Source organism: Elephas maximus, chromosome 25 (assembly GCF_024166365.1).
Source record: "Elephas maximus indicus isolate mEleMax1 chromosome 25, mEleMax1 primary haplotype, whole genome shotgun sequence".
Lineage (NCBI taxonomy): Eukaryota > Metazoa > Chordata > Mammalia > Proboscidea > Elephantidae > Elephas > Elephas maximus.
Genome location: NC_064843.1, coordinates 20,121,291 through 20,255,726, shown reverse-complemented (window position 1 = coordinate 20,255,726; position 134,436 = coordinate 20,121,291). Strand labels below are relative to the sequence as shown.

General features: G+C 48.0%; 1 protein-coding gene across 2 annotated transcripts; it reads right to left on the bottom strand.

The window, feature by feature from the left end:
* Window positions 1-20,611: 20,611 nt before the first annotated feature.
* KCNB1 (potassium voltage-gated channel subfamily B member 1) lies at window positions 20,612-128,310 on the bottom strand. 2 transcript variants are annotated; one of them, XM_049868913.1, is made up of 3 exons: window positions 127,488-128,310; window positions 125,540-126,273; window positions 20,612-33,047 (listed from the first exon to the last, which is right to left on the bottom strand). In XM_049868913.1, the coding sequence occupies exons 2-3, from the start codon at window positions 126,104-126,106 to the stop codon at window positions 31,038-31,040; spliced, it is 2,577 nt and encodes an 858-aa protein (XP_049724870.1). In that variant the 5' UTR covers window positions 126,107-126,273; window positions 127,488-128,310; the 3' UTR covers window positions 20,612-31,037. The 2 variants fall into 2 exon arrangements, with proteins under 2 accessions (XP_049724870.1, XP_049724871.1); XM_049868914.1 differs by lacking the exon at window positions 127,488-128,310 and having other exon boundaries at window positions 125,540-126,393.
* Between the last annotated feature and the right edge of the window lie 6,126 nt (window positions 128,311-134,436).

Sequence of the window (134,436 nt, the reverse complement as noted above, 5' to 3'; positions counted from 1 at the left end):
TCCCCTCAAACGCAGGGACTCTGAGAATGAGGTGCAGGAGGGGCTTATCTTTCAGTTGTCCTTGGGAGTGGGCAGGCACTGGCCCAAATGTTGCTGCTACTCGATCCTCCTTCCTAAATCAGGCCTCTGGGTGCTCCTGGGAATCAGTGTCTGTTCCCGCTCTCTGGGAGTGAGAATGACTCAGAGGGTCATTTGGGCAGCACCTGCTGTGTGCTGGGTTGGGTGAGTTGCTGGAAGGAGGGGAGAGAGGCATACATGGCTACCCGGAGGCCCGCAAGGGGGAGCAGCATTCCTGCGCTGCCCTCAAAATTGTGTGGGTCCCAGGAGGCCGTCGTACTCGGAAATCATTTTATGAGTGTAGGCGCTGTCTTCCCAAGTGGATTGTAAGTACCTGAATTGCTGGGCTCTGTGCTATGTACAGAAACCCTGGTGGCATACTGCTAAGAGCTAAGGCTGCTAACCAAAAAGTTGGCAGCTCAAATCCACTCCTTGGAAACCCTATAGGGCAGTTTTACTCTGTCTTATAGGGTTGTTATGAGTTGGATTTGACTCGATGGCAACAGGTTTGAGTTTTTGGTTTTTGGTCCTATATACTCTTAGAGTCCCTCTTAGCTTCCTTTTTTTTCAGCCCCTGTTCAATAGCGGTGCCTGTTTTAATTCCTTCAGTGATCCTGTTGGGTAGGAGATCTTTTCCCCATTTACAAAAGAGGAAAGTGAGGCTCAGGAAAGTCTTGTCAGTGACTTGTCCAAGGTCACTTGGTGAGGACACGGTGGAGCTGGAATTTGAACTGAAACGGAGTCTCTGGGTGGTGTAAACGGTTAACGTGCTCAGCTGCTAAATGACAGGTTGGAGATTCAAGTCCACCCAGAGGTGCCTTGGAAGAAAAGCCTGGGATCGATCTACTGCCCAAAAAATCAGTTGAAAACCCCATGGAACACAGTTCTACCCTGATATGCATAGAGGTTGTCATGAGTCAGAGCTGACTCCACGACGACTGCTTGTGGTTCTTGAAACAGGAAGGCAGAGGCTGTGATGGGAACAGTTTGGTACCCAGAAAACAGTGCCATCTCTTGGGTACCACTAGATGGGACACATTCCTTGGGGACTACCGCTGGGGGAGAGGTGGCTGGAGCTTGTGCAAGGAGTCAGGGAATATGCCAGTGAAGGGAAGAAGGGGTGTTTCCATCCAGCCGATACTTAAAAAAAGGTCAGAAATGTGTTGGGGATGGGGCGGGGAGCACACAGAGTGATGGACCTGGAGCCTCACCCCACATCTAAGGACCCCAAATCTTTATATTAGTCGGGGCCCTTTGGAGGATGAATGACAGAACCCAACTCAACCAACTTGAGCAACAAAGGAAATTTCTTGGCTCGTGTAACTGAAATGTCCAAGAGAAACTGCCTTCAGGTATGGTTAAAAGGCTGAAGCTGTTGGGTCCCTTTCTATTGGCCCTGTTTTCCTCTTTGTTGGCTTCATTCTCAGGCAGGCACCTTGTGTAGCATAGATGGCTGTCAGCAGCACTGGCCTTTCTTCCTCCCTGTTGATCATCTCCAGGGGAAGGAGAACTTCTCCTTTCCAGTGGTCTCAGCTAAACCTGGGGCTGCTGCTTATCAGCCTGGGTCATCTCACACGCTCACCGCTAAACTGATCACTGTGATAGGGGTGAGGGGTGGACTGCTCTGATTGCCAGGGCTGGGTCAGGTACTCATCCCTGGAAGTAAGGGAAGGGTCAGTCCTACTTGAACCGCATGGACCAAGAGTCAGGAAGGGGCACTCAAGGAAAACTCAGGGTACTGGTATCAGAAGAGCAGAAACGAGGATTGGGCAGGTCCCAGACACAGCATCCTCCTCATGGGAGGTGAAGGAGCTACCATCCAGCTGCCTGGCTTTACTGCCAAATCACTGTGTGACCTTAAACGAGCCCCCTTTCTCCTCTGAACCTCAGTTTCCCTATCTGTACAATGGTGATCTCTAAGGGCTCATTCAGCTCTGAACTTCTGAGGCTAACTGACTTCATTCAGGCAGCGGCCCAAAATCCTGGCTTGACAGTTGCAAGCTGTGGCTTAGGAATGTGGAGCCTTCACAAACCCCAGGGATAAACTTGGGGCCGGACTCCTAGCCTCCTGTCCCACCCCATCCCCTCAGGGTACAGCCTGTGATGGTGGGAGGGACGGGCCCTGAGGCAGTTTCTTTGCACGTCCTAAGCATTCTCCATCTATAATTGGCTCCAAATGCCATGATCTCATCCTTGAACACTAAGGAAGAAGGGTGGGGGCTGAAGCAGCTCGCTGGCAGCATCTGACACAGTTTGTGACTAACCCGCTTCCCTCCAGGAGGGAGAGAGACGTCTCCTCTCTCGAAGATGACGTAAAAGTCTGATTTAAAAAAGTCTTGGTAAAAAGATTGAGGAGGTACCAGCTTCTTGGGCTGTTGGGAGGCCCGAGGCACTTCTCCCTCTGTCCAAACCAAGCATCTCCTGGCTGTTGCTCGCAAATCAGCCTGACCTATGCAGTTCGCATTCCAGAACTTTCACGTCCAACCCTGGCTGGGAAGAAAGGGAGCATGGCCAATCCGCCAAGCCATTTGCTCTGGTTGGATTCTTGATCCGGCCTTGTGGCCGGCCGCAGCTCAGTTAAATGCCCATACATTAATTTGGAAAGATGAACTCCTAATCAACTTCTAAAAAGCTTGTCACAGCACCATCTGCCTGGCGTTTGTCACCATGCCGTTACATAAGAGGAAAGACATTTTTAAAGAATGCGGCTGTATTTAGTAATTGGATCGCCGGAGAGGAGCCAAGCCGGGGCGGATGGCACCGTGATTCCAAAATGCCATGGGCCCTTCTCTGGGAGGCAGAGGCCTCCCCAAATTCCACACGGTCTTGGCAGAGACCTGAGCGCAACCCAGGTTGGGAGACAGGCCTAGGGTGACTTTTCTTCCTCCGGCTTTGCTCCCTTTCTTATTTTTCCTCCCTTCCGTTTGTTCTCCCTCCTCTGTACGATACCGATCTTGATGTGTTCCATTTCATTTTTCACGACTTCCAATTTTCCTAGATTCATACTTCATACATTCCACGTTCCGATTATTAATGGATGTTTGCAGCTGTTACTTCTCATTTTGAGTCATGCTACACCAGCAAATGAAGGTCCCAAAAGCCTGACTCCGTCCACGTCATTAAAGTTGCCTCTACTCTGAGGAGGCAGCCCTTCCCCAGTCGTATTTTGAGTGCCTTCCAACTCGAGGGGCTCATCTTTCTGCACTATATCAGACAGTGTTCCGCTGTTACTCCTAAGGTTTTTCACTGGCCAATTTTTCCAGAAGTAGACCGCCAGCTCCTTTTTCCTAGTCTGTCGTCTTAGGCTGGAAGCTCCACTGAAGCCTGTCTACCATGGGTGACCCTGCTGGTATTTGAAATACCGGTGGCAAAGCTTCCAGCATCACAGCAACATGCAAGCCACCACAGTTTGACAAACTGATAGCCGCTTGGTAGGGACTAATAACAGTATGACCTTAGAGTGCTGGCATGCAGTTTAATGCATTAATACATAGAGGGCCTGACATGCAGGGCGTGCCTCATAAGTGTTGACTCTCATGTAAAGCTATGTTGGGTATCCAGTAGGTGCCCGATACATGTTTGTTTTCCTTCTTTCCTTCCTTTTGACTCAACAAGTATTTAAGTGCCTACCCTAGAGGCATGGGGACAATGGTAGTTTGGTGGTAGAATTCTTGCCTTCCACGCAGGAGACCTGGGTTTGATTCCTGCTCGATGCACCTCATTCCCAGCCACCACCTGTCTGCTGGTGGACGTTTGTGCGTTGCTATGATGCTGAGCAGGTTTCAGCAGAGCCTCCAGACTAAGACAGAGTAGGAAGAAAGGCCTAGTGATCAACTTCCAATAATCAGCTAATGAAAGCCCTGTGGATCTGTGCTTTGATCCACAACTGATCACAGGGATGGTGCAGGATTGGGCGGTGTTTCGTTCCATTGTGCATGGAGTCGCCATGAGCCGGGAGCTGACCCGACAGCAGCTAAGAACAACATAGTGCTGGTGTGAGGCTTAAATGCATTAATGCATAGAGCATCTGGCAGTTGGGGAGTGCTTTCTAAGTGTTAGCTGTTATGTAAAGCCTTGTCTGATACACAGTAGGTGCCTAATACAGGCTCCTTTTCCATTTCTTTTCATTCTTTCTATTTGATTCAAGAAGCATTTAAGAAGTGCCTGTCGTAGAGGTAGGGCCTGCTGGCTTCACGCGCACGTGACCCACACAGTCACACATAACCCCGGGCTCAGCAGGGCCCCAGGCTTAGTTTAATGCTCTGCTGTCTCCATCCTGAAATTCTTAATAATTTTGAGCTAAGAATCCTGCGTTTTCATTTTGCGCTGGGCATTGCAAATTCTATAGCCAGTACTGCCTGGAGGCCTACAATAATGCCACGGTTTATCTGACTGCTCAGTGTTTGAAATAAATAATTGAGCCAATGTTTTAAAATCTGGAGTGTTCACATAAAAGTCTGGCTTATTTTGGAAAATTAGAACATCTTGCCATAGTGGACCCACATTCCCAAGTGCCGCCGGCCAAGGGCTCAGGCTGGGTTACAGTACCTTCTCTACAGGGCACAGGCTTCAGTCCATCACAGCACCACCACTCCTAGTGGCTTTAAACTGAGCCCCTTTGCCCATTTACAGAGTGTCTGGTGTGGTGATTGGGATCATGGGCTTTGCAGCCAGGTTGCCTGGGTTCAAGTCCCCGCTCTACCAGTCAACAGGCATTTGACCTTGGACAAGTGACTCTTTGCCTCGGTTTTCCATCTGTAAAATGAAAATGATGATGATAATAGTAACCTCTCTCTTAGGGTTGTGAGGATTAAACTAGTTCATATACATAAGGCATTTAGAAATGTTGTGTTATTATTTTTATTCTTCTACTCTCTCCCGGTACCGAGGCTGAGACCCCAGGCCTGAGGGCTGCCCTTCCCGGAGCTGGAGCTAGACCTGCAGTAGCTGGCTGTGAGGTTCCCTCCTGCCATCTTGGGCAATGTCCCTTGTCAATGTTCACTTTCTCTCCCTCTACCTGCAAGGTCAGAGTTCACAGCAGGAAAGTGACCTAGACACAGATTTAAGGGGGTTTCAAGAAATAAATCACAATGTGAGGTACGTTTTAAGTGCTGTAAGTGTATTATCTCATTTAATCCTCACGACAGCCCTATGAGGATACTATTGTTTATCCCCATTTTACAGAGGAGGAAACTGAGGCGCTGAGCGATCGGTTCACTTGCCCAAGATGTCACAGTGCAGAAGCGGCAAAGCTGAAATTCGAGCCCAGGCAGCCTGGCCCCACATAGCCCAGGCCATCCTCTTCTCAACCCCCCCATGTCCACCACATGCACACACACACGTACACATATACACACATACGCACATGCATAAAACTCACGTAGCATCACCAGGCTCTTCTAGTCTTTAGGCAACTTTCAGAAACGAGAACCCCCTTCCTTAGACTCGGGGGGTCCCTACTCCTGGGCCAGTGCACCCCCTTCCCCATTGTCCTCACAGCAGCTCAGTCAGCCAAGCACAAACCTGTGTCCCTGGTGCCGCAGGAAGCTGTAGACTGTCGATTGTCATGGCGACGGCCACCAGCTTCTGTAAACAGTCCTGTCTCCCAGCCGCCTGGCTGGCTCATTCTTACCACCTTCAGAAGCAGTTCCCTGGGCCTCACTCCATGCTCGACCCCCTCTGAGTGGCAGAGTTCGCCCAAGGGACCAAATATCTATCCTGTTTTCCACCTGGGGGCCACATGAGGCTCAGAAGCAAGGAACCTGGATCTTCCACTCCCTCCTGCCTCTTCTTGGTTGTGTGAATTTGAGCAGGTCACATTCCCTCTCTGTGATTCAGGTTGCTTGGCCATGCTTTCAGGTGGTTAGGAGGAGCTAATGAGTTCATTGATTGATTTAACAAATAATCATTGAGCACCTACTATGTGCCAGGCAACGGTCTAGGTGCTAGGGATACAGCAGAGGCCAAGACAAACAAGGCCTTCTGGGAGACAGACAACAAACAAGTTTTGGGAAGAAAATAATATATGTGAATGTTATGTGACTAGGGGAACAGGACAAGGGGTTACTTAGGGTGGCTGGGGAAGGCCTCTCTGAGGTGGTGACATCTGAGCTAGATCACCATGAGAAGATAGCCGTGCAAAGATACAGGGTATGAGTATTCCAGGAAGAGAGAGTAGTACACGCAAAGGCCCTGAGGCAGGGATGATCTGACCAATAAGGAACAGACGCCCCTTCTGTATGGTTCTGTTACTGATCCTGTCTTTATTAAAAACGTTGATCCTTTGTTCATCATGGATTTTTTTGCAGTACTGTTGATTTTTTGAAAAAATATTGCATCAAAATAATTATTTATCATGATTACTGAGTTTTTGGCACTCCCTTAACTTATGTGCTGAGGTCAGTGCTCACCCTAGTCCCAGCCTCCCCAGGGACAGAGAATAAATGTGGCTAAGAGAAGCCTTTCTTTCTGCTTCTTACAGCATCTGTGCTTGTCTGGACGTGACCAGAATGCAAACCCAATTCTAGCACCTTTCATTCCTTTAAGACAAGATTATTGAGTGCTGACTACATGCCACGTACTCTGCATACATTGCTCATTTTATGCTTATAGCCATCTCTGCGGTAGACATTTGTTCATTCGATTGAACATGTGTTTATGTGGGGCCTTCTATGTACCAGAAGCGCCATTCTGGCACTTGTGCTGGTCCAGCATCCATTTCCTATTTTTCTGGTAATAGTACCCCAGTTTTCATCTGGGAAGCTGAGCCTCTCCACTCACAGTCCACATGGTTTGGCCTGGGCTTTTTGACCCCCTCCCACAGGCTCTAAAGAGTGGCATGTGACCCATGAAGCCCAATTAGCATAGTCCATTCTTCTGGCTCCAGAGATTGGTTAAGGGATGAGCACATCACCCAAGTTGGTGCAATAAGAATGAACCCTGGGGCTTTCGCTGCTCTATTGGGAAAAATAAGTTCTCTTTCGAACAAGATTTTTAGCCACCAAAATGTAATCCTGGAGCTCCTGGTGAAGGTCCACTATGTGGAGAGAGGAAAAAACAAAAACCTGAGCCCTTATGACATCATTAGAGCCCCCTGGATCCAGCCATACCTGAAGTCAGTTAGTCCAAGACTTTTTAGCTCCATGAGTTTACAATTATTTAAAAATTAAAACGAATTTGAGAGGGCTACTGAAATTCTGTGCCTGGCATCTTTATACATTATCTCCTTTAATCACAGATGAGCCCTGTAGAGAAGGGGCTGTGATTATAAAGGACTGAGCCTCAGAGAGCTAAGTGGCTTGCCTGAAGTCACACAGCAGTCAGTTGTTGGAGCTGGCATTTGAACTCAGGTCTCCTGGACTCATGAGACTTTCTATCATACCCCACTATCTGAGCTCTGAACAAGAGGGTCTGTGGGGGGAGTAAGCAAAAGATCTGAGTCCCATTTTGGCTACTGTTTTGCTATGTGACCTGGATCAAGTCATTTCGCCAACACATGCCTCAGTTTCCCTATCTGTAAAACGGGGAAAATAATACTGCCTACCCATGGCTGTCGTGAGGGTTACACGAGATAATCCATGTATGTAAAGTACTTGGAATAGTGCCAGGCATTTGCCATGAGTAAGGGCGATTATTATGATGGATCTTTTTGAGGGGAGGATGGGCATCTCTCCCCCCACCTGCCTCCCTGGTGGTCACAAGCTCCCAGCAGCCCTTTTGTGGCACCTCCATCCATCTCCATCCATCTTCTGTCAGGTGCGCAGACTTACCCGCGTAAGCAGGGACTTAAGGAGCCGCTTTCCCAGTTTCTCTTTCAATTTTCATTACATAAATTTCGCATTTCCTGGAATGGAAACCTTGAACGGTTGGACTCATTTGGAAACCGAGTCAGCAAAGGGCCTCATTTATATTAATGGAGCCTCAAGTCTGGCTTGTGAGGGGGCCGAGACAAGGATGGATGTCCGTGACTCCGGATTGAGCTGCCTCAGGCCGAGCTCCTACGCTGCCTCAGATGAGCAGATGCCCCTGATTTAGGCTGGGGTCGTTCTTATTATGCGGAAGGCCCCTGGATGCCAGGGCAGTGTTGCTCCCCAGCTTCAACCTCCCAACGGCTGCCCACTGCTCTTAGATAAACCCCAGGCTGCTCACTCTGCTGTATAAGCTTCTCTGTGCTGGATGACTGCTGACCTCTCCCACCTCCTCCCCACCTCTCTCCCCGTAGATCATCCCTCTCAAATTTGGCCTCAGAGCATTTCTGCCTCAGGACCTTTGCACTTGCTGTGCCTCTGCCTGAAAGGCTAGTCTCCCAGCTCTTCCCCTGGCTGGATCTTTCCTGCCCATCAGGTCTTGTCTCATGGTCACCACCTCAGGGAGTCCTTCCCTGACTGCCCAACTAAAGTAACACTCTTCAGCCACTCTGTATCACACCCATTTTATTTTCTCCGTAATGCTTAGCAGTAGCCTATGCTTGTTCACTTATTCACCTGTTTGTTTATTGGTTGTCTCTTCCACGAGAATATAAATCTCATGAGAGCACAGGCCATGTCTGTCTGGTTCGCCTTTGTCTCCTTAGTACCTAGCACAGTGCCTGGCCCAGAGAAGGTGCTCAATAACTATTTGTGGAATGAATGCATGGATTTATCCAGAAAAATGTTTCCAAGTGCCTTCTCTATGCCAGGCTCTGTACTGGTGGCTTGGAACACAGATAAGGAGACGACAGGATTGCTGCCTTCCTAAAGCTCACAGTTCATGAAGCTCACAGTCTGGAGCAGAGAAGGACAAACCACAGTCACTAACATTTATTGGAACAAGCACTTTACAAAAGACAATGCATTTAGTCCTCACAATGGACCTCTGGGCTAGCTGTCATTAGCATCATTTCAGGAAGCACAGAGAGATGAAAGAACTCACCCACGGTCATACAGCTGGAAAGTAGAGGAGTCGGAATTTGAACCCAGGCCATCAGGCTCCCATGTCTGCTGGGTTAATCTGCTCACTGCAGCTACAGGAAGTTAGCGTCTGGTGTGGGAGGGCTGTGATGGGGGAGGCTCAGGAGGCTGAGACCCCAGAGGAAGTACCAATCCAGCCTTTGGCGGGGAAGGAATCAGCAAATCTTCCTGGAGCATGTGGCACCTTAGCTGAGTCTAGAATTTGTTTAGTTTTTTAAAATTTACATTATAGCTTGAGAGTTTTAATATCTCCACACGTCAAAAGTTAACATTTTCAGTAGCGCATATTATTGCAGTGAGAGGCAGTGCTATCTACCAGTGTTGGGCAGTTGCTTACTTGGAATTTTGATGTCCCCCTAATGCCGCAAGGACCAGTCCCCTGAACATAGCTGAGTAATGTAATGAGGAAGAGCTTGGGCTGAAGACCTGAGTTCAAATTTCACCTCTTCCCTTCCTAGCAACGTGACCCTCGGCAAGAGACTTAACCTCTCTGTGCATTAGTTTCCTCACCAATAAGATGGACATAATAGTAGTTCCTACTTCACTTGGTTGTTAAGAGATTAAACCAGTTAATACGTATATGCAAAAAGCCTAGCATTGTTGCGGGTATCTAGTAAATGCTCAGTAAATATCAGCTTTTATTTTTACCTGTTTCTCTGATGCCGCTCTCCTCTTCCTCCATTTTTCTCTCTCTCTCTCACACCTAGAGGGATCCTGTTAAAACTTGACTCAGGTGACGATCTTATAACAGACTTCAAGGCCCCTGCCTTCTCTTCAACTCTATTAGATTCCAATAGCTGCTATAACAAATTACCACACACTTAGTGGTCTAAGACAACACAAAATTACTATCTTACAATTCTGGAGGTCAAGTCCAAAACGGGTCTTGCTGGACTAAAATTAAGCTGTGAGTAGGGCTGTGTACCTTGTGGAAGTACTAGGGGAGGCTCTGTTTCCTCACTTTTCCAGCTTCTAGAGGGTACCTTCTTTCCTTGGCTCTGATCCCTTCCATCTTCAAAGCCATTAGTGGCATCACTTTGTTTCCATCATCACATCTCCTTCTCTGACTCTCCTGCCTCCCTCCTTCTCTCACAAGGGCCCTTGTGATTATTTTGGGCCCATCTGGATAATCCAGGCTTATCTCGCCATCTCAAGATCCTCAGTTTAATCACACCCGCAAAGACCCTTTTACCATACGGGTAATATATTCACAGGTTCTAGGGATTAGGACGTGGATATCTTTGGCGGGGGCGTTATTCTGCCTACCACACTGACTTAATTGCTTTCCATTCACCCCCTGGCTCATCCCTCCTCAACCCTCGCTTGTCCTTGACCAGGTCAAGACCATTCCTGCCTCAGGGTCATTGCACTTGCTGTTCCCGCTGCTTGGAACACACTTTTGCTGCCACATGGACACAGCTTGATTATCTCTTCATTCAGGTCTCTGCTCAAATGTCACCCCTCACAGCACTCGGTGTAAGGCTGCCCTTTTTTCCAGTACTTTTTGTCTCATTGTATCAGGATATGGTTAAATCTGCTATAACAGTGACAGCCAAAACTTCAGTGACTTAAGCAACATCTTTCTTCACTTCAGTAACCAAGAAGTACTAATTATTGCTCCGCCTGATAACTAAGGAAACTGAAGCCCAGAGAAAGGGCCTTACCGGAAGTTGTGTGGTGAATTAGTGCCAGAATTGTGACTCCAGCCCAGGCCCCCTGACTTCTGCTAGGGTGTTCCCACCACAGATGGTACTTCCTAAACAGTGGAAACAGTGTCGGGGTGTGGATTGAGAAGTGGTGGTATTGTAGAATGGTTATACACAGCATTGGTGTCATACTCTCTGGGTTCAAATCCTGGGTCTGCTACTTGCTTGCTCTGTGACCTTAGATAAATTCTAAACCTTTCTGGGTCTTGGTGCCTGTGGTGGCCAGTCTCCAAGATGGCCCCCAATCATCCTTACTTCCTGGTATATACTCCCCTGTGTATTCCTTTCCACAGTGAATAGGACTGACCTGTGTGACCAGTAGGTTATTGTGGAAGCGACAGTGTGTGACTTTCCCCTTAGACACTTGGCTTTTGCCTTTCTCTTGGACCACTTTCTCTGGGGGAAGCCAGCACCCATATTGTAAGAACACTCAAGAAACCCTAAGGAGAGATTCACGTGGTGAAGAGCTAAGGCGTCCTGCCAACAAGCCACCATCAACTTGCCAACAATGGGAGTGTGCTATCTTGGAAGAAGTGGATCCTCCAGCCCCAATCAAGTCTTCAGATGACTGCAGCCCTGGCTGACATATTGACTGCAACCTCATGAGAGATTCTGTACCAGAACCACCCAGCTAAGCCACTGGCAAATTCCTGAGCCACAGAAACTGTGTGAGATAATAAATGTTATTGTTGTTTTAAACTGCTAAGTAATTTGTTACACAGCAATGGCTAACTAATACGGTTTCTTGTCTGTACAATGAGGATGATGATAATTATGGGATTTCTTAGGTTTGTTGCTAAGAATTAATTAACAAATGCACGTGAAGTGCTTGACACTCTGCAGATGGGGGCGAAGGAACACAGTCAGTGCTCAATAAGTCTTAAGTAGCATGGCACACAGTAAGTACTCAATAAGTAAATAACTACCATGATTTTCATGTTCTCAGTGATTTCTGTCATTATGAGTAGCTCAGTCTGGAAAATAGTTCCCTATAAAAGAACAGACCTAGGCCCCAGGCTCCAGTGGAATAATAATGATGATGACAATCAGAGCTATCATTATTGAGCACTTACTGTATGCCAACCCTTGGGCTAAACACTTTACACCCTTTCACTGAAGCTGCCTAGCAACTCTTTGGGAAACCCTGGTGGTGCAGTGCTTAAGCGCTATGGGTGCTAACCAAAAGGTCAGCAGTTCAAATCTACCTTGGAAACTCTATGCTGCAGTTCTACTCCATCCTATGCGGTTGCTATGCAACTCGATGGCAACAGGTTTTTTTTTTTTTTTTTAGCAGTCCCTTGAAGTAGGTTGTTTTATTATCCCCATTTACAGATGAGAAAGCCAAGATCCACAGAGGGACAATAACTTGCCCAGGGTCACACAGCCAGAAAGTGGTATAGCCAGAATATGAACCCAGATGCTTCAGACCCCAAAGCTTCTGTTCTGAGTCACTAGGCTCAGCTGCAGCTTGAAATCCACCCAAGAGCCCATCTTTCTCCTTTAGCAACTTCCTGTTTGTTAGCACAGGGTTAATCGTCAACACATCTGACAACCAAATAATTTGTTCCTTCACCTCCGTCTGCACGGTGTCAAAATCCCACTTGGGAAACCAGAGAGCTGGCTACCCCAGAAGTTTTTTTTTTTTTTATTCCAATCATTTTTGCCTTACTCTCTCCTTCAATAGCCAGAATTGGGAGTAAGAAAAACACACACACACGTGCAGAAAAGCACAAAAATATCTACCTGGCCTTCAAAGCCTACAGTGTCTCATCACATAGTGTTTCATTAGCCCCAGACCTTTGCAGCCGGGCACCCCCAGATGTCCGCCAGCTGGCTCTTCACGAACAGCTGTCCTAGTATTTGCTGTGGGGGACATGTGACCATCAGGAGGGGCATGTTCTGAGACAGGCCATGAGCTCAGGACCTGGGCATGGCCACACCTGTTCCTCTACCCAGGGAGGGGGGAAACAGCTGTGGAGCCACTACCAACATGACCTTTTTGGGAGCTTGTGTATGTAATCGAGTGGAAAGGAGGGCAAACAGGGGCCAAACCAAGGCTGACAGAAGTTCAGAGGAGGGACAAGAATGTGGGCACCTGCAATGTGACAGGGGCCGTGTTGGATGTGCTCACCCCCGCACCGTTGCTTTGCAGATATTTTTGACCAGGAGCTACAGGAAGAAGTATATTCTGCTGCATGATTCATAACACACACAGTTGTCATGAAAGTTTCATTTATCTGTATTTGCCTAATTATGAGCAATGCATGCTATTTTCTATTCTGTTCTCTTCTATTCCATTCCATTCCGTTCCGTTCCATTTTATTCTTTTTTTTTTCCAATTGTGTTTTAGGTGAAAGCTTACACAGCAAATTAGGTTCCCATTTCACAATATTTGTACAAATTGTTCTGTGATACTGGTTACAGTTTTTACAGTGTGTCAACACTCTCATAATCTCCATTATGTTTGTTCTGTTTCCACTTATCTAGCTTCCCCACCTCTCCTTGCTTTCTCAATTTTGCTTTTGGGTAAATAAATGTTGACCCTTTGGTCTCGTGTAGTTGATTGCTGAAGGGAACACATTCCTCATGGGTGATATTATTTATTTTACTAGCCAATCTATTATTTGGCTGGAGGGAGCCCTCGGGAAGTGGCTTCAGTTCTAAGTTAAAAGGGTATCTTAGTGCGATAGTCTCAGGGGTTCCTCTATCTGTCCAGTAAGTCTGGTCTATCCTATCCGGGACGTTTTATTGGGTCCCTGGGAAGAATGGTTGGTAGTGGTAGCCGGGCACAATCTAGTTCTTCTGGTCTCAGGGTGGAAGAGGCCATGGTTCGTGTGGGCTTGCATTTTATTCTTTCGTTGAAAAACGTGCTAGTCATGGCTCCTGAAGTTGATTTTGAAACCACTAATGCATAATCTGGGCCTGTGAGCTGGGGTGAGAAAAAAAAAATCTATTTTCACTAAATTCTAGCTGAAATATAGCACTTCCTTCAGTTATGAATATAGTAACAAATCATAATAGTAAGAACAATGTCAGCGATATTGTTACCAACAAAAACCATTGATAATTTGATATCCTACTGTAGCTGTTGCAGATGTGTGGAAATAATATTTATTTTATTCACTACCTCAAAATTACCATCATTATTAGACTGCTAGGTTTCGTTATTTAACTTGTTGATAAAGAAGTATATGTACTACTTTATCTCACATTTAAAGAAATACTTTGATAATTGCATTTCAGTATAATAAGTTTCCTTTGTAACTTCATCTATTTTATTTTATGCACTTAAAACTATTATTCTGACTTCAAATTTTTACTAGAAACCAGACTTACTGGAGACCTCGAGACTGGAAAAACCATAACCAAACCTTCTATGAGATCCAGTAGCTTTCTTGTGGAATCACTGGAGTTTTCTGTGTATAGGATCATGTCATCTGTGAATAGTGATAGTTTTACTTCTTCCTTACCAATTTGGATGCTCTTTATTTCCCTTTCTTGCTTTATTGCTCTGGCTAGGACTTTCAGTACAATACTGAATAAGAGTGGTGGTAAAGGGCAGCCTTGTCACCTCCTCATTCTTAAGGGGAATGATTTCAATCTCTTTCCCCTGAGAAAGATGTTGGCTGTTGGTTTTGCATATATGCCCTGAATTATGTCGAGGAATTTCCTTGTATTCCTATTTTTCTGAGAGATTTTATCAGGAATGGGTGCTGGGTTTTGCCAAATGCCTTTTCGTCACTGACTGAGATGATCATGTGATTCTTTTCCTTTGTTTTATTTATGTGGTGAATTACACTGATGGATTTTCTAATGTTGAACAACACTTGTAGCCCTGGTATGAATCCCATCTGATTGCAATGAGTTATTTTTTTGATATGCTATTATATTCTATTTGCTAGAATTTTTGTTGAGAATATAATTTTGCAGTTATATTCACGAGGGATATTAGTTTGTAATTTTCTTTTTTGTGGTATCTTTGCCTAGCTTTGGTATCAGGGCTATGCTGGCTTCATAGAATGAATTGGGGAGTATTCTTTCCTTTCCTATGGTCTGGAATGGTTTGAGTAGAATTGGTGTCAACTCTACTCTGAATGTTTGGTAGAACTCTTCAGTGAAGCCACCTGGGCTGGGGCTTTTTTGATGTTTTTTAATGACATTTTCAATTTCTTCTTTTGTAATGGGTCTATTTAGGTTTTCTACTTCTGTTTGTGCTAGTTTAAGTAGATAGCATGTTTCTAGAAATTTCTCCATTTCTTCTAGGTTTTCAAGTTTGTTAGAGTATAATTTTTCATAATATTCTGTAATGATTCTCTTTATCTCAGCTGATTCTGTTGTAATGTCACCCGTTTCACTTCTTATTTTGGTTATTTGCATCTTCTCATTTTTTTCTTCTGTCAATTTGGCCAGTGGTTGTCAATTTTATTGATCCTTTCAAAGAACTAACTTCTAGTTTTATAGATTCTTTCTATTGTTTTTCTGTTTCATTTATTCTGCTCTGATCTTTATTATTTCCTTTCTTCTGGTGACTGTGGACTTCTTTTGTTGTTTCTTTTTTTGTTCACTTTGTCGGGTTAAGTTATGGATTTTGGATTTTTCTTCTTTTTTGATGTGTGCATTTATTGTCATAAATTTTCCTCTGAGCACTGCTTTTGCTATGTCCCAGAGGTTTTGGTATGTTTAATTTGATTCTAAGAATTTTTAATTTCATTTTTAATTTTTTCTATGGCTCAGTAGTTTTTAAGGTGTTATTCAATTGACGTGTATTTAATTTTTTTTTCTTGCTCTTTCTGTTACTGATTTCTAGTTTTATAATGTTAGGTCAGAGAAGATGTTTTTGAATTTATTGAGGCTTGCTTTGTGGCCTAGAATATGGTCTATTCTGGAGAATGATCCATGTGCATTGGAAAAGAATGTGCACTGTGCTGCTGTTGGGTGGTGTGTTCTGTACATGTCTTTGATGTCAAGTTGATTGATTGTGTTATTTAGATATTCAGTATCTTTATTGAGTTTTTTTCTAGTTGTTCTGTTCATCATCAAAGTGGCATATTAAAGTCTCTTATCATTATTATAGAACTGCCTATTTCTCTTTTCAATTCTGTAGAATTTGTTTTATGAATTTTGGAGCTCTGGCATTGGGTGCATAAATATTTATTATTGTTATGTCTTTTTGGTGGATTGAGCCTTTAATCATTACATAATGCCCTTCTTTGTCTCTTATAATGGATTTTTACTTAAAGTCTATTTTATTCAAAACTATTATTGCTATTCCTGCTGTCTACTGGATACTGTTTGCTTGATATATATTTTTTCCATCCTTGGATTTTTAACTTGTTTATCATTGTGTCTAAGGTGTGTTTCTTGTAGGCAACATATTGATGGGTCATGCTTTTTTATCCATTCTGTCACTCTCTCTTGACTGGTGCATTTAATCCATTTATATTCAGTGTGATTAACGATAGGTATGGATTCATTGCTTTATTTTAATATACTTTTGTTTGTGTGTTAACGGCTTCTTTGTTCCTCCTAATTTTCTCTGCTGAGTTCTTTTTGTATATAGGTTTTCTTTTCCTATCAACCCTTGGTGTTGTTCTTTTTGTGAGGAACTCCTGGATCTATTGCCTGGAAATAACTTTGAAACCTTGAACCAAAACTATTCCATGAAGTCATCTTTAAACTAAACAACAGTTTAGCTCATTTAATGAAGAGTGTTTGCCATAAGCATCATGCTCTTTTAAAGAATTATCTATATGAGATCAAATGGACAACAGTGGCTCTAAAACACAGTTGAGACCTTTAAGAGGCAGAGAGTGAAAGTTAGCAGTGGTGAGACAATAGGGACAGAGAGAGGGAGAATGGTGACACAATGTGAAGTATGAAACCATAGTCAGTAAACTGTATATGTGAAAATTGTTGAATGTGTGTGTTATGCAGAAACCCTGGTGGAGTGGTGGTTAAGAACTATGGCTGCTAACCAAAAGATCAGTAGTTCAAATCCACCAACGCTCCTTGGACTCTATGGGGCAGTTCTACTCTGTCCTATAGAATCGCTATGAGTCAGAATCGACTTGATGGCAGCAGTTTTATTGTTTTGGTGGTGTGTTATGGGTTGAACTGTGTCGCCCCCAAAATGTGTTGTAAATTCTAACCCTATACCTGTGGTTATAATTGCATTTGGGAATGGGTTTTCTTTGCTATGTTAATGAGACAGTATTGGTGTAGGGTGTGTCTTCAGTCAACCTCTTTTGAGATATAAAAGAGATTAAACAAGCAAAGGAGGAAGCAGAGATGGGAAAGAGAGACACCAAGCTACATGAAGATTGTCCAGGAGCAGAAGCTCAAAAGAGACAAGGACCTTTCTCCAGAGCTGACAGGGAGAGAAAGACTTCCTCTATAACTGGCACCCTGCATTCTGACTTCTAACTTCCTAACTGTAAGAGAATAAATTTTTGTTTGTTAAAGTCACCCACTTGTGATATTTCTATCACAGCAGCAGTAGATAACTAAGACAAGGTGTATGCTTCGTTGTGTGTATTTTCACCAAAAACAAAACAAAACAAAACGATTATTCTGAGAAGGGGTCCATGGGCTTCACCGCACTGCTGGGGGGTTCACAGCATATAGGTAGCAGGAACAGCCAGAGCCAAGGTTCTGGGGTAGCAGTGTGCTGGGTGCATTAGAAAAATGACAGGAGGCCAGTGTCTGGAGGGGAGTGGGAGGGCAGAAGAGTAATGGGACAGAAGGTCAGAGGAGGTCTGGAGGGGTGGCCGGAAGGGGGATGACGTCATTATGTGGGTCCTTGGCTGTCATGCTTGGGGGACATTGAGAAGGCCAGTGATGCTGGAGCAGAGCACGCTCTGGGGGAGAGTGAAGGGAGGTGAAATCAGAGGGACAGGCAGTGGCCAGTGCCTGCAGGGCCTTGCAGACGATGCCAAGGTCTCTGAATTTTATTTAAAATGTGCCAGGCGCCTTTGGAAGGATTCAAAGACGAAGTGACATGATCAGACTGACGGTTTGACAGGGTCTTTCTGGCCACTGTGTAGAGAAGAGCCTCAGAGGGACCAGACTGGAACAGGAAGCCCAGTCTGGGGGCTGTTGCGACAATTAGGCAATAGGTGGCAGTGGCGTGACCCAGAGCTGCGGCAGTGGAGGGGCAAGACGTGCAGATCCCAAATCTGTTTTGAAGGCAAAGCCCACAGGAACTGCTGGCAGGCCATTCATGGCAGCACTGTTCATTAGAGCAAAGGTTTGGAAGCAACCTGAATGTTCAGTAGTAGGAGACAAGTAATTAGTGTGTACAATCGAACGTGACGCACCCTGTGCATCAATCCGGAATGATCCCCAAGATGTACTAAATGAAAAAAGCAAGATGCAGAGTGGTGTCTAGAGTATGTTTCTATTTGTGTGGAGTAAAACAAAACAAAGTATGCACACACCCCTATCTGTGTGCGTATGTGTTTGCAAAGATGATTTCTGGAAGGGTGCATGAGAAGCTGGTATTAGTAACTGCCTCTGGGTTTGGGGGAGCTGGAATCACTGTGCCTTTTGGATTTTGGATTTTGAACCTCTTCCAGTGGTTCTCAGAGGGAAGTGATTTTGCTCCCCCGGGGACATTTGGCAATAACTGGAGACATTTGTAGTTGTCAAAAATGGTAGGGGGTTGCTACTGACATCTACTGGGTAGGGCCCAGGGATGCTGCTAAACATCCTACAATGCACATTATCCTACAAAGAATTATCCATCCTCAAATGTCGATAGTGTCAAGGTTGAGAAACCCTGATCTATTAAAAAAGGGAAATAGCGTTTTTTTTGTTAAGCATGGTCTTTTATTCTGAGGTTATATATATATATTTTTTTGGGGGGAGGGTGTTTGAAATACTCTTTGTTTTTCTAGATGATGGTGGTAGTGCCTGGTAGTTACTTTTTTTTTTTTTTAACATTTTTAGATGGCAAAATAAGATGCCGCAAGGCTTATATTGATTTTCCCCCAAACAATCAGAGATTTTACTAGCCTGTGAACCTTCAAAGTCTGGGAAACACTCTTTCCCGTAAATGAGCTTTGGAATGTGGTGGTTTAAAAATACGTACCCAAGCTCTTTGATACTCTTCCCTTCAAGAGGTGAAAATGAATTACCCTCCCTGTAAGTATGAGCTAGACTTAGTGACTTGCTGCTAACAAATAGAATATGGCAGAAGTAATGATGTCTGACTCCTGAGACTACATCATAAAAGACACTTTCTCTTGTTCTCTCTCTTGGATCACTCACTCTGGGGGAAGTCAGCTGCTAGGCTGTAAGGACCTTCAAGCAGCTCTATGGACAAGTCCATGTGGTGAGAAACTGAGGCTTCCCATCAACAAGCAAGCAGGGAACCAAGGCCTCCTGAGCCATCTTGGAAATGGATCTTCCAGCCCCGGTCAAATTTTCAGATGACTGCCACTGATGCCTTGACTTCAGCTCCATGAGAGATCTCAAGCTAGAACCATCCAGCTAAGATGCTACTGATTTCCTGGCCCATGAAAACTATGAGATAATAAATTTAGTGCAGAGGAAGGAGAGTCAGGAATAGGAGCAGGAATTGGAATGCATGGCTAATTGCCTCCATGAGATCAGAAGAACTGGATGGTACCCAGCAACCATTACTTAATATTTGATCAAAGATTCTATAGAAGAATCCTGATCGAAAGAGAGAAAGCAGAACCGAATTTCAAGTTCTCATGGAATCCAGACTTTCTGGAGCCATTGAGGCTAGATGACTCCCTAAAAACTATTGCCCTGAGATAATCTTTAAACCTCAAAACAAAAATATCGCCTGAAGTCTTCTTCAAACTAAAGCAATAAAAAAAAAAAAAAAAAAAAGGCAATAGTTTAGCTTAATTAGTAAAATCTCTGCCTTGAGCATTGTATTCTTTTAAAGAACTATGTAAGATCAAACTGACAACAGCAACTTTAAGGTTAGATAGGAATCTTAGGGGGCGGTGAGATTATGTCAATGGGGGAGGAACAATTCAGAAAAGGAGGATGAAAATGGTTGCACATCTTGAAGAATGTGATCAGTGTAGAAATAGTTGAATTGGTGTATGTTCTGCTATTTTCAATAATGACAATGAAAAAAACAAAATAAATTATTTAAAAAATAAACATTTCAAGCTGCTAAATTTTGGAGTAATTTGGTATGCAGTGATAGATAACTAATAGAAAAATCATCAAGGAAGCAATCACAAAAGTGCAGCCTATGGACTGTAGCCTGCCCACAAATGTGTTTCATTTGGCCAGTACAGGTTTTTTTTTTTTTTTTAAGGGAATTAGTTGCTAACATTTAAAAATCCAGATTTCTGACTTCTCTTAAAAAGCCTGAAGGTCTGGTGCTGCTGGGCCTGTATTCCTAAGTGGTTACAACCAGTTGGTGATGGATAAAAATATTCACCCCTTTAGACAGGGTGCATGTTCTCCTGTTTGCCACACTCGCCACCACTCCCTTATGTCTCTTAGCCAGGTTGCTTTACTCATTTATATTATCTGCCTGGCTCCCGTAGGCACTTGAGATTATAATTTCAGTTGTTAGCCATTTTTATGGGCAAGGGGTATTTAGGTCAGGAATTTTTTTTTTTTTTTAAATACCCAGGAATAATTGCATCAGAGCCAAATAACCAGAATTGGGGCTTTGATCCATAAACACAGCCTGGGATGGGTTATCACTGGCTTGCATATTGGGAGTGCAAGGCCAATGACATTTTCATGTCCTTCCTCCTCTGGGTAAAGAGAAACAGCCAGTGCTGCCCCTCCAGTCCCCTAGGCTCCTAGATTCTGCCTCCCTTTCAAATCTTCAAGCCCTCACCTCCCGGTGCCCTCCAGAACATAAAACAAACTCCAACAAACTTGTTTTCTCCATACCTTTTTATTGAACTCTGCAGACTTCATTAAGGGACCATTTGCTTGGAAATTCTTAAACATTTGGACATATTTTACAAGACAGCACAGCAGCTGGAGGTCAAACAAGGATCACAATTTTATCTCACCACATGCAGATAAAGACACCGGTTTTTTTGTTGTTTGATTTCCGTGTGTGTGTGTGTGTGTGTGTATGTATAATGCTCATTTTTGCCTTTACAGGAAGGACTAGAGACAACAACTGACAAGAGATGAATAAGACCCACGGAACACGACCCCAAGAACAGAGTGGTGAAGGACATTGGTCATTTATGGCTAATGTGATTGGCTTGGCCCCTATTATGGGTGGGGTGATCAGAATGGCCTTGCTGGCAGAAGAGCCCCAACCTCACTCCACAGGCTGCTGGGAGAGATAGAGGGTCTTGGCTGATGGGATCGGGGTGCATGCTGTCATGGAGGCATGGGGGACTCAGAGAAAAGGAAGACCATGGCTCTAAAAGCTGGAAGACAGGCTACCCCTCTTATCCAGCTGGACTCCCATGGCTTTGGGAATGAGATCCAGTTTCCACATGTTGGCTTCCACACTCCTGCCCCCAGCAAGTCCCAGACTAGGGGAAACCCCTATTTCCAGCCCTTGGCTTAGCCCATTGGAAAACCACTTTGTCTATGGTCTCTGCTGGGCTAACGTGTAAGCTAAACCACAACATGAGGCAGAGAAAGGCAGGACAGAAGGGTAGGAAGGAGGCTGGGACTCCCCTGTGGACCCTCCCTTATCAGCTTGAAGCAGATGAGCATCCAATTTGGATGTCATCTTGACCCCAGATTGAGTCAAAGAAGAGATGGCACTGGTGGGGAAGTTACTGGCTTCAGCAGGAGAGGGCCTCTATTTCTCCACCAGCTAACATTACTCTAAGCCAAGAGCTAATTAATTCCCCTATTCACTCACACTTGGACTCATCCATTCATTCACTCATAAGTCAATCATTCACACACTCACTCACTCACACACTCACTCAAAACAACACAGGTAGGGTGACCACTATATGCCAAGGGCATGCACTGGGAGGACAACCCTGAGTTTCTGGTGTAGAAAATGGGTTCCCAGGCCCTGACCTTGGTCTGAAGCCAGGATAGGTCTGCAAAGCAAAGGGGCCACCTGGCCTTGGCTGTATGCAATGGGCCAGCTGCCTGGCCCAGCACCTGCTGATCCTTCACTTCCCTACCCACCCAGCCACATCAAGCTCTCCAGCATCTAAGAGAGAACTCAGATTCCTGGTGAAGATTAGGGAGTCACGTGCCAAGCTGTGAAGTCCTTGTCTCTTGGGCATCTTCTGGGTTCCCCCTTCTTTCCAGACCTGGTTTAGCTCAGGGAGGCAGAGGAAGTGCAGGATGGTCCAGGCAATGGCCCTCGAGAGCATCCTAATGGGACAGAATTGAGTTTCCTACATTTTCCTGAAATTTCCTATCACTGCATTCCTATCCTAACTTGAGCTATCCCTGCAGGATAGGGCCTCAACAGGGACCCTGGAAACTGTTTTTTTTTTTTTTCGTTTTGGGTTTAGAGGGAGAGGGCTTCTCAGTCTATCTAGCCAAATCTATCATCCTGCCTCCCCTCTTAATTAAACAACTTAAGGCCACCTGGACTTGGGGTCACCCAACGTTGAATTCCCACCTCTTCCAAACCCACCATAGAGTCTCTGGTTGATGCAAACAGTTAACATGCTCATCTGCTATCCGAAAGGCTGGAGGTTCGAGTCCACCCAGAGGTACCTTGGAAGAAAGGCCTAGCAATCTACTTCCAAAAAATCAGCCATTAAAACCCAGTGGAGCACAGTTCTACTCTGACACACATCGGGTCACTATGAGTCAGAGTCGACGCAATGGCAACTGGTTTTTTCCAAACCCACTTGTGGGGGAGAAGTCTTTCAAAACTCTCTGGCCAGATGCTCTCCTTGGAGATTTTAGACCCAGACCCATTTGGGAAGGGAGCTACAGATGCGGGCAACTGGAGTGTTCTGCTTGGAGGCAGCCGAAGCCTTGCTTTGCTGTAAAACTTAATCACAGCTGCCTCTCTCTTTTGGCCTTTCTAGATTTACTTAATGGATGGGGACTTTTCAAGGGTCTTCAATGAGATCTTCTGTTTTACATACCAGAAATAAAAGCCCATTCGCTACTGCCTGGGCAGTTTTTTCACTGGGCAGCTGGCTAGTTGGTAAAAGATAACTGGATTTCTTGTACAGAAAACCTCAGGCTTGTGGGGGTGCAGGGTCTGGGCAGAAAGGTTGAAGCACCATGAGACAGCCGGCCAGTGATGGGCAACTTCCTGGATTGCTCCTTGGCTGGCCTGGGTGAGGAGAGAGTCCTATCCCCGTGTGGTACCTGTTAGGCCACTGGGGATAGGTTGGATTGGCTTAGCTACAAGGTCATTAAAATTTCCCAAGACAGGTCTTAAATGCTAGGAAGAGGCCATCTAAGATCCATCAATTAGTCTCAACCCACCTGGAGCAAGGAAGAATGAAGAACACCAAAGACACAAGGTAATTATGAGCCCAAGAGACAGAAAGGGCCACATGAACAAGAGACTACATCATCCTGAGACCAGAAGAACTAGATGGTGCCCGGCTACAACCGATGATTGTCCTGACAGGGAACACAACAGAGAACCCCTGATGGAGCAGGAGAGCAGTGGGATGCAGACCCCAAATTCTCCTAAAAAGACCAGACTTAACAGTCAGACCGAGACTAGAAGGACACTGGAGGCCATGGTCCCCAGACCTTCTGTTAGCCCAAGACGGGAACCATTCCCAAAGCCAACTCTTCAGACAGGGATTGGACTGGACTATGGGATGGAAAATGATACTAGTGAAGAACGAGCTTCTTGGATCAAGTAGACATACGAGACTATGTGGGCAGCTTCTGTCTGGAGGGGAGACGAGAGGGCAGAGGGGGCCAGAAGCTGGCCGAATGGACACGAGGACAGAGAGTGGAGGGAAGGAGTGTGCTGTCTCATTAGGGGGAGAGCAATTAGGAGTGTTGAAACCAAAAAAACCAAACCCACTGCCGTCGAGTCAATTCTGATTCATAGCGACCCTATATGACAGAGTAGAACTGCCCTGCAGAGTTTCCAAGGAGCGCCTGGAGGATTCCAACTGCCAACCTCTTGGTTAACAGCCATAGCACTTAACTACTACTCCACCAGGGTTTTCCAGTAGTGTATAGCAAGGTGTATACAAATTTTTGTATGAGAGACTGACCTGATTTGTAAACTTTCACTTAAAGCAAATAAAAATTAATTAAAAAAAAATTTCCCAAGATGGGGAGCAGGGAAGTATCAAGGGGCCCTGTGGCCACCTTTCTTCTCCAGCATCCCCTCCAATGGCTCCAAATCCTGGATGCTAATTGTGCTCCCTGCCTCTGCCTCAGTGGCTTGGGCCTGTGCCTTGAATATTCAAACCACTTACACACACACACACACACACACACACACACGCCACATGCCAAAAAACAAAGGGAATTTCCTTGGTTGTTCAGTCCAGTTTCCATGCAGTGACCCATCTTGTACACCATCTGGCCTCTTTTTAAATGCCTGTGGTACAAGGGAAAGGAGCCTGGTGGTATAGTGGTTAAAGCGTTTGGCGGCTAACCTAAAGGTGAGCAGTTCCAACCTACCAGCTGCACCTCAGGAGAAAGACGTGGCGATCTGCTGCCATAAAGATTACAGCCTAGGGAACCCTATGGGGCAGCTCTACTCTGTCCTGTAGGGTCGCTATGAGTGGGAATTGACTCGACAGCAATGTAACAGGTATAAGGGAGCTCATTCACTGGCCCCTGGTTCCATGGTTACACAACCTAGGCTATTAGCAGGGCTTCTTTCATTTGAGCTGAAAATGACTGCCCTGTCCCTTTCATGCAAGACAAACTTCCAGAGGCTTGCATGTAGCCACCTGGTGGCTGGGCACTTCCTTTCCAGGTGAACAGCCCCATTGTACCCCATCCTGGCCACTTTTTGGGACATCTTTTCAGGACCTTGGTAGGGAGGAATAGAGAGTTACGGCTAGAGATGAAGATGATGGGTCATTCAATTCACAGGGCCCCTTCCAAATTCAATTCTTCACCTTCGCAATTAGGGGTGTTAAGGAGAAACTCCACGTTAAGGCGATACCAGGGACAGTGAATGGAAAACCCAACTATACCTCTGTCTAGAACAGCCACAGGCATCAAATTTAGGAAACTACTAGGAACTAATAGCCCTGGTGGTGCAATGGTTAAGCACTCAGCTGCCAACTGAAAGGTCAACAATTTGAACCTACCACCGGCTCTGCAGGAGAAAGGCCTGGTGATCTGCTCCTGTAAAGATTCACCAAACCAAACCCAAACCTGTTGCCGTCGAGTTGATTCAGACTCATAGCGCCCCTACAGGACAGAGTAGAACTGCCCTATAGAGTTTTCCAAGGAGCGCCTGGTGGATTCGAACTGGCAACCTTTTGGCTAGCAGCCATAGCTCTTAACCACTATGCCACCAGGGTTTCCCTGTAAAGATTACAGCCTGGGAAACCCTATGGGGACAGTTCTACTCTGTTATATAGGGTCGCTATGAGTCGGAATCGACTTGACCACACACAACAACAATACAACAGGGAGGCAAGTTTTTGTTGTTCTCGTGCGAAAGTTTTTAAAATATCTTGCCTGTTTTGTATGGCTCTGGTTCAAACCAGATCAGCAGGAATTTTGGGGATGGGAAAACTCAGATTAGGTTCACAATCCAGAATAACAAATTCGTATTTGGGTTGATTCCCCTTGGAATTTAGCTAATGGGGAAGGTTCACTGCTGTTTGGGGGTTCTGGTTTGGCTTCAGCCTCTGATTCAAGGCTGAGGCCAGATACCCATGGCTGACAGCGAGCCAGGTGGGGTGTGAAAATCTAAATGTATGAGAGTTGGAGATGATCTGGTCTTTCTTCATCTTCCCCCATGAACTTATGGATGGAGAACCATTTCCTACTAAAGATCCTGCTCCATGAGATGTCCTCTGCCCACCGGAGCCTGGGACCCACCTCCTGGAATTAATTATCAGGACAGTCCAGAAACTCCCTGAGCGCTGGATGGGTGGAAGCTGGAAAAATACCACCACCCTTGCCACAAATTTCTTGCTCTACGGAGCCAGGTGGCTGGAAAGGGAGATGACATAGCAGATTCTGGGGACACGTCCTTGCAGAGTTTGGCTCCAAGGGTGTGTGGCCACTGGTTTTTGGTGAAGCTGTCAGAAAGGGATTGAAATACAGAGCTGACAAAAAAGTTGATAAGATCCAAAGCCCAGTATGTTCTTCCAAGTTTCTCAAGAACCTGAAAATGCTCTGGCCTTCAGGTCCAATTGATGTTATGGGAGAGTGGGGTGCTGGACATGGGGACAGGCCAGGCGAAAGGGACGTTTAAGGTGGGATCTGGATCTCAGAAATGCTAGTGGGAAGTTTGCTTGCATGAGATTTTTCAGTTCCAAGATCTCCGGGGATGAGAAGGCTTAGTCCCTTCAGGCCCCAGGAGAAGGGTGGGCTATGAGCAAAACCAGCCCACATCCCAGCCTGATTCTAGGGCCGTCTGTACCCTTGTCTCCCTGAGCTCACTCCTGCATGCATGCCCTGGATTCTTAAGAACAACACATAGGAGAAACGCACAGACCGAATGGGAAAGTCACAGCGTTAGACGGACTCCAGGCCTGGTGTCGGCTAATGTCTGCATGAGGAAGTCAGCCCCCAAAGTCTTTCCCCACCCCAGGAAATCAGAATCAAAAGCAAGAAAAGAAAAAACAGCCCAAGGGGCGATGGGAAGAAATGAAGCAGACCAGAAAAAAGCAGCTACACTAATGACCAACAATAAAATGCCTAAGATATTATTCTGTATTACAAAAGAAATTAGACTCCATTGCCGTATTATAAATTCGCTAAAAATACATATATATATATATTTATATTTATCTGAACAGAAAAATAGACTACTCTGAGATGCGTGGAAGTCCTGGGACATAGCTGCGCATCATACTTCTAGAGCCAGAAAAATGGCAACCGAAAATGCAGAGGTAATTCCTATTTCTGGGTGTAGCCAGGGCCGGTTTAGGGTCGCCCTGATTCAGTGACATGAGAGTATTTGGATGCTGTCGTGGTAGCAGTGGTAGGCGAGGAAACCAGCTCAGGGCTGGAGGCTTTCTGCTGTCCTGCTGGGGGATGCAGGGGGCCCTGTTCCTCTCCTGCTAATTTTGCAGCCACCAGAAAAGTCCTTCAAAGAAGCTTGTTCTAGAGATTTTCTGCCACACTCTCATCTGATCCAAAGTTACTTGACTTGTGGTGAGACACTTAGACTTGTTGGCAATGAAATAAGTAAAGGAGAGAACTAGAGCTGGAGACTACCTTTAGTGACCCTTGTTGGGAATGAATTTTAAATTTCCCCTTATTCATGAACTAGACACTCCAGCCATGACTGGAGCAAGACAGAAATATACAATAGTTACAAATATCAACAATACATCACAGTTGTACAGAAGAGAATACTGTTGTGTTTGTGGATCTTAGTAGGAGAAAGGGCAGAGACGAGGCTACAGTTACCAAGAAGACATGGTGGAGAAGAAGGTGGGAATCAGTCTGGAAAAGTCCGGATCACCAGCAATTCGCAGGGACAAGCTGGGTGGGTTGAAAGGAAATGGCCTCACAGGATTTTGCTGTTTCCCTTTCTTACTCTTCTTCTTTCTTCTTGACCCCCAATCCTTTTGGAGAAAGGGGCATCCCGGGAACAAAGGTTGTCGCCTCTTTTTTCTCTCTTGTTTCTTTTCCCATTAAATGTGCTTAAGATAAAATTCCTAAAGAAGGCACTGAGAAATCTACTGCACCAAAGTCCTGTTGTTTTCCTTTACACCAAAGATAAAAAGGTGAATAAACTGTCTCTTGCAAAATGTGCCCACCTCTCTCTGCTGGTCACAGACTTGGCCTTGTGGGTCGGACACATAGCTACCTGGTCCCTAGCCCTTTCTGATACTGGTGGGATTTGGAACTGAAGTTAGGCTAGGTTCTTGATGAATTTCATTGAATTCGCCAAAGGGACCAGGCATCTGTCCACCTAGTTTCATTTCTTTGGGTTGACTTATTTTTTTTCTGTGTTCGTTGGTTCAAGCATGGGTGGAAAATGGACCACCAAGCAAAAGCAGTTGTTTGCCTCCAATCCATTGCGTTCCTCTTCTCTATTAAGACCTGTCCTGGTTGTCAAATTTAGCTTCTCAGTGGAGACTGTTAGGAAGATTCCCCAGTGTGTGTACATACACGCACATATGCACAGGTGAGACGCACGCAGATTACAAACCCGAATTTGTTCCTTTTTGGCGGATGAGGGTGGTTGCTGCGAAGACTTAAAGTATTCTATTTTGAATCGGGCACAGGGTAAAAGCTACATTCCCACAAAACATGCACACACGAGTAAGAAAAAAAAAAAAAAAAGAAAGAAAACAACAACAAAACCAAAATGCTTCCAAAGCATAGTATATGCTGAGTTTCAATTATTCTGTTTCTATAAGAACTCTATAGGACTCTGGCTATTCAGCCTGAAAAGGTAGGTTCTTAATGGTACTTCTGAATTCGTCCTTCAAAAGTGACTCAATAAAATGCTACTTTAGGGTCAGACAAAGTACACGAGGAAGGAATGGCCAGGTCCTACGCGACCACACAAGGCAGAAAGGGCCTTTGGTTACAAGGAGAGTTGCACCAGTTGGTTATCAGTTAAAAAAGAAAAAGAAGACAGAAAGAAATCATTTCCAATCTGTACACTTCTTATCTGCTTCAAGCAACAAATGAAACGCCTCGATTTGAAGAAGGGGTGGTTAAGTTCCTTCTCGCTATATATGGCTATATTTAAACATGTTCACTTTCCTGATATGTAAAATAGACTATATTACTATTATTATTAATTTTTACAGATAGCATCAGCTCTAAAAATATCTGAGTCGGAAATCACAACTATTTACTTTTATCAAAAAGCATTTGTTTGTTTTCCCTGAATTTTCACATTTGTGCTGATGGTGGACATAAATGGTGAGGCAAACAAAGAGGAGACGCGAAAGATGGCCGGCGGAGCACTGTTCCGCGGTCATTCCTCAATGGGCCCCAGGGCCCCTTGTGCTCAGCAAAGCGCCCAGGAAGTGTCGCTGCCTCCTCTCTCACTCTCCCTGCCCCTCGAGTCCCTTTGCATTTGCTGTGAGAGTACTTGGAAGACACCTTGGAAAAGTTGAGCACTCGTTTTCCTTGCGAACACAGCAAAGAACAGGACCTGTAGCCTCTTGGAGGGGTTGGCAGTCCCCAGAGAGATGCTGAGAAGCTGTGTCAACCGGGTCCGTACACAGCAGAAAAGATGCATATTAAGGGTGGTGGAATGAGCGTATGTCTTTGTACTTGAGACAGGTGGACCAAACTTGTGCCATGGTGCTGAGGTTAGGCAGAACAGAGCAGTGATATCTGTGTACCAGCAGGTGGATCAAGCCATTGTACCAATATGCAGATCAAGGACATATTGTATGTAGAGCAGGTGAACCAACACCATGTCTTTGTTTCATCAGACAGACATGTGCCTGTCACCATATTGAGGACAGGCAGACCTGCACTATGATATTTTACTTGGGGCATTATCCATCAACATTGTATTCAGAGAACAACATCACTCCATCATACTAAAGACAGGCAGACCAATAACATGTCGTCTTTACTGACAGATGAGCCAACACCATGGTACTGTACTAACCAATGGCTCAACATAAGGTCACTGTACTGAGGAATGGCCAACAACACCGTGCTACTAGACTAGAATCAGTAGGTCAACACTAGGTCATCATACTAGGACAGGAAGACCAACACCAAGAAAAACGCCAGAATCATTCACGATGCACACAAATACTTATTGCTTTTGTCTGTACTGGCTGCACTGGTGGCCGCAGTGAGGAGAGCTGAGCTTTTTGTACAGTGACACTGAAAACACATCAATGGCTGGTTGACAAGAAAGAGAACAGAGTGAGACGCTCAATGCCCAACCATCTACTGCGTTCTTCTGAGATGTACATATCTCCTGTACATGTGACTTTACGAGAGGCCCCACCCAAGAGCCAAGAACCCTTCCTGACCCATGGGCGAAGGGGGAGCTTCAGGGAGGCAGGATAGGAGCCCACAGACTTTGACACGGCAGACAGCGATACCACAGTACAATGTCAACCACCGTGGCCGGGGAACAGGCATGTAGCAATAACCCAACTACAGTCCCAACAAGTGGCTCACGGGAAAATAGTGCTTGTTTTAAAGTGCAAGATGTTGACACTGTCCCTGGTAGAACCTAGTTTTGAAAAACATAAAGTGCTTTTTATTTTAACTTTTTTTTTAGCTCGAATACCACAGGAAATAAAAAAAGAATTTCTATTATAGTAGGTGCTTTCCCTGCAGCAGCAGGAAGTATTCAAAAGTCTGAACTGGGCATTTCGATTGGGGGTGGTTTTTTTTGTTTTGTTTTCTCCTTTCATCTTTGCAGCTAAAAAATAAAAAAACAGATTTTTACGCTGTTCTTCAGTAACATAGTCTCTTTGAATAAGCTATTTCTTTTGCATATTTGACACTTGCATATCTTTTGAGTCTATACTAGCAATGTACAGAAAGTATTTTCCTCCTTCAACGTTCAAGCAATGCTCAGAGTTCATACTGCTGGCTGAGTGCCAGCCTTCCGAAGCCCTCCCAGACTGCCAAGGGCAATTAGAATTGAGTACAAGTGGTGCAACTCACCCTGATGATATCTCAAAATAAAATCTCGGGTACTACAGAACACGGAAGTCAATGAAGACATTTGAGGGAGGGTTTTGTGCTGGGATTGTGGCTTATGGCGCAGAGATTTCCCCATGACACAAGTGTTCCCTGTAGCCTTCTAACAGTGGAATCTATCCAGAAGGTGACGAACAGGTATTCACAGAGGTGGCTGGGCAGCATCCAATGCCAAATTGGTCAACCCACTTTTTCAACTCCAGCCACTTTTTCCAGCATCCTTCTCCAGCTGAACCCAGGAGGGATGGAGATGTTGCCCTCATAGGCTGTGATGGAGAGGCATGAAGAAGGACAGGGAGTAGGTGGCTCTCGGTTACATCTAGGAGGATGATAGTGGTGGCTGTGAGTTCTGCTCTTGTCATCTCCCAAAGAGGGCAGTAGAATTGTTACAAGAAGGTGCCATTCCTATGGCTTGGCCAACTTCATCCTGATGGACCTGTCATGGCTCTCTAGGCCTTAGGAAGCCTTCTCTAGAATATCTCTTTTCTCTGGGGTTTTGCAGGGCCTTTCTGTTTCAGAGTTTATGCGAAAAGCTCTGTGGCAGGTAAGCTGAACCACACTCCTCTTTGGACCTCGCCCACAAGTCTCTCCTCCATGGCAAGCTAGTTCAGATGCCCTGATCCCGTGTGCTTCCATGGACCCCTCCTCCCGGCAACACGCGAACATCGGGGGAGATGTGGTTCTCTAGTTTGCACTTTTCCTGACCACTGGCGCCTTTTCCAGTCAATGCTTCCGTGGAGTAAATACAGTTCTGCCTTAAGAACTTAGGGGAGGTGAGTAAGGGGGAGCTTTCAAAGTGATTCTTCTCTGATCTTGTCCCGACACTGAACTTGGGACTGGTGCTCCCATGGAGGCTCTTGGGGGGGCTGGAGTCCACACTGTAGAGCAGCTGCCCCTCATCATCTGTGTCCGCATCGATGTACTGGTGGATACCTGCCTCAAAGTTGAATGCTATTGCTGTGTGTTTCTCGGGGGATCGCGGGGGTGTCCTAGCACTCGCTGTGGTGTAGATGGAGGACTCTGGGCTCAGCACAGGCCTGTCCAAGAGTGTGGCACACTCCAGTCCAGCGACAGCAGCTGCAGCACCCCCCCGGTTCCTAAGAGGGTCATGGTACATCCCCAGAACAGGGAGTAGTGGGCTGGGATCACCCTCCATGAAGTTGACTTTAAGTGCTCGGAGCTTCAAGGGGTTGTTGGTCTTCATGGAACTCTTGGGACTCTCAATGAAGAAACTAGAGCGATGGCTGGCATCTAGGGTAGGGTTGGCCTCCACCAACCTACCTCCACTGGCACCCAGAGCTCCCCGCCAGCCCACCTCTGGGGCCATGCTGCCCCCAGTCTTGCTGGGTAGCGATGCCAAAGGGCTGTGGGAGAACCTGGTGGCTTCAGGGAAGTCCGTGGCACAACTAATGAAGCTATCAATGCTTGACATGCTTCGCATGTCGATGACCCCTTCTGTACGAGTGGGCAGAGGGGCTATGGGACTGGGGATGCTCTCCATTTCAAGTTCTTCCTTTGGTTTGCTCTGTGTTGCTGATTCCTTAGTACTGAGGATGGGTTGAGATTGGGTTTTGGCCATCTTATTGTACATATCTTCCAACTGCTGGACATTTAGGTGCTGGGGACTAGAAGATGATCTGGCCTTCTCAGGGGATCCCTGCTCCTTGGTTTCTAAGGACTTACTTGAGCTGGTTTCAGACAGTGTCCTCTTTGTCCACTTCCATTTGCTGGGAGACAGGTGGTTATCTTGAACTTTGTCCTTCTTACTTGTATTCTCCCCATTTTTCTCAACCACGATGTCCATCATCTCAATGCTCCGAGCGAAAGCATCCTTCATGTTCATGGATACGATGCTGCCATTTCTCTTGGCTCTCTCCAGGGCCTCTCTCCGCTTGATTGCTTTTTCCTGCCTCTTTTGCTCCTTGTAGAACTCAGAGAAGTTATTGACAATGATGGGAATGGGGAGAGCAATCACCAGGACCCCTGCAATGCAACAGAGCCCTCCTACAATTTTCCCTAGGAGAGTCTTGGGGTAGATGTCTCCATACCCAACAGTTGTCATGGTGATGGTGGCCCACCAGAAAGAGGCCGGGATGCTTTTGAATTTGGTGTCATCCTCATCCTTCTCCGCAAAAAAGACAAGGCTGGAGAAGATCATGATGCCCATGGCGAGGAAGAGGATGAGTAAGCCCAGCTCATTGTAGCTCCTTCGCAGGGTGAAACCCAAGGACTGCAAGCCAGTGGAGTGGCGTGCAAGCTTGAGGATGCGGAGAATTCGCATGATGCGGAAGATCTGGACCACGCGGCGGACGTTCTGGAACTGCAGTACGCTTTTGTTGGATTCTGTGAGGAAGATGGTGACGTAATACGGCAGGATTGCCAACAAGTCAATGGCGTTGAGTGGGCCCTTGAAGAACTTCCACTTCTTGGGTGAGGAGAGGAAACGCAGCAGATATTCCATGGTGAACCACGCGATGCATACAGCCTCCACGTGAGCCAGCTGGGGGTTGTCTGTGGTCTGGCCGAACTCATCAAGGCTCTGCAGCTCAGGGAGCGTGTTCAGCGACAGGGCAATGGTGGAGAGGACGATGAACATGATGGAAATTATGGCCAGGATCTGTGAGGAGAAAAGAGTGGGATTTAGTTATCAACCACCAAGGGGATGATCATTGTAATACCCCAGGTCTGCATGACACCCCTCAATTTTCCAGAGTGTTTTCACATCTCACTAGTCAGTTGGTGATTGAATGGGCTAAAAAGATAATTTATTCAAATCCATTTATTATGCAGCTGTGGATGCAGAGGCCCAGAGATTTGAAAAGATTTAAAGGTGATCATCTAGACCAGGGGTCGGCAAAGTTTTTCTGCAAAGGGCTATGCAATTTCTGTTGCAGCTACTCTACTCTGCAGTTGTGAATGCAGCCTTAGATAATACATAAACAAATGGGGGTAGCTGTGTTCCAATAAAACTTTATTTACAAAAACAGGCAGGGGGCTGGACATGACCTGCTGACTCCTGATCTTGAGGAGTAGTTTTAACTATTTTGGGGTGGGGTTTGCTTTGACAACGATGATACTAACGATAATAACAATAGCTACTATTTATTGAGCATTCATTGTGCGTCAGGCACTGTGCTTAACACTTTCCATGCTTTACTTTATTGAACAACTGCACTGAGGATTATTATTTTCATTTAACAGATGAGGAAGCCTAGGCTTCCACAGACAGTTAAGTGGCGGTGCCAGGGTTTTAACTCAGGTATGTCTGACTCCAGAGCATGAGCTCGTAAAGGCTGTGTTAGAAACCAGATGAACGCTAAGGACCCTCTTGCTAGAAAAATGTTGTCAAGATTTTTCAGGTAATTTCTAGAGACATAAACATCATATACCCACGCTATTAACTCTAAACTAGGACTATGAAACTTTTGAAGCTAAGGACCACTGTTTATCTACCTTTGAATATTCTGGAGCCACAAGGGGGCTCAGTAGATGTTTGTTGAAATTAATGAACTTTAGGTCAGTCTGCAGACTGTGCGAAATGTAAGCAGACGTAATCAATTGCTCTGGGGGTCTTTTTCAAAATGACAAACCTAATCACATCATTACCCTGTGGTTTGAATAACTTTCCAGGACTCCTCAGGACAAAATCTAAACCCCTAAACATGTCTATGCATCAGTGAGTGGTGCAAACAGTTAACATACTCATCTGCTAACTGAAAGCTTGGAGGTTCAAGTCCACCCAGAGGTACCTTGGAAGAAAGTCCTGGCCGTTTACTTCCAAAAAACCAGCCATTGAAAACTCTATGGAGCACAGTTCTACTCTGACACACATAAGGTCACTGTGAGTTGAAGTCACTCGACTGCAACTGGTTTTTATCATCCTGGGGAAGGGGAGAGCGGTGGGATATTTCGGCCCAGACCACCCAGTCAGCCAGCCCAAATCACCCAGCTGGTCTGTTTTCTGCCCTGGTCCTGAAACTGTCTGTTGTTGTATTCTTTAAGTAAACCCCACTGCTGCTTGGGCACGTAAGAGAGGTTTCCATCCCCCGTCGCAAGGGTTCCCCAGTCAGAACACATGTTTATGAAGTCCCTCTGTGTTTGACTCCGAACCTTCTCTCTGGCCTCTCCTGCCACCAGTTGCCAAACTTTCTGTTTTTCCAGGCGCACACAAGTGTCGGTCAATTCCCAATCGCACCAGGCATTCCCCATTCCTGTGCCTCTTGCTCTGTGTCTGGTGAACTCCAACCCATTTTTCAAAAGCCAGCCCACACTGCCCCTCCCCTCCAAAATCTTTCCTGCTTTCCCCAGGTACAGTGGGCACTCCATCCTCCGGGCTCTCTCATCACACACATCTCATTACAGACTGGTTTTTGACTGTTTTGGGGAATGTGCTTGTCTCTGCCCAGACCTTTGAGGGGACAGGGATCAATTCTGATTTCTCTCTGCACCCCCAGCACCAGCCCAAGACACAACGGCCAGCAAGTGCTTCCAAAATGTTTGCTGGCTGTTGCAAGTTCACAGAGCTACAAGTGCAAGGGCCAGGACCCTCATTCAGTTTTCAATCTGGCAAATACTTATTGACCGTCCATGATGTGTGAGGCACTGAGGATGCCACAGGGAGCACTGCAGGGCTCAGGGGTCAGCTGGCAAGATGGGAAGAGGCCGTTCCTTGCACTTGTAGTGTTTCCCCAGCTCAGTCGTCCTTTGCCAACTTTTGGCTTTTTTTTTGCTTAGTCCCATCTGATATATCCGGCATTTTTTAAAAAATAGCTTTTGAGTTCTAGTTTCTCGATTTGTATGCACTGAAAACGAAAACTCCGTGATCACTTTTTACAATGGATTCTTTGATGCACACGAAGGTATAAATAATTTCTGTTATCATTTATGAAACATCATCAACCAAACATTGGTGAACCCGCCACCCAGGTTAAGAAACAGAACCTGCAGCAGGTAACGTGGACACCTTCTGTGTGTCCTTCCCCACCGCAGAGATAATCACTATGCAGAACTGTCTCTCATTTCTTTTCTTTTCTGCATTCTTTTTATTATTGCAAAAATATATATAACACATTTGCCAACTTAAAATTTTTCCTGCGTATGATTGAGTGACATCGATTACATCACCAGGTTACGCTTTTCTCCATAGTTTTTAATGCGAATGTATGCATCTATAAGCAAATCGTTGCTTTGTTTTGCTCGGTTTTGACAATATACTGTATGTATTCTGCTACTTGTACGGCTCTTTCCTTAATTAAAAGAAAGAAAAAAAGAAAAAGCTCATCTTCTTTGTTCTATTTGAGCCTTATCCTAATAAATAATATTTGTAAAACTGCTGACATTGCATGCTAGAGATACATGCATTAAATATTCATAGGTGTGTACTTTGGACTTATTACCAGGAGGGTCCAAACCTACTGCTTGGTAAAGTAGAGGGTCAGCAAAAAAGAGGAAGACCCTCAACGAGATGGACTGACACAGTGCCTGCAACAATGGGCTCAACATAGCAATGATTGGGAGGACAGCACAGGACTGGGCAGTGTTTCCTTCTGTTGTTCATAGGGTCGCTATGAGTCGGAACTGACTTGATGGCACCTAACAACAACAACAACAACACACACACACACACACAATGGAAACCCTGGTGGCGTAGTGGTTAAGTTCTATGGCTGCTAACCAAGAGGTCGGCAGTTCAAATCCACCAGGTGCTCCTTGGAAACTCTATGGGGCAGTCCTACTCTGTCCTATAGGGTCGCTATGAGTCAGAATCAACTTGAAGGCAGTGGGTTTTTTTTTTTTTTTTGATATACATGATTATTGGAATAAAACATTTTGGGTGGCACACTTCGGAAACTTCTGCATCACAGTTAGGAGTGTGGGTTCTAGAGTTGGACTCCTGGGGTTGGAATCCCAGGTCTGCCATTTATTGGCTGGGTTACCTTAGGCATCGAACCTCCCCCTGCCTCAGTTTCCTTATTTGTAAAATGGAGATATGCCAGTGGTTTTCAACTGGGAATGATTTTGCTCTCTTGGGGATATTTGGCAATGTCTGGAGACATTTTTGGTTGTCACAACCTGAGAACACTACTAGGCAGGTGGAGGCCAGGGATGCTGTTAAACACCCTGCAATGCAGAGGACAGCCCCACAACATCTGGAAGCACAATGTCAATACTGCCAAGGTTGAGACCCCTGGGATATGCCGACAGTTATTTTCTCATAAGCAGTCTGGTGAGGGGAAATATGCGTGTGCAGTGACTAGCGGGGCGGGGGGGTAGGGGGCCTAAGCCCAAAGTCAGTTTGAGCACACAGGGCAGCCAGCAAGGTGGCGCCACCCCAGTCCAGACTCCCGGCCCTCAGGGCGCCTGTGGGAAAAGGAGCGAATTCCGGGAAGCCTGTTTCTTTAAGAGCTGGGAGGTCCCGTTTCCCCCAGAGGCTGGCAGGGGAAGCCTGCTCTAGTTTCCAACCCCCAGTCAGCTCCGGAGAGGGCTCACCTAATTGCAATGCTGCTGACAGACGCATGAATTATGCACCCAGCTACTGTCCCCGGGGCTTGTTATTCTAAGGGGGGGCACCCCCTTTGTACCTGAGTTGTCCCCCACCCCAGCCTGAGGACGCCTTGGAAAGTAGACAAGAGGAGGAGGGCAGAGGCCTCAATGGACTCTGGGGGCCACCTACTGCTCGGAGTTGGGCTGGGAGGGTCGACCTGCCCCAAGGCTCCATTCCTGAGTGCGCATGCTCCAAATAGCTTGTGGGGTAATGCAGGGTGAGGGGCTCTCGCTGCCCCCGCACCCCTCCTGGCCCCGCCCATAAGGGTTTTCCTCTTCCACAGTCTCTGAAGCCCTCAGAGTCAGGGCCACACTTCCTGGCTGGGGAATTTGAGAACATGAGTTAAACCCTCTGTGCCTCAGTTTTCACATCTGTAAGATGGATCATAATGGCAGCTCCCTCACAGCACTGCAATGAGATTTAATGAGTTCCTAAGCCATTAAGTCAGTGTGTGGCATGATAACTCTTTTTTCTCCTTTTTATAATTTGTTTTTGCTGTTAAGAATATACACAGCAGGACATACACCAATTCAACAATTTCAATACGTACAGTGTGGCACAGTAACTCTCAGCCGTTATTGCCTTTATTACTCCACAGCCTCACACTCCTTTATACACTGGTTGTGGACTTGGGTTCCAATCCTGCTGCCTTGGATAAGTCACTTCCTCTCTCTGAGCCCCAGTTTCCTCATTTCTAAAGTGAGGATGAAAGGAATCAAGCACTTACCACGTGACAGCCACTTAACATATATTATGCTATTAAGTGATTATTCAGGGACTTTGTTGCCACCTCCACACCAGCCCCTGGAATAGCTGGTTCTGAAGGGACAGGACTGGGTCTGTGGCCCCAGTGCCTAGCTAATGAGGCAGGCATCCTCTAAACAGTTCTCAAACTCAAATGAGCAGAGGTGATCTGGTCTCTGGGGTGAGTCCCAGGGGTGGGGACCACCACCACCAAGGAGTTCTCTGGGCCTTGGCTCCAACCCTGGACAGGACCTCTGTATTTCCAGCCTTGTTGTCCTGGGATCTGTGCCCAATCAGGTTTGGGAAGGACTCCAGGAACCTGGGGAGCAGGGGCAGGAGCCAGGACTGAGACTTGGAGGCTGACCCCAAATTCCTTCCCTGCGAGGAGGCTTTGGATCCTAAGCCCACTTGTCTGCACCCAATGGTGGAAGGAGCTTTGGTCTTCTGGAAGAACAGACCAGCATGTGGGGGTCCCCTGGGTGGATCTGGGGGTCCTGGGAGCTAGGGCCTCCTTATCCTCTAATTTTCGGCTGTGATGGTTGATCACAAGGATGTCTACCTTCTGTGCTAGCAATAAACACGGGCTGTTTATCATTCCCTCCTCACACTCCCTTTTTCTTCCAGGAATGTGCATAATGCAGAGAACATCCATGTAGAAAAGGGCCCAAGCTCCTCTGTGAAAGATGGGGAGGCTGGAGCCAAGCAGAGAGGGGTTCGTCCACGGCCACACAGCCCATTGGGGTCAAGTCTGGCAAGCTGAGAGTTGCACCCCGTGTTTTGTTGTTTTGTTACTGTCAGCTGCCATCGAGTCGGCCCCCGACTCACGGCGACTCCATGCACGATGGAATGAAATGCCACCCGGCCCTGTGCCATCCCCCCATGATTGGTTACGGATTGGACCGTTGTGATCCATCGGGTTTTCACTGGCTGATTTTCGGAAGCAGATCATCAGGGCCTTTCTTCCTAGACTGTCTCAGTCTGGAAGCTCTGCCGAAACCTGCTCAGCGTCGTAGCAGTGCATACGTGAGCCTCCGCTGACAGGTGAGGGATGGCTGTGCACGAGGTGCGCTGGCTGGGACTCACACCCAGGTCTTCTGTATGGAAGGTGAGAATTCTACCGCCGAGCCACCACATCTGTGCGGCAGGCAGCCTCAGAGCCCAACCCTTCTGAAGACACCGGCTCTGGCTTATCTTCCGACACTGAGCAGAATTGGCCGCACATTCTTCTAAAATTGTCCTTGACGAGATAACCACAGAATGGGCCACAGATGGCCTCCACCAGCCTCTAGGTAGAGACTTCACACGCTAGTGAAGGAAAATCCACCCTTCCCTTCATCTGGAGAATGGAACCCTTGCCTAGAGAAAATGCATAGTCATCCCCAAGTTCTGAGCATCTGCCTGAAGGTCAATCCTGAATATTCACGATGCATTTGCATTTCCTTGTCTGCTCGCGGTAAAAGTCCACCTCCCCAAGCTGCCTGTGAGCCGTCTTGGAGGCAGCAGCCCCGATTGCTCCTTTCCTTGTGCGATGAAATAAAGGTGTCTTTCTGATCTCCCACCTCGGCCTCTTGTTTATTGGCTGTACCAAGTCACACTGAGCAAAACCTGGGGTTTTTACCTGGCAACACGTGTGTTTATAGAAGCATTATACAAAACAGCCAAAAGTGTAAACAGCCCGAATGGCCATCGACTGATAAGTGGATAAACAAAATGTATATTCATACAAAAGAATATTATTCGGCCACAAAAAGGAGTGAAGTACTGATACATGCTACGACAGAAATGAAACTCACGGACGGTCTAAGTGAAAGAAGCCAGATACAAAAGACCAGGTATTGTATGACTCTGTTTATGTGACATGTCCAGGGTAGGCAAATCCACAGGGACAGAAAGCAGATTAGTGGTCGGTGGGGTGGGTACGGGTATGGGGATTATGAGTTAATGCTATCAAGGGTTTTTTTGGGATGATGAAAATATTCTAAAAGCAATTTATCTGATGGTTGCACAACTTGGTAAATTTTCTAAAAAAAAAAAATCATGGACTCGTACACTTGAAATGAGTGAATTATATGATATATAAAAATAAGCCTCGATAAAGTTATATACAAATTCTTTCCATAAAGGGTTCTATTGCATTTAATCCTCACAGCTGAACTAGGGGGCCGCAGGGAGAAAACAGAAATCTGAGCCAGCCACAGCCCTGCTGGAAACCCTGCAATGCTCCCCTATGCTCTCGCGTGAAGTTCTGAACTCCTTTGCTTTCAGCTGACTTATGTTTACTGAGCACCTACTCCGTGCTCTGCTAGTTACTGAGGATGCAGCAAAATAAGAGAGAGAATTTCCCAGACTTCAAGGAGCTGGTGGGGAGAGGCAGACCAGAACAAAAACAACCCCCCAAAAACATGAACCAATAATGAACAAGATGATGTCACACAGTGTTATGTTCTATATGTTTTGAAGGAAAAAAAAAAAAGCCAGGAGGATTGGTAGAGTAGAACTGGGGGTGTTTGAGGCTGAGGGGTCAGGGCAGGCATCTCTCAGGAGGTGCCCTGGGAGCTGAGACTTGAGAATGAGTGTTCCAGGCAGATACCACAGCAGATAGCCAGTGTGTGCAAAGGCCCTGAGCTGGGAATGAGCTGGGCGTATTCAAACCACGGAAGGGAGCTCAGTGTAGCTGGGGAAGGGAGCTCAGTGTAGCTGGGGCAGAGTGAGCACGGTGAGAGTGAGAAGTGAGGTCAGAGAGACAGGAAGGTCTGGAGGGCCAGAATAAGAGATTTGAATTTTATTCTAGGACCCCTTCCTTCTCCCTCCACACATTCACACCCCCATCCCTCACTCCCCACCTTGTATTTCCACACTGCGCATCCCACGATTGCTCACCCCTCCAGACCCTTGCTTATGCTGTTTCTCTACCTGGAGCACCCCTTCTTCCCCGCTTCAGGTCAACTCCTGCTGTTTGATCAGGGCCACTGTTCAGTGACCACTTCCTCCAGCGAGCCCTCTCTGACCTCCAGCCTGGGTTGAGTGGGTCTCCTGGGCTCCTACAGCCCCTGAGTATTTTCCCTCACAGCACTGATCGTCTTCTTGTCTGTGTGCACTAGAATGTCAGCCCACCGGGGCCAGGCTGGGTCTGTTCTGTTTACTGTGGTGTCTCCTGAGCTCCTGAAACAGTCCCGGCCAGAGACAGAGTGCTCCCTATTTAAACCCTGGAGTGCTCCCTATTTAAACCCTGGAGTGCTCCCTATTTAAACCCTGGAGTGCTCCCTATTTAAACCCTGGAGTGCCTGGGTGGCACAGTTAAGTGCTTCCCTTCTAACCAAAAGGCTGGCAGTTTAACCCCCCCCCAGCAGCACCACGGAAAAAAGGTCTGGCAATCTGCTTCCGAAAGGTCACAGCCATGAAAACCCCGTGGAGTGCACTTTTATTCGGCAACACATGGGGTTGCCATGAGTCAGAATCGACTCAATGGTAACCTTTTTTTTTTTTTTTAACTTAAACCGTTATCTGGTTGATAAATGAACAAACAAACGAATGAAATTGAAGCTGAGAAAATGAAATGATTTTTTTTCCAGGGTCACACAATTTGTAAGCATTTAGAGCTAGAACTTGAACTCAGGTCTGTGGGTCTCCCCAACACTTTTTCAAGGACATAGGAGGAGGCAGCTTCTGGACCATCAAACCCTTCACTCCTTTTATGGCGCTTCCGCTTCCGCAGCTTTAAGGGGGGATTACAGCCGGGGAGTTTTAATTAGAAGGGTCACTGGCACAGATCCGATTAAGGGGATTGGGAGCAGGCTGATGGCTTTGCCCTGCTCCCTTAGCCGTCAGGTGGGGCCCCTGGTTGGCGGGGGTTCGGGGGTGGGGTGGTGGGTGAGGAATTGCAGTGAGGAGCCTGCAGGTGGCGCTGTTGGGTACAAAGGGGATTCTAGCGATCTTGTGCTTGGATGACAACGGATGAAGACAGAGGTCTTGGGGTGAGCCGGCAGTGGTGGCTTCCACCGTGAGGGGGCAACAGGGTCACAAAGATTGAGACAGGGTGCTGGGGCACTGCTGAGGCACCCCAGGCATTGTAAACCAGAGGCCATGGGCCAAAAAACTTTATTTAAATTTATGAATAAAATGTATAAGTAAATTTATAAACTAAAAATGTTTAGTTGCCCATTTCAAAAGTGGAAGATTTCACAAAAAAATTTTGATTTTCAGATTCCTCTGCAGAATCAGATGCTCTAGCTACACGTGAGCCACATTCCTGATGGCACCCACTGGCTGGGGCAGCTGGCCCTTTAGGCAGAGCAGGGGCTCTCCAGTTTTCACAGGCCCCCTTTACTCCTTTTGGTGATCTGTCCGGTCTCTGTAGGCAGCTGGGTTTGCAACCCCTGGTCCACCCCATGCACTACTGAAGATCGTTGTTAGGTGCCACAGAGTGGGCCCCGACTCATAGTGGCTCCATGTAAGACAGAATGAAATATTGCCCGGTCCTGTGCCATCCTCACAATCATTGCTATTTAAGCCCACTGTTGCAGCCACTGTGCCAATATATCTTGTTGAGGGTCTTCCTCTCTTTTGCTGACCCTCTACCAAGCATGATGTCCTTCTCTAGGAAATGGTCTCTCCATATAACATGTCCAAAACAAGCAAGAAAAAGTCTCACCTCCTTGCTTCTAAGGAGCATTCTAGCTGTACTTCTTCGATGACAGATCTGTTCATTCTTCCGGCAGTCCATGGGATAGTCAATATTCTTCGCCAACACTGCAATTCAAATGTGTCATTTCTTTTTTGGTCTTCCTTATTCATTGTCCAGCTTTCACATGCATATGAGGCGATTGAAAATACTATGGCTTGGGTCAGGCAATGCGTACTATCGAAGATAGCAACTGTTTACTTAAACGAAAAAACAAGAAAACCTGTTGCCATAGAGTCGATTCTGGCTCATAGTGACCCTACAGGACAGAGTAGAACTGCCCTATAAGGCTTCCAAGGAGCGACTGGTGGATTCAAACTTTTGGTCAGCAGCTGAGCTCTTAAACATTGCGCCACCAGGGCTCCACCGCCTACCTACTGACCCATTAAACTAGTTGCCATGAAGCCAATTCCAACTCATGGTGACTCTATGAGTGTGAGAGTAGAATTGTGCCCCGCAGGGTTTTCAGTGGCTGATTTTCCAGAAGTTGATCTCCAGGCCTTCTTCTGAGGTGCTTCAGGGTGGACTTGAACTTCCAGCCTTTTGGTTAACAGCTTAGTGTGTTAACCATTTGTACCAGCCAGGGACTCCTAGTGACCTACTACCATGTGTGAAGAACTTTTCATACAAGATTTGCATCTAACTGCACAAGCCAAGAATGCAGGAGTCATCCTTGCCACAACCCATTCCACCCTTTGCCCCCAAATCCAGTCCATCATCAAGTTGTATCAAATCTAGTTCCCGAATATCTCTGAATCTGTTCCATTCTCTCCACCCCTATAGCCACCACCCTGATCCAAGCCACTATGACCTCCCATCACTATCACTGCAAACACTTCTTTCTGATCTCCCCAAAGTCACTCAGGCCCATTAGTGGCAAAGAACACTAGATGTCCCCAATATCTATTCTCCTCATCTTCCATTGACATAGGGTTTCAGCTGGACACAGAGCTACCTAGATTTTCCCAGTCTCCTTGCAATTAGATGTGGCCACATGACTAGGCCTGGCCAATGAAATGTGAGCAGGGATGATATAAACCTTTTCTCCTTTTCCTCTTTCTTGCTGGTTGGGAGGCAGATGTGACGGGTAGAGATGAAACAACTATCTTGGATCTAAAATGGAAGCTAATTCCAGCCCTAGACTGGCCCTTTACAGAAAAAAGTTGGCCAGCTCCTGGCCTACTTCATAATATCTATCTTATTTATGCCACCTTGTATTTTGCAGTCTCATTATCATAGCAGCTTAGTCTATACCCTGCCTCAGCTCTGGAGCCTCATCTTGTTCCATGCTCCCCTTGGCTTGCTCATTCAGGTACATCAGCCTTCCTTTGGTCCCTCATGGTCTCCATGATCCTTCTTACCACTGGGCCTTTGCTCGTGCTGTTCCCTCTGCCTGAAATGCTTTTCCCTCCACTCTGCCTGGTTAACTCCTACTCATCCTTTTTATCACAGCTCAGGTATCACTCCTCAGGGAAGCTGCCCCTGACCTCATGACGAAGTCGAACCCCGAGTCACAGACTCTCATACTACCACGTCCTTCTCTTCAGGACACTGTCCAAGTTGAGGTTTTGCAACAACATCCACCTTCTTACACTGTAAGGTCCCTGAAGACAGACCATTTCTGGTGTTTCTCAGTCGTAAACCTCAGAGCACACAGTAGGATCCCATTTCATCCCGAGAACAATCTTGCAGGTTGTGCTGGCCCACCATTCCCCATTTTATAATTGCAGAAACTGAGAAAATGTCCAAGGTGATAAGAAAGTGGTAGAGGCAGGGTTTAACCTCATGTGTACCAGACTCCATAGTCCTTGCTTGTTTTGTTTTGTTTTTTAAACACCCTGGGACCCTTTTTATCCTAGCATCCTGGGGTCTGGGATCTGTCCTCACTTGAACCATCTCCCTGAGGTGACCCGACTGACCCTTCCCACATGCCCCAGGTTGAGCAACCTCTTCTTGACGGGCAGCCCAGTTCCCCTGAGCCTTGCCAAAGGCAGGAATTCTGGGAGCTGGTGACGTCACAACCTCCTGTCCACCTGAGGAGAATGGCCTGTCATGAGGGAGGGGATGGTACTGCACCCTGGTGTCTACAGAGCAAGGAGGTGATGGGAAGGCTTAGCTCTGAAGGGGAGAAACGTGGGAAATGCCCTTCCTGCCTGAGTGATTGCCAGTTCCCTGTATTTGCTGAGGACGTGGGGAGTTGAGGGAGGTACTGTCAGTTTTAACAGTGATGAATGGCGTTGGTCCCTCCCTGCTGCAGAGAGCAGAGTATTGAATAAAAAACAGGAGCACAGGAAATATGAGCTGAGGACAGGGTCCATGGGTTCTGCTCTTGAGTCTGGCCGGATAGGGGGTGGGGGGTGGGTAATCTCTGAGAGCTTGGTCCAAGTGGCCGTGGGAACTCACAGGAGCCAGAAGCTATGAGAGTCTGGAGGGATGCTGGGTTTGGGCACCACTCTGGTTAATGTCAGATGATGACTCCATGAGTAGTCATCTGTGACAATAGCCAGATTTGCTGGTTAGTGTCCAATAAAGCCATCCCTGGGCTACGAAGTCCAATTTACATACAACCCTGGGTTACAAACCAACACCTATAAAGCCTGTGATAATAAAAATTTGCAGTATGTACAATAGTTTGTCATAACAAAAGGGCGTTACTTTTCAATGCACATCAAAACATTATTACTGTATTGTTATGTTAGAGATGTTTTAGTCTATCTAGAAGTGTTTCTTTAATTTTTTATGCATAGAAAGGTACACTATATATTATATATAAGACAAACATTTTGACGACCTAACTGTTCCAATTTATGTACAAATTCAATTTAAAGACAGATTTAGGAATGGAGCTCCTTTGTAATCTGGGGACTGCCTGTATACATTTAGAGACATGCATTGATGGTTTAACAAAGTCTCTCTCTCAAGTAACATTTTAGTTTCACTAGAGATTCACTGGTGTTTCCCTGACAGAATTCTCGCCTTTCATGTCGGAGACCGGGGTTCAATTCCCAGCCAGTGCACCTCACACGCAGCCAGCACCTGCCTGTCAGTGGAGGTTTGCATGTTGCTATGATGCTGAATAGGTTTCAGCTAAGCTTTCAGATTAAGACAAACTAGGAAGAAAGGCTTGGTGATCTACTTCCAAAAATCAGCCAATGAGAACCCTACAGATCGCGACAGTCTGATCCTCAACCCATCATGGTGATAGTATAAGACCTGGCAGCGTTTCAGTCCATTTCACGTGGGGTCACCATGAGTCAGGGCCAATTTAACAGCAGCTAACCACAACCACAACCACAGACATTCGTGTTCAGGTGAAAGGGACACTTGTGTAATCAGTAGACCTACTTTCCAAGTCTTGCTGGGCATCCTTAGACAACTGCCTTCAACTCTCTGGTCTTTCTCATGCAACATCCACTAAGAGCCTGGTGGGTCTCCACACAGTTCTCTTCCAAGCAGTGACTCAGGGATCTAGGATCTCTAGCCTCTCACTGTGTGGTATCCATTCTTGCCAAGGCAGGGGAAGGCACAGCGTGGAGAACTCACACTTACTGTTTAATGCCTTAGCCCACTGACACGCATCCCTCCCTCCCTGACAGTGAGGCCTATGACCAACCCCCTGCCTCCCTCATGGGCACACAGTAAGTGTTTTGAAACCTATACAATGTTTCACAACAGGCTAAAGAAGATGGTCTCTTAATGTGGGTGTCTTCACAGTTGGAGGCACTGGGGAGCAGAAAGAAATTATTGGCATTTCTATTCTTTTGAAGAAATAAGAATTCAAGTTTTACTGCTTTGGAAAACAGGGACAACCACCCATGTCCTAGAAGAGCCTCACAGATATTCAGCTGCTCCCTGTGAAATCACTCCATGCAGCAAAACGCCAGGTCCTTGGTCTGATTGTTGAAGGGGAGCAGACTCAATGTGCAGGGAAGAACCTGCACAAATTGCCCAGGGATGGGACAAGAAGACTTCCTGGAACCCTGGCACGGAATTCCGAGCCTGTGCTTCTGCTCTATGACTCTTGGGGGCACCACCCTGCCACCTCCCATCCTCTCAATTCTTGGGGCTCAGGGGTGGGTTCCCTGGGCTTGGGGCCACTTTGAGGAAAGCCATACATGCCGAAGACCACAAAGTATGCATTTTCTCCTTCTCTTTCTCATGAACAGAATCCTGATTGTCAGCTGGCTTACTTACATGGCTGCCCAGAGTCCCTGAGTGGTACAAATGGTTAACGTGCTTGGCTGCTAAAGGCTCTGAAAGGTTGGAGGTTTGAGTCTACCCAGAGGTGCCTTGGAAGATAGGTCTGGTGATCTACTTCTAAAAAATGAGCCATTGAAAACCCTGTGGAGTCCAGTTCTACTCTGACACACATAGGGTTGTCATGAGTTGAAACTGAGTCCATAGGAACTGGTTTGGTTTTAACGTGGCTGCCTAGCTTAAAGACCACATTTCCTGGCCTCTTTTGCAGTTAGGTAGGGTCACGTGTTTGGATCTGGCCAATAAGATGGAAGTAGAAGTGTTATGTGAGTGTCTTAGTCATCTAGTGCTGCTATAACAGAAATACCACAAGTGGATGGGTTTAGCAAAGAGAAATTTATTCTCTCACAGTCCAGTAGGCTAGAAGTCCAAATTCAGGGCACTAGTTCCCAGGGAAGGCTTTCTCTCTCTGTGGGCTCTGGGGAAAGGTCCTTGTCATCAATCTTCCCCTGGTCTAGAAGCTCCTCAGGCACAGGGACCCTTGGTCCAAAGGACACGCTCTACTCCTGGTGTTTTCTTCATGATATGAGGTCCCTCTGTCTCTCTGCTCACTTCTCTCTTTTATATCTCAAAAGAGTTCAGCTCAAGGTACCACCTAATCTTGTAGATTGAGTCCCGCCACATTAATATAACTGCCTCTAATCCTTGCCTCATTAACATTATAGAGTTAGAATTTATGACACATAGGAAAATCACATCAGATGACAAAATGGTAGACAATTACACAATACTGGGAATCATGGCCTAGCCAGGTTGACATACATTTTTGGAATACACAATTCAATCCATGACAGTGAATCTTCTAGAAATCTCCTTAAAGCAGGGAGGGCTGCTTCCTCCTTCCAACCCTTCCTCCATTGTGCTGCCAGGGATGATCATGCGACGACTGGAACTCAAGCGAACTCCTCTGGGGGCTTACGAGGCCCTGTGTGATCGGACCCCTGTTGACCTCTCAGCTCTCGCCTCTGTTCTGCCCCACACAGTCACTCCCCTCTAGTGAAAGTGGCCATCTATCTGCTCCTCAACATGCCAAGCTCTTTCCTACCCCAGGACCTTGGCACCTGCTGCTCCCTCTGCTGGAACGTCCTCCCCTGAACTGTCTCCATGGCTGGCTCCTTCTTATCCCTCATATTCCCTCCTCAGAGAGACTGTTCCTGACTACCCGATTCAGAATAAAACCCTGCCCCCCTCCAAAAAAAAAAAAACAAAACCCATATTGCTGTCAAGTCGACTCGGACTCATGGCAATCCTCTAGGACAGAGTAGAACCGCCCCACAGGGTTTCCGAGGAGCAGCTGGTGGATTCGAACTGCTCGTCTTTTGGTTAGCAGCCGAGCTCTTAACCACTGCGCCACCAGGGTGTCATTTGCTCTCCCCATACCCTCTTTTGCTTCCTTGGTGATTTGCCATAATCTGAAATAATCTGTTTATTCATTTGTTCACTTATTTTTCTACTTCCCCACTGACCCAGGTCTTGGGGCTCAGGGATGTCCTTCCCATGGGCCAGGGCCTGGGACCACTTTGAGGAAAGTTGTGTGTGCCAAAGACCACCAAGTATGCATTTCCTCCTTCTCTTTTACATGAAGAGGTTCAAGTCCACTCAGAGGTACCTTGGAAGAAAGGCCTGGCGATCTACTTCTGGGAAATCCATCGTCGAAAACCCCGCGGAGAACAGGTCGACTTGGATACACGTGGGGTCGGCATGAGCTGGGAGTGACAACACGGCCACTGCTTTGGTTTTAACTTGAACCGCTTTCTCCTTCTCTTTTCACCACCAACCTGTGCTACGAGGGCAGGGGCTGCGTCTATCTTGTCAAGCCGGATCTTCACTGCTTAGCACAGGGTCGGCATTGGGTTGCCGTTCAGCGAATACTGGTGCATTAAATGAATTAATGAATGGATGGATGAATGAATGGATGGATGGATGGACGACTGGGCTTAGAAGCCATGGTCCCAACTGGACCACCCAAATTCAATATACCTACTGATTATCTACTCTGTGCAAGGCACTGTGGGGAAACCAAGGCTAGAATCAGCAGGTGTAAGTCTAATAATGATGATATACTAATAATAGCTAATATTTATTGAGTGGGTGAGTGGGTCCTTGGGTGGCACAGACAGTTTGCCACTTGACTACTAACCTAAAGGTTGGCAGTTTGAGCCCACCCATCGGCATGGTGGAAGAAAGGCCTGGTGATCTGCTTCTGTAAAGATGACAGCCAAGAAAACTCTATGGGGCAGTTCTACCCTGTAACACGTGGGGTCACCATGAGTTGGAATCAACTTGATGGTAATCGGTTGTTTTTTTTCTAATTTATTGAGTACACCCAGTGCCAACTGCTTTAGACAACTGATCTCATTTACCTCTTGCATCAACCCTAAGAGGTAGATACTCTCATAATCTCCGTTTGCAGCTGGGAAAACCGAGGTGCAGGAAGGGGAGGCTTCATGGGGGAGGTGCCATTGGGGCTGGGGCTTGAAGGGAGAGATGGATTCCAGGAGGCAGGGACAGGAGGAGGCTACCTCTGCTAGCTGGACGGCTCCACCCACCCATAAGCGGAATGTTTTTGGCCCATGTGGTGAATGAGTGGCCAATGTTTCTTTCCTCCACAAATTCAAATTTCTAGATTCTCAAGAAAAAATCTGAAGCTCTGGCCACTCTGGGCCCATGTTCCTCGATGGTAACCCTGGGCTGAAGCTGAGCTGTGGTTAGGCCAGCCTATGCTCTCAAGTCTTACACATGGCTGAGTGAGTTGTTTATGAAGCCTGGCTGGCCGCTGCAGGCATCTGGGTTTGCATCCTAGGAATAAATCGTTAGAAGTGTGGCCAACGCTAAGAGCAAGGATTAAACAGCACTGCAGAAGCAGACATGGGTTCTTGAGAGAACAAAGGGCCTGTAGTGGGGTCCAACGGGACCCTCTGGGTCACAGCGACCCTATAGGACAGAGCAGAATGGCCCCATAAGGGTTCCAAGGCTGTAATCTTTAAGGAAGCAGGCTGCCACATCTTTCTCTTGCTGAGTGGCTGGTGGGTTCGAACTGCTGACCATTGGTTAGCAGCCAAGCACTTAACCACTGTACCACCAGGCTCTTGGATCAGGGACTCGAGAAAACTCTTACTGACATCAAGTCGATTTCAACTCACAGCGACCCTATAGGACAGGGTAGAACTGCCCCATAGGGTTTCCAAGGAACACCTGGTGAATCCGAACTTTTGACCTTTTGGTTAGCAGCTGTAGCACTTAACCACTACACCCACCAGGGTTTCCGGATCAGAGACAGGGGGATGGAATCCCTGCCTGCGATACACCCTCCCCCATCTGGACGTAGCCTGATCTACAAAGAAACCATGTTGTTGTATCCTTAGAGCCCTTGGATGCATTTTCTCCCCGTTTCTCCCACTTCCAGGCTGCTCTGAAGCCCACTCCCTTTCTCCACCACCCATTCTGCCACACCCCAATGAAACACGGTGATGAGATAAAGATCTGTGGGGTGGGGAGAGTGTCTACTTTAGCTCAATGCTCTGGGAGGGTCTCTTGGGGAGGTGATGTCCAGCGGAGATTTAAGAAGCTGGGCATGTGAAGATCTGGGAAAGGGTGTTCCAGGAAAAGGTAACAGGAAGTGCAAAGGCCCTGAGGCAGAGAAGAGATTGACACGTAAGAGGAGCAGAAAGGAGAGCAGTGAACCTGGGGCCTGGGAGGAAGGCAAAGAGTGTCAGGATGAAGTTGGACAGAAAAATGAAGCAGGCCTTAAAAACCTAGAAAGATGGTTTTAGTCTGAGAACCACAGGAGCCACGGAGGGCAGTTGCATGTGGGAACAGACTATAGGGAATTGGAATAGAAGCAGGAATTGAAGTGAGGAAGCCATGGCACGCATCTAGGGAAGAGATGGTAGCTGCTGAGAACAGAGAAGGAGGTGAAATTAATCAAACTGCTGACGGCTCAGATGTGAGAGATAAGGGACAGGAGGGCCAAGGAGAACTCAGGTTTTTCTCCTAAGCCTAAGAGGATGGTGGTGGTATTTCCTGAGATGGTGGGGGACTGCCAGGAACATTCTGAGGAAGCTGGAGGAGCACCTGGGGCCAGATCACGAGGGACTGCGGCCTGATGAGAGCCTGCAGGCAGTGGGGGCCTGTGGTAGGCTTCTGAGCAATAGCAGAATATTCACTTAGTCACTTGACAAATGTTTATAGGGTGGTCCATATTCTGCTCTCTTCTTGCAACCAGTCTTGGGTTACTCTGACATAAACCACCTTCCTGGGACCAGGTTTTTTATCTACTTGCTTCTTTATGTTAATTTACACATTTATTTCCTGTCTTCCCCACTACAATTTTTAGCTCCATGAAAGTAGGGACCATCTTTCTCTCTTCTGTATCCCCAGTGCCTAGACCTGTGCCCAGGACATAGTCGGTGATCAATAACTATTTAAGGATGTACTGAAGTAATAAGTAAATGAGCCCCGGCCTGCCATGTTGAAGGACTGGTTAAATGAGACACGGCAAAATGCCCTCAGAGTCTGGCACACGGTAAACTAAAAATAAATAAATAAAAAACCAAAAAAACCCATTGCTGTCTCGTCAGTTCTGACTCATGGCCATCCCATGTGTTACAGAGCAGAGCTGCTCCATAAGGTTTTCATGGCTGTGACCTTTTGGAAGTAATCACCAGGCTTTTCTTCTGAGGCACCTCTGGGTGGGTTCAAACCATCAACTTTTCTGTTGGTAGTTGAGCACTTAACCATTTGCTCCACCCAGGGACTCCCAGGCACACAGTAGGCAATCATAAGCGGTAATGATGACCACATAGCACAGAAACACAGGCCCGCTCACCGCGGCCCCAGGCTCAGTCTCTGGTGGGTCTTGAGGCTTCACCAGGGCAGGACAGGCCTGGGGGTGGGGAGGGAGAGGCAGCCTATGACCCGCTCTCCTGGGCCCCTGTCTCTCCCTAGGTCTGGTGAGCATGGTGTCTGCACTAATCCTGGCTAAGCAGTTGGATGCGTAATCCAGTGCCTGAGTGTCCTGGCCTGCGGCTTTACCCTGACCTTGGCTGAGATGACCCAAGTCAAGTCTGAGATCCTCACCCTCAAGCCACCCAAAGCTGAGACCTTTCACACAGCCAGGGACTGCAGCCAAAAGAAGCCCTTCTCTGCTGGCAGGGGTGGCAGGATCACCCAGACTCCCCCACTCCCCACACCTGCCAAATTAGGGAGTGCAACTCTGCACCCCTCCCCCATTCCTGTCCCAGAGTCTGCCCTGTTGGGGGGAATACTGTACAGAAACACTGCGTCAGGGAAGAAAAGGGGATTCATTCAGCAAACATTTATGGAGCCCCTATTATGTGCCAGGCACTGTTCCAGGCTCTGAGGACACAGCTGTGACCACGACAGACCCTGTCTCCAGGGAACTGACACTAGGTGGGGGGAAAAAAAAAAGGTGGGGGAAGCAGACATTAAACAAGCAAGCAGATAAATTAACAAGGCTGCTCCAGGCACTACGAAGAAAAGGAAATGGGCTAAGGGGTAGGGAGTGACTGGGTGTAGGGGAGGCATCGTTAGCTATGAAAGTCAGGGAGGGCCCCTCTGAGGAGGTGATGTCTGAGCTGAGACCCAAAGGAGAAGAATCCAGCTGTTGGAAGATCCAGGAGTAGAGTGTCCAGGCAGAGGGAAGAGATCTGAAGTCCCGCGAGTCATGAGTTGGCACGATTACCTCCATTATATAGGTAATAAAAATAACAAACCAGTTGCTGTCAAGTTAATTCTGACTCGTGACAACACCATGTGTGTCAGAGTAGGGCTGTGCTCCGTAAGATCTTCAACGGCTGAATCTTTGGAAGTAGATTGCCAAGCCATTCTTCTGAGGCACCTCTGGGTGGACTTCAACTTCCAACGGTTTGTACCACCCAGGGATAGCCAAGATTTACTGAGCACTTACTATGTGGCCAGCCCTGTTCTAAGTCCTTGACATGCAATACATTATTTAATACTCAAGACAAGCCATTATTGTCAACGTCATTTTATGGGTGAAGAAATTGAGCCACAGAGAGGTTAAGTACCTTGCCCAATGTCACACAGCTAGCAAGTAGCAGAGCTGGGATCTGAACCCAAGGCTGCTCTATCTTCCAACCTATGGGATTTTCCCTATCCTTGGAACACAAGGAAGAAGAAAATTAATCGTTGACACCTACCAAGTGTCAGATCCTTTGACCTATGTCATCTTTACCTGGCCCTATGGCTGAAAGGTACCCACTGGTCCCCTGACATGAACATTTCTTTCCTCCTCTTCTGATAACAACACCTCTGACTCTACTTCCAGTGCTAGGAGTGGCCATGTGATCCAGGTCGGTCCAATCAGCATATTCCAACCCGCCCAGCTACGGTGATTGGCTGAGGAATTTGTATGTGACACAAGATGGGGCAATGAGAGTGAGTCCTGGGCCTTTGGCTGTAGCTGCTGGGGAGGAGACGTTGTCCTTCTGGAAGGACTGTCAAGCTGGGAGATTGGAAGCCTGGACGCCTCTCGAGGCTGCCTGAGAGTGAAGCCCACCCAGGGAAGGCTGAGAGACTAAGTCGCCATGACAAGTCCTGATGACATTGTTTGAGGGCTTGTGTACCTAGGCTGGAAGCCAGAGCTACTTTTGGACTTCCCAGTTGCCTGAGCCAATAAATCAACCCTCCCTTCTTCCCCCCTAGCTTAAACCAATTTGAATTGGATTTATGTCACTTGCAGCTAAAATCATAGTACTTTTTTTTCCTCCTGGAATGCTCTCCCTTTTCTTCTCTCCTCTCCCAACAGTATTATTCTTCCTACCACCATTAATATGACCATGGCTGCCATCAACAGTGCAATTACTACTTTCATTAATACTTCTATTACCACTGCTAGTAATAGCACCATCATGGCTGCTATTAACACAATGACCTCTGGTGCCATTACTGCCATTATGATTGATGTTATTATTACCATTACCTTTATTAATGTCACCCTTTCCATTTGTCAACAAAGTGCTTTCACAATCTTCATCTCATTTGTTATCTTATAAACCTCACTGTGGCCCTGTGGCTGGAGTGGGGTGGGCGAGGCAAGGTGGGTATTGTCAGTTTCATTGTAGGGGCAAGGAAACTGAGGTTCGAGAAAGTGATGTAATGTGCCTACGGTCATAGCCAATGCTGCTTGGACTTTCATTCATTCATTCATTCATTCACTCACTCATCTATTGAAGAGATGTCATCAAACACCTGCTATGTGACAACGGGCTCTCCTTGGCACTAGGGTACAGCAGTGAATGACATAGACATGGTTCCTGCCCTGGCTGGGCTGTCAGTTGGGTGGGCCCCAGGGCATTCCAACAAGCTGTCCTTGCAGGCCCCACCCACAGCTTAGTGACCATAGTGAAGAAGCCCAGTTTGTGAGCAGGATTGGAGGACTGCTATGGATTTTACCTCTTATCTGAGCTACCTTGGCCAACGGATTTGGCCCTGGGGTCTTTGTCCCGAACCAGACAGGGAACTCGGTGTGCATGCGTGTTCTGAATTCACTTCTCTGACTCTGCCACAGTGCCTAGCATGGGGCTGGGCCCAGGGTGGGTGCTCAGTAAATGCTTATTAATGAATTGTTGCTTAGAGGCAGAACTAGGCCTCCTTCCTTCCATCCATGGAACCACCTAATGTTCCATCCACTCATCTATCCAACATCCATTTCCTTCTCTCCACCCATCCTCAATTCTTCTATTCATTCTAGCCATCCATCCACCATCCATTCATTTTTCCATTTACCTATCCTTTCACCTGTTTATTCATTTTCTATCCATTCTTCTATCCAACCATCCATCTATTCATCTGCTTTCCTCCTTCCCTCCTTTCTATCCATTCACCCAAGTTATCATACACCCACTTCTTTCCATCCTCCATTCTTCTAATCATCTGTCTTCTATCCACTTATTTATCCATCCAACCATCCTCTAGTCTTCCATCATCTATCCATCCATCATCTCCTCCCTCCCTCCCTTTTCTTTGTCTTTCTTTCCATCAGCTATTGACTGACATCCTCGAGTGTGTCAGGCCCTGTGTCAACTGCTGTGGATAAAGTGGCCATCCTCTGATCCCTTACTCAGAGAGAGCATATTTGAATCAGTCCAGTGACTGCTCAGGGGCAGGACCTCTTTCCCTGACCCTACAGTCTGCCTCCTCCATCCTTCATGGAACCCCAATTCTTATCCAGGCGCACAAAGCTCTTTAACCATCTTGTTTTCCCAAGAGTTCCAGCCCACACACCAGGCAGAGACCGACTGTAAACACAACCACTTTCTCTGACCGTTCCTGGAGCTGTCCTCACCCCTCCCAACTCAACTACACAGCTCTGTGATGACAAAAACAGTACTGCCTGAGCACCTACTGTGTACTTGCATAATGGGGAACGCAATGAAGAAGCTGACCAGTCATTGCTGAGCCTGAAGGGTCACTCTGGGTTCAACCCTTTCCTTTTAACCATTCTGGGAAAAGGCCTAGAAAGGGGGGTGACTGCCGTGGCTCAGCCAGTCCATGGCAGAGCTGGGACAAGGTTTGGGATCTTTCAATTCCAGGCTGGCACTATGTCTTTTATCTGATGCTCTCTCCTGGCCCTGCCTTTCTCCCTGGGCAATGAAGGATCATTCCAGACTCTAGGCTTTTACTCCCGCTGCATTTATTCCCAGCCTCCTCAGAATGTTAACATTTTCCTGGCTCTTTGCAATTTGCAGGGACTTGCAAGATTGAACAACAAAAACTGCCTCATTCTTTGAGTCACTTTTTGAGTTGTACTCTGAATTCCTATGGGACTTCTTATCTTCCTTGACAAGCCGGGCCTGTTCCACACTTCCTTTGAACAATCTTCCTTCTGGTTTCCTGAATAGGACTGTCCCCTCCCTCTGTACTGTCAGCCTAGGGGGTGAAAGCTCGAATGTCCACAGGACCAGGTGGAGCAGGCTGGGTGGAAACCCCTGGGGAGGGGTGCTCCGGCCACTTCCCTAGCCACTACCAGCTCCACCCATTGTCAGGAAGGAATAGGGGTGGCCCTGGGTGACCTCATTTTCCAACTTTTCAAGATAAATGAAAAAAAAAATCTACGTTTTTGGGATGAAATCTCCCACTTTGGTTGGCAGCTAATTAGAATATATAAATGCACTTCTGATCAAATAATACACATTTGCAAGCTAGCTCTGCCCCTCTCCTCTTCCCAACCTCATCCAGTAGCTGCCTTTCCTTCCTCCTCCCCCCCTTGCTAAAGGAGAACTGGCTCCAAGAAGAGCTGATTGCTTTGAATACAAACAACTTGATAATGACAGTGGCAGCTACCACAAATTGAACACCCAAGTACTCAAATCATCCCTATGAGATACTGTTATCCTCAATTTACGAATGAAGAAAATGAGGCCCAGAGAGGTTAAGGAACTTGTCCAAGGTCACACAGCTAAGAAGTGACAGCATGGATTCAAGCCCAGGCCTGTGTGACTCCCAAGATTGGGACATAGCTCAGTGGTGGTAGCACTGTTCCCTGGAGATGTTTTAGAAATGTGGGGGTGGGCAGGCTGTTCAGGTTGTCACAGTGACGGGGTGAGGGTGGGGTGCCACTAGCTTTCAGCGGGTGGGAGCCAGGGATGCCAGCCATCCTATAGTACACAAACAGTCCTGCATTATGAAACCTCGTCCTGGCCCCAATGCCTATAGTGCCCCCACAGTTTGCTCTCTTCCCGCACAATGGCACCCATTATTGACTGCCAACTGTATACCAAGAACTTTAGATTCAGCAGCCCGAAGAGGTAGATGCTATTTGTTGTTGTTGTTAGGTGCCATCCAGTCGATTTCAACTCAGAGCCACCTCATGCGACAGAGTAGAACTATAGGGTTTTCTCTAGGCTGTAATGTTTACGGGTGCAGATTGCCAGATCTTTCTCCCACGGAGCCACTGGCTGGGTTAGGATGGCCAACCTTTTAGTTAGCAGCCGAGCACTTAACCATTGTGACACCAGGGCTTCTAGATAATATTGTTGCTTGCTGTTGAGTTGATTCTGACTCAGAGCAACCCTACAGGACGGAGTAGAACTGCCCCACAGGGTTCCCTAGGCAGTAATTTTACAGAAGCAGAACTTCAGGTCTTTTCTCCCATGAACCCACCAGTGGGTTCGAACAGCTGACCTTTTGGTTAGCAGCTAAGTGGTTAACCACTGCACCACCAGGACTTCTTAGATACTATTAGTATCCCCACTTTACAGATGGGAAAACAGAAGCCCAGAGAGGGGAGGTGACCCAGCAAAAGTCACATGAGCTGGAATTGTCAACGAGGCTGTGACTAGGGTAAAAAAATTTAAGGGTACAATATTTAAAAGAGTGCCAAAAATAAAAACCACCTCAGTAACCAAGATAAGTTCAACATGGATTTTTTTCTTGCATTAATTTCGATTTTTTTTAACATAACATTAAAAAACATCAAAACAAATGCAAAAAACCCATGTTAAACAAAATATCTACATTTTAAGCAAAGACAGGATCAGTAATGGTGCCCTGCAGAGCCATACTGGAGCCTAAGGTAAAAAGGAAAAATCAACAAGACTGAGTCTGGCCTTTCGTGCCCTAGGTGAGCAAATCACTCGCCTCACCCAGCTCTGGCCCTGAGTGGCAGAGCCAGGGTTTGAAACTGCAGCCATATTAATGGCACCCTGCCTCTCTCTCACCAGCCTCAATAAGACGTGGGGGGGCCAGTCTTGCACCCCTTCCTTGCCAGGCCTTGAATGTGACTCGTTAAATTACAGACCCTGAAAGCCAAGATTTGTAAAGTGGAAGACAGACAAGCCTTTAATTAGAGCCTGGCGGGTGGGTGGCTCACTAATACCAAGTTCTGTAATAAGCGCCGTATTTTTGAATTCGTTGGCTTGATCACACACATCGTGGAGGCCTCTTTGGAAAGATGTTCGTAGGAAAACAGGATAAACACCTATTTCCACTCTGAGAGAAGGAAAATGACTTTACAGCAGGGTGACTGGCTGGGTGAGGGTGGGCAGTAGGCCTGGGACAAACCCCAACGCTGCCACTAACCAGCTGTGTGACCTTGGGCACGTCACACTCCCTCTCTGAGTCTCCTCACCTGCCACACAGGATGAGAATAGCCAGCAGGCAGCTGAGAAGATTAGAAATAATATGGAGTAGAGTCACATCCCGTGTGCATTTGGTTCCAAGGACAAATATGGAATTACTCTGGAAAATTCCCACCTTTAAACTATGAGGACCTGAAACTTGATGTTCAAAAGCTAAGAAGTAATTTATTTCATTTCAGATGTGGCCTCTCTTTTTGAGGCAGGGACGTAAGCGTAGAGTTGGGGCAGGAAGGCGGTTGGTGAAGGTGTAACGGTAAAGGTATAAATAAAGGAATTTTCCCCTTTCTGTCTCTCTTCCTCTCCCATGCGAGAAAACTTCAGTTCTCATACATTAAGTGCTTGAATAAGAAACTGTTCCAGCTAAAAATCTCTGGCACGTGGGAGAGCTCATGAAGGTTCCGGTTCTCAGAAACCATCAGTAGGGGTTCCTGAACTCACTGTTGTTGGTTGATGTGGAGTTGATTCTGATTCATGGCGACCCCGTGTGTGCAGAGTAGGATTGCTCCACGGGGTTTTCAAGGCTGTGACCTTTCAGAAGCAGATCGCCAGGCCTGTCTTCCGAGGCACCTCTAGGTGGATTCAAATGCCAACCTTTTGGCTACTGGTCGAGTGCTTAACAATCTATGCCACCCAGGGAGCCCTCCAGAACTCACCTGCTGCCTGTTTCTGGCTTTAATCACACGTGTGGGCTGGCTAATATCCGCTCGCTGGTTAATGTCCACAGATTCAGTCTGGAGTGGCTAAGACCTGTAGAGTGGATTCAGCTGGGGGCTGCTGGCTTCCTTGCAAGGCTGGTTCAGACTGGTCAGGAGTTCATTTGTGCCTGCGTTGCCTCCCTCCTTCATGCCCAAGGGTAATTACCAAGGAGGTGTGCACAGGATGGAAAAGAAGACCAGCTGCTCTTTCAGCATGCTCAGGCCCCCTGATACTAGCAGTGTGAATAAACAAGCCTTTAGGTTGGGAATGGAAGGATCAACAGATCCAAACAGGATCTTCTACTCGGAGGCTGCTGTTAGCTGGAGGTTGAATGCCCACTGAAAATCTAGCAATTCTCAGCGGAGTGGTACTGCCCAGGAGGGTGTGTTCTGGAAGTTTGTGAGGGTGTCACAAGGATGGGAGAGGATGCCACAGGTGTCAACTGAGCGGAGGCTGAGCCTAGAGTATGACTACGTTTTGCATAGAAATACACCAGATATATCTTCTTTCGAGGTTTTAATACACCCTGAATTTTCCAGGGGAGTCCCTGGCTTGTGCAAACAGTTAATGTGCTTGGCTACTAACAGGAAGGTTGGCGGTTTGACCCCACCCAGAGGCACCCCGGAAGAAAGGCCTGGCAATCTACTTCTGAAAAATCAGCTATTGAAAACCCTCCGGAGCACAGTTCTACTCTGACATACGTGGGGCTGCCATGAGTTGGAATAGACTTGACGGCAACTGGTTTTCTGGTTTTGGAGTTTTCCGGGAATGCAACCCCCGGATATATCAGGGGAACAGCTGTACTTCCTTCTGTCCAGAACTTTACCAACTTATTCGCCATACTGGAAAAATCACCTGGCTGACGGCGATGCTGCTCGTGGTGCTTGAGCTGCCAGCACACCTGTATCTCTCTGTTTGAGTTGCCGTCATACTCACGGTGCTTCTATGTATAGTATAAACAACTGACAATTTCATTGCTTTTTCTGGTCGTGACTAGGCATTCACATATTGAAATGCACAAATTTTAATATAAATTAACAAACCAGTTGCTATGGAGTCGATTCCAACTCATGGTGACCCCATGTGTGTCAGGGTAGAACTGTGCTCCATAGGGTTTTCAATGGCTTTTTTTTTTTTTAATAATTTTTATTGTGCTTTAAGTGAAAGTTTATAAATCAAGTCAGTCTGTCACATATAAGCCTATATACACCTTACTCCATACTCCTACTTACTCTCCCCCTAACGAGTCAGCCTGCTTCCTCCTCCCAGTCTCTCCTTTCATGACCGTTTTGCCAGTTTCTAACCCTCTCTACCCCCCCATCTCCCCTCCACACAGGAGATGCCAACACAGTCTCAAGTGTCCACCTGATGCAAGTAGCTCACTCTTCACCAGCATCTCTCTCCAACCCATTGTCCAGTCCCTTCCACGTCTGATGAGTAGTCTTCGGGAATGGTTCCTGTCCCGTGCCAACAGAAGGTTTGGGGAGCATGACCGCCGGGATTCCTCTAGTCTCAGTCAGACCATTAAGTATGGTCTTTTTATGAGAATTGGGGGTCTGCATCCCACTGATCTCCTGCTCCCTCAGGGGTTCTCTGTTGTGCTCCCTGTCAGGGCAGTCATTGGTTGTGTCCGGGCACCATCTAGTTCTTCTGGTCTCAGGATGATGTAAGTCTCTGGTTCATGTGGCCCTTTCTGTCTCTTGGGCTCATAGTTATCGTGTGACCTTGGTGTTCTTCATTCTCCTTTGATCCAGGTGGGTTGAGACCAATTAATGCATCTTAGATGGCCGCTTGTTAGCATTTAAGACCCCAGACGTCCATGGCTTTTTTTTTAGGAATTAGATTGCCAGGCCTTTCTTCTGAGGTGACTCTGGTGGACTCAAACCTCCAAACTTTCAGTTCAGAACAACCCCCTCATTTTATAGATGAAGAAACTGAGGCCCATTCCTGGCCTGGCTCTGCCACCATCCTGCTGTGCGACCTGGGCTAAGTCTTTCCCCCTTTTTGGGCCTCTGTCTCCCTCTCTGTATAATAAGATGACTCTAGGGACAATACCAGCCTGACCTTCTAGGACAGAGGTCCCAAACTTGCAGCTCTCAGGTTGAATCCCACCTGCTGATGGTTGTTACCTGCCTGATACCAGATGTTTGAGCCAGTAAACTATGCCTAAGACCTCTATTAGGGTAAAAACTTATACAAACTACATGCTAGTATTTTAGATTTTACCTAAAAGTAGTGGTTCTTAACCAAGGGTTATTTTGTCCCCCAGGGACATTTGGCAGTATCCGGAGAGATTTTTGGTTATCACAAAGCGGGGAGGTGTGGCTATTGGAATTTAGTGGGCAGAGGCCAGGGATGCTGCTGAACATCCTACAAAACACAAGACACCTCCACCCCTCCCCAACACATCATAGTGCCCAGAGAGGGAAGAGTTGCCTATAAGTCAAGTCCTCCTCCTCAGTCATACCTGCTCCTGGGAAGGCCCCCCAGGATCCCACCGTCTTTCTACTCTGCCATTAGTCACAGGCCTGTCTGTTGTGGCTGCGATTGTTCTCTGACTGTTACCATGTTTTCTCCCCAGAGGCCTTGGCACCCCACTGGCCCCAGCTTCCTCGGACAGGGCCTACTTCTCTAGTTCACGCTTTATTTGACTCCTCTGGTTCTTTGTTTGACTTGCAACCCCCCTGGACAAAGGTACCTGCCTGTGAAGACCCCTGTATTCCACACAGGCAGACGGAACACAGTGAGTGTCATGCAGCTAAGGAAGGCCTGGAACTGGGATTTGAACCCAGACACCCTGACTCCCAGCCCATTTGCTGAAGTTTGGTTTCTAAGACCCTTCTTTGGGGTCCAGATTTTCCATGCCTTCTCTGCTTACTGCTGTCTATGCCCTTCTGGTGAAAACTGAGCCTTAAAGTTACATTGGAAAGTAACAGAAGCTGTCTTTGAGGTCCTCTCCCTTGGTGACATGCTGAGGGTTTGAGCCAGAGCCCAGGGCTTTCTGACAATGACGTGCTTGGGTAGGATGGAGGGGTGGTGTCATGGATTGAATTATGTCCTCCAAAAAATGTGTGTATCAGCTTGGTTAGGTCATGGTTGCCAGTGTTGTGTGGTTGTCCTCCATTTTGTGATTGTAATTTTCTGTTGAGAGGATTAGGGTGGGATTGTAACACCGCCCTTACTCAGGTCGCCTACCTGAGCCAAGGTAAAGGGAGTTTCCCTGGGCTGAGGTTTGTACCACCTTTTATCTCTCAAGAGGTAAAAGGAAAGGAAAGGAAAGCAAGCAGAGAGTTGGGGATCTCAAACCACCAAGAAAACAGTGGCGGGAGCAGAGTGCCCCATCCTTTGGACCTGAGGTTCCTGCGCTGAGATGCTCCCAGACCAACGGAAGATTGAGGACAAGGACATTGCTCCAGAGCCAACAGAGAAAGAACACCTTCCCCTGGAGCTGATGCCCTGAATTTGGACTTGTAACCTACTAGACTGTGAGAAAATAAATTTCTCTTTCTTAAAGCTATCCGCTTGTGGTATTTCTTATAGCAGCACAAGATGGCTAAGACAGGTGGCATGAATGGTGGGGACCGAGGTGGCAGCACCACATGATGGCTGAGAACATAGGCTTTGAGGTCAGAACTGAATTCAAGTGTCAGGGTTCCATTCCAGACCTACGGCAAGTTCCTTCACCTCTCCAAGCCTCACCTTCCCCAACTGTGAAATGGGGCAGTAAGATTTCCTCAATCACTGGATTGTTGTGAGGATTTGATGAGAACATGCATGTGGCGGGAGCCTCCAGGACTTGCTCAATGACAGAAGTAGGGGTTCCAGTCTCTCCGGGGGGTGTGGAACAAGGGGATGCTCTGGAAGATTCTAGAAGGTAGCAGCATGTCTTTCTTCCAGAGCATGGGGGAAGGAAAAGCCCCCTCTGCCTGCCATGTTTTTCTCTTTGAAGAATTCTCTCTAATGCACTCTTTGCCTACTTTCATGCCACAAAGTCAGCACTATAAACCTTAACCACCAGCCCCTGGGTGTTGAGTGCTTCACCAAGAGGGGGCCCAGAACCTTGGCTCAACCCTTCTCTGGCTTGGAAATGGTTCACATTTTATGTCCATTCAGCCACCAAGTGTCGAGTGCCTTCTGTGTACTAAGCATTGTGGTGGGTTCTGGGGGCAAGAAGTCACTGTCCTCAAGACTTGAAGGAGGCAACAAACAGATCAAAGCAGCAGAGAGGAAGTTAACAGGTGATGAGGACAGCGTGCCTGTAGGAGAAGGCAGCGGGTCAAGAAAGGCCTCTCTGAGAATGCCTGTTAAGCTGAAGGCTGATGGGTGAGAACAGTGAGGCAGAGGGAACAGCATGTGCAAAGGTCCTGCAGTGGGAATGTGTTAGTTTGAGGGCCAGAAACAACGGCCAAGAAGCAAGGGAAAGGGTGGTGAGAGATGAGGATGCAGAGGCAGGTGGGAGCCAGATCACGAGGGGCCTTGAAGGCTGGGGTGAGGAGCTTCCAATTTATTCTGAGAATCCAGAGGAAGAGGAAGCTCTGGGCCCTGAGTGGAAGAGCTGCCTTATCTCTTGGGAGAGCCAGGAGGACCATGGGAGAATCTGGTTCCCACCCAACCCTGGAAACCTGGCTGGCCTGTCTGCAGCCTGCCTCTGTGTCAGGAGAGGCCAGGGGCATACTTCACTACTCATGCCAGCCTCACGTCTGCCTCCCTACCTTTGCTCAGGCCCATCTCCCTGCCTGGAATGCCCTCTTCTCTTCTCCAACTTCTCCCCAGCCCAGGCTTCCTCAGAAAGCTTCCCTCACAGCCTGACCCCCACCTTATATTGAAATCACCTGAGGAAACTTGCTAGAAATGCAGATTCAGGGGCCTTACCCCCAGAGACTACGGTTTAGGAGGTTTGTGCTAGGACCCGGGAATCTGCACTTTAAATAACCTCTTCCAAGTGATTCCTCTGTTTAGCGTTGGAGAGATACATCCAGCTGGCATTTTCCCAGAGCTACCTCAGGCAGTAGGGTACACGTGCGGGTTGTGTGCGTGGTGTTGGGGTGGGGGTAGTCAGGGGGACCAGAAAACCCTGGCTTCAAATCTCAGCTCTGCCACTTACCCGCCTGGGTGATCCTGGGCAAGACATGTCACGTCTTTGAGCCTCAGTTTCTTCATCTATCAAATGAGGATAGTAACAGCTACTTCGAAGTGTTACAAAGGAGATGACAAATATAACATGCCTGGCCCTTGGGTGGCACAAATGGTTGTTTGACTATTAACTGAAAGGTTGGTGGTTCAAACCCATCCAGGGGTGCTCCAGACGAAAGGCCTGGCAATCTGCTTCCAAAAGGTCACAGCCTTGAAAACCCTATGCAGGGCAGTTCTACTCTGCACACATGGGGTTGCCATGAGTCAGAATCCACTCAGCGACTAGAGCAAGGCCCACCACTGGTGCTTAATAAATGCGTAGTCTGTTCCCCACAGCTGCTTCCCCAACGGCCTGAATAAAAATAATGAGCACCACCAAGGCTTGCTACGCGCCGGGCAATGCCCTGCAGAGGAGCTGTGTTGTGAGTGGCTTCTGACTCATACCGACCCCATGCACACCCGATAGAGCAAGGGTCAGCAAACTTTTTCTGAAAAGGGCGAGAGAGTAAAACACATGGTCTCTGTTGCAACTTGCAGCCCTTGTCGCCCAAAGGCAGCCACAGACAATTCAGAAAGAAACAGGCATGGCTGTGTTCCAATAAAACTTATTTATGGAAACTGAAATTTAAATTTTACATAGCTTTCACATGTCATGAAATATTATTCTTCTTTTGATTTTTTTTTTTTCCCAACCAGTTAAAAATGTAAAACTTACTCTTAGCTTGTGATCTGTACAAAAACAGGTAGTGGGATGGACTCGGCCCACGGGCCCTGGTTTGTCGACCTCTGCTCTAGACACTTGGCATGTATCAACTCATGTGATCCTTATGAGATTGACACATTACAACCTTATTTTCAGGGAATAAAGCCTCAGGGAGACTAAGATCCTTGTGCAAGGCCCCCCAGAATAGCAGATACTTTAGACTTTGCAGGACAGAGGCAGCAGAGAGATTTGAACCCAGGCAGCCTGGCTCTGGTTGTTGTTTCGATTCCAACTCATGGCAACCCATGTGTGCGGTGTGGAATACATGGGTTTTCAAGGCTGTGACTTTTCAGAAGCAGATCTCCAGGCCTATCTTCCGAGGTGCCTCTGCATGGGTTTGAACCACCAATCTTTCAGCAAGTAGTCAAGCACTTAACCGTTGGCACTACCCAGGGCTCCCTGAGACCACGCTGTCAACCATTGTACTATGCTGCCTCGTTGAGACCACACCAGCCTCAGGCATATACATCACATTCCAAGAACCAGTGATGGGAACCAGGAAGGAGGGAACCAGGGATGATTTCTTGGAGGCTTCTAGGCTTGACGTAAAAGGATGGGAAAAGCTTAGAAATATGAGAGGGGAGTAGGGGAGACAGAATTCCTGCAGTGGGCACAGGGACAGCCAAGGCAAAGAGGCAGGAAAATTCCAGGTCCCTGCAGGAGCCCTGATGGCTCAACGGTTAAGCGCGTGGGTGTTAACTGAAAGGTCGGTGGTTTGAACCCACCAGCTGCTCCGCGGGAGAAAAGACCTGGGAATCTACTCCCATAAAGATTAAAGAAAAAGATTAGGGCCTAGGAAATCCTATGGGGCAGTTCTACTCTGTCCTAAAGGGTAGCTAAGCGGTGGAATCAACTCAACAGCACACCACCACAACAAGAGGGCCAGTGAAAGGGGAGTGCTCTGATTTCCTCCCTCAGCGTTCTCGGGCCAGCAGGTCCAGAGAACTGAAAACCACTGACTGGGGGGACTCAAAGGGGTGAGGACCCATGGTCCAGGTGACCCACATAGCTGCAGGCAGACAGAACTGGGTCATGTGAATTAATCTCTGCCACAAGGGGGTCACCTCTCCACCCACCATCTGGGCTTGAGGGCCTGGCTGAGAGGAGGTTTGTTCTGACACTTGGATGTCATCTCACGGGCCTCTGGGACATATCAAGTCTAAAAGCAGCTCTCGATCCTCCTATAATCTGCTCCTTCCAGTTTCCCCGTCTTGGCCAATGGCACCTCCATCCTCCCAGATCCTCAGGCTACAAACCCAGGAGCCGTCCCTGACTTCTCTGTCCATCAGCACGTCCTCTGGGCTCCATCTTCAAAATGGATCCAGAGTCTGACCACGTGCCTCCATCTCCATGGCCACCACCTGGGTACAGGCCACCAACATATCCCATAAGGAATAGCACAGTGGCCTCCTCATGGTGTCCCTGCTTCCTCCCTCCCTCCTACAGTCCATTCTCCACACAGAAGGATCTTTTTAAAATGTTCATTGATTCTGTCGCTACCTTGCTCAAAAGCCCGCAACAGCTTTCCACTGCCCATTGTGGCCCCCACAACCTCTCCCAGCTCACCTGCACCTTCAGCCACACTGGCCTCCTTGCTGCTTCTCCAACACGCCAAACTTGTTGCGGCCCCAGGGCCTTTGCACTTGCAATTCTCTGCCCAGAACGCTCTTCCTCCAGGTCGCTTTCCTTTTCATCCTTTGGCTCTCAACTCAACCGTCACCTTCATAGAGGGGCCTCCACTGGCCATCCTGATAAAGTAGCCCCCACCCCCATTCTGTCCTATCACCCTCTTCCAGGGCTTTCAAAGCACTTAGTCATTTCTTCCTTGCTGACTGTCTTATGCACTAGAATGTAGGTTCCACTAGGCAAGGACTGTGCCTGTCCTGGAGCCCTGGTGACTCAGTGGTTAAGAGCTCAGCTGCTAACCAAAAGGATGGCAGTTTGAATCTACCAGCCACTCCCTGGAAACTCTATGGGGCAGTTCTGCTCTGTGCTATAGAGTTGCTATGAGTCAGAATCAACTCGATGACAATAGGTTTTTGGTGCTTGTCTTAACCCCTTATACTTCCCCAGCTTCCTGGTATACAGTAAGTGCTCAATAAATGTTTGCTGAATGAATGAATACACAGGCCATCCGCAGTGGAGAAGCTGCAGAGACTTCTCAGAATCAGATTCTCAGACTTGCAGTGTTTCGAGACATCTCAGTGCTAGGTCCCTAACGGTCGTCAGAAGTTCATTGTTCGGATGTGGAATCTGAGCCCAGAGAGGAAAAGGTCTGGCCTCCACTCACACCACCCTGGGACAGCAGAACCGAGTCTGTGACCCAAGTCTCCTGCCTCTCAGTCGAGCCATCGTTCTCACTCATGGCCTTAGAGAACCTTCCAACAGCAGGGGCAGATGGGGCAAGGCTATCAACCCCATTTCTCAGGTGTGAGAGAGGCTGGAGGGGCAGCCCAGCTCCAGCAAAGGGAGCGTGTATGGACCAGGAGTCTCCCTCCAGGTCTGCGTCACCTGGGCACCCTCACCCCCCTTTATGCCACAATTGCTCCATGACCCTGGTGGGGGGAGGAGTCTGCTCACCCCTCTGAGCCTCCTCTGTGGAACAGGGGTGCTCTTACCTGCCTCATGGAATGCAATTATAAAAACAAGCATTTCTCAAATTCTGTCATTCATGTCCCACCTTCACTTCTTGTGCCACCTTTGCCGCCTGGACGATCACGCAGTTAATGTGTTTTCACTTGCTATCACTTAGAGCTGACGCTTTGGAGCTCTAACTGTGAACCCACGGTTAAGTACTGGGCTGCTAACCAAAAGGTTGGTGGTTCGAACCTACCCAGTGGCTCTGTGGGAGAAAAGACTGGGTGACCTGCTCCCATAAAGATCACAGCCTAGAAAACCCTATGGGGCAGTTCTACTCTGTCACATGGAGTCACTATGAGTCAGAATCGATTTGATGGCACATAATGACAACTATGTGTTGTCCAGCACTGCTTTGAGCACTTGACGTAGATATTTAATTCCCCAGCAAGCCTACAAGGCAGGCAGTGTATGGCCCCTAGTTAAAAGATGGGGACGCTGAGGCAGAGGGCACTGAAGTAACTTGTCCAAGGTCACACAGCCAGGAAGAAGTGGGGCTGGGATTCTAACCAAGACCATCTGGCTCTAGAGCCCGTATGCATTGCCAATAGGCTGTCTCCTTTCTCTAAATGAGCTCATATAAAATAAAATTAAAAAAAAAAACCCAAAAGACAAAAACAAAACTCACAAAATGAGTATCACCCATAAGTACTGTGCTTCTTTATAAAAAAAAAAAAGTAAACCAAACGGTCAACAATTACTTTAAAACAAAGGTAAGAATGTAAAGGGGCAGAGAGCCTAGATGAATGGAAACAGAACAATCAGAACAGAAACAATGAGAATGTTCACACGTTGTGAAGAATGTAACTGACGTCACTGAACAATTTGTGTAGAAATGGTTGAATGGGAACCTAAACTGCTGTATAAACCTTCACTGAAAACACAATAAAATATTATTTTAAAAAAACTTAGCCTCATCATAAACAATGATGTCCACAATACTGAGTCTGATGTGCTCACGATATTTTTCGAATGTGCATTGAAACACACATAATTATTAAAACTAAAGACAAAATACCTGAACATGTACCCCCGTGGTCCCACATGTACACCATGATGACATAAAGTTTCAAAGGTGAGACACCTCAGAATATATGATACAAGCTTTCAGAGGCCTCAAGTAGATTGCCAAGCCTTTCTTCTTAGCCTGTGTTATTCTGGAAGCTCCACTGAGACCTGTTCAGGGTCATAGCAACGCGCAAGCCTCCACCGACTGAGGGGTGATGGCTGGGCTTGAGGGGCACTGGCTGGGAATCGAAGCTGGGTCTCCCGCATGGAAGGAGAGAATTCTACCACTGAACCACCCACCAGTACCAGCAGGTGCTCGGGAAGCAGAAACTGCTGTGTTAAGTGGAGCTCAATGAGGCAGTCACAGGCCACCCAGCATGCTACCAAACCCAAGGCCTGGGCTTCCCAGGCCTCCTGACTCTGCCACACTAGCCGCCTGCCCCCTCCCCCTGGCCCTGCAGCAGGACACCCCATCTTCCCCTGCTCCACACGGGGTCTCCTCTAGCCTTCCTGGCTTCTGGAAGGCCCAGGAGGAGCAGAGAACCTACAGGCTTCCCTCCTCTGAGGTTTCCTACTACGACCACAGGGAGGCTGCAGATAGGCAAGACCACCGGCTGGGGCGGGGGGTGGAGGATGGTCTACACTGCCACTGGGTTGCAACCGAGAGTGGCCCAGTGGACTGGATGGGGCCCCTGCCCAGCCTCCACCCCAAGGCCTGCCAGGCACTGGCTGCCTGGAGCCCTCATGGCACCACTAACAGCCAGATGATCCTCCCTCTTCCTCCCACAGACTCCAGACTGGAGGGTGCGGTGCTCAGGCCAGTGTTCACAGCTCTGTTCTGCGGCCTTGCGACAGCCTCTTTCCTCTCTGAGCCTCAGCCTCCCCAGTTGTAAAACGGGGCAAAACCCACTGACGTGCAGGGAAAAACAGGAAAACGATATTACCGCAGGAAAAGCGTCTCAGTGACCACAGCTTGAGCCCCTGCTGGGTGCCTGGCACCCTCCTAAGTGCTCTCGTTGTAGCTTTCAAGCCTTCTGCACTGGGAACTGCAGTAAGAAACGCATTTTAGAAAACAACGCGGTGTGCACACACACACCCAGAAGAAAACCCTCCATGCGCAACACGTGTCCTTGTTACGCTAACGCCCTCTATTTTCTGTTCTTGTCTTTGGGATGATGGCTCTGACCCCCTCAATTGATTTTATGACCTGCAGTTTGGAAAACACCGCATTAACTCATTTCATCTCACAAAACCCTTTCATGGTTGTTAGCCGCCCGTGGAGTCAGCGCCCCGACTCACGGGGACTCCACGCACAATGGAACGAAACGCTGCCTGGTCCTGTGCCACACCCATGATCAGTAGTGGATTGGACCACTGTGATCCATACGGCTTTCACTGGCTATTTTTTGGACGTAGATAGCCAGGCCTTTCTTCCTAGTCTGTCTTATTAGTCTGGAAGCTCTAATGAAACCTGTTTGGCATCATCGCAACATGTAAGCCTTCACTAACAGATGGGTGGTGGCTGTGCATGAGGTGCACTGGCTGGGAATAGAACCCGGGTCTCCTGCATGGAAGGCAAGAATTCTACCACTGAGCCACCAATGTCTCCGTAAAACCCTACGAGAGAAGAACTACTGGTAGCTCCATTTCATAGATCAGGAAACCGAGCTTTAGAGAGATCAATTTACTTACTCATGTAAGAGGGAGCCCTGGTGGTGCAATGGTTAAGTACTTGGCTGCTAACCAAAAGGTTGGCAGTTCAAATCCACCCAGCAGCTCCCTGAGAGAAAGACCTGACGATCTGCTCCCATAAAGATTACAGCCTAGAAAACCCTATGGGGCAGTTCTACTCTGTCACATGGGATGGCTATGAGTTGAAATTGACTCAACAGCACCCAACAACAATTCGTGTAAGAAATGGAGCGTAGAGGCAAACCCAGACCTCAAACCCTCAAGCCCTGTTCTCACTGCCTCTTTAAGTGCTCGGCCTGGGTAAGCAGGCTCCTTCCTGGGCTAGAGTACATGAAACTTTTCCACAATCCTCTAGCAACTTTCCTTCCCGGGCCCCAGGCAGCTCCTCTTTTGGTTTTCCTAAGCAAGACGTCAGGCTAGTAAAACAGATCCCAGAGTTTAATTAAAATAATGAGCTGTGCCAGAGGAAGGGCGCCAGGGCCAGCCGAGTGGGGAAGATGAATTATAATTTTGCTCATGGAGCAGGGGAGGCGGGAGGGATAGAGAGAGGATGGGGGAGGGAAGAGGAGAGAGAAGGTGAGAGACGATATAAGAGGGCAGAGAGGAAGAGAAACATGGGAGAGAGAGGAAAGGAGAAAAGGTGACAGAGAAAGAGATGTGAGATTGAACTGCGAGAGCAACCAATGATTCAGGAAAGGCAGTGATATTTTGCGTTGGCTCTGCTCCCACTATTGCCTCCTCTGATCCTCCTTCCAGAGAATCTCAAAGATCTTTCTACAAGATTTGATTGTGTCACTCCTCTGCTTTAAAGCCTTCCATGGCTCCCCAGTGCCTTCAGAATAAACCCAAACTCCTTACTATGGCCTGGAGGCAAATGCAGGACCTGGCTCCTGCCAACCTCTCCTCCACCTCTTTCCCCCCTACACTCCTCCGCCCACTCTCAAGCCATGTCCCTTTTACCCCCAATTTGGTCCGAAAGGCCCCACATGTGCTTGGCCCTTTAAGGTCAGATTACCTGGGGGCAAAGGGCTGAAGCCAACTGGCAGTGCCTCCTTCCTGTGCTCATGGTTCAGAGGGGGAGATAGACAGCACAAAGCAACGGAATAAAAGGGTTTATTCAGAGGCGATTTCAGACAGGGGTCAGCACCAGCTGCAAAAGCAAACCGCTAAGCTTTCTGACTACTTTCTTTGTGCCAGGCACTGTTCAGAATGCTTTACATGCCTTCACCTGTTGGATCCTGCTCCTGCCCTGAAAGGTGAGTACCAGTATTGCTTCATCCCTATGAGGAAACAAGGCACAGAGCAGTACAGCATGTGGCCCGCAGACCCTCAGGGACAGAGCTGGGTTCCACTCTGGAAGTCTGGCTTTGGAACTCATGCTCTTAACCACCAGACTTCACTGAGGCTCCAAACAGTGAGGAAATGATGCGGGGAGCGAGGGCGAGGAAGGGAGGCAATTTGAGATTAGGTGGCCTGGGACGATCTCTCTGAGTAGGTGACCTCTGATCTGAGACAGACAGGGGGTGGCCATACAAAGGGGGAGGAGAGAGTGTTCTAGGCAGACGAGGCAGGAGATGCAAAGAAACTGGGATACAGCAAGGAGGGCAGTGTGGCCAAAGCGGTGGGATATTTTCAGCTCAGCCTCAGCCCCAGCCCCACCCAGCCCCAGTTCCCACTCTTCCTAAAATGTTTGGCTCAGGCCAAGGAGGGTAATGGGAAAGCCAGAGCCATGCCTGGTGAAGACCTTGGGCAGCCATGGTAGATCCCAACATTGTGACAGGGCACTGGGCTTCCCAAGGTGGGTGACCCTGGGGAAAAGTCTAGGAGATCCAAGAGGGGAAGGGCTGCCAGTCTTTCCAGCAGCCAGAGGTTAGGGGAGGATCATGCCAGTCTCTTGTAACATGGCCTCTTCAGTTATCACAGGTGGAGCTTCATTCATTCACTCCCTCCTGCCTCACCAAGGCCACCTGTCCTCCAGTGGCCTCGCTGGTTTCATCTCTCCCTCACATGTCCCACTCCAGCCACAATGGCCCTCTGGTTGTTCTCCTGTGCAGTAAAGAATTGACTTAGCAGGTGTTCAAACCCGGAACAGTCCAAAAGAAGGACTGGCCCTTCATCAGCTCCTGGAGGATAAGCCCTAAATGCTTAGAATATCCTGCCTGATAAGAGTGTATGTGTATCTGGAGCCTTGGGCCATGCCAGATAGTTAATGCCAACAATGTGATTATGGTGGGGGACTTGGGCCATGTAATATCAGTGTGACCTCAGGAGGGGCTAAGACTGAGTAACCAAGGTCATATGGGTGCTCCATGCCCATGACCTCCAATAAAAACCCTGCACACCAAAGCTCAGATGAACTTCTGTGGTTGGCAACAGTGCATGAATGTGGTCACACATTTCTTCTGGGGGAATTAAGTGCTGTCTGTATGTCTCCACTGGGAGAGGACAACTGGAAGCTTGTGCCTGGTCTCTCCTAGACTCTGCCCTATGCACTTTTGTCTATATAATCTGCACCTTCTTGCTGTAATGAATTGCAACCATGAGTATGACAGTTTTTCTGAGTTTTGTGAATCTTTTTAGCAAAGCATTGAACCTGAGGGTGGTTTTGAGGATGATGCATCTCCCAACACACTAAGCTTATTTCTGCCCCAGGGCCTTGGCATGTGCAATTCCTTCTGTCTGGAATGCTCTTCCCCGTTCTGTGCTGGTGGCTCCATGTCCTCACTCAAGCTTCACCTACCAGAAGGAGCTGGGGATGGGCAAAGGGAGGAGTCATTCTGCTCCAACCTCACAATCCCTAAAGGACTTAAACAAGAGTTTTTTTTATAGATATAAAGTTTTCTCAATGCATCATTGTTTATTAGATCAAAACATTTGGAAACAACCTCACTATCTATCAACAGGAGAAAGGTTAAATCAACAGTGGGCCACCATACAATGGAATACTACGCAGTTGTAAAAAAGGAGGTGGCTCCATGTGCCGAATGAGGAACAATCGCTAAGACATACTCTTAGCAAACAAAGCAAGATGAGAATAATGTGTGTAACAAGCTTCCATTTCAATGAAACAAAGAAATAAGCACCTACACATGTCTGGATTTGCTTCCACATGGAAGGATCCACAACACAATGGTAATGTCTCTCCTCTGGGGAGGAGGACCAGGTGGCTGGGGCGGCAGGGCTTTTCACTGTGTGCCCTTTTGAACACTTTGGCTTTGTATTGTGAAAACATCTTAACCTACTCAAAAAGTTGACATTCCAATATTTTTTAGAATTTTGACCTTATCTCTACATGGTTTAGGCACACAATGATAGTGATGAAAAAGCCTGTGTTCATCAAACAACGCCACTCCCACCGTCGTTACCGGATCAGCCCTAGAGAACACTGTGAATTGAAGATATAAACATGTAAGTAAATAATATAAACCCCAGGGTTATCTTTTGAGCCCCAAACATACAGTGTGCTGAAATATTTGGTGTGGGTGTGTCAAAAGCATGCATCTGTGCAATTTTACATTTTACATTTACCGCAGCTTTAGGGATGCCTTCTCTCTCTCTTTTTTTTTTTAATTGTTTGTTTTCTTCATAAATTAATATTCCAGGAGTCTCAAAAAATAGAAGTCTCCCGGGCCTCTCTGTTCCCCTCAGGGAGGAGGGAAAGAGAGGAGAGGCTCAGAGAACAGGGGCAATAAACCCAGGGGTTCTTGGGAGGAAAAGCAGCCCAGAATTGCCATATTTAGCTGCTCCCTGGGGACTATGACAAGTTCACCAGGGCACAGAGGCAGGGCCAGGTCTGCCCCCTGGGGAATCTGGCTCCTAGTGAATGTGGGCAAGAGGGAATTTTTTTGTGATGGTTGTATCCTCAACCCGTAGTAAAGGGGTGGCATACAGTAAATGCTAAATAAAGATTTGTGGGAAGAAAAAAATGAATGAATTCCAGATCTCCAGACAGACTCCCCAGGACGCTGGGCCAACGGGCTCTGAAATGCCTCATAGCCTCTCTCTCCAAGAAATGCAAACCTAGCACCCTCTGTGGCTGGGGCAGCTCACCGGCTGCCCACATGTCTAGTTGTCTGCAGTGACAATGTCCGCTAGCCAGTGCATTTTTGTTGGTGGAGGGAAGGCACACTCATTTCCTCAAGGCAGTCAAATAAAGACAATGAGAACTTTCTGGAGCTCACGGGAAAATCTGTAGTGTGAAATCTTGCTGCAAATGCCTGGTTTACAGGGAAGCAGAGGGACCAGGGATTATTTCTTTGTAAACAGCAACTGCGATCATGTGCAAAATCAGTTTTTCTTGGAGTTGGCTCCTATTTCCAAAAAAAATATTATTATGCAGTACATATTCATTCATGAAGGAGCCCTGGTGGCACAGTGGTTAAGCACTCAGCTGCTAACCGAAAGGTCAGCAGTTCAGGAGAAAAGACCTGGCGATGTGTTTCCGTAAGGACTATAGCTTAGGAAACCCTATAGGGCAGTTATACTCTGTCCTATAGGGTCACTAGGAGTCGGAATAGACTCAACAGCACACAACAACACAAATACTTATTCATACCATTAACTGAGCAGCTATTACAGGTGAAGCACTGTGTTGAACGCATATCCTTGAATAAAACTGAGGCTCAGAGAGGTTAGGAGCCTTGCCCAAGGTCCCGTGGCCAGTAGGAGAAGTCAGCACCCAAACCCTGGTCTTCGGACCCCGAATCCAAGAGCAGATCCTCAAAGGACAGTGGCACTGGCAATTTGCTGCTAAGGCAGCCGTGCAGCGTAGCACAGGCTCACTGGCCAGGGTCGGAGAGAAGCAAGGATTCTAGGTCACACGAATGACAAAGGTAGCCAGTTATGTGGCACCAGGAGTTCAGGCTGGGGTTCCAACTCACTGTGGATGTGTTCCTGGATGACATTCAGAGAGCCCAGGCCATTTTCTCCTAAGAGCTCTGATGGTAAGTGAAGGAAGACATGTTTGAAAAACATCCTCTGGGTTCCATTAACACAAGGGATCTAGGGGCCTAGATGGCCACGTGCACAGTGTCCCAGACTCACTTGTGTTCCTCCTCAGTTCTGAGAAGACACTGTGGTCCCAGGCTGGGTAGGAAGGCCTGAATTTCCAAGTACACAGCCCCTCAAGGAATAGGGGCAGGGACATTGGCCTGGAGACAGAGAACAGACATGGGAGGGACTGGCTTCACACTTGGCTCACTAGGCAAAACGAAATTGGGCCCAAAACAACTCTGGCCAACGTTAAGTTCTAAGGAATGTTTGGTTCTGGCATGAACTCTTAGGGTTTAATCTTTCCGTAGAGTATTTTCCTCCAAAACCTCTGACCCACTGACATGCCATAAACTTGATATGAGTTTTAAAACCTCATCCCCACATTCTCTGACACCTCTCCAAACAAGAGGTGAGGTTTATGTTCCCACCATTTTGAATCTGGACTCAGCAGTTGCTTGCTCTATGGAATATGGCAGAAATGATGCAGTGACAGTTTTTGGACCTAGACCCTGAAGAACTGGCACCGTTCACTTCCTGTTTCTTGGTATGCTCACTCTTGGAACCTAGACACCATGCTGTGAGGAAGCTCAATCTATTCCAGGGAGCGGAAGTGATAGCCAGCAACAACTTTCCAGTCATGCAAGTAAGCCCCAGTTGAGCCACCCCAGCTGATGACACGTGTGGAGCAGAGATGAGCTAGCCTCACCTGGCCTTGCCCAAATTGCAGATTCATGAAAAAATAAATGATTGATGTTCTTTTAAGCCACTAAGTTTTGGGGTGACTTGTTATGCAGCAATAGGTAACCAGAACATCTTTCCAACCTTGGAAGGAATTTCCTGGGTGCCGCAACCACCCAAAATCCAGATGTAAGGCTTTAATCATAACGGGGAGTCCTGGTAATTTTAAAGGAGAGCTAATAAATCAGGTCAGAAAACTTCATCTGCTGAGCTTCCCGCGTCTCTGTTCAGGCTCAAGATCCTCTGTGGTGGCAGAGGTGGAAAGTGGCAGAGATGGAGACATGTTTTCTCTTACCTACTTTCAGGATTTTAGATGGTTTTCATGGAACATGGAATTATCTGGTAGCTTATAGCTCTATTTGGATATCAAAGGAGATAAGGCCATTAGATAGGAAAGCACCAGAAAACTCTGCTTCTGTCCTTCTCCTCTTTTATTTATTGTGTGAAGCTGACATGGAGATGGAACTGAGAAGAGGCAGGGAAGTTCAGTCTATCATACCTTTAAGAACGCCACTTCTTGAGTAGAGCTTGGACTGGCTTTTAGCCTACTTTTCATGGAAGAGGGTTTGTTATGTGATCTTAAAAATCTCTAAAACTCTGCCTGCCAAACGGTCTCTCTTATTTTAAGTTACCACAGAACTCCCAAAAGGGCCATGATGACAGGACATGGCTCGAGTAGTGCCAACGGAGTGACCTGAGCAAGAGAAGTCAACGTCCACTCCATAGAGCTTTCATCAACACTAGCTTATAAAATCCTCACAGGGACCCAGTGAAGGTGGCTGGATAAACAAGTTCTAGTATATCTTTACAACGGGACACTATTCAGCCATAAAAAGAATGAAGTACTGACGCATGCTCTACCGTAGATGAACCTCAAGAACATTAAGCCAGGTGAAAGGAGCAAGTCAGAAATGGCCACATATTGTATGATTCCATTTATATGAAATGTCCAGAATAGGCAAATCCACAGATACAGAATGTGGGTTAGTCATTGCCTGGGGCTGGGGGTACAGTCCCTGGGTGTTGCAAACTATTAACGAGCTAGCTACTAACCAAAAAGTTGGTGGTTCCAGTCCACCCACAGATGCCTCAAAGAAAGTCCTGTCGATCTACTTCCAAAAAATCAGCCATTAAAAACCCTATGGAGTACACTTCTTTCTTGACACACATAGGGTCGCCATGAGTTGGAATTGACTTGATAGCAACTGGTCAGGGCTGGAGATGGGAATGAGAACGAATGCAAATAGACATGAGGTTTCTTTTGGAGGTGATGGAAATGTTCTGAAATTGAGTAATAATGATGGCTACACAACTATGTGAATTTACTAAAAGTCATTAGGTTGTACACTTAAAATGAGTGAGTTCTACGGTGTATAAATTATACCTCAATAAAGTGCTAACAAAAATAACCCAGGGAAGTTAGAAGGAGGAGAAGTCTGGCAAGTGGTAAGGGCTAGGGTTGTTAATGCAGTCTGAGGCATAGAAGGTATATGGGGAAGGTAACTGGGGTAGGTAATTGGGGTACCTGGGGAAGGTAAGAGCTGAAAATAACAATAACCACTGGTAACACTTGGCACTGTGTGCCATCGAGTTGATTTTGACTCATAGTGACCCTGTAAGACAGAGCAGAACTACCCCATAGGGTTTCCTAGGCTGTAATCTTTACCAGAACAGAGCGCCAGATTTTTTCTCCCATGGAGGGCCTGGTGGGTCCCAAGCATCGACCTTTTGGTTAGCAGTTCAGTGCTTAGCCATTGCGCCTCCAGGGCTCCTGGTTTAAGAGCTTCTTCTATGCCAGGCACTGTGTAAAGCACCATACCTGTATGAGCTCATTTTTTCTTCTCAACAGCTCTATGAAGTTATGTTGGAAGACCATTCTCCATGGGTATCTCCAGCTTTTGCATGCCTTCTGGGCAAGAGACACTGAGAATTTTGTTCTAGACTGTCTTTTCAAGGATGCTTGCAGAGCAAACAGTCTTGGAAGACAGAGATAGTATTGTCCTTTGGGGCGGAGGGCAGAGTTGTTTCCTGATCAGCTTACTAATGGGGCAAAGGTTGGGCAGGTTTTCCAGTAGTCTCCTTATAAGATTGGATATTTCCTGAAGTTGGTGCTCCTCAGCTGTGACACAAACCCAGCGTGTGTGCAACATCCACCTGGTTCATTTTGCATGGCTCCTAAGGAACTTGGGGGGCAAAGGGAACTAGTGCGAACATGAAGCTCAAGTTGTCTGCTGTGCTGTGAGTAATCAAGTCCTTTGTCTCTGACCCAGGAGTCTCATGTTTTCTGCCAGCATCCATGAAACTGTGGCAGGCTCACTTCTTAGGTTGCGAGCAGGCTAGAATCTCAGACCATTCACAGTTCTTGACAGTTGGTATTCAGATTACCCCCATTTTACAGATGAAGACTCTGATGCCCCAGAGAGGTGAACCTTCTTGTTCAAGGTCACACAGCTAGCATGTGGCAGAACTGGGATCGGAAGCCAGGAACATTGGGAATGGAAGGAGAAGCAAGCAGGCGATTGGAGATGGTAACAGCTAGGCATGATGGGAGCTGAAGAGCTGAAAGACACACAGAAGGTCGTGCCTCTCAGTCTCCCAGCCCCACACACCCCCAGATGCTGTTGCCTGTCCCCATATCCGGCTGCTGGGGCTGAGCAGCCAATTTGGGACAGCAGTGATATATTTAACAGTGAGTCATGCTCTTCCCCAGCAATCAGCAGTGGCAGGTTTGGGAGGATGCAGGGAGCATCTCTGGGAATCCATGCCCGAGGGTCGCCATGGCAACCCCATCCGAGTCGCTTGCCAGCAGCTGAGATGCCAGCGTCTAAAACAAGGCAGAAAATAGTCCCGTAGGCTGAGTGCGGCCGAGGACAGGAGCAGGCCTGCCACTTGGCATTACCAGGGGGTTCACCAGGGTCTGATGGGACGGTTGTGAGGACTTGTTGATTACGGACTCTAATGGTCTCACTGTTCAGGTTGGAGCAGGCCTGCCACTCGGCATCACCAGTGGGTTCACCAGGATCTGATGGAAGGGTCATGAGGACTTGGTGATTAGGGACTCTCATGGTCTCACTGTTCAGGTCGGGGTCCCTGGTGTCTCTGGCTTGCTGAGATGAGGACTCTTGATCTGATGGAGAGTTTGAGCCCCATCTCCTTCTGCCTTTGTTCCTCCCAGACTGTCTGTAGTCTGTCTGTCTCTCCCATACGTACCCACTCTCATGAAGACTCCTCTTCACCTGAGGATTTCTAACCAGTGCCAAGTATAGCATTTATGGACTGATGGCTATTCAGGAATGTTAACCAGAGACATAGCTGTCACGGTAACTCTGAAGATTCAGAACCTAAAATGAATCAGTCACGCACACACACATATGCCCATACTGAATATAAATATTCCAAAGGACAGCAATTCATTCATTAATTCATCAATTTGTTCACTCAGTTGTTCAGTATGAATTAAAATCAGGTCCTACAAGGCCCTGTGTATATCTGGACTTGGCTGTCTCTCTGTCCTTGTCTCATTCCACTCTCTCCCTCTGTTATTCATTTTAGCCCACTGGCCTTGTTGCTGTTCCTTGAACATGCCAGATACTTTCCTACCTCAGGGCATTTGCACATGCTTTTCTATTGGCCTGGAAAGATCTCCCCCAGGTAACAAATAGTCTGACTCCCTCACTCCCTTTAGGTCTCTGTTCAAATATCATGTCCTCAGAAAGGCCTTATCAAGACCACCCTAGGAGGAAGCACCCGATCTAGCCTCAGGGACAAGGCTATATATATATGTATTCAAAAAACCCAAATCCATTGCCATCAAGTTGATTCCAACTCATAGCGACCCTTTAGGACAGAATAGAACTTCCCCACAGGGTTTTCCAAGGAGTGGCTGGTGGATTTGAACTGCTGACCTTTGGTTAACAGCCAAATGCTTAATCACTATGCCACCAGGGCTCTATATGGGGCCCTGGTGATGCAGTGGTTAAGAGCTTGGCTGCTAACCAAAAGGTTGGCAGTGGTTAACAGCCTGGTTGCTAACCAAAAGGTTGGCAATGGCTAAGTGTTTGGCTGCTAACCAAAAGGTCAGCAGTTCGAATCCACCAACTGCTCCTTGGAAACACCAAAGGGCAGTTCTACTCTGTCCTATAGGGTCACTATGAGTTGAAATCAACTCAACAGCAATGGGATTGGTTAGATAGATGATAGATAGATAGACAGACAGACAGACAGACAGATAGACAGATAGACAGATAGATAGATAGATGATAGATAAAGTTTCCTTCATCTTTAACGAGAAGAACATTTGAAAATAAACTGGTGGCTCATAAGCTGAATCTGGCCCATAAAAAAAAAATAGATATGTTTTATTTAGTCTGAATGGTGTTTTAAAATTTTTGAATTAGTTGCTAACATTTATAAATTTGGAAGATTTCATTAAAAACCTCAATTTTCAGATTCTCTTGAAAAACTGGAAGATTTTCATCTCGTTTACTCACCTAGTTTCATGACAGCATCTAGACGGGGCTGAGCTGTGGCCATTCCTTAGGACAAGGCGTGAGCATTCCAGTCTGCCAAAGGCCCCACCGGCCCCTGCATTCATTTACACGGCCATGGTCAGCCTCTGGGGGTCTTGGTGTTGCAAGGCAGGTCTCTAATTAAGATCTCTAATTTGATGGCACTGGGTTTTAAAGGCCTTTTGTTTGGCAGGGGGGTGGTGAAGAGTCAGGCAGATGAGGTTATAATCCCTGCTCACTTTCCTGATCCCAGCCTGTTTCATCACGTATAATATCAGAGAACCTCAGCGAGTTGATGCGCAAATTGAAAAAAATAAAGTGCTTAACACCCTGTAAAAAACCAACTGTCGTCGAGTCGACTTCAACATAGCAATGCTACTGGACAGAGTAGAACCACCCCACAGGATATCCAAGGCTGTAACCAGGGGTGGATTAACCAGTAAACGCGGTATACACTGGTTTACAGTAAGCAAGGTACACGCTGGCTTCATTTGCTTACTTACCAATCTGTAGTGCACAATTTCATCTGGGGGTTGGTAAATCCAAAAAACCAAACCCAGTGCCGTCAAGTCGATTCCGACTCATAAGTAAACACAATTAAGCCCATGCCTACCTTGCTTATTGGTAACCCACGCCTGGCTGTCATCTTTACAGAAGTGGACTGCCACATCTTTCTCCTGCAGAGTGGCTGGTGGGTTCGAACTGCCAGCCTTAAGGTCAGCAGCCAGGACCTTAACCACTGCACCACCAGGGCTCCTTTTATAGAGCCTAGAAAATACAATACACTTGATAAGTGGGAACTAAAAATACGAAACATTTTTTGGCCTTTGATGACAGTCCGCCTCTTGGCCTGACTTACCAGCTCTCTTTTCTCAGAAATTGGGAGACAAGGAAGAGTTGTTTTTTTGCAATTCATTTTATGTCAAAGCAGAAAGGCCTTGGAGAAAGCTGCAAGTTCAAGAGTTTTAATTTTCAGATGAGCAAACTAAGACCCAGAAAGGGAATGCATCTTACCCAGAAGAGTTTTTAACCATTCTTCCCCCAGATATTTATATCCACATGAAATTTGCCTAGAGTTAGAATTGACTGAGTGGAGACAAGGGCTGTGGGTATTGTTGTAGACACCTCTTGTTCCTGACTACCCAGCATATAGTAACAGGTTCCTAATTTTTCTGTGGGAACACCCTTTCTCCTAGGCCCCAACAATGGCTCCAGGTGTGAGCATGTGGCCCAGAGCTGGCTGATCATAACCTTTCCTTTCATGACCACAGTGATTGGTTCAGGGATGGTCATATGGCACAATCTGGGTGAATGTATGTCAACTCCAGGGCTCTTTCAGGACTACTGGTACCCACTGGAGTTGCTGTGCTGATTGGATGCCAGCCTAGGGCTGCTGAGAGCCGTCTTTACCATCACTTGCAGCAGCTCCTCAGAGTAAAGCCAACACAGAGGAAACACCCAGAAGAGAGAGGAAAATGGATCTCTCACAACATATTTGAGCACCTGGATTCAGCCATGCCTGAAGCTGTACACCCTTGGGCTTTTCAGTTACATGAGCCAGTCACTTCCTCCCCCGTCCCCCTTTTTTTTTCTTTGCTTCGATCAGTTCTAATTGAATTACTGGACTAATCCAGGCATTCTAGGTGAAGGCACTGGGTGAGGAAATGCCCAGAAGATTGAAAACATAGGGCAAGTTCTGGGACTCCCAACAAGCAAAGTCATTTGAGGCCAGAACCTGGAGGGCCTTGAATGCTGTGCTAAGTCACTTTGATTTCAATCTGAGGGTAATGGGGAGCCACAGAAGGCTCTGGAGGAAGGAAAGGGAGGTTGGCAGCAGTGTGGGGAAGTGGGAGAGAGAGAATCACTTTGGATATCAAGTCTGGCTCAGGGTTTCCTTGGGGCCAAAATCCCAAACTGGAGTGCATACAAGGGTGAGAGGGGGAGTATCTTCCGATAGCACCTCAGCTCCCAGATCCTTCCTCTGGCTGTCTTATAATAACAGTGTTTTCAAGACAGACGCTTTGGGTCCCCTGCCGTGGATCACTCAGCCACCCTTCCAGGGAGAAAACAAAAAGCAGTGTTTTTCTGTGTCTATTTTAGGCTCCTGCCTACATCTTTGTTCTTCGTGAGGAACACCCACTCCCAGGGGGCCCTTTTCTCAGCTGTGGCCCAGGAGCCAGGTCTGGACCACCAGGCTGGGTTCTGTTATGGGAGAGAACCAGCAGATGTGATGGAATCCTGCCAATTAGGCTGGGAGCTGTATGGGGCAGATGGTATCATTACCTCCCAGATGATGTGGAGGTAAGGGAGAAGGAAGCTCATCCCAGTACCCATGCCCATCCCAGGCAGACCTTCTTCCCTGTTCTGTCCTCTTTGGATCATTCTGCACACCTAGGATAAGCCACCCTTATTATCCCTGAGGATACCTGCCTGGAGTTTAGAAGTCTTTATTGCATGGTACAGTTCTGCCTGTTTTACTGATGGGCTGAGAGGAATTGGTAGAGAAGTAGGGACTCTACTGCACCTGGATGGTTCCAGCCCACCCATTTTACAGGTTTCTAGGACTAAGGCCTGAAGAAGAAGCAATGGTTTGCTAAACATTATAGAGCAATTTGCCATAGATCTGTAACTAAAAAGGCTAGAATGTAAAATCTCAGAGAACATGGACTTTGTCTGCCTTGGCCAGCACCGCATTCCCATCATGCAGTATGTTGTCGTTGTGAGCCACTGAGTCGATTCCGACTCATAGCAACCAAGTGTGACAGAGTAGAATTGCCCCGTAATGTATCTGAGATGGACTGACACAGCGGCTGCAACAATAAGCTCAAGCATAACAGCGACTGTAAGGATGGCGCAGGACTGGGCAGTGTTTCGTTCTGTCGTACGTGGTGTCACTATGAGTCAGAACTTGATGGCACCTAACAACAATCTTTACGGGAGCAAATCGACAGGTCTGTTCTCCTGAGGAGCAGCTGGTGGCTTCAAACCACCAATCTTTTGGTTAGCAACTGAGTGCTTAAGCACTGTGCCACCAGGGCTCCTGATAAATATTTGCTGGATGAGTGAATAGCATCTGTACGGCCATTTCAGCTTTTAAAAAGAATTCTCCCACACATTTGCTCATTGTGGCTGTTATATGTTTGTGTTTCAAGCCAGGAACTGCTTTTGTCCTCATTTTGCAGTTGACAAAATGAGGTTCAGAGAGGCTTAGCTGTCTACCTAAGATCACACAGACTGGAAATGCCCACAACCTCCTGCTGTAGGCTGGGGCAACCCTCAGAATCTTCTGGTAGAGGGAGAGATCTTGGAAACTCCCAGCTGAGAGGGAAAAGCCTTGGTCCACAAGAGAGGTCTGACCTAAATTAGACTATAAAATGCAGGGAGGGAAGACCCAGTGAGGAGTACCTCAAAATGTTAAACACAGAGTTACTATGTTGTTGCTGTTAAGTACTGTTGAGTCGATGTTAGACTCATAGTGGCCACCTGGAAACCCTGGTGGCATAGTGGTTAAGTGCTACGGCTGCTAACCAAAAGGTCACAAGTTCAAGTCCACCAGGTGCTCCTTGGAAACTCTGTGGGGCAGTTCTACTCTGTCCTATAGGGTCACTATGAGTCAGAATCGACCCGACGGCAGTGGGTTTGGTTTTTTGGGTTTAGTGGCCACATGTGACAGAGTAGAACTGCCCCATAGCGTTTCCTAGGCTGTAATCTTTACACGAGCAGATTGCTAGGTCTTTTCTCCCACAGAACCACTGGTGGGTTCAAACCGCCAAACTTTCAGTTAGCAGCCGAGCACTTAACCATTGTGCCACCAGGGCTCCTTAGAGTTACCATAAAAAGAAAAAAACAACCCCAAACCTGTTGCCATCAAGTGGATTCCAATTCATAGCAACCCAACAGGAAGGAGTAGAACTGCCTCAAAGGGCTTCCGAGGAGCAGCTCACGGATTCGAACTGCCTATCTTTCGGTTAGCAACCGAGCTCTTAACCACTGCACCACCAGGGCTCCTTAGAGTTTCCGTACAACCCAGCAATTCCACTTCTAGGTATATGCCCAAAAGGTTTGAAAGTATATGCCCACACAAAAAATTGTACATAAATGTCCATAGCAGCATTATTCATAATAACCAAAAAATGGAAACAACCAAATGTCTTAACAACAGATGAACAATAAACAAAATGTGGTATATACCTACAGCGAAATATTATTTGGTCATAAAAAGAAATGAAGTATTAATGTATGTTACAACATAGACAAACCTTGGAAACATGATACTAAGTGAAAGCAGCCAGTCCCAAAAGACGACATAGTGTATGATTCCATTTATATGAAATGTCCAGAACAGACAAACCCACAGAGGCGGAAAGTAGATTAGTGGTTGCCAGGGGTTTGGGGGAAGGCGAATGGCAGGGGGGAGAGGGGGGAACTGCTAATGAATATGAGATTTTATGGGAGGTGATAAAAATATTCTAAAATTAGATCATGGTGACGGTTGCACAATGCTGAGAATATACTAAAAACTATTAAATAGGTGAATTTTGGGTATGTGAAGTATATCTCAGTAAAGACATTAAAAAAAAAAAAAGACCAAGAGAAGCATTTCAATGACAACAAAGTTTTAGAAGGATAATGAGGATGAGTACGGAGCATGGATAGTTCCATGCGGTCTTCCTGCATGTTTTGGGAAGGATTTCAAGAAAGGATTTCAACCCAAGCCCCCAAAATTTGTCTGAGGACTTGTCCCTAGAAAGTTGAGAATCTGCAGGACACCTCGTCCAGGCAGCCCTTCCAAATATCCCAGTCAGAGAGAAGAAAAGAAACCCAGCATGATGACTGGACACCACTCTACAGAATCCATGTGGCCTGGGCCCCTTTTTCTACTCATTATCAACATCAATTAGTAGATCCTGAACAATCCTTTAGAGATACAGGATCTAGCTGATCCCAGCTTCCAGCTCCTAAATCCAAATCTACTTTGGGAATTTTGGCACTCCGTATCGCCCATCTCCTCACAAAGCTGTCTTCTTGGATTCACTTCCCACATGATCCCAAGAGCAGTCTAAGTGGAGCCGCCATTTTGTAGTGACTTGCCCTACTCAGATTATAAAATGGCGGCTCAAAATGGCCACGCATGGATAGGTTTCCTTTGGCCTACACAGCTCTTAAAGACTTATTATTTGTGTTCTCTGCCAACAACAAAAATAACTGGGACACTGTGCCTATAATCCAATCTTTCCATTCTCTTAGAAAATCAGAAGGTTGGGCAGCACTGGGCCCATTTTTCTGCATGGAAGCCATTTACTGGAGCTGGGCAGCAGCTGCCCTTTACTCGGGATTCCAGAGTGCCATTTCACTCCAGGGCCCTGCTGGCCACATCACTCAGGTACAGGCCTGCCTGGCTCCAAGAAAGCATTCTGAGGTTGCCACCCAGCCCCAGCTGATGGGGCGTGAGGGGCATGAACCAAGCAAGCGCCGAGTGGGTATAGCCCCAGGATCCCAGGCAGGACACTACCCTCTCTCTTCAGAAGGAAGTGCCTTTGTTACCATGGCAACACTCTGCAGTTTGTAACACATCTTCCACCTGAAACAGAGAGAAGATGACAAGTACATCTCTCTTCTCAGCCCAGGCAACATCAGCTCCTGGCGCCCCCAAAACCTGCGAGTGAGAAGAGGCGGAGGGCTCGATCTGCCTTCTCCAATCTGGGCCCTGAAGCCAGAATGCCTTGAACACCCCCATTTGTTCAACCAACCCAGAGATGGGGTATTGGGAGGGGTTGATTTAGATTCCAGCTTATGTAAAGAGACCAAAAAAATTTTTTTGAGTAGAGATGGAGGAAGACGTGGGTGTCTGAGACATGTTTCTCTTTCTGGGCAAATGTACACATTCCCTGGCGTCTCCCTCCCCTCCACTTCCTCTGGGCAGAAGCACAGATTTCTCTTCCAAGGCAACTCAGGCATAGTCCCCTCAGTGATGACCCCAGCCCTACCCCAACCTCTGGGGCCCCCCATGCACCAAGCATGTTTCCAGGTCGCTGACAGAATCAGAAAATAAGGGAATGAAAAAAGAGAATCAGATAGAAATAAGGAAATGCGCCACGGAGTATTTCCCTTAGAAACTAAGAAGCTGAAACCTGGAACAGCAGCGGAAATCGGAAGCCTCATTGAGAAAAGAGGCCCAAATAGGAGTGTCAATTAGCACCCAGGCCCCCTCCTGGGAGTGTCAACCCATAAATATTAATGGCTGTAATCATCTGGTATTAGTTATAATGCCTTGTAAATTAAGGTCATTTTACTTGGAGTAAATAGATGCGTTCATGGCAGCAAAAGGTAACAGTGTTGCTGGCTGCATGCCAGGTGTGGCCTACAACGCGGTGGTATAAATCAGGAAGGACAGGCCCTATCTGGGCCTGGTGGGGGAGGAGGCGAGGGAAGGGGCTGGTCCTTCAACGTCCAAATTCCCCCACCCAGGGTCCTCACTTCTCTAACAGGGAACAGCTTTAGACAGGTGAAGTCTGGTGAAGATGAACCCAGGAGTGGGCAGGAGGAGGGGGTCTTAGGGGGTGGTGGTCCTGGAATTTCAGTGGGTTAAAGACAGAAGGGCGGTGGTTTGAGCTGCTGATGTGAGATTTCACTCGCAGACCTTGACGTCTTTTGACATGTGAAGCAGCCCCTTCTCTTCTTGTCTTTTTCTTTTCCTCCCCCTCTTTCCTTCTCCCTTCTCTCCTCTCCTCTCTTCCTGCCAGGGCCCCCCCAGGAGACACAGAGCCTGGGGCTCACAATACTTTCAGAAGCCCAGGAAAAAATTTTAATTTCTTTCTTAATTAGAAAAAAAGAAAATGAATTTTTAGGTCAAAGAGATGTTTTAGTACGTAATATTAATATACTCATCTTTATACCAACGCAGCAGTAAAATACAATGTTTAATATTTTTTACGAAGAGGCCCACAAAGGCAGAAGTGGCCAGGGCCCACAAAATTGATAACACAGCCTGCTTTCTGCTCTCCCTGCTTCTCCACCGCCTCTTCCTTGTTCTCCTCTGTCTCGCACTTCTCCCCCTTTCTGTTCTCCTTCTCAACTGGACCCCCGTCTTCCTATCTTCTGTCTGCTTCCCTCCTCCCACTAATATGGGGCCTTAAGAATTAGCATCGCCTTAGGGAGCCTCAGTTTTGTCCTCAGCAACCTGGGCAAACAGTAAGGATGATGCCTCCCCTAGCTGGATTAAGTGAAATAAATCAGGGGAAGCTTTTTGACACAAAGTGGTGAGCAGTCAGCATTACTTCCCTTCCTTTCCAGAAGATTCTGAGATCCTGGGAGTCAGAGGCAAGGTTTATTTGAAAATCTCAGGGGAAGGAGTGCCTGGTAACGTGATTCCCCCTGCCGCCTACACACCCACACACACTAAATGCACCCTCCCTGCTCTCTCCCTACTTCCTGGGATCTCCCCTTCCTCTGAAGGGTAGGTGTTTTTCTTGGCCCTCTGAGAAAGCACACAAGGTGCTGGATCAGACTAGATGGATCAAAGAATGCCTGTACATTCCAACAGAGAAAAAGCCTCCACTATGCCCGGCCCCTGCAAGCTGGGGGCTCCTGGCTCCTGGTCAGCCCAGCGCAGAATGAAAAGACAGGGCCCCTTGTTCAAAAATAATTAGGGATTTCAAGATGGCGACGGCAGGGCATGAACCAAGTGCAAGGCCCTTCTGAGTGTAGGACCCTGGGCCACTGCCCACGTTGCACCCCATGAAGTCCACTCTGTTGTCAGCTCCAGCTAGAAGGGCCAGGGCGGGGTGACAGTAGCAGTGGGTGACTGCAGTGAGGCTGACTCTGCTTGGTCCCCTCCCACTCGTCTTCTGCTTAGCCTGGTGGTACCTGGTACATAGTAGGTGCCCACTAACATGAATTCTCAGTTCTCTCACTCCTTCCCCTGAGTGTTGGGACTATAATGTCAGATGAGATCTGTTCCTACCAGGGAAGAAGCTGGACAACTGGTGGGCCTCTCCCTAGGTGGCTGGGACCTGGACCCTTTGCCTCCTCCCTCCTTCGTCTTCCCCCAGACAGAGTGATCCTGTCTCCAAGTGATGCTGGCTAGAAGCACTCCCACCCCTGCCAATTGCAAAGCTCATAGGCCAGGAGTAAAAGTAAAAGCATCAAAATAATAATAGTCAAAATAATAAAAGCCAAAATGTGTTAAGCATTTACTAAGTGCTGTTCTACCACCCTCCGTCTGTCAGTCCGTCGTCCTGTGGTAGCTTTCGTGTGGCTCTGATGTTGGAAGCTATGCCACCAGTATGTCAAATATGAGCAGGGTCTCCTGTGGTGGACAAGTTTCAGCAGAGCTTCCAGACTGAGAGAGCCTAGGAAGGAAGGCCTGGTGATCTGCTTCTGGGAATTAGCCAGTGAGAACTCTCTGGGTCACAACAGAATGTCGTCCGATACAGGGCTGGAGGATGAGCCCCCTAGACTGGAAGGCGCTCAGAATACACCATGGCCTCAACAATGAACTCGAGCACAGCAGCAGTTGTGAGGATGGCACAGGACAGGGCAACATTTTGTTCTGTTGTACATGAGGCCGTCATGAATCACAGCTGGCTTGACAGCAAGTAACAGCAGATGCTGTTCTAAGCACTGAATGGGTCATTTTAATTCTCACAACAATCTTCTTAGGGTCGTCCTATTATTACCCTATTGGCAGATGAGAAAACTGAGGCACAGAGGGGTAAAGTCACTTGCCCAAGACCACACAGGCAGAAAGTGGCAAAGCTGAGATTCAACTGATGTTGGGCCAGAGCAGGAAGAGTGGGGAGGGTCATGTTGCCTGTCCCCAGCCTCTGGCAGGGGATCCACAGAGCCCTAGGAGATGCCTTCTCCTCCTAGGTGAGGTGGAGAGTAAAGGTAACGGAAAAGGAGAGGTTAGGCCCCTGAGAAAGCACTGGACTACAAGTCCTGAGCCCTGTGTTAGAACCTGGGCTTGACCACTAACTATATGTCAACGTGGGGAGGTCACTCACCTGATCTGCACCCTCACCTCTCCGATCTCAGCTCCTACCCCCTCCCCTTACCCGCTCCAGGATAGCTCGTTGGTCTCTCCTGGTTCCTAGAACCCGCTAAGTGTATTCCTACCCCAGGACTTCTGCACCTGCTGTTTTCACTTCTGGAGCATCTTCCCTACAGCTCTTCACAGAGCTGGTCCCTGATTTTTCTGGTTTAAATTCAAGGACAACCCTCTCAGAGATGCTTTCCCTGACTACTTCACCTGGGTAATATATATAAAGTGCAATGAAGACTGCCTGACACCCAGTAAATATTATGGAATTATCTAGTATTATTGTTGCTATCATCTAAACTTGCAACTCAACTCCCCTTTCCTTCTCTGTTTTTCTTCACTGTGCTTAATCTTTCCTTGAAATTACCTTACATGTATGTCATCTGTCTTCCCCGCCAGAGTGTGAGGTGCATGAGAGCAGGGACTTTGTCTCAGTCACTTTGGACCTCCAGGGCCTAGAACAGGACTTAGCACATAGCAGGGACTCAGTAGATAAATTATTTGAATGGATGCATGAATCTCTGAAAAAGGGGACAATGATGCTGGGTGTCCTGGGACCAGTGCAATCACTTCTCTGAGCCTCCCTTTCCTCACCTGTAACAGGTGGAAGAGAAGAAGGCGAAACCCTGCCAGGGCTCCAGGACACTGGCGAGGGAGCCACAGAGATGCCACAGTTCCTAGAGCTCTGCCACCCATCAGCAGCCCAGGTTGGGCCAAGGGTGTCACGACTTGGCGCCCACCAGAGCTTTCTATGCCCAGCTGGCCACTGACCACCTGAGTCAGCAGTAGAGGACTGGCCCGGTGATCTGGCCTGACCCAGGAGGCTGCTCAGCCTCAGACAGCATCCTGGGAGCCACCTAGATCCAGACCTGCCCTGCCCCAAGGCCAACCACCAATCGGTAGCCCCGCCCCGGGGCTTTTCCAACTCCCATGAATTCCCAGACTCAGGTTGTTGCTACTTCTGTCCTGAGTTGAAGTGTCCTAGCTCCGTTTGGGCCCTGGCTTAGCCCCTACCACGAATTTCCATGAGAAACCCAATCTACCAAACATTTGATCACTCCGGCCAATTTAACTGAAGACTCAGTTTCTTCATCTATGAGACAGGAATAATAATAGCAGATGCCTTGTAAGATCATTGTCAGGGCTAAATGAGTTAATGCCTATAAAAGCCCTTAGAGCAGGGCCTAGCACAAGGTTGGACTTGATAAATGTTAGCTCTTATTATGGTGAGGTCATATTCTGATTAGCGGTAGGGGGGTAACTGGTAGGTCCTGGGGCGGCAGGTCTTGAAGGGCACTGATCCAGAGCTCGCTCTCTTTCCTCATCCCACTCTAACCAGCGAACTCAAGTCTGTGTGTCATGTGGCATAATCTCACGCTCCTACTAGGAAGCCCCGGCCTCACCCATCCACACCCATGGGGCTCCTTTATTTCAAGAGGTCTTAAGAAGCCATCTCCCCAACAACGCTGGACTCCTGGAAGGAATTCTCCTGCTAGCCACCAAAAGAATACATTTTATCTCTATCCCCTTACACACCCAGGAGGAAATAAAAGCACAGAAAGATGAAGGTCATAAAACATAGATGTGGCAGAGCTGGGAATTCAATCTACATCTGATGCTAAGTGATAAGCCAAGTGATAAAAGGAGAAAAAAACAGTTTTACTGAGTGTCTATTATATGCCAGGCATTTTCTATACATTGTCTTTTAAAAAATTGTATTTTTATATAAATTACATTAGTTTTTGAGAAGATAATACATGCATACAGTTTGAAATTTTAAAAAAGTACAAAAGTTAAAAGGGGGATCTCCTTTCTACCCCATCCCTGTCACATAGTTTCTCTCCCCAGATGTGACCACTGCTCCTGGTTTCTTGTGTAGCCTTCCAGGAATGGGCTGTGAGTGGCAGACCCTGCTAGTTGCCTATCCAATATCCATTCGCCACATCTCCCTTACTAACAGACCCCAATTTTGTTCATGCAGCAATGTGCCCAGATAAAACTACTCAGCTTCCCAGACTCCCTTGCAGCTAGGAGTAGTTATATGACCAGTTCTGTGCAACGAGATGTAGGTGGAAATTTCTGGGGGCGAGGGTGCATTTATTTCCACCCTCAAAAAAGTCAAAAGTGTCTGGAAGATAAGACTTTTGTCTCTCCTCTCACCCCTCCCCTTGTCCTTCCTTTTTCTTCTTGCCTGGAATGTGGACTTGATGTCTGGAAGTACAGCAGCCATCCTGAGACCATGAGGATTAAGTCCACACATACTCAAAACGGAAGAGTGGGATGAAGAAAGATGCCTGGGTCTTTGAGCAGCTGTGCCAAGCTCTGAGCCACTCAGCTCTGGACTTTTTGTTGTGCTTGTTAGGTTTTCCACTTCTTGAAGCTGCGTGCCTTCCTAACTGATGCATTGTGCATAACTATTTGTCTTTATCTATATTCTTTCTTCCCCACAAATATGGTAGCATATACTACACCCAGTCTTCAGGATCATACCTCTTCACTTAATGATTGATGTCTCTTGGAGGTTCTTATAAGTCAGTACACACAGAGCTGCCCCAAACTTTTAATGAACGTGACAAAGGTCTAGTACAGATGCACCAAAGAGTCTTCAACCAGTCCTCTCTTGGTACACGTTCGGGTTGTTCCCAACTTTTTGCTATTGCAAACAACACTGCAAAGCCAGGTACATATTTCATCTCTCACACGTCAGGGAAAGTTTACAGAACTGCCGAGTGAAAGGGCAGGTGCATTTTAAACGTTCTTCCTGTTGTTAGGTGCCATCAAGTTGGCTTCAACTAATAAAGACCCTAGGTATAACTGAAGGAAACGTTGCCCTGTCCTGCGCTATCCTCACGATCATTGTTATGTTTGAGTCCATTGTTGTAGCCACTGTGTCAATCCATCTTATTGAGGGTCTTCCTCTTTTTTGCCAGCCCTCTACTTTACCAAGCATGATGTCCTTCTCCAGGGATGAGACCCTCCTGATGACGTGTCCGAAGTAATTGAGATGGAGTCTTGCCAACCCACACATTTTGTCCAATCCCTTCAACAACAAAATATGATTGTGTCTACTTTGTTGAGCCTCGGGGAATTTACATGGCCTGTCCAAGATTATAGCAGATAACTGGTGGAACTAGGATTCAAACCATTGCCTATCAGAAGCCAAAGTCTATGCTCGTAAACACGCTATTGCTTCCCAGGCAGGCTAGATTCCTGAGACTCTCAGCAAAAGAGGGAAAGTGAGTTTAATGTGGATGCTGGTTTGTGCCTGAGGCAGGCCTTGGGGCAGAACTTTAGGGAGACCTGCTTGAGTCCTGAGCTGAATTCCAGCCCAGATCTGCCACTGCCTTGCTGTGTGAGCATGTCCTGCCCCTTCTCTGGGCCTCATTTTCCCCATTTGTAAAATGGATGCCTCGGAGTTGCTAGTCTCTGAAGTCTGTCAATGCTTGGCTCTCTTGTCTGAGGGTTTCCTGGAGCTGCTTTTCAGCCCCCAAAATGGAAACAGTCTTCTGAGTCATTTTTCCTCCATTTCGGACCAAGCAGAGGTCAGAGGAGTCTGGGGGGGTTCTATTTCTATCTATGGACTAAAGTCACACTCCCTGGGGGAGGCTGGCTTGTGAGGGCAGAGAATGGCCTGGCTACCCTGTTTTCTCTGCAGAGCAGTCTTCCTCCAGCTTGCCCTGACACCCAGACTCTCAGGGCAAAGACTCCAGTTATGGCTTCATTTACTGAGCTCTTTTTTTTTTTTTTTTTTTTTTACCATAGGCCAGGCACTTTCCAAAGTGCTTTATAAATAAAATCTGGATGGAAGGGACTATTACTACCCCCATCTTACAGATAAAAAAACTGACACAGAGAGGTTAAACAACTTGCCTATAGTCACTCAGCCAGTAAGTGGCAGGGCTGGAATTTGGCTCTAGGAAGCTTTTCAGACTTGACACTATTGACATTTGGGGCTGGATAATTCCTTATTATGTGTGTGGGGCTGTCCTGCACATTGTAGATTCCTTAGCAGCATCCCTGGCTTCTACCTAATAGACGCCAATAGCAATCCTCTTCCAAGTGTGACAACCAAAAATTGCCACTTGTCCCCTGAGGGGGAAAATCTCCCCTGGCTGAGAACCACTGTCTTACCCACAGCTCTGGAGGAGTGTTCTGGGTCTTTCTGAGGACTCTCATGTGGCAGAGCCTGGCTCAGACTCCCAGGAGGCACTGCCAAAGGCTGAGAGGAGAACACTGCCGGAGGACGACGTCCTGGGCAGTGAGAGAAGTGTTGCAGGGCAGCCTTCTCTGAGGGTGCTGGCACCAGCAAGCGGCAAAGGAAAAGGAAAAGCTTGGGTGGTGGAGTGGGTGTGGAGGTCAGCTGTGTGACCTTGGGCAAGCGCCTTAACCTCTCTGAGATGTAGTCTTCTCAGCCATACCCAGAGTTAACCTCTGACAGAGTTGGGGTATGGGGCTTAAGTAAGATTATCAATGTGGCTGAGGCAAAACGAAAACTAGAAACTCTGTCGCTGCAGGCACAAGTCACATCAATTATGGGGCATCTGTGGCATGGAAGATGCATGGCCATTAAAACGAAAGAGGTAAGTCTTTTTTTGCTGATGTGGAAAGACCTCTAAGATGCATTAATTTATTAATCATGAAAAAGCAAGGTACAGAACAATATGTGTGGCAGGATCCCATTGGCATTAGAAGAAAATAAAATTGAATTTTCGGCACATCCTTACTGAACACCTATTAATTGTCAGGCACGATTCTAAGCAGTGGGAATACAGGAGGGGGAAAAACAGACTAAAATTCCTATTTCCGTGGAGCTGGAGGAATGTGAATATGCGAACACATGAAAATTCTCTAAGGATGTACAGGAAAAGGTTTCTTATGAGCCTGGAGACATGGAGGGTGAGATGTCTCTTTTAGTTTTATACCCGTTGGTATTGTCTGAGTAGTCTTTATCACGTGTATGTATTCATTTTAATAATAAAACTTTTAAACAACTGGATTAAAAAATGAAAGAGTAAGCAAAGGGTACTCTCCTTATTATCATGTGTTCAAGAACTGTTTTTTGAACACCTGTTCTATGCCAGGCACTGTGCTGGATGCTGGAGGCACAGTGGTGAGCAGCACAGGTAAGAAACCAGCCCCCAGGGACGGACACTCTATTTGGGGAACACAAACAACAGCGAAGCAACCCCAAGTGTCGCTGTGACAGTGGTGATGCCAGGGGATTATGGAGATGTGAGAACCTACCAGAGGCGAGACCTACAGGGCCGGGGTGGGAGCCTGGGCCCCAGCCTTCTCTTCACAACCTGGCTGTTGTCAAGGTGTGTCTCCACTGTGGGCTCTGGAGCTAATAAGAATAGCTAAAATGGATTGAATGGATTACAACCAACCAGACACCACTGCAAGCCCTTTATATGTGCTTACTTATTTAATCCTTACCAGAACACTATGAGATAAATACTAGTTTTATCCCAATTCCACAAATGAGAAAGCCAAGGCACAGAAATGCTGAGTAACTTGCCCGAGGCCACACAGCTATTAAGTGGCAGAACCAGAATTCAAGCCCAGGTAATAGCTGCAGACCCCACACTCATAGCTAGCTTCTTTTACGGCTTCCTTCTCCTCCTCTTCCCTGCTCACCAGGAGCAGTCTTCTCCCTCCATGCCCAACCCCAGACATGAGGACAACGCTCTGGTCCCACCTCCGGCACAACACACAAGGACTGGAGGACCACTGGCACCCTCACCTGTCCCAGGGGCTCACAGGTGCCCTGGCTTTGCCCTCAGAGCACAGGTAGAAGAGGGGATGAAAGAGGGCAGGAGCCACCCAGCCACATGCCGGTCCTTCTGTCTGCCTGCCCGTTGGAACGAGGACCTGAATTGACTCTTAGAGCCCAAGGATCCAGACTGAATCCAGATTCAGCCCCTGAATAAGCCCTGAGTTTGGTCACAAACTGAGTCCTAACCCTGGTCACATTGAATCCTGACTCAGATTCAGTCATGACCCTGGTCTTAGGCTAAGCCCTGACTCTGGCCCACACATCGATCCCCAATCCTGGCCATACACTGGAGCCCTGAACCTGGTCACAGACTCAATCATGACCTGGTTCTAGGCTGAGCGATGATCCAGACCACATGCTGACCCCGGTCTCCTACTGAGCCCTGATCCTTTTCAAGAATAAGCCCTGCCCCTTGTCACACACTGAGCCCTAACCCTGGTTGCACACTAACCCCTGACCCTGGTCACTAACTGAGCCTTGCCTTTGACCATAGACTGAGCCGTGATCCTAGTCAGATACTGATCCCTGACCCTCATTACTGACTGATTCCTCATCCTGGCTACAGAATCAATCATGACCTAATCTTAGGCTAAACCATGACCCAGGTCACACACTGAGCCCTGACTGGTCATACTTTGAACTCAACCCTGGCCTCAGATGGTAGCCTCCTCCAAAGGCTGCAGCCTACTCTCCAGAGGTCTAGAAAACTTCCAGAACGCCCTTGCTCCTGGACAAAGCCCTCTTCTTGCCTCATCCCAGAGCTTGGATAAGTCATCCTACCTGCCTGGGCAAGGGCCACTCAGGCTGCCATCCTCCAGTGTCAACCTCTGGGGGGACCTGGAGAGCTTTAAGAAAGACAAGAGCTGAATTCTTGGGAGGCCATCCAGAAGCTCCTGAACTCCTCCCATTTCCCTTTGCCCGTCTCTTTCTCCTTTATTTGTGCACATATTTATCCTGAAATAAAATTCATCAGCAGAAATCTGTCTTTAAGGAAGAGAGGTCAGACAGCACCCTGACCAGGAGCCGGGCAGAATTCTATCATCAGGAGCAAGTGCCCGCCAGCAGAAGGGACTGTGCCCTCTCCCTCCTGCAAAGCATTACACATGCTCCCTATGGCTGGGCACAGCCCACCTTGGCTCAATTCTGAGGGGCTGTGGAGCTCTTGACAGGTGAAGGTGTGCTAAGGAAGGGAGCCTGCCCTCCCAGCAGTGGCTGTCTATCCCTCAGATGGCCAGGACCTGCCCCTGGTCCTGGAAATTAGCCCCAGTGACAGAGCCATGGAGTGAAATGATTTTGAAAGGGTCCCCTAAAGTGCTCCCAAGGGTGGTAGAGCCCGGGCAGGGCTTGACACTTTTAGAAGAGTACCCTGTGGCCTCCTTGACGAATGATGGTTCCCCTCTTAAGGCCCTGGGGAGTTCCCCGAAAATCTAGGGGTTGGGGGGTGAGGAATCCATGGTTCATCACCTCTCTCTCCACACCCATGGAGAGCAAACATTTGTTATCAAGGAGATATCAGCAGACACTGAGCTGGGCTAAGGGAGGGGTGGTGGTGATATGATGGGACATGGAAGGAAGGAGAGGGGTGTGGTTGCTGAGGCTGGGTGGGAATGCTCAAATGTACACCCCTCAAGTCCTACTGATCACCCATGACATTTGTGTCCTTATTAGGGGGGTCAAGAGTCAAATATCCAGTCAGCCAGTCAGCCAGACATGGAGGTAGAAACAGTCAGCCTGTCAGTCAGACAGGGAGATAGGCAGATGGTCAGTCAGCCAGTAACGCATTTGATCAGACTCAGAGTCAGACGATGAAGCTGACAGATGAACCATCAGTCAGTCAGTCGGCTATGGATATGGACAGACTGTTAGTTATCAGACGGCCCAGCGGACAAACACAGACAGACAAATAAGCCATCAGTCGGTCATTGTGTCAGTCAGATATGGAGAAAGATTGACAATCAGTCAGTCAGTCATTTACTCCGTCAGGTATCCAGTCAGTCAGTCAGACAAAGAGATGGACAGATAGGGTTAGTTATATAATTACAGCCTGTCAAACACTCTGAAAAACAGACAGACAAATACACTGTCAGCCAGTCAGACAGACAAGGACACAGGCAAATTGTCAGTCACTCATCTATTTAGTTAGACATTCAGGTAAGACAGATAGACAGACAGATGGTCAGTCAGACAGTCAGACACTCAGAAAGGCATTCAAACAAGGAGATAAACAAAAAGGCAATTTGTTATTCATCTAAGAGTTAGACATAACAGCCAGTCTGTCAGATAAGACAGTCAGTCACCATTCAGTCAGAACTCCAACAATGTAGCCAGACATGGAGCCAGTGTGTTATGCATCCAGTCAGTTACACACAGCCAATCAGAAACAGTCAGTCATCCATTCAGTCGGACACATGGCAGTCACCAGACACCCAGGTAGGTAGGTAGACAGACAGACACCATCAGTCTGGTACTTAGGCATTCAACTGTCAGACACCATTCATCCAGTCAGTCAGACACGCAGGCCATCTCCTGGCTGGCCTCCAGGCAGTCAGACTTCCAGGCAAGCAGACAACAGACAATGAACTAGGCCTACAGTTAAATGGTCAGATGCAGCTAGTTTGTTAGCTGGACATCAGATAATCAGGAAGTCAGGCAGCCACCTAGCCAGTTATCCAGTTACTCAGTCAGTCACATGGTGGACAAGTCAGAGAGTCAGACAGTGCTAGTTGGGCCCCAGGCTGCCCCCCAGCCAGTGACCCATTAGACATTGGTGTGGGCAAATCCAGTAACTGGGCAAGTGAGGGATGTTGGGAAATGGGATAGGTGGTCCTGAGCCCACAGAATAGCTAGGGGTCTGAACATCCCTCTCAAGACCCTGACCAAGGCCCCGAAGAGTCAGGGAAAGCTCCCTGGAAGAGGAGTGAGGAGAACCAGGCTCGGCAGACAACAGCAAAGCACTCTGGGTAGGCTAGTTGTCCCTCCTCCAACCAGGATTTGAGGCAATTTTTCAGTCTACATTCCCTCCTTCCCTAACTTCAGTCCTCTTTGAGCTATGGGGATGGTGTCCACACACCTTCCCCAACCTCTTAAACCTAGCTGTGCCCCTCCCCCGTGGCTGATCCTAGTCACACGCTGAGCCCTGACACTTATTACTGACTGATACTTCATTTTGGTCACTCCCCTTCTCCCTCTGAAGAGCCTCAAACACATCGCTAGGGCCTGGGAACACCCTCAAGCCCTACTATTTTTACAGACAACAGGGCTAGAGCAGCACCCATCCTGTCTGGCTGGGGGAGGGTGGATTCATTGGACTGGGCCCCCTCCTTTCTCCCAGCTCTGCCAACTTCTCCCTTCCCCCCTCCTCTGCTGGAGCTGGGGGCTGGGAGGCTCTTCCAGGCCACTTCCCGTTTTGGGAATTGGGCTGAGAACTATGCAGGAGACAGAAATAATTCCTTTTTCGAGCCTGGCCAGGGCCGTAGCAGCCCAAACACTGGCATAGAACCAGTGCTGGGGAGGGGCCTGGGAGGGGGCAGTGGGGCGGGCTGAGCCCTGGGGCCCAGGGAGACAAAGGCAGAGTGTCTGGAGACAAACCTCCTCACCTGCCCCACGGATGGGTGCTAGGAACCAGGAAGACTCAAGAGATTCCCGGCGCTAAGCTGCCAGACCAGAACAGGGTATCTTTACACAAGGAAAGAGCAAGAAGTCACAGAGGCCCCACTGGCAAAGACAGCTTGAAAAATTGTCTGTTTCTGGCAGCCAAGCAGACATCCCTGTTATCTCAGGAGAACATGCCCCTCGTATGGGCAGACAGGGTATCAGGAAATGGGGGCAGGTCCACTGAACGGCCAAGGAAGAGGTGGTGGCCAGGGAAGCACCTAGCATACAGTAGGTGCACGCTAAATGCAAGTGTCCTTCTGATATGAATTCAAACAGCCAGCTTCGTACCCCTGCAGGATGGCTTCCTAGCACGTGACCCTAGGCAGTTTACCTCAGCCCTCAGCCTCGTGTTTTCCATCTGTAAAATGAGGTCAATGACAAAATGCACTTTCCTGGGTGGCTACAGGGTTAAATGACAAGACAGGTGCAGACAACCTAGCACATAGTTAAGTGTCAATATGTTCCTTCCTCCTTTCCTTCCTTCTCAATGCTTTATTATCTCAACGGGGTCTTGGGGCAACCCGGCCAAGAGTACATCTCAGTGCCTAGTTTCTGGGTGACACTCACCTGGAACCAGCCCCTTCTCTCAGGGCCTCAGTTTTCTCTTGTGTAAAATGATAGTTAAGGTCAAGAGGAGATGTACCTGAAAGCCCTTCAGAATGTCAGCCCCAGAGTCTCAGGTGATTATTAGCATCTGATTGCATCATTTCCGGCATGCATTTCCTCCTTCCCCTTTCCCACTCTCCCTCTGTGTCTTCTGGGGATCCTTGTGGTTTTGAGAAAGCTGGCCCCACCCCCTGTCTCAGGTTTAAGCCAATCAGCGCATTGCATTCCTCAGCCACAGAGATTGCTCAGAGTGGGCCATGTGACCCAAGCTAGTCCAATCAGTTTGACTTCTGAGACTTTTGCTGGGAATGCTGGGAGCTCTCTTTTCTTCTGGATAGTGTGGTGTGCAGAGGGGAAGCCTGAAGTGCTGCAGCCTTTGGGACTTCCATGAAGGGAGCCAGCCGAGAGCAAAACTGGCTCACAGACGAAGACAATGTGGAGTGAGTCACAGATATTACAATGAAATTGTGACCCCACTGTCCACGCCCTGGATCAAACCTTGCCTGGCCCTTTACCATTGATGCCAGTTTGATTTGGTTTTCTGTTTCTCGCCCCCAAATGCACCCCAATAGACACACCTCTTTTATCAAGGCTTTTACCAGTTTTAATTCTCATTGTGGCCTTTCTAAGTAGATACTATCATTTCATGTTAGAGAAGTGGAAACTGAGGCTCAGAGAAGTGAAATGTCTTGCCCGAAATCACAAAGCCAGAAAGCATGAGAGCTAGGATGTGAACCTGGGAATGTTTTATGCCCATTTCATCATGCTGTATGATCTGCCTTTTTCTCATTTATGTCTGAGCAGGAGAGAGGGAGAAAAACAACCACCAGACTCCAGTAATACCTGCCCAAGGGAAGACAAGCATCATAACGTCCAGCCTGGAATATGCTCACAGATTAATCAGCTCATTCTCCTACAACTCTCCATTTTATAGATGGGGAAACTGAGGCCCAGAAAGGGGAAGGAACACAGGATGCAAGTGGCAGAGCGGGAGCCGGGGCCTAGGACAGGAGCAGATTGTTCCTCTCCCTCTTTTGGGGAACATCCCTCCCCCATGCTCAAGCCAACAGGGCTTAGGCGAGGCTGACCCCACCCCTGGCTCCAACTGGCCAGTCGGAACCGTGTATTCCCCTGGCACCAATGATTGGATCAAAGTTGGGCGTGTGACTGAAATCAAGCCAATCAGAGGACACCGGGAAAGAGGTCCAGAGAACAGAGGCTTTGGCAGGCCACAGCCCATTAAGGTTTAGCAACTTAGTTATGTCTTCATGTATTCATTTTCACACTTGCCTTCAATTTAGGGCGACCAACTCATCCTTGTTTGCTGGCACCACCCCAATTTGAAAACTTTAAGTTCTATGTCCTGGGAACCCCCTCAGTTCCAGGCAATCCGGGACAGGGATGGTTAGCTACCCTACTTTAATTTATGGCATCCGATATGGGTTTTTCCATTTACAGCAGGTTCCTTTCAAAAGACAATATATTTTAAAAGGGGGCCATTTAAGGAAAAAAAAAAAAAAAACTAAGAAAATAATAGTACCTTTGGTAAAAGGAAATGACCAAAAAAAAAAAAAAAAAAGGAAATGGCAACAAATCAAATCATGAAAGTGGCATGTGAGTGACTGATGGTGTTGGGAGATACACAATGCCTGCAAGTCTGGAAACCTAGCCCATTCCTGGTTCAGTGGCCAACTGGCTGACCCTGGGCAAGCTGCTCGCCCTTTCTGAGCTTCCATGTCTTCCCAGCTCACAAGGCCAACCACCCGCACAAAGGTGGGAAGGACAGAGGCAGGGATGGTGGGGCAGGCGAGTACTGTTCACACCCTCAGAGAGCCACCCAGTGCAAGCTCCTCCAGCAGCAAAGCCAGGAGGCAGCAGTGGCGCCGACTTAGATCCTCTGGGGGCCGGTCATCCTCCACTCAGCAAATGCTGTGCTTGGCGGATGGGGCCTTGTCTGCAAATTACCCACCATTCAGCAGAGACATCCTTTAGAGATGCTAATTGCCTGGTGCCCGTGTGTCCCCACCCCTCCCTGGCACAGGCGGCTGGCTGTCAATCCCCCACCATTATTGTCTGATAACAGCGCTTGCATTTGTCTACACAGACCAGGACCCCTGCATGCTGTTAGCATCTAACTACCAGCAGAGCGTGTGGAGTGGTTCATTAATGCCTGGGCACGTAGCACACAGGCGCCACAGACATCCATTCCCATGGACATATCCGTGGACACCTGAGCACCCTCACACATGCCTGCTTTACGCCCCCGTGTGTGGTAATGAATTGCTGTACACACGTGCGTGTGCGCTGGTGTGAACCATTCATAAGCCTGCTCAGAAACAGCAGGGATCACATACACGTGTGTACACACAGACGGGCTGTGCAGGGTTGCTGTGCGGATTAAATGACAAAACTCCCATAAAGGACCTAGAACAGTGCTTGGCACATGATTCCCAGTGCCGTTGATAATTAGCCCTCAATAAATGAGACCTCTTATTATTTTTTCCAATACCCTTATTTGTTGTTGTTGATAGGTGCTGCTGAGTCAATTTTGACTCTTATCAACCCCATGTGACAGAGTAGAACTGCTCCATAGGAATTTCTAGGCTGTAAAGATTAAAAAAAAAAAAAAAAATTGTTTTTTTTTTAATCTTTACAGGAGGAGCCCTGGTGGTACAATGGCTAAAGTGCTCAGCTGCTAACCAAAAGGTTGGAAGTTCCAACCCACTAGTCACTCTGAGGAAGACCTGACAATCTGTTCCCGTAAAGATTACAGCCCAGCAGGTTATCCAAGGTTGCACAGTTAGGAAGTGGCAGGGCTGGGATTTGAACCCAGTCTGGCAACAGAGTCTTCACTCACCCCCGTTACACAATGCTTCTCATGGAGCAGCTATGAGAGTAATTGTCTATGTCACTGCATTGGCTCATAAAAACAAAAACAAAAAACCTGTTGCCGTCGAGTTAATTCTAACTCATAGTAACCCTACAGGACAGAGTGGAATTGCCCCATAGGGTTTCCAAGGAGCAGCTGGTGGATTTGAACTGCTGACCTAATTTATGGTTAGCAGCTGAGCTCTTAACCTTTGTGCCACCAGGGGTCCCCTTCGCTCATAGTAGGTGCTTAATAAGTGTGAGATGAGGCTTATACCAAGAACATTTATGTCTGTTATCTCACTGATGCTTCAGAACAGCCCCATTTTACAGGTGAGGAGAGTGAGGCTCAGAAAAGTCAGTGGCGAAAATAAATCTACATCTTCTGACTTTAAATCCTACATTCTTTCTATTCCCCCCACTAGAAATATTCTGTCCCACAATGACAGGAACTTGTCTGTTTTGTTCCCTGCTATGTCCTCAGTACCCAAAACAGTGCCTGGCACGTGGTAAGCACTCAATAAATATCTTGTCACTGAATAGGTACAGCTGGAGGAGCCAAGACTCACAGAGGGGTGTGACTTGCCCAAGGTCACATGGCACCTTAACACCATTGAGCCCACCATTTTCTCCCTGTTGGGTTCACCCTCTCTGCCTCCTGCCCTGAGCCAGCCAAAAGAGCTGGGAGCCCCCGAGGCGCTTTCAAAAGGCCACGTTAATGGTGAGCTGGCATGGATCCTCTCCCAACTTCATTAAGCTGTCCAAGGTCAGCGCGGAAGACTGCCAGGCTTGACCTCAGAAAACGCCAGCCGAAAGGAAACAAGGGCCAGCTTGCCAGAGCTTTCGCACTGGGCATGGGGAGGCTTCCTGGCAGAGAGGGCGGGCGGGCGGGCGGGAGGGAAGACCAGGCCAGCCTTTAAAAGCCCTTTGCGAACAAACACTTGGACATGGCCCACTTTCACCATCGCCCTCGTTGAGTCAGCAGAAAAGACAAAACTATTCAGCTCAGCAGGGAGAGAGAGGAGTGGCCTGGAATCTGTGCCTGTGGGGATGGGGTCAGTGAGAGCTCACTCTGAAGACTGAGGGGACTAGGGAGGTAGGTGGAGATGCTGGGGAGGGGGCAGACGCCTGAGACTGAGGTTACTTTCAGATGCCAATCTCTAGCACTTTTGCCTGGGTGTGCATTTTGAATACACCAATCATTCCCCCTCTCAACTGTCCCTACAAGCAGAGCCTGAGATGCGGATTCTATGCACCTGACTGACTGAGGAAGTGCCTTTAAGGAGAAGGGAGAGAGGGAAGTAGGACAGGGCAGGAAGGAGCTAAGCAAGGATGTGGTCTCAGCAGGAGGGGAGCTTCGGCCTGACCCCACAGGGGGCTCTGGATCTTGAATTGCACCACAGAGTTGATCTCACCTTAAAGTAAGAGGGCTGAAAGGTTGGTGGCTCGAACCCACCCAGAAGCTCCACAGAAGAAAGACCTGGCAATCTGTTTCCATAAAGATTGCAGCCAAGGAAACCCGATGGAACACAGTTCTACTCTGCAATGTATGGGGTCTCCATGAATTGGAATCAACTTGACAGCAATGCGTCTGGTTTCTGGTTTGGAGTATCTATACACCTGGCTCAGTCAGCCACTGGCTGCAGGCTGCTTGAGGGGAACGGCTGCAGGTTGGAATCTCCCAGGCAGTCGGCGCCCATTGGCCAATGGCAGTTGTAAGAAGGGGGCAGGTGTGAGATGGGGGTCGGCTGTAAGCAATTAGCTGCTAGTTTTTTTTTACTCACAGTAGTAAGGAGCCCTGGTGGCACCACGATTAAGTATCCGGCTGCTAACCGAAAGGCTGGCTCTTTAAGTCTATGCAGAGGCTTCGTTCTGAGGCAGAAACACCTGGCCATCTGCTCCCTAAGGATCACAGCCTAGAAAACCCTATAGAGCACTTCTACTCTGTCACACGGGGTCCCTACGAGTTGAAAATCAACTCGACAGCACCTAACAGCAATAACAACAACACTCACAATACTCAAGGGACAGGCGCCCCAGCCCATAAATAGGATGTGGGTGAAGCACCACAGCACCCACCAAATGGCTGCCCCTTTAATTCATCACTACGTGAATCTCCCCACCTTAGGGCCAACCTCAGAAGAAAGGAGAGGCAACAAAATTAACCTGAGATTAGGTTTCCACGGCCCTCACTGCAGCCATTGATGCAAAAGAAGTCCCGTGTCTGAGAAACAAAATGGCACTGCTCACACGCCTGAGTTTGCAGAGTGCACGATGTACCCATTACATTTGCAGAGCTTTGGAATCTTCGAGACACTGAGGGTAGAACTTCAGCATCTTCTCTTTCGGACCCTCTGAGCTGCTATGCTCCCTGGGGAGGCCTCACTAAGGAGAGACAGGATGGGACCCAGGCCAGGCAGATGAAATTACAAGGTGAAGAAAGACAAGGCGACCTGGCCAGTCCTCTGGGGAGACCCCGGGACAGGCCGTGGGAGGATGCTGAGACCTGATCTCAAAAGAAAGTGGAGTGAGGGGGGAGGCACCTTGGGGAAGGTGAGGGCCTGGCCTGCAGCCCTGACCCCAGCTGTGGAAGGCACCGGACCCTTCAACCCTGAGCAAGGCCAAGGCCAGGTCGCACCCCACATTCCCCCATGCCAAGCTAAAAGCCCCCTCACCTGGGCACAGTACTCTACCGGAGCAAAATATCTGTTACTTCAGCATTTTTGAGGTAGGTGAGTGAGGGGCTAAATTTTACACATGAGGACTTTTACGTGGCTTATGTTGACACTAAGGCAACACAAGCCCAGACAATATTCTCTGAGGACTGCTTTGCGTAAGCATCAACTGAGAGCCTTGTTAGGAATGCAGATTCCTGGGCTGTCCCTGAAGACTTTAATTTTGTGGTCTGGAGAATGAACCTGGGGATGTGAATTCTGCCGGGGGCATGAGAACTCTGACCTAGGCCTTAGGTTTGAGGTTAAGGAGCCCATGCCTGCTTCCCTTCGAGAAGACTCACAGGGTGGACATGGCTTTGAAGATCACACAGCTCAGCTCTGTGCCCCCATGATGCAGATGAGGAACCTGAAGACCAGAGAGGCTGAGTGACTTGCCCGAGGCTGCACAGCTGGCAAGCAGCAGAGTTGGGTCTGGCACAGTGGATGGACAGAAAGGTAACACCTTGTTCAAGTAACAAGCAACTAGACCCCAGGGAGTGGCGGTAGGATCAGAGAGGATGATAAATTTCATTCTGGAATCTAATCCTTCTGGACTTGGGAGACGGAGGGCATTTTCCTCCCATCCAAGAGTGTTCAGTTATCCTCCCCAGACTCCTGCCCAGTTAATTCCTTGGAGAAGTGGGAATCTTCTATCCATGAGACACCGAGCCCCCCAGTGAGCCCATTCCTGTGGCCCCATCGCCTTGCTGAACCCCGTGTGCACCAACATGGGACCCATAGCACCCACACTCAGTGAACGGAAATATGGATTTCTCAACCTTGGCTGTACAATGGAATCACCTGGGCCACTTTGAGAAATGCCAATTCCTGGGTCCCACCCCAAGAGACTGATTTAACTGCTCTGAGGGCTAGGTGTTAGGGCTTCTCAAAGATCCTCAAATGATACTGGTTTAATTAAACACGGATGAGACTTCAACTCGTGTTGATTCACAGAATGAGAAAGTGATGTTGTTGATGTCATCGAGTTGATTCCAACTCATAGTGACCCCAGGGGAGAGTAGAACCACCCCACAGGGTCTTCTTGGCTGAAATCTTTATGGGAGCAGATCACCAGGTCTTTCTTTCATGGAGTGGCTGGTGGGTTCGAACCATTGACCTTTCCGTTAGCAGCCGAGTGCTTAACCACTGCTCCACCAGGGCTCCTTTGAGAAGGTGTTATCCTTCCAGTTCTCCTTCAAACCTTCACACTCCCTTAAGGGGAAAGACCCAGCTTGAAGCTACTCAAACTTTGACACCTTTCTAGCTCAGGTATGTCTTACTTTTAACTCAAAGAGGGCAGGTGTCAGGCTTCAGCATCTAGCTGGAATTTCATGACATGATTTATGGAAAATGGTACCAAGTCTTCACAATATTAAATTTCTTTTTAAAACAACTTGATTGAAGTAAACTAAATGAATTAATTTAAAGAAGACTATTAAGCAAAACATATTTTGGCTATCTCCCCAGGACCCAGGGGTAGACTGTGACCCATCATGGCTTCTGTCTACCCTTGGCCACAGGGACAGGCTTAGAGACAAGCACATGACCCAAGTCTGTCCAGTTGAAGCCAATCCTGGGACTTTGGATGGAAGGTTCAGGAAAGAGGGCCTCTTCTTTCTGCTGGCCTTGATGCCAAGAGGAGGACGTTTAGAGGAAATGTCAGCTCAGAGAGGAGAAGTGACCTGTCTGAGACCACAGGCACAAAGTGGTGGAGCTAGGATTTGGGCCCATGGCTAACTTACCCCAAAGGTAGCGTACTTCTGACTAAATCTCCAAAAAACCAGTTGCCGTTGAGCTGACTCCCTGACTCATGGCGACCCCATGTGTGTTAGAGTAGAACTGTTCTCCATAGGGTTTCCAATGGCTGATTCTTTGGAAGCAGATCACCAGACATTTCTTCCAAGACACTTCCAGGTAGACTGAAACCTCCAACATTAAGATACAACTATGGACCCCTTTGGGTCCAGAGCAAAAGAGAAAGAAGGAAATCAAAGACTCAGAGAAGAAACTAGTCTACAGGACTAACAGTCTACATGAACCACGGCCTCATCTACCCTGAGACCAGAAGAACTAGATGGCACCTAGCTACTACCAATGACTGCTCTGATTAGGGCCACAACATATGGACCCTGGCAGAATAGGAGAAAATTGTGAGACTTACTGGACTTGGTGAGACTAGAGGACTCTCCGAGACTATTGCCCTGAGATACTCCATACACCTTGAACTGAAACTACCCGCTGAGATCACCTTCTAGCTAAATAACAGATTGGCTCATAAAATAAAGAATATTACCAGTGATTACTGCACACCTTTTAAAAATCATCTATATAAGACCAAATGGTCAACAATTACTCTAAAGCAAAGATGAAAGGGGAAGGGGACAGGGAAACCTAATTACTGGAAAGGAAACATCCAGAATGGAAGGAACGAGAATGTTGACACATTGTGAAAAATGTAACCAATGTTACTGAACAATTTGTGTAGTAATTGTTAAATGGGAACCTAATTTGCCGTGCAAACTTTCACCGAAAACACAATAAAATATTATTTAAAGACAAAAAAACCTCCAACATTTCAGTTAGCAGCCAACTGTGTTAACCATTTTCACCACCCAGGGACTCTAACCAAACCACATGTCTGGTGAATTCACCTGAATTCTTCCCTTTAAAACCTCGTTGCAACCTTCTGTGTTCTAGATCTAAAGTCTTTTTATGTGGGGTTTGCTCAAGTAAAGTTCAATTAAAAAAAAAAAAAAAAACCTACTGTCGTCGAGTCAATTCTGACTCATAGCGACCCTATAGAACAGAGTAGAACTGCCCCATAGAGTTTCCAAGGAGTGCCTGGTGGATTCGAACTGCCAACCTTTTGTTTAGCAGCTGTAACACTTAACCACTACGCCACCAGGGTTTCCAGTTCAATGATAGCACCCTATAAAATATAACCCAAGTAACGACAACAACAAACTGTTGCTGTTGAGTTGATCCTCACTCATAGTGACCCTACAAGACCAAGTAGAACTGCCCCATAGAGTTTCCAAGGAGCAGTTGGTGGATTTGAACTGCCGACCTTTTGGTTAGTAGCCATAGCTCTTAACCATCGTGCCACCAAGGCTCTATAACCCAAGTACATACCTTTAAAAAGCTATAAAAGACACGAATTCTCATTCAACGCATTCTGAGCACCTGAAAAGATATTCAGCTGTTTGTAAAGAACTTGGTGCCCTTGTTCCTTTCCGGGGATGATAAAACTTTCTTGATTGGGGTTCTTCTAGCTGGACATTTCAGACTATCTCACCCACTCACCACCAAAAGGAGTGTGAGTTTTGCTTTCTGCCAACTTCGGCTGCAATCTGAATCCATTCACTCGACGATATTTGATGGTGGGCTTACACGGAGGCTGGCAGAGTGCTGGGGGCAGGAGAGACAGATGACTACTACAGACGAAGTGCTACCATCAAGGAGCTCACAGTCTAGACAGGCAGGCGGGTGGTGGTCAAATAATCACATAAACCCGCGTGAAATTTCAGTGGGGACGTGAGTGGCACATGGAACTTTGAAAACCCATAACTGGGGGATTTGACCTAGTCAAAGAAATCCGGGAAGACTTCCCAGAGGAGAAGGCATTTGATCTGGGAGCTTCAGAATGAGCAGGCAACTAGTGGATGAAGGAGAGAAGAAAAGCAATCTAGGCAGAGGGAACAGCATGTACAAAGGCCCAAGGCAAGACGGGGTTTGGTTAGTATGAGATGGGTGCGGCTGGACACAGGTTGCCAGGAGATCATGGTGGGAGGTGAAGTCAGAGAAATGAGAGGCCGGCCACATGGAGCCTTGCAGGCATGGGGAGATTCATCCCTCTCCTCTGGCCCTGGTCTCCAACAAAACAAACTGAAACCCCTCACCTTTCTCCACCTCCCTCTCTTCATAAACGTGTTTTTTTAAATTCAAAGAGGTAAGTGGCCAGATCAGGATTTTGGGAGTCATCCTGAGAGGACTGAGTAGCTGCGGAGATGTTAATGCCTCTCTCTACCACCGCTTCCCCTCACCCCCACCCCAAAACTCTGTACCGGAAGGGTGGGTGGGATTGGTGGTGAGCTCTGTATGGAATGATTTTGGAGCTTGGAAAACTAAGACCATATCTGAAGGACCAATGTTCATTTATTCATTTATTCAACAAATATTTATTTATTTAGCACCTACTGTACGTCAAGTGGAAACCCTGGTGGCTTAGTGGTTAAGTGCTATGGCACCTAACCAAAAGGTCAGCAGTTTGAATCTACCAGGCGCTCCTTGGAAACTCTATGGGGTGGTTCTACTCTGTCCTATAGGGTCACTGTGAGTTCGATCAACTTGATGACAACTGGTTTTGTTTTTGGACGTGCCAAGTGTAGAGTCCCTGGGTGACACAAACAGTTAAGCACTTGACTACTAACTGAAAGGTTGGTGGTTCAAATCCACCCAGAAGTGCCTTGGAAAAAAGGTCTGGTTATCTATTTCCGAAAGGTTGGAATTCTGCCTATTGAAAACCCTATAGAGCATAGTTTTACTCTGTAGCACATGGGGTCGCCATGAGTTAGAACTGACTCAAAAGCAACAGGTTTGGGTTTTTTTTTTTGGTATATGCCAGGCAGTTTTAGGTATTGGGCATAGAGCTTACAATGTAGTGGAACAAGACAGACAAGAGCCAATTAACCGAATATACTAGGTGGTGAAAAGTGCTATGAAAAGAATAAAGCATGGTAAAGGGAGGGAGTGTGAAGGTGGGGAAGACTGTGTTATAACCACTGACGAGAGACTGTAAGCCAGCCCAGCATTCTGCCAACCTCCAGACTGCTGAATGCCTACTATTTACGCCATTGTCAACTGAGCTGAAAGATGATTTTTCAGCCCCTCTCCACCCCACAATTAATGAGACTCCCCCCACCCACTGGCACCAAGAGTGCATTTGTAAAGACCGCAGTGGCCAGAGAACTCACCCACTTTCCCACATGTCGCTGCCAGCCACGCATCTCCCGGCTGGGTAGCCACAAACCCTTGGCACTGGGTTCTGACCCTCGTCTTCTAACACCACTTGCCTTTCTCAGGATAATAGGGTGGTGAGATCATCCAGGTGCCCCCCCTCCCTGGGGTTTCATTGGGCTGCTTCCCTGGGCCCACTCCAAGTCAGCCAGCAGCCGGTGAGAAAAAACCAAAACCAAACTTGTTGCCGTTGAGTGGATTCCAACTCCTAATGACCCCATAGGACAGAGTAGCACTGCCCCGTCAGGTTTCCAAGGTTGTAATCTTTACAGAGGCAACTGCCACATCTTTCTCCTGAGGAGCAGCTGATGGGTTCGAACCACTGACCTTTTGGTTAGCAGCCCAGCACTTAACCACTGTGCCACCAGGGCTCCTCCCAGAGAGAAGTGGCTTTAAATAGAGTTGATAATGGCCTCGAGGGTCTCTGGCAGGGGTGAGGCAGGGGTAAGGCAGGGGTAGTGCAGGGTGAGGTAGGGGTGGGCAGGGGTAGGAGAGGGGAGCCCTGCTTCAGCCACCTTCCTGAGGATCACAACACTCTACCAACACAGGTCGAGTGGATGGGTGTCAGAAACAGTGAGAGAAAGAGGCATAAATACCAGCACCCTGCTCGCTAAATGTACGTTTGGGAACCTTCCGTGGTTGGTATTTCTGCACGGACTCCTCCAAGAGAATGGGGATGAAGCATTAATGACACAGCAAAGGGATAAGACTCACAATGAAACCAGTTCGGAACAAGAGTTCCTGCTCTAAACACCAGTTCTGAATGTGACGTCCAGAATTCCGATCCTGAACACCCCCCAAGTCTTCTGACCCTGACCCTTGGAATTCTGACTCTGCACATGAGTTCCAACCCGGAACATCAGCCTTCTGACCTTGCAAGCTAGAGTTGCAGCCATGGAGAGTGATGCTCTGACCACGTACTTGTCCACCTATGGATCTGAGGATCCTAACCATGGATGGTAGACTTCCAACCTCAAACCCCAGTGTCACAACCTTGAATGTCGGGGCTCCAACATCAAACACCACAGCAGTGACCTTGAGGTGCTGAATTCTGACCTTGAACACCAGAATTTCAACCCTGGGCAGCCTAATCTCTATGGAATATTGCTGAACACCCAAGCTTTCCAGCCTGAATCGCTCTCCAAGGATAAAAAGTCAATTCTACACTACCAACTCTTCCGCAGGCCCACGTTCCCTACAGATAAGCCAAATTTTCAAATGATGATGATGATGAAAATAACAGGACAAATAAACACCAGCTTACGGTTGGTACCCCAGCAACGCACCTCATGTGCAGCCACCACCCATCTGTCAGTTTGTGTGTTGCTATGATGCTGGACAGATTTCAGTGGAGCTTCCGGACTAAGACAGACTAGGAGAAAAGGCCTGGTGATCTACTTCCAAAAAATCAGCCACTGAAAACCCTGTGGACCACAGTTCTACTCTGACACACATGGGATAGCCATGCACTGGAAGAGACTTGAGGGCAATTGGCTTGGTTTTGTGTGTGTGTGTGTGTGTGTGTTAGCACCTGGCCAGGCAACAGCTGCCTTGATTTTTGGAGCAGGTTCCACACGTTCAAATACCCGCCATCTTGGATTGTGCTGAATCCCAGGAGTAAGGTGAGGGGGGCTGTTATTTTTGTTGCCTAAGTTCCACCCTTCCACACTCCTGCCCTTTCTGGTGAGAAGGACTCGGAGGCAAGAAACATCCCCCCTCCCAATTCTAGCCATTCAAAGGTGGCTCAGTGGTAGAATTCTCCCCTTCCATGCGGAAGACCCAGGTTTGATCCCCAGCTAATGCACCTCCTGTGTGGCCACAATCTGTCGGTGGAGGCTTGTGTGTTGTGATCATGCTGAACAGGTTTCAGGGAGCTTCTAGAGTAAGATGGGTTAGGAAGAGAGGCCTGGCGATATACTTCTGAAAACCACCGAATGAAAACCCGATGAATCATACCCAATGCACAACGGATCATGGGGATGGCGTAGGACTGGGTAGTGTTTTGTCCTGTTGTGCAAGGGGTCTCCATGAGGTAGAAAATTCGACGAAAGCTAACAAAAACACTAGATACACAATTGCTTCCTAAGCAGCCAGCATGGTGCCTGACCTATTATAACATGCAATAAATTTTGTTGAACAAATAGCAGTGGCCTTGAAACAGCACCTCAAGATACGCACATAACCCACCTAAAGGTAGAAGGACCAGAGAAGCCTAGAAATGAAGCCAACTTTGAAACCAAAACTATGGTCCCAGGAATATGAGAGAATGACTGAATCAAATTACAGCTACTACCATATTTCAAGGAACAAAAAAGACATGCAACTATACCCATGGCCCATAGCAGATAAAGAAAACTGATCCTTTTGAGAGGCTGTGGGAATTCCAAACAAGCGATAAGCAAATGGAAGGCTTGTTCAACATTATCCTATTTTCCATCTTTCTTTTTGCTTCTGAAGTGCCCCTGGCAGGGAGAACATGGCTGTCTCCTTGGTAAAACTGGGTCCACGAGGGCTCCGAGAAGAAGGGTTGGCCAAGGTCAAGGGCCCTAAGGCTCAGGCAGGCCCCAGGAAGACGTGGGGATGGGCCCCAGGTAGCAATTAGTGATATATGACTGTTTATTTTTAGCAGCTGTTTGATTCCAGTTCCATTACCGAGTGGAAGTGAGTGGTGGTGTGGAATCGGCAAATACAACGTTATTCTCCCAAAGGTGGTGTCCACCTGCCAAGCCACCAGGGGCAATTAGGACCGAGATCAGTCTTGCAACAGAGCAAAAATGAAGCAGCCAGGGTGCACAGAACACCTTAAGTGTCTAATTTAATTGTATCCTCACTGTGAACTGAGGGCAAGAGGCCGCCTCCTTCTGGAAGTGTGGGGATGGTAGTGGGCTGGAAGAGACAAGGAAGGTGGGAGGAGGTGGGGGACTATGCCTGGGAGACCCTTGCCTTGTAAGGAACTCTTCCAATCTGTCGTCACAAGATCACATAAGTCTGCTCATTCATTCCTCAACAAACTTACTGACACTTCACTGCAATAATGATAATAATGGTGAACACATCCTGCATGTTTGTGGAGGGCGAGGCACTGCTCTGGGCGTCCCAGCTGGAATTCTAACAACCACCCAGGGAATTGGGTACTGTTATTTCTCAAAATTGTTGTTATTTTTAGGTGCCATCGAGTCGATTCCAACTCATAGTGACCTGTGACAGCACAGAACTGCCCCATAGGGTTTTCTAGGCTGTAATTTTCATGGGAGCAGATCACCAGGTCTTTCTCCCATGGAGTCGCTGGGTAGGTTTGAGCTGCCAACCCTTCCGTTAGCAGCCAAGGGTGCTTAAAGGTTAAGCCACCAGGGCTCCTTTCCCCAAATTCTGGATCAGGAAATTGAAGCCCGGAGAAGCTAAGTCATTCCCCCAAGGGCATACAGCTTGAACGTGGCTGAGCTGAGATTTGAACCCAGGCAGCCAGGCTGCAGAGCCGTACTCTGAAGCATTCCCATCTCTGTGGGCCAGGCCTGGAATTTGCAGAACAATCCACAAACTAACCTGCACAATGTTTTGTGCAAAGAAGGTATAAATATTGGGTTTCTGGAGCACAGTACAGGGAGCAGCCAACCCTGCCTGAAGAAGGCTTCACAGAGGAGGTGGTGGGGAAGCTGGCCCTTGGAGGGGATGAGAGGTTCTGGGGCAGAGAAGAGGAGGAAGGGGGTCCAAGCAGAGGAACCAGTGTGGGCAAAGGGGTGGAGGATGGAGTATTGGGAGAACGGAGAAAGGTGAGTGTAGGGGTATCAGAGGGTGTCCTAGAGACGGGGTGCGCAGGAGAAGTTGGAAAGGAGGGCTGGGGCCTTGAAGGCCAGGTAAAGATGTCAGGATTTCATCCTGGGGACAGTGAGAACCATGGACAAGTTTTTGGAAGGGGATGGATGATTGACATGAACAGAGTACATTTGGGAAAGACAACTCTGGGTGCCCTAAGGAGAAGGGGCCAGAGGGGGAAGGCTGGAGGTAGGGAGGCCAATGTGGAGGCTCAGGGGCTCAGAGGAAAGGCCAAAGTACTGCCAATGACCAGAAGGTCACTCCTCTGATTTCACCTCCCGTCACTCTCCAACTGGCTCCCACCTTGAGTTTTTCTTGAGTGCCCCAGCCATGCTTCTGCCCCAGGGCCTTAGCATATGCTGTGCTCTTTTCTCCACCTGGAACACTCTTCTCCCAAAGGCTTGCTCGCCTCCCTCCCTCACTTAATTGGTGCTTAATTGGTGCCTCCTAGGTGGGGGCACTCCTCCCCCTTCCCTGCTGATCTCTCTCCATAGCACCCACCCATCACCAGCCGCCATCGTACACAGTTATTCGATTTTGTCATTTTGTCCATAAATAGTTCGGTATGTGTCTCTAAAAGATAAAGATTTTGAAAACAGAATCACAGTGGGATTGTGACACCTAAAAATGCCATGAATTCCTCAGTCACATCAACTGTCCTGTCGGTATTCACCTCCCCTGATTGTCTCATGATTTCTTTTTCACGGTTGCTTTGCACCAGTCAGAATCTGTACTTACTTTTCAAATGGTCTCACTCTCTCCCTTATTAGAATAGCAGAGCCAGGAGGGCTGGGAACTATGTTTTGTTCTCTGCTGTATCCCCAGGGCCCAGCATAGTGTAGTTCTCAGAGCCCAGCACACAGTAGGTGCTCAATAAATATCACTGAATGAGTAAACACTGGTCAATCATAAAAGTAACAGCTGATGTTGACCTCATGTGTGTTACAGACTCATTATTGTTAATTTACCACATCACTTCATCTACTTACGACCTCCTTACGAAGAATGAGCTATGATAAGGCCCATTTTATGGATAGGGAAACTGAGTCACCTAGCCCAAGGACTCACAGCTCAAAACATGACAAACCTGCCCAACTCAAGGGCCATATTTTTAAAAATTAGTGCTAGGTAGCAATTGCTGTTATTGTTACAATGTAAAGGGATCAAGTCTATGAGGCTGCCCACTGCTCTGACCATTGGAAGATCCTCAGGACTGCTGGAGCACCCTCCGGATTAATGGGTTTCAATTGTCCTGGAAAACCATTCCCCCAAAAACAAAGTGAGCCTTGGAAAAACTTCCCCCCAAGCCACTGGCCCAGGCCCTACAGGAGGAGGTAGGACCTAGAAGCCACAGAGTCACCAGGGTACACTGGTGACCAGCAGCTGCATTTACAGAAGGGCAGGAAGTCTGTTCTAGGTCTTAGAAGCCATCAAGATCCATGGCCACCAAGAATTTTGGAAAGTGTGTCTTGGACCCAATGTTGAGTCTGCATGTCCCAGACCCGGGAGAAATCCTGAGCAACAGAGACCAAGCCTGGCCCCCAAATGGAGCCCCACTCCATTCAGTCACTATTCAAAAATGTTTATTGAGCACCGACTATGTGCCAAGCTCTTTACTAGGTGCTGGGGACACTGTAGCAGAAAAGGGGGCCAAGGTCCCTGCTGTCACAGGTGAGGCAGGGTGAACAAGTAGACAAACAGGATCATTTCTGAAAGCCATCACTTCTCAGAAGAAATGTAAGTGTGGTGGAGTGAGGGGTGCTTTAGCTGGGTGGTCAGGGAGGGCCTCACAGAGGAGGTGATGCAGAGAACTGAAGGAGGTGAAGGAATGAGCCATGTGTGGTGTGCTGGGAAGACAGTGTGGCTGGAGCCAAGTGAGCAAGGGGCATGATGAGGACCCAGAGGGCAGGGGCCCAGACAGGTAGTATCTTGCAGGCGAAGGTGAGGGGTCTGGGTTTTTACTCTATGCCAGAGTTTCTCAAGCTCTGTGCTGATGACATTTTGGGCTGGATCATTCTTTGTTGTGGAGGACTGTCCTGTGCACTATAGGATGTTTAGCAGCATCCCTGGCCTCTACCCACTAGATTTCAGTAGCACCTGCCCCCCAGTAGTGATGACCACAAACATCCCAGACATTGCCAAATGTCCCCTGGGGCAAAATCGCCTCCTGGTAGGGAACCACTACTCTAGTGCAATGGGAAGGCGGTAGTAGCAGCAGTGTTTAGTGGCCGACGAGTTGATTCCAATTAATGGCGACCCCATGCGTGCAGAGTAGGACTATTCCATATGGTTTTCAAGGCTGTGACCTTTCAAAAGCAGATTGCCAGGTCTGTCTTCTGAGGTACCTCTAGGTTGGTTCAAACCGCCAACCTCCCAGCTAGTATTGGATCACTTAACGGCGTGCACCACCCAGGGACTCCAGGAAGACATTAACCAAAAAACCAAACTCGTTGCTGTCAAGTCATTTCCAACACATAGCAACCCTACAGGACAGAGTAAAACTGCCCCGTAGAGTTTCTAAGGAGCACCTGGTGGATTTGAACCGCCGACCTTTTGGTTAGCAGCCACAGCACTTAACCACTATGCCACCAGGATTTCCAAGGAAGGCATCAGGGGATTTATACCAGGAAGTTGCATGGTCTGATCTACATGTTTAAAGGGGGCCTCTGGCTATTGCGTGGGGAGTGGACATTAGAGAAAAGAGGAAGGGCAGCCACCAGGAGGATGCTACAATATTCTAGGTGAGAGAAGATGGCAGCTTGGATCAGGAGGTGGCAGGGAAGTTGGTGAAAAGTCATTGTATTTGGGATATTTGTAGGTTATGGGCATATGTGCTTTCTGGGTAGCCTCAAACCCCCGGCCTCCAAAAGCAGCCACAACGTCCAGTCCACGTGTTGGGTCTTGGGCCTTGGTCTCCAATTTTGACAGCAGCCTGTATCTAACTTATTAGTGCGCCTGTCCCTTTGGCTGGAGACTCTTCTGATCGCTGACTCCCTTCCCCACTGGGCCCATATTGGAAGCCCAATTCACTTCCAATACAGCTCCCACCCTTATTATCCTAAAACCCACCAGGGTAATAGCAGAGCCCAATGAGTGATCCCTGACCATGTGATTGGGCTAACCCTCAACATCAGAAGTCACAAACTCAACAGCCAGCCCGCAGGGCTGACATTGCAAGTAACAAATGAGGAGTGCTGGCTGTAATGCAATAGGGAGTAGTGGGGACTGAGAGTTCATGTCCCAGCTAAACACGCAGCTGCTACTCAGCTCCAGCTAATTTTTCCCTGGGGCCAGATCTTCTGATTTTTTTTTTTAAAGAAAGGCCAAGAATCCGTTTTTATACATGAAATCTTTAAACTGTCACACCTTGATGATAAAATAATGTAGTAGACCTAGTAAAACACCTCTCCAAGTAACATCTGGTCTGTGGTCCCTGTTTTACAGGCATTACTCTCATTGAATCTTCACAGCAGCTGTGTGAGGAAGAAATAGTGAGCCATTTTATAGCTGGGAAGACTGAGGCACAGAAAGGTTATTAAGCAGCCAGCCCTAAACACATAAGTCACAGCGGGCAGAACCCAGATTTGCACTCAGGTCTGAGGACAACGAAGCATGTGCTCCTGACAACAATGATGCCAGCTAAGTGTGACCTAGAGCTTCATGTGGCTGAGTCCCCCTCTAGACCCTTGGAGGTGACATGGCCTCAATGGGGCCCAAGCTCCCTGTCACCCTCTACAATACCCTTGAGTGATTCTCACTAAATGGCCCCCAGGGACATGTGGCAATGTCTGGCTATCACCACGGGGACAACTGGCATCTAGTGGGAACATGGCCGAAACAGATGAAAGCTAGGCTTTTACAAATGTGTTAGTAATAATGGCAGAAGTTCCAAAGTTTAGGAACAAATTCTTTTTGTCATTAATTAGTATGTATTCTTAGTTATCTCTTGGATAACATCATCCATCCACCCATCCATCCATCCATCCGTCCGTCCATCCGTCCGCCCGTCCGTCCATCCGTCCGCCCGTCCGTCCATCCATCCATCCATCCACTCAGCAAACACTCATCAGTGCCTATCTTAGGGCAGACACTGTTCTAAGCACTGGGGATACAACAGTGAAAGAAACAGACAAAAATCCCTGCCCTTTGAAGCTTACATTCAAGTTGGGGAGAAAGAAAGTAATTGCATAATTAGGTAATTATATGCTGTGCTGGGCAGTGGTACGTGCTAAGGAGGAAAAAAAACAAGAGGGGGGTGGAGAGTTCTAGAGGGTGGTCAGGAAAGGCTTCACAGAAAAGATGACATTTGAGTTGAAACTTGAACAATGTGGGAGTGAGTCTTGTGGATGTCTGCAGGAAGAGTGGTCCAAGCAGAAGGAACAGCAAGTGCAAAGGCCCTGAGGAGGGAGCGTCCCTGGTTGTTTGAGGAACAATTAGAAGAGTAGCTAATGCAGACCGCAGCACCCTCTGTTCCTGGCAAAGTGCTCCACACATGTCAGCTTCTCCAATCCTGTGGCCGTCCTCAATGACTGGGCTTTCCAGCCTCCCTGTTGTTGTTATCTTATCCAGAAGATGAACATGAGACTGACTGAGAATTTTTTCTTTGAAGACAATCCCTGATTAGGGATACAGATGCCTCCTTAGCCCAGAATACAATGCCAGGACAATGAGTAAATGAAGCTCCCCACAAGTTGGGGTTGGTACCCCCGGAAGCCAATCATAAGACAAAAATCCGAGTCAAGCGATTTATGTGGGAAGTGTTCCCAGAAAATGCAGAGGAGTGGGAATGTGAGACAGGGAAGGGAAAGAAGCCAAACAGGTTGTATTATCAAGCAAGTAGCCACTGTGGGCAGTGACTGGAGCTTAATCCCGCTGAGGCACTCTGGGAGACGGTGTGGAACACACATCTCTGAGTTGTTCCCCCCGATGCAGGGGTGAGGCAGCTGCAGTATTTATTCACCTTTTCCCATCAATCAGGTGAGGGATGCCACCAGTGGGATGTTAGCTCCCTGTCATTACTGGACTCCAGTGGCCTGAGAAGGTCTCTAGGTAAAGAGATGCAGGTGCAGTAGCTAGAAACTGGACTTGTGGGTCTGCAGTGGGGAGAGCTAAAAGGATATGGATGGAGCCCTGGCCACTCCTGCTACACCAGGGGCGGGTCCCTGTTCTGCCTCAATTGCTTGTTAACCTTGAGCAAGTTACTTACCCTCACCTTACAAATGAGCATGTATCACCTTTTAATAATGATTTCTTTTTAAAGGAACTTATTTATCTTTTTTTTTTTTGATGAATCAATTTTTTTTTTTTTTGGAACTTACTTATCTTGTAGTATTGTCATGAGAATTAAACGAGATGAAAAAATAATAAATAAGACTTAAGAGTTATCGAGGGCTTTCTATGTGCCAGGCACTGTATTCTAAGTTACTATTGCATGCATTAACTCATTTAATCCTCGTAGCAATTCAATGAGGCAGGCACTGCCCTTACCCCCATTTTATGGATGAAGACACCAAGGCACAGAGAGGTGCAGAATTTTTCCCCAAATCACACGGTTAGTCTGTAGAGGGGCCAAACTTTGAACTTGGGCAATCCGGCTCCCAAGCCAGGGCTCCCATCCATGACACTATCACGTATAGAGAGTACACTAAGTGCTGTGTATGCAACTGGTGCCTAATGCATACCTATTCTCTTCCAGTTAAGTAAGCTTTGGCTACACTGCTCATCTGGCCAGCACTTTCCCTTCCTAAGCATTTGCACATTCCCCAGCCCTTCGTAGCCTCTCAAAAGCTCTGAGAGACCAGCTGCCAAGGTATGATCTGGATCAAGCTTCCTGGAGGAATAGAAAGATCCTTGAACCTTGGTGGGGGCAACGGTGGGGCCAGAAAGGCCTGGGGATGGTCACCACTTGCTGTCATCACCTAAGCAGGTGACTCCACCACCCTGGGTCTCTGGTTACCCTTTATCAAATGGGGATACTGGGTTTATCAAGCAGAACTTCACATGTACCAGCATATTTAGTCCTCCGATAACCCTATCATCAGCATCCGTTATAGATTAGGAAATGGGGGCTACAAGAGGTGAACTGATTTGTCCCAAGTCCAGAGCTAGGAAATGGCAGGGCTGGGATTCAAACCCAAGTCAGTATGACCCACAGCCAGGATTCTGAATCTCTGGCATACTGTGTTCCAGGAATAAAAACAGGCACCCATGATGACCAGCCCGGGGCCAGCAAGAGCCTCTGCCAGACAACCCATAACACTGAAGGGGTCCATAAATTCCAAGTTGGTTCCTCTCAATTTTCTTGATGATAATACATGAGCCTTTCTGGGGCAGGTGAAGGAAGCAGAGGCATCATCACACTAGAGGCATGAAATCTGAAAGGGGTGGCAGTGACCCTACCATCGACAACATTGTAATAAGAGATGCTGTCAACCTGGGGTGTAGCTAGAACAGAGGGATTCAACAATAACACTAATAATCGTGTCGCCATTTATTGAATATTTGCCATGAGCCAAGCCCTGGCCTAAGCTCTTGATGTGGATTATCTCCTAATGGCCCTACACAGTTAGGTCCATTACAATGCCCATTTCCTAGATGAGGAAACTGAGACTCAGAGAAGTAAAGAACTTGCTCAAGGTCACATTCTTGGTTAGTGATGGAGCCAAGAAATGAGCCCATACCTGTTGGACTCCATGGCACAAGTTCTTAATCAAATCTATGGTGGGCAAAAACTGATCACCAGCCCTAAGTAAAGGCCACTCCGGCTTTTGAATATAATAATTCACATTTATAAAGCGCTTTCCATTTGCAAATTATATTCACGTCTGAAATCTCACTGAATTGTCAAAACAGTCCAGAGAAGTGGGCACCATTATTATCCCATTCAGTACATGAGGTCACTGAAGCTCAGAGAGCTCAAATGACCTGTCCAAGATTCTAGAATTAAGAAACGAAAGCTTGGGAACCAGACGAACCTGGGTTCAAATTATGGCTCTGCCATTTTCATTCCTTTGACAAATATTTAAGGAGCACTTAGCTATGGAACCTCAGGCAAGACCCTCTGTTTCCTCTTCACTCATAAAATCTATTCTCTCCCTTAACTGAGAATGCCAGGTACTTGTTTTCTTTCCCAGGCTCCCTTGCAGCTAGGACATAAGCATGTGACCTGATCCTGGCCAATCAGATTTAAAGAGAAGTCTGCTAGGAAGCTTTGGGAAAGGTTATCCTCTCAGAAAAAAATGTGGTGCATAGGAGGAAATGTTCTTCATTGATTGGGCTTCATTGTGTCTACATTTGAAGCCTGGAACTGGGCAGCCATTTCGTGATATGAGGTATCAAGCCTGAGGACCAAGCCACCTGCAAGGGTTGGAGGTGAAGAAACATGAAAAGATTCTGGCATCCTGATGGCATCATTAAACCATTAACTCAACCCAAAACCTTGGAATGTGAGATGAAGCACTTTCCTCCTTATTGAAGCTACTTATGTGTTTTCTATTGTTACCTGCAGCCCAACGCATCCTTAACTGCCATATACCCAATTGGGTTGTTGGAGGGATTTCAATGAGATGTTGTTGTTGTTAGGTGCCGTCGAGTCAGTTCTGACTCATATGACCCTATGTACAACAGAACGAAACCCTGCCCGGTCCTGCGCCATCCTCACAATCGTTACTATGCTTGAGCCCATTATTCAGCCACTGTGTGAATCCATCTCACTGAAGGTCTTCCTCTTTTTTGCCGACCCTCTATTTTACCAAGCACCATGTCCTTCTCCAGGGCCTGATCCCCCCTGATAACATGTCCAAAGTATGTGAGACATAGTCTCACCATCTTTGCTTCTAAGGAGCATTCTGGTTGTACTTCTTCCAGGACAGATTTGTTCGTCCTTTTGGCAGTCCATGGTATATTCAATATTCTTCAACAACACCACAATTCAAAGGCATCAATTCTTCTTCGGTCTTTCTTATTCATTGTCCAGGTTTCACATGCGTATAAGGCCATTGAAAACATCATGGCTTAGGTCAGGCGCACCTTAGTCCTCAAGGTGATGTCTTTGTCTTTGCTTTTTAACACTTTAAAGGGGTCTTTTGCAGCAGATCTGCCCAGTGCAATGCATCCTTTGATTTCTTGACTGCTGCTTCCATGGGTGTTGATTGTGGATCTAAGTAAAATGAAATTCTTGACAATAAATTACCCCTAATCAGTGGCTGGCATAAAAAACAGCAGCTACTGTGGTTTTAACCCTGAGACTGTTCCAGGGAACGCAGACACTCCTGACCTGGCACATCAGTTCCCTCTCTCCTCTACTGAGAGAAGCCCTGTAGGGTTCTCCCAGAAAGCAGAAACCCTGTGGTGGCCCCAGCACCACAACCCTGTCACCCCTCTGGGGCTGACCCCAGCTTCTAAACAAGAAGCAATCATACTGTCTTTCTCTTGATGGATTTTGATTTTTGCTCCCCTGATGGCCAAGCCCAGGGCCTGCGCTTTGCTTTATGTCCATGTTGCCAGAACAGCCCATCAATTATTAACACCATCGTCTCAGCCTCTCCAGTACTGCTGTCAGAAGGAGAGGGTTTTTCTGCAGCCCAGCCCACCAGCCCTAGAGAAAGGACTCTGCTCCTTATCGGTTACAACAGCACGCATCTGTGCCAGGTGCTGAGCTGAGTTTGAACAAACACAATTTCATCATGCCCTGCAAGGTAGGCCTGTTATCTCCATTTTACACGTGGGAGCCTGGGGCTTGGAGAAGTGAGAAACTTGCTTAAGGCCAGAAACGGGTAGGTGTTGCAGCTGGAACCAGAACCTGGGTCTGTCCCTGCTCTTAAACATATGAGATACAGCCATTTCTGAACCTCGCAACCCAGAAAAGACCCTGTGGCCTAGAAGAAACTTCCAAAGGCCTCCCTGTCCTGACAAGCAAGACACCCAAGTTGAGAGGATGATTAGGAATGAGGTGGGTGGAGTGCAAATGACTGAACGAGGCCAGAGGTGCAGGGAACTGGGTCACAGGTGGGCAGTCAGGAAGGAGCGACAGGTCCCCCAAACCATGAGACTCAGTGACTGACGGATGGATTGGTTTATTTATTCATTCCACTTGCCCACCAGGACGGGCGCTGGGAATAGAGCAGTGAATACAATTCACAGCGTTCACATTCTCACGGGGAAGAAAGAGAACAAGACAAAGAAATGAATGTCATTTCAGATGGTGCTTACAGCTTGTGCAGGAAGGATAGCACAAAGCGGCAGAGAATCATGGGAGGGAGGCTATTTTAGGCAGGGCTCCGGGAAGGTCTGCTGAGGAGGAAACATTGGAGTAGGAACCTGAATGAGGAGAAGGGGCTGGCCGTGGGACAATCTGGGCGAGAACATTCCAGGCGGCAGGAACAGCAAGTGCAAAGGCCCTGAGGTGGGATGAACCCTGACCTGTTTGGGGAACAGCAAGGAGGCCAGTGGGACTACAGTCGAGAACCAGAGGAAAGCAAAAGAGATGAGCTCAGAGAGGTCAGGGCGCTGGGTGCTGGAGGGCGTGGTATGCCATAGTGAAAAGTTTGGATTTTATTCTGAGTGTGATGGGAAACCTCTGGAGGATTTTCAGTCACCCTGTTTGCCTGGGACTGAGGGGTGATCCGATTTACATTTTGAAAAGCTCTCTCTGGCTGCTGTACGGAGAATGGATGACACAGAGCAGTAGTGCAAGCAGAAAGACCAGGGAGGGGGCTGTGGCACTTAATCATAATGGAAAGAACAGGTGTTCAAAGTCACACTTGGCTTTGAATTTCTGGAAGCTCCTGTTTGCCTGCTGTGTGACCTTAGGCAAGTCACTTAACCTCTCTGAGCCTCCCAATCGGTGAAAGGAGGGATAGTAACAGAGTGTTGGTATAAGGACTAGTTGTATTGTTACGCTCCTGTGCACACTAGGTGTTTGAAAAGTGGCACTTCAAGATTTCTACATAGAAGGCCAACAAGCCTGACTGCCTCTTCATTTTAGCTCCGGCTGCAGAAAATCCTAGACTGTCCATCTGCCAGGAATGTGAGCCAGCAGCCCCCGCCTGGGATCACAGAGAGGTCATCAAGCTCGTCCCTGCAAGCGGATTAATCTGAGGAGAGGTTGTTTATTCTCAAACAGCGCCTCTTGCAAGCCCAAGCTCCCTGCCTTGCAGCCAGACGCCAAGCCAAACACAACCCCTGGTCTGCTTCTCCTCTGGGAGAGCAAGCCCGCCCCTTCCCTGCCCCTCACTCTCATGTCTTAGGGACAGGGCAGGGAGGAGGGAGAGTCACGTTTGGGGCAAAATGGGGTGCTGGAGGAAGAAAGGGACCAGTGTCAGGGCTGAAAATAGCAAAATAAATCTGTTGATCCTAAGCCGGTTAAGGGTGAGTAACTCTGTCTTAAGAGGAAGGCTTTTTGGACACGAAACCTGGGGCAAGATTGTGGGGCAGAGGGAGCCACAGCTTCAGAAGAGGAAACCAGGCCCAGGAGCTTCAAGGTTCTCTTTGAAGTTGACAGGCAGAAGAGAAAACAGGCGGGGCTTCTCCACCATCCTAAGGGCCACCCCCTTCTGTATCCACTGGTACCTGAGAGCCAGATCTGGGGAAAGAACCTAACAGAGTCCCCTCCACACCTGGACCTGCAGGTGGGACTTCAGTAAAGGGGCCAACAGAACCACAGAGACCCACCCCCCAGTGAGAAGCCAGGCTGCACGGAAGCCAGCTCTCAGCTAATAAATTATGGCTGAATATGCAGGCTTCCTCCTCCCCTTTTCATTTGGCCATAAATACGTTTACTTAAGGACCCCTGGTGGTGCAAACGGTCAAGCGCTTGGTTGCTCACGGAAAGATTGGCGGTTTGAACCCACCCAGCAACTCCGTGGGAGAAAGAACTGGTGATCTGTTCCCATAAAGATCAGCTCTGCTCTGTCGCATGGGGTTGCTATGGGTCGAAATCAACTCCACGGCACCTCACAACAACAGCACATCCCCTCCCTCTCCGCCGCCCCCCCTGCGCTTTCCAGGCCCTGCTCTGAGAGTGAGTTACATTCTCCACATCTTTCCCACCTTGATCTGCCTGAATTTCAACATCAACACTTCTCTGGGTTCCCCCTCAGTCCCCTGCCATAATCTTTTTTCTAGCCCTGGACACACTGTGTTGTCGTTTACTCCCAACACCTAGCACAACAGCTCCCATGTCTCCTAGGCACGCCTGAATGCCAGCCTAACACAGAGAAGGGGTTCACCAACAAATGGCCTCTTCGCCTGGCACACACCCCAAGCCTTTCTCGGCCTCTGACAGTCTCCAACTTTACCCACCACCCCCCCGCCCCAGCCCACCCTGTGTGGACAAACTCATTCCTGCCTCCGACTCCTCCTTAATTTTTCACATTGCCTCATTTTTCCCTTCTATTTTGAAATTTACATCCTTTTCCAACTGCCAAAGCATCTTTGCAAGCTGCATCAAACCATGCTTGGAATAAACTCCCCAAATAAATAACAACTAGGTTGACCCCTCACCCACAAGCATCCACAGCCGGCTGCCTGCACTGTGCAGGCTCACATTCAACCCCTCAGATTTCCTTTGCCTTGTTTTTCTTATGCTAAAACCACCTGACAACATCTCAATGTCCTCCAAGTATATCTGTAAGCCACTTTAACTCCCTTCATGGGGCAAAGTGGGGTTGTAAATACAGGAATATGTACTAAAATTGCAGGATGGCTGCCTCCAGTCTGGGTCTGGGGCTTCACAGGGCACGTTCCATAGAGCAGACCAAACTCTACTCCATCTCAGCAAAGCTTTATTATTCCTCCAGGATCTTTCTTACTTATTTTTCAGTGTCCGTTCTCTTGCCATGGTTTTTATAAGTCTCCATAAATCCTTTTCTCCAACAAAATAGAGGGATAAATTATTGAACAATAAAAGGATGGGCATGACCAATGCCACAGAGGAAGTCTGAGGGAGTTGTTCCTCATCTATAGCGACTCAGCTATAGCTCCTTCGCCCAATTCCTGGTCATCATCTCTGGGAACAAGGCCGCAGTCCTCCAGCCCTGGTTCTCAACCTGGGGACACAGCCAAAGGTCCCAGCCCAGCAGCCCCTGCCCCCAGATCCCAGACTCACCTTGGCAGCCACGGAGGAGTTGGGCTTCTCCAGGAGGTCCCAGAGCTTCTTCCTCTTCTCAGCGCAGCACGTGTTATCGAACTCCTCGCCCTCGCGCTCCCGGAGGGTCTCGGCCTCGCGCTTGAGCTCCTCGTTCATCTGCTCCTTCTTCTGGTGGTAGCGCGCCTGGCAGCAGGACTCCAGGTAGATCTCGTCGATGCCCCAGTAGTCCAACTCCTGGCTGAAGCTGAGCGCGCACATCTCTTCCATCATGTGCAGCCGCCCAGTGCGGTAGAAGTTGAGGATGGAGGTGAAGGCGCCTGGATGGCGGTCGAAGAAGTACTCGTTGTCGTCGAGGCTGTAGTCGTCGCACACCTCAAGCAGCGAGTCGTGCGTGTTGCAGTCTCGGAGCTTGCCCAGCCGCGTGCGGGGCAGGCGGTCCAGGGTGCGCCAGAGCACCTCGTGCGCCAGCCCCCCGACGTTGAGGCGGACGCGCCGCGAGCACGCCTTGCTGCGCACAATCTCCATGGGCTCGGGCGGCAACGAGCTGGTGGAGCGGGAGCCATGCTTAGTCATGCCCGCCGGCATCGCTGGTCCGGCCGCCCCCGCCCCCCCCTGCCCCCCCAGGCCGCTGTCACTCGACGGCAAAGCCGGCCGCCGCGGGGAGGGGGGCAGGGAGCGCTGTGGGCTGCTTGGGGGTGCAGAGGGCCGCGCGGGCACGCGTCACGGTCGTCTTCTCACCTCCATCCCGACGGCTGCGAGGCAGAAAGCGGACGTGGGTCAGCAAACCGGGAACTAGGCGCAGCCCCTCCCCACCTCTCCGCCGGGGGCCCAGCCGGCCTTGACCTTCGCTTGCTAAGCGGCTCAGGGGCTGGAACGGCTGAGCGCTGTCCCTCCCGCCGGTGCTGAAGTCCGCCTGGCCCACCCCATGGATGGAGGGAGGGGGCCGCCCTCTCGGGCGGGACGAGAGCCCGAAGCGGCGCCCCCGGGGTCCCGGAGGCTCCACCCCGCGCTTCCGCAGCCCAAGCCCCACCAGCCGCCCGGGGCGCTGTCCGCCCCATCGAGTGCTGAAACTCGTTTCTCTCTGGGTCTCCCCGTGGTCGAGTCCTTAACCTGGCCCCGCAATGGGGAGAGAGGGGCGCTACAAAGAAAACTTTGCGTTGTTGTTGTTGTTAAGAGTTCCAATCTTTTCCCTCCCCCGCTCCAAGATATTCGGAATTTCAGTGCTGGGACGGGGCGGGGGCGGGGGGAAGGGTGGAGATTTCTTTTTCAGAACCTTAAAAGATCTATGGGGACTAGGGGTGGGGTTTCCACGTGCCCACCTGTCAGAGGTCACAACGAACTGCGTGCACACAACAGCCCCTCTGTCCTGGCCCAACCCCTCTCCCCAAACCACGAAAGCACCTCCTGAGATCGCCCCGGTGACAAGGTGAGCCCCAAGATGCAAAGCAGGCCTTTTCGCGGGGTCCTGCCCCGCCCTCTGCGCCCCCACCCACCGCAGGAGGGGCGCGCACAGTCTTCGGGATCCGTCTGCTCCGTTCCCCCCTAGCTCCTTCCCCGCCCCCTTCTCCTCCTCCTCCTCCTCCTTGCTCCTCTCCTGTGATGGCTTTTTATAACTCCGGGTTCTGCGCCTTTCCCGGGGCTTGGAAGGGAAGGGGTGGGGGAGGTGGGAGGCGGGGAAACAGGCTGTGTTTTCTGGCCATTTCAAAACGTGCCCTCCTCCCGCCGTGCACTGGGGATTTCGAGGGGCACCCCTAAAACCCCCAGCATGTGGGGCACACGCCCTCGACCCTCACTCGGGAACGGAGACCGCGCTCCTCCCCAGGCCCCGGCCCTTGCCCGCCCCCCCCCCCCGCCCCAGCCTGGAGCCGCGGAGCCCTGGTAGACTAACAGGCCGAGCCGCGCCAGGCGAGCCCCCCGCTCGTGTCCCTCTGCGTCCCCGCCGCAGGCCGCGCGCTGCAACACTCACCCCTAGGGCGGCCGCCTCCCGGGGCCAGGGAGCGCGCATCGCCCCGGCCGCCCCGGCGCCCCCGCCCGCAGGCAGCGGCGGTCCCGGGGCCAGGCTGGGCTGGGCCTAAGCCGGCCGGGCAGGAGACGCGCACCGGCTGCAGGCGCCGCGGGGCCGGGGCGCGCTCTCCGAGGCGGAAGCGTGGGGGCGCGGGTGGTAAGACAGCGATCAGGTAGCGCCTCCTCCACCTCGTCCTCCTCCTCCTGCCGCGGCGGTGGCGGCAGTGGCTACCTGGACGAGATCAACAAGTCGGGGCTGAGCTTCGGCTCGGTGCTCGCTGCGATTCTGTCCCGCACTTCGGAGCGCCGGGAGTCGGGCACCCAGGCCGGACGGCGCCACCTGCGGGTCGGAAGCGCACGCGCCGCTTAACTCCTGCCTGCCCGGCGCCGCCCGCTGGTGAGGCTGGGGGTGGCCTGGGGGCTTGGGCGAAGGAGATAACGCCCGGCAGTGCTGCCCTTCCCATCTGGGCTACCTCCACTGCCTACCTCCCATCTTCCTTCCTGCGTCCTGTAAAAACATGGGCCGAGCGCCTACTATGTGCAAAGCACTTTGATAGGCGTTGGCGATACAGCTGTGAACCAAACACAAACATCCGGCCCTCGTGGAGCAGACAGAGACAGATTATAAACAAAAAAGTGCAACACAGAGTATGTCAAACCTGAGGGGAATAAGGGGGGGGGGGGGCGGACTGCAATTTTAAATAACCTTTGTTTTCATTGATCTTCTATCTAGATGCTAAAATCAAAACCTAAAATGAAATTCTAGATTCTAGTGGGGGAAGGCGGAGGATGGGCACATAAACAATATATATGCAATATGCCAGTCGGTAATGACTGCTATAAAGAAAAATAAAGCAAGGTGAGGGGAAGAGAGAGCCAGGGGTGAGCTATTTTATATAGTCATTCATTCATTCATTCATACACGAGTTCAACAGCTGGTTACTGACAGCTTCCTGTGTACCAGGCCCTGTGCCAAGCTCAGGGAAGGTAATGCCCTCCGCTGGTGCTCACTGGCCAGTGGGGAAGGCAGAGTTGATCAAATAATCCCATAAATGCATATAGGAATTTACCTGGAGAGGTGGGCAAGGGCTTCCCTAAGGATGTGATGGAGCCCTGGTAGCACAGTGGATAAGAGGTCCAGCTGCTAACCAAAGGAAGGATGTGATAGCTGGGCCCTACATTTACTCATTTATTCTTTCAAACACACATTTACTGCATGATAGGTAAATAGGTACTGAGGACACAGCAGAGTTCCTAGATGGCACAAACAGTTAAGTGATCAACTACTAACCAAAAAGTTGCCTTTCCGTGGTTCAGATCTGCTTCCAAAAGATCACAGCCTTGAAAGCCCTATGAAGGGTGGTTCTACTCTGCAACCCATGGGGTCGCCATGAGTCGGAACCAACTCAATGGCAACCGGTGGTGGGGGGGGGACACAGTGGTGAGCCCCTGCCCTGGAGGAGGGAAACCAAGAACAAGCCACAGTACTCCAGAGTGAGGCCCTTCATCTCTCTGCCCCTTATTTTCTTCATTTCTAAAATGCAGGGATTCATTTCATTTCCATACTGGAGCCTGGTGAAACAGTGGTTTAGAGCTCAGCTGCTAACACAAAGCTCTGCAGTTCGAATCCACCAGCTGCTCCTTGGGAACACTGTGGGGCAGTTCTGCTCTGTCCTAGAGGGTCGCTATGAGTCAGTATGGACTCAAAGGCAATGATTTTGTTTGTTTGTTTGTTTCCATAGAATTGCATGCAGTATTGTATTTCTTTTAACCTGTCTACTTCTCATCACCTCCATCATCAGCATCATGGTCCAAGGCACTTTCATGGTCCTGCAGCCTCCTCCCCAGTCTCCCTGCTCCCACCCTTGCCTCCTACAGTCCCTTCTCCCCACAGCAGCCAGAGCAATCTTCACATTTCAGGTGCTCTGTAAACATTTGGAAGGATTCTGTGAATCATCTCTCCTCCCCTTCACTTGCCTGAGTTTTCCTCATAGCAGCCATCACCAGCTGACACGCTGCATATTCATTTGTTGGTGGGCTCATTGTCCACCTTCCCCTACTAGAACCTGCAATTCCGTTCTAGGATCTGGAATTGAAGAATCAATGAAATCAAGGGCTATTTAAAATTGTAACCTACTCTCTGCACCCCCCCCCCATTCTTCTCATCTGTTTCAAACCTTCCAAGGGCTTCCCCTTGCTTTAGCCTAAAATCTAAATGTCCAAGCAGGATTTACAAGGCCCTGCTGGCCTGATTGGATCCAGACCCTCTCTCTGAGTTTGAGACCATGGAGGGAAGGCAGACAACTAAAGCAGTAAATTATAAAGGATGAGACCATTTCAAGTTGTGATGAGTGTTATAAAGGAGCATCATAACGGGGTGGAGAGACTAAAGAAGGCCTCTCTGAGGAGGTGACATTTGAGCTGAAAGAAAAGGACTAGCATGGGAAGAGGAGCCCTGGTGGCATGGTGGTTAAGAGCTCAGTTGCTAAACAAAAGATCAACAGTTCGAATCCATCAGCAGCTCCTTGGAAACCCCATGGGGCAGTTCTACTCTGTCCTGTAGGGTTGCTATGAGTGGGAATGGACTCCACCACAGTGGATCTGGTCTTTAGCATGGGAAGAATGGGGGAAGGGCATTCCAAGCAGAAGGAACAGCAAGTGCAAATGCCTTGGGGAGTGGGGAATGAGCCGTGTTGTGGGAACAGCAAGGCAGCCAGAGCGGCTGGAACAGAGAGCAGGAGGGAGAGTGGGGCAGAGGTGAGCCAGTGGGGGTGCAAGTAATTCAAGGCTTTGCAGCATGGTAAGGACTTTGGTTTTTGCTGAGTGAGGTAGGTGGGAGCTACTGAGGGTTTCGAGCAGAGAGTGACAGGCTCAGTTCAGGTTCACTCAGGTTGTGTGAGAACAGGCAGTAGGGGGCAAGGGTGGGAGTACAGAGACCAGGAGGAGGCTGTTGCCATTGTCCAGGGAGAGATGATGGTCGCTTGGTTCACGGTGGTGGCAGTGAACAGGGGGAGAAGTGGTCAGACTCAGAGTATATTGCGAAGGTAGTGCTATCAGGATTTTCAGGTGGATTGGATGTGGGGTGTGAGAAATGGAGAGAAGTCAGATCCCTTCCGGCCTTGGGGTGGTGTTCTTTGGGTCAGGCTCTCAGCTGGCCCTTTCCTGAGCTTAGCAACTGAAGGTGGCCTCCTCCCAGGGGCCATTTCCATAGGAGGATGCAGAAAACAATAATACACTCCTAATCAGGGGAAAAAACTACACTATAATGGTGGGATTTCCAGGCACTGCTGCAGAATACAGCCTTCTGGGTACATCTAAAATGCCACCCAGAAGCACCTTCCTCCTCTTCTCCACTTAGGCAAGGAGTGGGGATGAATATTTGCCAAGGCCTACTACCAAGAGCCCTCTGAAGTTCATAACAGATGAGGTTACATGCAGATGAGAAAATGGAGGCTCAGAGAGAAGGAATCTTGCCCACTGTCTTTCTGGAAAGTGGCTGGCACAACCAAGATTTAGATCTCTTTGACTCCAAAATCAGTAGGCTTTCGAAATATCAGAGCAGCCTCAGCAAAGTTCTTCAACCACCAGTTCACTTACTGATTCACAGAATCATTGCAAATGTTTACTGAGCATCTACTCTGTGCTTAGCATTGAGGTCAGTGCTGGGTTTCAGGGTAAATAACAGGCCTGGTCCCTGTTCTCATGGAGCTGCATCCCTCTCTCACCAAGGCCAGGAACAGGAGAGACAACCTGGTATTTACTGTTTTTCCCCTTGTTTTATTCGTGCCTTTATCTGCATTCATCCCCATTCTCTTCCTTACCCCATAGGTATCAACTGTCACATGCTTACCGGGCATTGTTTTGTTTGTACAGTAAAACCTTCGAAAGCCGGAAGCAGTGTAAGGTGGAAACCCGTCAGAGAAGGAAAACTTACTTATTTTCCACTAATAGAGAGCGATAGAAAAGTGGTAAGACTGCACTCTGTCAAACGTGGAAAACTTGCGAGGGTTAGAAAAACAGGGCAATATCTTCGAGTTCCAGGTCTCACAGGTTTCAGTGTATAAGTTTTTTTTTTTAAACATGTGTTTTGTGTGCATTTTTTTAACTTACGTATTTGGTTTGTGTTATAGATCTTTCTGTTTCTTATTTTTTCTATGACCCATCCATGCTGCTGCGGATACACTTCTTTCTCTGCTCCTAATAGCTGCACGGTTGTCCATGATGTGTGTCCTCACTTCTCCACTGTCCATTCCCCCAGCTGGGTTACCCAGATTACCTCCAACTCCCACCACCACAGCTAATGCATCTGTGAGCATCCACCCCACATGTCTACTTATGGGCCTGTGTAATTATTTTACATAACTTTTCCCCCCGCCCCTCAGGTTTGGAATTGCTGTGTCGTAGAGTGTGTATGTACTTAATTTGACTAAGTATACCCAGGTCTCTACAAAAGTCTACTCCAGGCTGCATCCTAACAGCAGAGCTTAGGAGTTCCTACACTCCCATATCCTACCCCCACCAGTGGTTGGTGCAATCCAGATATCAAATTTTTGACAGTCTAAAAGGTGTACAATAACATCTCAATGTATTTAAAAGTGCATTTCTCTGATTACTAATGAGTTTGGGAATCTCTTCATATGCTTGCTGTTCTCCTCTTCTACAAATTGCCTGTTCATACCCATTGCCTGTTTTTCCACTGGGGCTGCTGTTTTCTTTTTTTTTTTCCTTATGATTTGCAGGACTTCTGTGTATAAACTAGACTTAAATTCCTTGTTTATTTTAAACACTGTATTGAAGTGTTGAAGAGCAAAGATGTCACCCTGAAGACTAAGGTGCACCTGACCCAAGCCATGATATTTTCAATCACATCATATGCATGTGAAAGCTGGACAATGAATAAGGAAGACTGAAGAAGAGTTGACGCCTTTGAATTGTGGTGTTGCTGAAGAATATTGAATATACCATGGGCTGCCAAAAGAATGAACAAATCTGTCTTGGAAAAGTGTGGCCAGAATGCTCCTTAGAGGCAAGGATGGCAAGACTGCATCTTACATACTTTGGACATGTTGTCAAGAGGGATCAGTCCCCGGAGAAGGACATCATGCTTGGCAGAGTACAGGGTCAGCAGAAAAGAGGAAGACCCTCAACGAGGTGGATTGACACAGTGGCTGCAACAATGAGCTCAAGCATAGCAACGATTGTAAGGATGGCACAGGACCAGGCAGTGTTTCGTTCTGTCGTGCATAGGGTCGCTATGAGTTGGAACCAACTCGATGCCACCTAACAACAACAACAACAAATATATCTTCTTCTATTCTGTCACCTTTTAACTTTGCCCATGGTGTCTCACTTTTAATGTAATTAAAATAATTTATTTTTGGTCTTATGGTTTACCTTTTTCAAGTTTTGTTTAAGGAATCCTTCCCTGTTCCCAAGTTGCAAATACTTTTTTATTAATTTTATATTTATATCTTTTACTCTTTAGTCTTTAAGCAATCATATATATACCTATTTATATAGCTACAGATATAGATACACACACACACTATTAAGTTAGCTAGTCCCTGGGTGGCACAAATCCTTAAAGTGCTCAACTACTAGCCAGAATGTTGGTGGTTCAAACCTACCCAAAGACCCTGAGAGATAAGCCTGGTGATCTGCTTCCAAAATCGCAGCCTTGAAAATCCTAGGGAGCACATAGGGTACATGTGGGGTCGCCAACAGTCAGAATCGACTCCAAAGGCAACAAACAACAACAGTTAGCTAGTTTCCTGAAAACGGTCTATGCAACACCTTTCTGTGGAGCCCCCTGTCATATGAAGTCTCCTTAAGCTCACCACATAAAAATCCAAGAGGAGGGTGGTGTGAGAGCTGATTCAGCAGCTCAGCTCCATTATTAAGAACCCAGGTTTCTTCCATCATTTTGATCTGCCCTCCTCAATATATTGACTCTTTGTCCCCACATTCCCCACATAGTCACAAAATGGCTGCCACCACTCCAGGCATCTGTCTTCATAAGACCATATTCAAAGGTGGGAAGAGGTGACCAAGGTGGAAAAATAACTCTCCTTTCATGCTTCTCTCTTTTTTACATGATTCCCTTACTCACTGCCAAGCTTCCCTACCATCTCATTAGCCAGAATTGGGCCACATGGCCACCCCCAGATCAATCACTGGCAAAGGAAACAGGATTCCCTACATAGGGGGCTGGGTTCATTACTGTCCTTACAAAACCAAAGTTCATTTAACAAGGAAGAAGTGGAGATGGAAGTTGGTTAGGCAGTCAACAGTGTCTGCCACACTGTTCTCCCAGTGCTCTGCACAATGCCTGCTATAGAGCACCTGCTCAATAAATATTGTTGAATGAATAAACTCTCTTATATAAGGGCATATAAGAAAACTATGAATAAGATACATAGCTGACCCCAGGAGTACCCAATTCTACTAGTGGGAATGGGGGCAAAGTATACAGAAAAAAATTGGTGAAGAACCCTTTATTATCCCCCTCCAACTTCAAGCCTCTAATGGGAAGATCCTTGAGATCATTCACAATTTCAACAACAGTTAAACTGATATTTGCATATATCTTAAAAAAAAAAAAAAAAGGCTGGTATGTAAGTAGTGTTTCAACCCTCTGGGTATCCCTTATGCCAAATAGCAGAGATCATGAAGTGGCAGTCTGAAGACTTGTGTTGTTTGGCTCATTAAGGAGAGCAGCATCCCAATGGTCAATCCATGAGTGGCCACCGAGTGCCAGCACCAGGTCACCTGACTCCCAGGCCAATGCTCTCAAAACATCTGCTCAGATCTTCTTAGCAGACTTCCCACTGAGAGGTGCTGAGATTTTTCTCTGAGGCTGAGTGAGGTTAAGTCGGTCTGATTTGTCCATGTAAATACAAGTGAAATCCCCC

What these genes read in the sequence shown, in the direction of transcription:
- KCNB1 (XM_049868913.1), bottom strand. Translation starts at nt 126,106, where the DNA reads ATGCCGGCGGGCATGACTAAGCATGGCTCCCGCTCCACCAGCTCGTTG. An exon ending in ACTCCTCCGTGGCTGCCAAG is followed by an intron (nt 33,048 to 125,539) that starts GTGAGTCTGGGA and finishes TTCTCCTCACAG; the next exon opens with ATCCTGGCCATAATTTCCAT.